Raw genomic sequence first — 101,141 nt, forward strand, 5'->3', positions numbered from 1 at the left:
ATGTTTTCAAAGTATTTTTTCATTCCTTGTTCAGATTCTCTTATTATCAAAGCATCAAACTTCCCGAGTGCCTATCCTAATCTGTCCTCTCTGAACCCTGAGAGTAGAAAAGATTAGATCAAATCTACACATGAGGAAACTGAAACTGGGGGAGGGGGCAGGGGTGAAATGATTGTCCAGGTTCACAGCCATGAAATAAGAGAACTGGGATTTTAAGCTCAGGTTTTAACACCAAAACCTAAGGCTGATTCCTTAAAACCACACTGCTTCTCTCTCTTGTGGAGAAGGGAATCTGGACTTGGGGCAAGTGACTTGTCTGAGCTCACATGGTGGTCCTGGACACTTCCACTTCAACGTCTTGTAGGTTTCTCTACCTCAGAGCATTAAACACTGCTCTTCACTTTCTTTGCGTCCCCAAACTTGTTCTTCCCATTATATCCTCATCCCTTCTCTCTATCATTTCTGCTACTTAGAGCAAGCTCTACTACGTAGAGCAAGCATTATTTTAAAAATCTTTTTCTTGTGAAGAATAGTACACATAGGGACTTCCTTGGTGGTCCAGTCGTTAAGACTCCGCGCTTCTCTCAATGCAGGGGGCCCGGGGTTCAATCCCTGGTCAGGGAACTAGATCCCTCATGCCGCAACTAAGACCTGGTACAGCCAAATAAATAAATATTTTTAAAAAATAGTACACATGCAGGAAGGCACACAAAACAGAAAGGTAGATGATTTGTCACAGAGTGAATGTGGTAAATGTCACTCAGGTCAAGATATTGCGAAGCACAGGGTAACCACTGTTACCACTACTTTTGCGATAATGACTTCCATGCTTTTATAGTTTTACCGCCTAAGCACGCATCCCTAAAGACTATCCCTTCATTTCACCTGTTCCTCAGACTTTATATAAATGGAATTATATGTGTTTCCCTTCTTTTGCTCAACATTGCACTTGTAAGACCCATCTAAGTTGTTGCATGTAGCCATAGTTAATTTTCATTGCTGTATCCTGTCTTCCAATGTATATTTCTCTACTCCACTGTTGGGGGATATTAGAAGCCCCCACCCTGTACCTCTTTTCTGAATTACTACTGGTTTGGAGATCAGTCCCCAAACTGGTCTTCTGATCCTCCAGCCCTGCTTCTCTCGTGGTCCATAATCCACCATGCAGTCACGGGGATCTCTTTAAGTCTGGTCATACTGCAAATCTGACCAAGTCACCCTGGCCTTAAAACCCTTGAATGTCTCCCCACTGACTGCACAATAAAGTCCCAAACCCTTACCTTGGCTTCCAAGACTATAGTTATGAGAGCTACTATGGCAGGGCGTTTGCTAGGGGCTGCATCAAGCACTTTGCATACATTCATGTTATTCACAATCCGGACCTTCAAACCATCTCTCATTTGGTCCCAGTGATCCTTATAATTTCCCTAAATGTGCCGCATTCTCACTTGACCCTGGGCCTTTGCACATGCTGTTTGCTCTCACTTTTCCTCCCCCTTTGCCTAATTCAGCCTTCATCTTAACTGAGATGTTGCCTCCACCAGGCAGCCTTCCCTGAACTTGCCTGAACCCAGGCTAGGCTAGGTCAGATCTCCTCTTCTGTATTCCCCTAATGGCCTGTGCTCAGTGTTTGTCCATTTTCTCCGTCCACGAGGCTGTGGACTGCTTAAGGGCGGGGACAGGGCTTGTCACCCCTGCAGTCCCCAGACCCAGCACTGTGCCCAAGCCTCCGTAAATATTTGTTGACCACAGACAGACCACACTGGGTTGAAGTCTTAGTGACTTTTTCAGGTATCCCCATCTCTATTCCAGGCTCTGGTTTCTGTGGTGGGAACACCAAGGCAGCACCCTTTGGGACACCAAGAAAAACATGAGTTGCACAATGTGGCAGAGTCCCTGTCAGCAGCCTGGGGTCGTGTACTCCCAAGATGGGTTTGAGCAGGTCAACCAAACATCCTGGGGCTTTCAAGCAGTCCATCAACTTTTCTGTAGAAGCCTCACTAGACAGCAGATCTAGGTTGGGAGAGATGGTAAGCAGAGCTCCTCCAGACATAGCCAGTCCTGGACGTGAAACCGAGCAGGACCCTGTGGGGCTCCTGAGCATAGAAGCTTTTCAAACAGTGCTAATTAGGAAAGAGAGGGGATACAGAGGCAAGGGAGGAGCAGTCAAGAAACAATAGTGATCAGGCTTCCCTGGTGGTGCCGTGGTTAAGAATCTGCCTGCCAATGCAGGGGACACAGGTTCGAGCCCTGGTCTGGGAAGATCCCACATGCCGCGGAGCAACTAAGCCCGTGCGCCACAACAACTGAAGCCCGCGCGCCTAGAGCCCGTGCTCCACAACAAGAGAAGCCACCGCAATGAGAAGCCCGTGCACCACAACGAAGTGTAGCCCCCACTCGCCGCAACTAGAGAAAGCCCGCGCACAGCAACAAAGACCCAACACAGCCAAAAATAAATTAATTAAATAAATAAATTTATAAAAACATAAAAGATTTTACATGTTTTTAAAAAAAAATTTTTTTTTATTAAAAAAAGAAAACTAAAGAAACAATAGTGCAGCCTTGGGGCAGGGTCCTTGTTCCACCTCAAGGGATACACATAATATTTTTGAGGTCTTTATAAAACTAAACCCCCAACAAATGGAAGATGTTAGCATTCTTCATTCCAGTTTAAAGGAACCAGAGAAGTTCATTAGGAGGAGACCACCTGAGGCCGGATTAAAGGAGCGCAGGCCCTGCACGCACCCTGACCCTTATCAGCAACCTCACCTTTGAACTATTGCTATAAAAAACTCTTCACCAAATCCTCCCAGGTTGGGACACACGCGGGCCTCTCACTGTTGTGGCCTCTCCCGCTGTGGAGCACAGGCTCCGGACGCACAGGCTCAGTGGCCATGGCTCATGGGCCCAGCCGCTCCGCGGCATGTGAGATCTTCCCGGACCGGGGCACGAACCCGCGTCCCCTGCATCGGCAGGCAGACTCTCAACCACTGTGCCACCAGGGAAGCCCGGGACACACAGTTTTGAGGGGCATGAGCCCACTGTTTCCCCCTTTGCCTGGCAAAGCAATAAAGCTATTCTTTTCTACTTCACCCCAAACTCTGTCTCCGAGATTCAACTGGGCACTGGTGCACAGAGGCCGAGTTTCTGGCATCAGCGGGAGCCTATTATCAGGGCCTCTGAGGACCCTGGCCTCAAATCAGGACAAAGCCATCTCCATGTTAAAGCGGAAACATAAACTTACAGGCTCAGGGTGCCACATACCTTCACCTCCCTGTTCTTTCCCACTACGGCAAGAAGCTGCTGAGAGAGAACCACACATTTTAAGCCCTGAGGTCCTGGCAGTTGGGGAAGGGAGGCTCCAACATGACCCTGTTCCAGGTTGCTTTCCTCCCCGCCAAGGCCAAGCCTGAGCTGCCCCGAGACCCTGTTCTGCAGTTGAAGTATCACTAAGGCAGTTTCCAAGGCGAGTGGGCCTGGCCCTAGGAAAGCTTTGGAAGCAGGCTGCCACCCAAGCTGTGGTTTCCACAGGGAGTGGCTCTCTGGCCGTTCTGGGACCAGATGAGAGAAGCCAGTTAAGCCAAGAATAGATGAGGGCAATGGGGCGCCTCCTCTGGTCTCCATGGCCCAGAGAGTGTCTGATGTGGCGTGAGGCCCCTTCCATGTCTTCACTGCCCGATATGTGTTGAGGCCTGCCCCAGAACCTTGAGACAGGCTCTTCATCTTCAGGGAGCCCGCGGAGGAGTGGGGAGGCAGACACATAAATACACCGTCTGCTACAGGGAGATAAAGGCTCTACTGGGACGACCAGGGGAGTAGGTGTGCAAAGGAGAAGGCTTCAGAAGAGATAACAGTGAGGTGAATTTTGCTGGAAGAATAGGATTTTCCAGGTGGGCAAGGAAGGGGGAAGGGTATGGCCAAGGCCTGGAAGTGTGAAAACGTGTGTTATGTTTGCAGAACTAATCGGTCTGAGCGCTGCCTGGGAACCCAAATCCAGTCCCTGTTCTGGGTTAGGGCCCAGCATCCCCAGGTGGTGTTTCAGTCATCTCAGGATGGAGTGGGGGGCACCAGTGGTGATCTCCTCCACCCTCCCACCCACTCCCTCCGATACCCATTTTTCTACTTCGGGCAGCCTGGCCAAGAGCCAGGATGTTTACACCCATACGAGCTGAGTCTGCAGAATTAAATCCCAGACTTCTCCAAAAAAGAAGCCAGGGTGTCAGCTGGCAACTTCCTGAAAGTCTGAGATCAGAGGAAACAGTGACCTAGAGAGGGAGGAGGACACCAACGGAAACCCCAGCTGAGGGGTTTCTAGAACACTTGGCTTCTAACCCAGAGATCTCAACCCTTTATTTGGGTATAATTTAAATACCATGAGATTTATTTGTTTCAAATAGCAATTCGGTGGTTTTTGGTAAATTTACACAGTTGTGTAACCATCACAACTCAGAACATCTCCTGCTAAAAGATCTCTTGTTCCTGTTTGCAGTCAACCCCTCTTTCCACGCCCCAGTCCCAGGTAACCACTAATCTGCTCTCTGCCTCCATAGATTGGACTTTTTCTGGACCTTTCATATCAATGGAATCATACAGGGACTTCCCTGGTGGCCCAGTGGTTGGGACTCTGCGCTTCCGCTGCAGGCGACCCGGGTTCCCTGGTCAGGGAACTAAGATCCCGCATCCCGCATAGCTGTGCGGCACGGCAAAAAAAAAAAAAAAAAAAAAAAAAAAACAAACTGTAGCTTTTATGTCTTGGTTCTTTCACGTTGCAGAATATTTTTGAGATTCATCCAGGTTTTAGCATTTATCAGTAGCTCATTCTTTTTTGTTTCTGAACAGTATTTTTGAGATTCATCCAGGTTTTAGCATTTATCAGTAGCTCATTCTTTTTTGTTTCTGAACAGTATTCCCTTGTACAGAGAGACCATATTTTGTTTATTTGTTCACCAGCTGATGGACATTTGGATTGTTTCCACTTTTTAGCTATTATGAATTGTGCTTCTGTGAACATTCATGTACAGGTGCTGTGTGAACATATGTTTTCCTTTCTGTTGAGTGAACGCCTAGAAGTGGAATTGTTGTATATATAGTACATTTATGTTTAACTTTCTAAGAAACTGCCAGATGTTTTCCAAAGCAGCTGCACCATTTTATATCCCCAGCAGCAAAGTATGAGGGCTCTGATGTCTCCACGTCCTCGCCAATACTTATTATTGTCAGTCTTTTATATTATATCATGCTGAGGAACTATTTTTTAAAATTTATTATTACTATTATTTTTTTTTTGGCCACGCCACGCGGCTTGCGGGATCTTAGTTCCCCGACCAGGGATCGAACCCGTGTCCCCTGCAGTGAAAGCAAGGAGTCCTAACCACTCTCCGCCAGGGAAGTCCCTGCTGAGGAACTTCTTGGAAACACCCACGGGGACTTCCCTGGTGGCGCTGTGGTTAAGAATCCACCTGCCAATGTAGGGGACCCGGGTTCGAGCCCTGCTCTGGGAAGATCCCACATGCCGTGGAGCAACTAAGCCCATGCGCCACAACCACTGAGCCCGTGTGCCACAACTACTGAAGCCCGGATGCCTAGAGCCCATGCTCCGCAACAAGAGAAGCCACCACAATGAGAAGCCCGCGCACTGCAACAAAGTGTAGCCCCCGCTCGCCACAACTAGAGAAAGCCCACCCAGCAACGAAGACCCAACGCAGCCATAAATAAATAATTTAAAACAAAATCCGCCTCTTTAATAAAAAACAAAAACAAAAAAACACCCATGGATGCCCTGGCTCCGTCCCAGACCAGTTAAATCAGAATCTTGTGGGTTGCGGCCCAGGCATATGTATTCAAAACATAACAAAACGAAGCAGAAACCTCCCTACTTGAAAAGCTACTAATGTGCAGATGGGTTGAGAGCCAGTGATCTAATTTTCGGCCTGAAGTTCTGTCCGACTTCACCGAGAGGGAGCTCAAGCTGGCCAGCGGCCTCTCCCACACCAAGAAATATAGGGGCTTGGGGATGAGAAACAAGAAACCTCTCAAGAAGGCACGCGCAGTCCCAGAGTAGATGGGTTGTTGGAATGTGAGGTGATGGGGCCTGGGAGCGGGTTGGGTCCAGGGGTCCTGATTTCTGCGCAGCCAGATGAGATCCTAATGGGTCACCTCCCACGACTTTAGGGATTGTTCAGGCCTCTCAAGAGATTAGGAAAGTTATGACATTTCTGGCTGCAGACCAGCTCCAGATAACCCCGGGGAAATACAAGGAGGTTGGCGGTGCCAGGAGGAAGCACAGGGAGCTTAGAGGCTCAGGGGAGAGTTAGGCCAGGGCCACACAGTCGGTGATAAAATCTCCTCCTTTTGGAGGGTCTTCAGATGATAATAACCACCCACTTTCCAGGTACCAGACCCTGGGCACTAGGGATACAGCTATGAATAAGTGTCAGGCTCCTACCCCCATGGAGCTGACAGTCTCCTGGAAGAAACAGACAATAAAGAATTAAACAGAAGGACAGGTAATGATGCGGAGGGGGCCTCTCAGTGGGGGTGGCATTTGAGTAGAGATCTGAGTCAGTGAAGGAAGCTAGTCATGCAAAGGTCTGTGTGCAAAGATGTTTCTGGCAGACGGAAGAGTCTGTGGAAAGCTTGAGACTGAGTGGATTTGGTGTGTTCCAAACAGTGGTAGAAGGTGGAGTTGGAGAGGAAGGTAGGCAAGAGCTAGATCACCTAGGGTTTTTTGGGGGGTCATGGCCAGAGTCCGAGTTTTATTTTGCATGCGATGGGGAGAGAATGGAGGAGGGGTTTGAGCAGGGTAGTAACACGCTACGGATTTCTACTTTTTTTTTTTAATTAATTAATTTATTATTTTTTGGCTGCACTGGTCTTCATTGCTGCACACGGCTTTCTCTAGTTGCAGCGAGCGGGGGCTACCCTTCGCTGTGGTGCATGAGCTTCTCATTGCGGTGGCTTCTCTTGTTGCGGAGCACCGGCTCTAGGCACGCGGGCTTCAGTAGTTGTGGCACGCGGGCTCAGTAGTTGTGGCTCACGGGCTCTAGAGCGCAGGCTCAGTAGTTGTGGTGCACGGGCTTAGTTGCTCTGCAGCATGTGGGATCTTCCTGGACCAGGGCTCGAACCCGTGTCCCCTGCATTGGCAGGCGGACTCTTAACCACTAAGCCACCAGGGAAGCCCCGACTTCTACTTTTTAAAGATCACTTTGGTTGGTGCAGGGAAACTAGACCTATAGGAGCAATAGGGAGGTGGGGAGATGAGGCGAGTTGTCCAGAGAAAAGAGGAAAACAGCTTGGACTGGTGTGGGTGCAAATGGAGAGATGTGTTTAGATGTGGGACACCTTTTGAAGTTAGAGACACCAGCATTTGCTGACATGAGGTAGGAGGGGAAAAAAAGGAGGCAAGGATGACGCCTGTTTTTTTGTTGTTTTTTCTTTTGGCTGCGCCCTGACCAGGGATAGAACCCAGGCTCCTGGCAGTGGAAGTGTGGAATCCTAACCACTGGACCATTGAATTCCCAATGCCTACATTTCTGACTTGAGCATCTTGGTGAAGGATGGTGTCATGCCCTGAGATGGAGAACGCTGGGAGAGGAGCAGAATTAGGACGAGAGGTGGGGAGGCTAAAATAGAGATCTAGCTCGGTGGAAGAGGAGGGAGGCTGGGGGGTGGGGGGACTGCAATGTCCTCATGATTCAAAGCTGGGGAGTTGGCCATCCTTGTTACATCAAAGCCTGTGTATGTTGGGCCCCTGAGACTAGTATTAGAGCATCTCGGAAAAATTCAAGATGCTGTAATGTTCAGGATGCTTCTTGCAACCTTTAGGAAGTCCCTGCAAAAACAGAGACAAGCTTAGGCCGAAGAGGTGGCCCATCCTTATTAGCAAAAGGACAAGTCACCACATCTTTTTGTCCCCTCCCTTCAGGTACTACGAAATTTTATTACTGGCTTATGAACTCCAAACATCTAGATAGCACTGCTGTGGATCCTCCAGCATGTCCTCAGATCGCCGAGAGGGTGAGAAGCCCATGCGGAGTGACTAATGCGAGCCGGAGCACGAGGCTTAGAGGACCATGGAGAGAGAGGCCCCCGTGACTCAGAGTCAGTTCACAGGCTGCAAGAAGCATAGAAACTGAAAGGAAGGTGCAGCATGAAGAAAACGAAGAAGAAATCAGAGAGAATAAGTGAGCTGCCCGAGGTCAACATCAGAGCTGAGCTGGAAAGGTACTGGGGATGGGGTGCAAAGGACCCAGGAGCTGGGGAAGCAGCACCCCACAAGAAGCGTTAGAATTCTTGAGTTTCAAACCTGGAAGGGCCTTCGAGGCCCAAATGGCCAGCTCCTTCCCCCGAAAAAGGAGGAAATGGGAAAGAAAAGGAGAAACCAAAAGACCAGGTCTCCAAGTTTTAGAAGTCACAGAAAGGCAGTCAACAGCTCCACCCTGGCTGAACCCAGGAAGCCCTGGTCCATTATTTCTCTCTGTCCATTTGGTAAACGTCTGGTTTCCATGGGGGCAGTTCTGTCCAGCTGCGTTCTGGAAACAGGTGGCTTGCAGAGACGTAATCAGGGTCTCCCAATCTGACATATGCTCCCCCCACAATGCACCCCTCCCCTCATTCCAATTGGGCCCCCATCACACGTTCCCAGGCACACCCACGCTGAGCAGCGCGCACACAGGCTGCGGGGCTCGTGGGCTCAGGCAGAGTGAGAGGGAGGGGGATGATTTCCTGAGGGGTAGCTTGGGTGGGCCTTGGGGGTGGGGAAGTGGTCAGAAGGAGAGATGGGCTGACGCAGCTTCTCCAAGCCATGCAAGTGTCCAAAGAAAACACAGCTGGAGAAAGGGAGAGGGAGCGGGGAGCTGGGCTATCCGAGTGCTGACTTCTTGGGTAGAAATCCAACTTGGTAAACTGTGGTCAGTAGAGCCTGTGTTTATTTACTGGGACCAGTTACTTCCTCCTGCTGTACCTCAGTATCTCAATGTGCAAAACAGGGACAATACTAGCTACCTCGAGGGATGGCTGTGAGGATTAAATGGGATCATTCAAAAAGAAAGACGATAGGGCTTCCCTGGCGGCGCAGTGGTTGAGAGTCCGCCTGCCGACGCAGGGGACACAGGTGGGTTCGTGCCCCGGTTCGGGAAGATCCCACATGCCGCGGAGCGGCTGGGCCCGTGAGCCATGGCCGCTGGGCCTGCGCGTCCGGAGCCTGTGCTCTGCAACGGGAGAGGCCACAACAGTGAGAGGCCCGCGTATCGCAAAAAAAAAAAAAAAGAAAGAAAGACGATAGACTGAAGTGGTGAAGAGCGTGGGCCCTGGAGCCAGACTGACTTGAGCTAATTACTTCACCTCTCTGGACTTCAGTTTCCACATCTGTAAAGTGGGGATGATGACGTACCTATTTTGCAGGATGTTTTGAGGTTCCGGTGAGTTCCTATTTGCAAAGCACTTTTTGTTTGTCAAACAACTGCTTGATACTAATAACCAGAGACATTTATTGAGCCCTTTGGTGTGCCAAGTACTAGATTCAGCACTTTATACTTTGTGACATCAAAGTCTGCCACCCAGGGAGGGAGGCAGGTATTAGATCATCCCATTACAGATGTGGAAACTGAGGCTCATAGAGAGACTTACTTTTTAATTTATTTTAATTTATTCTAGAACAGGGATAGGCAAACTATACTCTTTCTTATAGTATTGTTTATGGCTTCTTTCATGCTACAGTAGTGGAGTGGAGCTGTGACAGAGATTAAAGGGCCTGCAAAGCCTAAAATATGTACTATCTCACCCTTTACAGGAAAAGCTTGCTGACCTCTGCTTTAGAAAATGGCAGAAGCAGGATTTGAACCAGGTCTGCCTGGATCCACAGTACTTAACAGCTTTGCTATTCTGGTTTTTTGCACTATCACTGTGCTGGGTGCAAAATAAAGGCTAGAAAATCATTTCTTTCCTGTCACGTTGAGGGCTGAGAAGGCTTCTCTTATCTTCTCATATCCAGGAGTGAAAGTGGAAAGGGATTTGGGGATTCTGATCGCTCCATCTTTCAGGCCAAGCGGTGAGGACTCAGGGAAGGCTGCCAAAACTCCGCGTGGGGATGCACATCTGACAGTGTCACTCTGAAGTGTGAGGTCGGGGGCACAAATTGTGGGAGAGAGGGGAAATCCGTGTGACAGAGAGGGGCAGGCTGAGTAGGCAAGTCCCTGAAATCAAGATCAGAGACTATACCTTCTCGTCTGCCAGCCCAGGTCAAGGCTATGCTTAGAGTCAGTCTGACTGAAACTCACAGAGGCAGGAGCTGGTAAAGAATCCCGGGCTGGTGTAGGTATCGCCTGCTCCCCGGAGATACTCAAGGGCTCCAAAACCAGTTCAGTCACACAGCAAATATATACTCAGTACCTGATCTGTACCAGGCACTGTTTTAGCACCGAAATAAGTGGTGAACAAGATCCCAGCTCTCACGGAGACAGACAATAAACCAATATTAAATAGGAATGAGATCTATAAAGAAAATAAACCAGGCTGATGTGATTGAGAGTTAACTCCTAGGTAGGCAGGGAAGGCCTCTCTGAAGAAGGGCCATTTAAGCCGAGACCAAAATGACAAGGAGCCAAGCCATGAGAGGATCAGAGGGAAAAGCATTCTAGGCAGAGGGAACAGCAACTACAAAGGACCTGAGCAAAGAATTTCACTTGCATGTTCAAGGAACCAAAAAGTCAGTGTGGGGGCTTCCCTGGTGGCGCAGTGGTTGAGAGTCCGCCTGCCAATGCAGGGGACGCGGGTTCGTGCCCCGGTCCGGGAAGATCCCACATGCCGCGGAGCGGCTGGGCCCGTGAGCCATGGCCGCTGAGCCTGCGCATCCAGAGCCTGTGCTCTACAGCCGCAACAGTGAGAGGCCTGCGTACCGCAAAAAAAAAAAAAAAAGTCAGTGTGGCTGGAGCAGAAGGAAAAAGCTGAGAGTGGTGGGAAAGGAGACAGGAAAAGGTCCTTTCATGTGTCTAGAAATCAGGGCATGGAGGCAGTTTATTTCAAGTGTGGTGGAAAGCCACTGAATGATGGCTAAATGATGCTAATAATTGTAGTGACTTTTTGAGCCCTTAATAAATGCCAGGTGCTTACTAAGCCCTTTACATGCATTAACTCATTTAATCCTCACAAGCCACCCTAAGAAGGAGGTACTTTGATTGTCCTCATTTTATAGATGAGGAAACAAAGGCCCATGGAGGTTAAACCACTGGCCCAGTGTCACACTGCTACATTTAAAGTTCACTGGGGCTGCTCTGGGGACAGTAAATTACAGGGGCCAAGACCCTGTAAGAGATAACAATGATACAAAGACAGCTTGCATTCCAGTTAAGAAAATGAGAGGAAAGAAAAACTAACATTCACCAGGTTTTCTGCTTCAGCCAGACTCCGGGAAGAGTGAGGGTTACTAGAGTTCAAAGGCGTATAGGCACTTCCTCTTCTGGATCTCCTTAGCACTTTCTCTGTTCCCCTCCTACACCCTTTCTGCCTTGTTTGCTTGTGATCTGTGCCCCTAATCACAATAGCTAGCTAGCATTTATTGGTTAATGGCGTTAATGGTGTGCCGTTATCATGCCCGGCACATGCACTATGCCTGTTTAATTTATTCTTGCAATAATCCAATTGTATCCATTTTAGGATGTGGAAATTGAGGCTTACAGCTGCTAAAGTAAGGGGTCCAAGGTCATACATCTAAAAATTGACAGTCTAGGATTTGAACCCTTCGAACACAGTCAAAGCACTTAACTACTGGGCTGTAAACACTCACTTCTGACCTCCCACCCTGCCATGAACAGTCTCTGAGCTCCCCAGTAGTAGCCAAGGATTGTCTTTACCTCTAGTTTCCTGCTAAAGAGGGTTCATAATAATGCCAACCTCACAGGTTGTTAAGAAGATTAAACAGGGCTTCCCTGGTGGCGCAGTGGTTAAGAATCCGCCTGCCAGTGCAGGGGACAGGGGTTCGAGCCCTGGCCCGGGAAGATCCCACGCGCCGCAGAGCAACTAAGCCCATGCACCACAACTACTGAGCCCGCGTGCCACAACTACTGAAGCCCGCGCACCTAGAGCCCGTGCTCTGCAACAAGAGAAGCCATGACAATGAGGACTCTGCGCACCACAACGAAGAGTAGCCCCCCGCTCGCCGCAACTAGAGAAAGCCCGCGCCCAGCAACAAAGATCCAACGCAGTCAAAAGTAAACACAAACAAAAAAATAAATAAATAAAAGAAGATAAAACAAGTTAATCTAGATCTCGGGTGACCAACCATCCTGGTTTCCCTGGGACTGAGGGGGCTCCCTGGAAGGGAGACTTTCTGTTTCAAAATCTGGGAAAGTTCTGGGCAAATTAGGAGGAATTGCTCATCATGCCTGGATTCGTGCTTTGTGCTAAATACATGTTCAACAGACATTAATCATCGTTTCTCCTTTCCACTTTCATGCAGTTGATAACAAAAAGGTAGCAAGCACCCACTCTGTGCCCATCCTAGGAGCTGGGAACACCGATAGGCAGTACACGTGCAGAGAACCTAGCTCCAAAGCCTCACCAAAAATCCACAGTCCCTGGGGAAATGCCAAACCTCTCTCCAGGTGATTCCCGCAGCTTGTGTGCTGTCTTCCTGGGCTGGCAGTATTTGGATGAACCCCAGTGGGAGAGGTCCCTGGGTCCTTAAGGTCCGCAGGCAGTGACACAGAGACAGTGGGCGTGGGGTGGCCGTGGGGCTTCCCATAGTGAAACCTGGCAAAGAGAGGTACTGAGATGATTCTGGGTGGAAGGGAAGGAAAAAAACGTGCCTTGGGCATTGACTCTGTGGCTTGCCCTGGGCCTAAGAGGTAGTTCCTATTGTCACACACATTTTGCTGGATGAGGAAACTGAGGCTCAGGAACCCAAGTGAAATGACTTGTTCAGGATCATGCAGGAGGAGATGGGTAACAGGAATTTGAACCAAGGTCCCAGCAAAGCAGGGATTACTGGGGTTGGGCGGGCCGACTTCTGCACTTCCCTCCCTCCTGCCGGGCTTGGGTCCCCCACTTGTCTTGACAACGGCCAGGCTTGTCACGGGGCTCCGTACAGCCCTCTCCACCCTCCCGGCTGCCAGCGTCCCGCCCCATTCCCTCCCAACCCCTGAAGGAGGAGGGGAGAGTGGGAGAGAGGAGGGGGGTCGGGGAGGCCCGTCTTTATAAAGGCGGCTGGAACAGCGCTGCCCGCCAGACCCCGCCGCCTGGATCCCCTGCTTTGCCCGCCGCCCCACGTGACCGCGCCGACCACCAGCTCCACCTCTGAGTGAGTTGCGGCGCGTCCCCATCCACCCCCAGACCCTCGCCCGGCCGCGTGGTCTACTGAGCCCGGGGTGGGGAAGAGAGCCCCTGAAGGAGGGCGCTGAAACGGGGGGCACCAGGCAGAAGCCCGACGACAGGTATTTAGGACCTGGAGGAGCCGGGAGACCCGGGAGCCGGAGGTCGGGCCGGCAGCTTTCTCCCTTGGCTCCTCCGGCTCGGGGCCTAGGAGACCGCAAGCCACCCCCGAGGAATGCGCGTGCAGCCGTTCCCATGGTAACGTGCAAGCCGCGCCCGCCCGCCGCAGAGGAAGAGGGATGTTGTTGGGCGAGGGGGGGCTTGGTCCCCGGGAGGTCCAAACTCGTCATGCGGTCGTTGCAAAAGCGAGCCGAGGAGGTCCCCTTCCTCTCCCCCGTGCCCCAAATCCTCTGGGAGCCAGAGCGCACGTCGCATGAGCCTCAGTTTCCGCGTCTGTCAAATGGAGGCAATGTTATTGGTTCCAAGTTCCCCGAAGAGCTATCTCAAGCTTAACGATCCCGGCCAGCCCCCTCTTTTGGTTGGCCATCCGAGGAGTGGGTTTTAGAGGCCCGGATGACTCCCGCGATCCCACCCCACCCCCAGGCCCGCTCGCCATGGCCCTCTTCGGAGCCCTGTTTCTAGCGCTGCTGGCAGGCGCTCAGGCTGAGCTCCCCGGCTGCAAGATCCGCATCACCTCCAAGGCGCTTGAGCTAGGTAAGAGTGGGGGCGGGCCGGGGCGGCTGTGGGAGGAGTCGCACCGGCAGGGCGTGCAGGAGCTAAGGGCCTCATTGCTGCTTCAGTGAAGCAGGAGGGTTTGCGCTTTCTGGAGCAAGAGCTGGAGACCATCACCATTCCGGACGTGCGGGGCCGAGAAGGCCACTTCTACTACAATATCTCTGAGTAAGTGGGGGCCGAGGGGGCGGGGTCTTGGTAGGGGGCGGGGCTTAGGAAATACCTACAGAGTCTCGAAGACAGGATGCCTGAGCGTAATGTGGGCGTGGCCAAATCGAGGAGGCTGGACTCAAGACACTGAATGAGGCCCGAAAAGATAAAGGCCTAGACTGCCTACAGAGGCGGGACCAAGGAGGTGGGCGTGGCCTAAAAATGTAGTAGGGACCGAGAAAAGTGAAGCCTAACCTGTGCAACTGAGGCTGGCCAAAGAGTTCCAGAGAGGCGGAGTCAAGAAAATTGCCGGTGGATGAGAGTGGGATGTAGGGCACCCGGGTGGAGCTAATGGGAGAGGTCAGAGGAACCAGAGATAAAGGCCTGTGGTTTAGGATAGTGGGGACAGGGTCTAGCAATCCCAGGGTGGGGAAGGGAAGGAAGACTTCTAAGAGAGGGGGTGAAGCTCACCTTTAACACCTGGGTCATGAGAAGTTAGTCTCTGACCCACCCAAGTCCAAGTTTTCGCCACCCAAGCACAGGTTGGGTACGTGAGGGGCAATGGAAGAATTCATTCTACCCACGCCAGCTTCCCCAGGCCTGGACTGGAAGAGGAAGGAATGAATTTGCTGTGGTTGGGTGGGGTCCCCTTTTCTTGGTCCTGAATTTGACCCTGAGGTCTCCTCCCACAGGGTGAAGGTCATGGAGCTGCAGCTGACATCCTCTGAGCTCCATTTCCAGCCAGAGCAGGAGCTCATGCTACAGATCAACAATGGCTCCTTGGGGCTGCGCTTCCGGAGACAGCTCCTCTACTGGTTCTTGTGAGGACCCGGCACCCTCAGGGCAGTGGAGGGCGGATCAGGAGGACTGGGGGGTGCTGTGGAGCTGTGGGCAATCCTTTAGCCTTTTTTTTTCTGGCTGCGTTGGGTCTTCGTTGTTGCGCGCGGGCTTTCTCTAGTTGCGGCGAGCGGGGTTGACCCTGTTGTGGTACGCGGGCTTCTCATCGCGGTGGCTTCTCTCGTTGTGGAGCACGGGCTCTAGAGCGCAGGCTCAGTAGTTGTGGCGCAAGGGCTTAGCTGCTCCGCAGCATGTGGGACCTTCCCAGACCAGGGATCAAACCCGTGTCCCCTGCATTGACAGGCGGATTCTTGACCACTGTGCCACCAGGGAAGTCCCCCTTAGCCTTTCTGAGCCTCAGTTTCCTCATCTGTACAATAGGGACAATCTTACCCAATTCATAGAATGTCTGGTATACTGTGCAGAAGTAAATAAAGTCTTATTAAGAGCAGTCATGATGTAGAGGGGTGGGGAGGAGGGCAGTGAAGACTTGGTTAAGCTCTAAGCCAGAGTGAACATTAACCCTCCCACCCCCACCCCCACCGCAGCTACGATGGGGGATATATCAACGCCTCTGCCGAGGGTGTGTCCATCCACACCGCTCTGCAGCTCTCCCGGGATCCCACTGGCCGGATCAAAGTATCCAACGTCTCCTGCCAGGCCTCTGTCTCCAGAATGCATGCAGCCTTTGGGGGAACCTTCAAGTAAGCCCCATCCCCAAGCCCAGTGCACGCCATTTGAGACCCACAGCCCATCTGCTTAGTGCAACGCACAATGTGCAGGCTTGGGAGTCAGACTAACTGGGTCTAAATCTCAGCGCCACCACTTCCTGGCTGTGTGACCTTGGGCAAGTCGCTGACGCTCTGTAAGATAGGGATGGTAATAGGACCTACTTTATGAGATGTGAGGACTGTTTATCTTAATCTATATAAAAATATTTAGAACAGTACCTGACATATAGTATGGGCTAGCCACTTAGATAAAAACCATTGAGAGGACCAGCGTACACAGTGGTGTACTCGGGTGGGTGTGTACTTGGTTCTCAATAATAACCATTGAGAGGACCAGCGTACACAGTGGTGTACTTGGTTGGGTGTGTACTTGCTTCTCAATAAGTGGTAGCTCTTACTACTAATAACAAAAATAATAACATAGTTCCAGGTTTGGGGCTGAGAAGGGGAATTTGTGCTGGTTCTGGAAGAGGGTGGGGGAGAGAAAATGGTGGATTTATTATCTGGTGTTGGCCAATTTGGTCAATTTTTTATTTATTCAACAAAGTGTATGCCAGGCCCTGAGGATTTAAAAAGGAGCACAGAGCCTGACTGGAGGGACAAAACATTTGTCATTGGGGCCTTGAGAGAGGGACCAAGAAAGTACTCTGGAGAAGGGAGGTTCAGAGGAGGGTAATCCAGGAGGACTGCCTGGAAGAGGAAGCATCTGCACCCAGACGGGGAAATACAGGACAGGAGCATTGAGGGTGTAAGGGAGGACATGAGTAAGCATATGGAGCTGAGGATGCTCAGAGGAGATTTGAGGAACTCTGGGTAGATTCATTTGGCTGGTGGGGGAGAGGGTGGGAGAGGAGGTCTTGAGAATCAGCCTGGAGAAGGGGATTTGAGCCCAAGTCATGGAAAACCTCCACTAAAGAGGTGGTAATTTAAGTCAAAGTAGGGGTATTCCCCCCACCCCTCACCATCTCTGGATGCTGTGATTTCTCCCAGACCTGGGTTGGGGGTGGGGCAGGGTCTGGATTCACCTGGCCTCTCCTCTCCTCACAGGAAGGTGTATGAATTCCTCTCCACGTTCATCACCTCAGGGATGCGCTTCCTCCTCAACCAGCAGGTGTGGGCAGTGGCGAGTGGGGGGCAGGCGGTGTTGGGGGACAGCGGGGGTGGGCATGCCCTCTCTTTCGAAGACCCTGACTCTGGCCCCCACCTCCCAGATCTGCCCCGTGCTCTACCATGCAGGGACCGTGCTTCTCAACTCCCTGCTGGACACCGTGCCTGGTGAGTTGGTGCGGGTGGGACGGAGAGCTCTGGGCCCGGCCTTGGGTCTGGAGTGGGGCTGGGGAGGAGGCTGGGTGCGCAGCTATCAGGTAGCACCTGAGTAGGCCCCTTCCAAGCCCTGTGATGGGACAGCCCTGGGTTCAAATGTGGCCTCTGCCTTCCTGCGTGACCCAAGGTAAGTACTCACTTCTCTCACTTGGTTTCCTTGCCTGGCTGAGGACCACTCCCCCGGGTTGCTGAGGGTTGACTGAGGGCATGGCTGTCAAGATCCTTAATATGTGCTTGCTGTTGGGGCCTCATTTGTGTTCATCACCGGGCACTTAATAGGAGCTCAATTAACGTGAATTCTCTTTTCCTAAGCTATGAGATCATCACGCCACATACAAGGGGCACAGGACAGGAAGGAGAAGGCAGGGGAAACCAATGAGAGAAGGGAATCCCTTGCCATCTTGTTTAGTGACTTGATGAAACCTATGTACTGATAGTAGTAGTAGTAGTAACAACAACAACAACAACAACAATAATAATAGGGACTTCCCTGGCGGTTGAGTGGTTAGGACTCGGCGCTTTCACTGCTGTGGCCCTGGGTTTAATCCCTGGTCGGGGAACTAAGATCCCGAAAGCCGCCCAGTGTGGCACCCCACCCCCCCAAAAAAAAAACCACCACAAAATTCCCACAATAATAATAGCTAACATTGTTGAGCACTTCCTGCACACCAGGCACTAAATGCTTTCCACGTAAAACTAATTTGATCCTCATAACAACCCTATGAGGGAAGTATTAGGATCACCATTCTATGAACGAGCAACTGAGGCCCAGAGAGCTTAGGCACCCTGCCCAGCATCATACAGCTTTGAGGGACTCAAGCCCCTCCCCGCAGTGCGCAGTGCTGTGGACGAGCTCGTTGGCATTGACTACTCCCTCGTGAAGGATCCCGTGGCCTCCGCCAGCAGTCTGGACATGGAATTCCGGGTGAGCTGTCTGGCTGGTGTGTGTAACCAGACCCCCTCCTTCTCCCCTACAATGCTGGTTTTAGTTCCCTAAAGCACAGCTCTGATGTGGCCCCTCCATTGCTGGGGACGCGGTGGCTTCCCACTGGCTACAGAATCAGGTTCAACTCCTGAGCCTGGCACTCAGCCTTGTTCATCTTGTCTGGCCCCAACTTTCTCACTTCATCCTGTTCCCCTGCAGCTACTAGTTCCAAAAAATGCCCTTCGCTTCCTACCTCAGGGCCTTTGCTCATGCTGTCTTCCCCCATCTTCCCGGAAGGAATTGAACATTCAGCTCTAACGCACACAATCTCATTTCATCCTCTCACAACCCTGTAAATCAGGCAGTGACGTTATACTCATTTTAGGGATGTGGAGACTTGCTCAGGGAGGCGATGGCACCTGTCCAAGGCCACTCAACTAGTATGTGGCCATTACCATTGCCCCTCCCAGTGGAGTGCAGCAGAATTGCAGAGCACAGACTCTGGAGCTAGAATGCCTGAAGGTCAGCTCTCAGCTCTGCCACTTACTGGCTGTGTGATCTTAAGCCAGTGGCTTAAACTTTCTATGCCTGTTTCCTCATACGTAAATGGAAATAATACAGTAAGAAAAGATAATCTCGGGACTTCCCTGGTGGTCCAGTGGTTAAGACTCCATGCTTCCACTGCAGGGGGCACAGGTTCGATCCCTGCTCAGGGAATTAAGATCCCACATGCTGCGTGGCAAGGCCAAACAATTAAGAAAAAAAAAGAGAAAATAATCTCATGGGATGTTATGTGGATTAAAGGAGTTGGTCTAGGTAAGGGGCACAGAAGAATTACTGTGTATGTAATTACTGCCGTCATTACTACCATCCAGTCTGCCGTCTACCATCTAGCAGCTGCCGTCATTACTACTATCTAGTCTCAAGGCCCACTCAAGTGCTACCTCCTCCTTGAACCCTTTGCTGAGCCTCCCTTCTCCAGTCTGATGGGATTGCTCCCTTGAAGCACTCCTGCTACCCTCCTTCCCATGCTTTTTAAGAAAAGTACCTGTTGAGTCCCCCAAGGACAGCAACCGGGTCCAACCCCCCACCATCCCCACAGGGCCTGGAGACATCTGGGTGCTGGGCTAGTCTGCCTTGGCCCTGACCCTGATCCTCCAACCCCAGGGGGCCTTCTTTCCCCTGGCCGAGGGCAACTGGAGCCTGCACAATCGGGCGGTGGAGCCCCAGCTGCCCGAGGAAGAGCGGATGGTATACGTGGCCTTCTCTGAGTTCTTCTTCGACTCTGCCATGGAGAGCTACTTCCAGGCAGGGGCCCTGAAGCTGTCGCTGGTGGGGGCCAAGGTATGCCAGGGTCTGTTTGTGGGATGAGCAAGAGGGGCCTGTGATGGAACTCCTGCCTTATCCCCAATTCCCTGGTCCAGGTGCCCCATGATTTGGACATGCTGCTCAGAGCCACCTACTTTGGGAACATCATCCTGCTGGTGAGTGTCAGCGGGAGGTAGGAACCTGGCCAGGGGGGTGGGCACGCCATCCGCACACCGTGATGGGACCAGTGAGGCAAGTAGAGCCCCCAGTGGCAGCTGTGGAGTAGACAGAAGGCCTGGCCTCCTGCCTGTGGCCACATCCGCTCGCTTGGCCAAGCCTGTTTCCAGGTCTGTGAAGGGGGCTTCCTGCCCCCGCTCCGTCTCCTTCACGAAGCCATGATGAGGGTGGGCTGAGAACCCAAGCTCGGCCAGGGTAGGGGCTTTCACAGCGACAGATGTATTATCCTTTTTGCTTATCTTCGCTTGTTTAATGGGGAGTTAAATTTTTTAAAGAAATAGTTCAGTGAGCATTAAAGGACCTGTCCTTGGTTCTTCCTTGTAAATGATGGAGCTGAGATTTGAACCCAGATAGGAATCTGTGTGATTCCAAGTCACCCTGCCTCTCTCCTCTATACTATGCAACCTCCCAGAGTTGTCATGAAGATTAAATGAATTAATACATTTGGAGCAATTACAACAACAGAGGAAGTGCTCAGTCAACACCAGCTGCTCTGAATGCTGTCCTTGTCGTCATCATGATCGTGGCCAAGTGTTGTTAAGAGCATGGACTCTATTGCCAGACTGCCTGGGCCTGAGTCCCAGTTCTGCAACTAAATAACAACTTGGACAAGTTGCTTAACCTCTCTGTGCCTCGACTTCCCCATCTCACAAATGGGTGTAATTTAATACCTGCTTCACACAGTTATTGTGAGGTTTAAATGAGCTAATACACGTGAAGTGTTTGGTGAAAAGTAAGCACTTGGTCACTACACTGCCTGTAGAAGAAATAGCTCAGCAGTTTCAAGAAAAGAGATATGGCACGAAGCTTGAGATTTTTTTTTTGGCTACGCTGTGCGGCTTGCGGGATCCTAGTTCCCCGACCAGGGATTGAACCTGGGGCCACGGCACTGAAAGCGCCGAGTCCTAACCACTGGACTACCAGGGAGTTCCCTGGGATATTTAATGCAAAGAGACTGTCCCGGAGGAGTCTGGATTGGAGATGGGTCCTGAATACTGAGAACTCAGGAAAGCAGAAAGAGAAGGAAGGAGGCATTCCTAGAATGAAACATCCCCTTGTCTGAGCAAAGGCAGAGGCTGGACACAGTTCTGGAGGGCTCCAGAAGCCAGACCAGTCTTCCCATTTGTGTCTCTGGGCTCCCAGACAGTACAGCCACCCCCTCCTCCCCGGGGACTCAACAGGGAGGAGGACTTGACCCGTCTGGAACTTGACCTGTCCTCCCTGCTCTGTCCCCAGAGCCCGGCAGTGATCAACTCTCCGCTGAAGCTGGAGCTGCGGGTCACGGCGCCACCACGCTGCACCATCAAGCCCTCGGGCACCACCATCTCTGTCACTGCCAGTGTCACAATCGCCCTGGTCCCACCCGACCAGCCCGAGGTCAAGCTGTCCAGCATGACCATGGTACGGACACCAGCGTCGGGGCTGTGACGGATCGGGGAGGAGGACTGCGGACACCCTTTGGGGCCGTAACACCACCCTCCCTACCTTCCTACACAGGATGCCCGTCTCAGTGCCAAGATGGCACTCCAGGGGAAGGTGCTGCGCACACAGCTGGACCTGCGCAGGTGGGCGAGCCTGTAGCCTCTCTGAGCCTCAGTGTCTTCAGGATAATCACACCTGCCCAAAAATACTGGGGAGCTAAAATGCAGTCATACCTATAAGCCACTGGAGAGCTGGGGTCTTGTTAACGCATAAAAAGTGTTTCATTTTAGTGTAGTTTCTCTGCATTCTCACCACCCAGAGCAGGTATTATGAGAGATGACCAAGCTGGCCCAGCAAGGTTAAAATGACACCTACAGTCACACAGCAAAGTGCATGAAAATAAGAATTTTGCACATCTTCGCTCTGTGATCTTAAAACAAGTCACTGTATCTTTCTGAGCTTCGTTTCCTTCATGCATTAAATATAGAAAATAGTAGCACCTACTTTCCAAGGACGTGCCGTCTGACGTGGCAGACACTAGCCACATGTGGCTGTTTACATTTAATTACAATTAAATAGTTCCTCAGTTGTTCATTCCTATAACCACATGTAGCTAATGGTTACTGTGTGGACAGTGCAGATACAGAACATTTTACAGAAAGTTCTATTGGACAGCGTTGTTCTGGGGAGTTAAATGAGATAACGCAGGGTGAGGTTAGGAGTCTAGATTCTGGAGACAGGTTCTGCAGTTTGCCAGCTATGTGACCTTATGCAAATTACTTAATCTCTCTGGGCCTCATTTGCCTCCTCTGTAAAGTGCAAATTGTAATAGTGCCTGTTTCTTAGGGTTGTTATGAGGTGGCATTTTAAGATAGTTTAATAATATTTAACTTTTTAACATGCACAGTATCTGGCAGGGAGTAAGCACTGAAAGTTCTGCTAAATAAACGTAAACAACACATGTAAAGCCATCAGCATAAGTCTAGCTTATAGGAGGTACTCCACAAATAAAAGGTAGCAGACTTGAAATTAAACAAACAAAAAAAAACTGGAAAAAAAAGTAGCAGACTTGGAGAAAAGGCGACTCAAAGAGGGAAAAATGACTCACCCAAGGATACACACCTGGAAACTGGTAGAACCCCCTGGAAAGGTTTGTAGGTGTAACATGTAAGACTGAAACTCAGGGGCTTTGGGTGGGTAGAGGCCTGAGTGGCCTGGAGAAGGTGGAGCTTCCAAGGGCTCGTGCCCACTGGACCCTTCTTTTTTCCCCACAGGTTCCGAATCTACTCAAACCAGTCTGCATTAGAGTCGCTGGCAGTGAGCTGGGAATTGAGGCGGGGGGGGGCGGGCCAGGGCTGGGATTGAGGTGGGCAGCGAAGGCGAGCCCACCCTCTACAGGCTGCCCTAACTTCCTCCCTCCTCCCTCCCAGCTGATCCCACTGCAGACCCCTCTGAAGACCATGCTGCAGATTGGGGTGATGCCCATGCTTAATGGTAGGGCTGGGGGAAGTGAGGAGGGAGGGGGAAAGGACAGGGGAGCCAGGTGGGCCCAGATTGAGCTGGCTGTTCCCATCCACAGAGCGGACCTGGCGTGGGGTGCAGATCCCACTCCCCGAGGGTATTGACTTTGTGCGCGAGGTGGTGACGAACCACGCGGTGAGTAGGGGTGCGATGGGGAAGGAGGGCAGAGCCTTCCCCTCCCTCTACAGCTCTCGTGTGCCCTCCGTGACCTGATCCTAGCTTCTCCCTTATCAACTGCCTCTTCTTATTTTAATCTTACATCAGATTCGTCCAGCCCTTTGCACCGGCTGTGTCCTCACCTTGGAACACTCTTCCCTGATTCTACCCTCAGTGCCTACTAATCTTTCAGGTCTTAGCTAAGAGCTCATCTCCTCCAGGAAGCCCTCCTTGACCTCCACAGGCTGTGCTCCTGCAGCCTCTGTTTCAGCACCCTTCATAGGGAGTTATAAGAACCGCTCTGCTGCTCCACCTCTCCCACTAGATTGAGGCCAGGGACTCTTGTCTCCGTCTCTAAACCCTGCTCTCGGTAATGGAATGAAGAGACTCCCTTCTCTGCCTCCCTGCACAGGGTTTCCTCACCATCGGGGCTGACCTCCACTTTGCCAAAGGGCTGCGAGAGGTGATTGAGAAGAACCGGCCTTCCAACACCGGGGACCCCCTAGCACCCAGTGCCCCGCCACCCTCCATGGCAGCTGTCTGAGTCCTCAACCCCGACCCTCGCAGCTGCATTCAGGACTCCACCGTCTCTCATCCCCTCCCTCACCCCATCACAGCCTCTAGTGTCCTCTAACCCCCAGTGCCACAGAGAAGATGGGGTTTTAAGCTGTACCCAATTTAATTCCATAATCACAGTCAATCCATCAATTACAGTCCGTCCACCCTCCCCGTGGGCTGTCCTGAGCTCTGTTGTGTTCCTGGGATGCGATCAGTGCCTTGAGGGCATTCTTTAAGCAGGGAGGGGGCCAGGCCTCACCCCAGTGAGTTATAAAGTGCAAACTCCCCCCAGACTGTATATGTGAGGCGCTGGGGCCAGGTCTGGGATGCACAGGGCTGCGGAGGCGGGTGGGGTCAGTTCTGGAGGCAGGGATCTGAACCACAGGGGCATTTTGCATAAAGGAGGACCTCCCTCCCGGCAGGAGAGGCTGGGAAGGGCTGGATCAGGCAGTGGGGGGCTGCTCCCATGGTCATCAGTATGGCTGCTTATTCAGGAAGCGGGAGAACATGGTGAGGGCAGCCTGGGGCTTGTCAGTGGGGACCATGTGTCCGGCACCCTGAAGGGCAAAGCTTCGTGAGATTCCTTCCCTGTACAACCCCTGCCCTTGGGTGCTTCCTTCATCCTACTGGACCCCTCTAGCCAGTGACCTTCCTGCTCCCCCAATCCATCTGTTTTTCCCATCTTCCCCCGAAAACTTGCCCTTCCACGGGCCAGATGGTAACCCAGCATAAAAGGAGGTCAGAAGGAAAGGACAGGTGGGTCCTGCCCCATCCCCCCAGCCCCCCTAGTCCTCACCAGGCCCAGGCCCTACCTTGATGGTAAGAAAGGCGATGTGGGAGAACTCCTTCACGAAGCCAGCGATCTGCTCTCCACTGTCCCCGTAGTCCACCAACCAGGGCCGGCGCTGTACTTCCATCTGCCCCACCAGGAAAGACTTAGCAGCCCGTAGCTGCCCCGTCCTCTCTGCTCACAGCCACCAGCAAGACCTCAGGGGCCGGGAACTCCTCCAGGTTTGCCCCCTCTGTCTGCCAGAGCCACGCTGCACTACCCCTGTACCGGCCCAACCCCAGGGCGGGGACCCCGGGCTCACCTTCTGGTTGAGGGAATCCACAAACCACTCATCTCCCATGAAATTGCAGGCCATGTCCACATCTCCGTTGTACAGCAGGATCCGGTATTTCTGAAGCAGGGCAGGTGAAAAATGGGGGGTTTGGAATAAGCCCAAACCCCAGCCCTTCCCCAGTTCAAGCCCTACCCCTCAGGGAATTCAAGAGGCCCAGCTAAACAGCATAAACCAGGAAACGCTTGTGTTTTCTGACCACTTCCTACCTGCCCAGTGCTCTGCTAAATGCTTTCCCTATGAAGGTAGTAGATCCCATCAATAACCCCATTTTATGGATGGGGAAATCAAGTCTCAAGATATATGAGAAACTTGCCCAGAGTCACCTGGCTAGTAGGCTAGTAAACGGACTTGTACTCAGGCAGTCTGACCCCAGAGCCCATGCTTGAACCACTGTGCTGTACAGAACCTGGTCCTACCCCAGCTCTGCCAGTATCTCCTAGGTGACCTTGGACAAGGCCCTCTCCCACCTCAGACCCCAGTCTGCCTCTCTGTAATACGATCTGACTAGCTCTTCTCACCCTAATGGCTCCTTGGCTGACGCGGACCTCTCTGCCCCCTCCAGCAGAGCAGCATAAGGTGGGGACAGAGCCAGGTTCAAATCCTGACCCTGCTGACCACAGGACCTAGGGCAAGTGACTTCACTTCTTGGAGTTTCAGCTTCCCCTGTCCCGAGTGGCGCCCTGAAGGAGCCCCCGCCTCGCCACACTGCTCCAGGGTCCTGAGGCTGCTGGTGGACCCAGCTGTGCTGGCCCCACTCACCTGTGCGGCCAGCAGCTTCAGGTACTGGGAACACATGGTTTGGTAGAGACGGCGGTACTGGATATTCACCAGGAAGCTGCAGGAGCACGCGGGCAGGAAGACCAGGCCCAGGTTGGGGGAGAAAAAGGGACAATAGATCAGACGCCCTCCCCTATCCCCTTCTATTCCCAAGCTCCAGCCCAAGAGGCAGATAGCTGGGATTCAGTCCCTCCTTGGGCATGTAACCTCTCTAGGACTTATCTAGATGGGGGGGAGGGACTGGAATTCAGAGGTCCCCAACTCTCCTCCATTTAGAAATGTACAGGGACACTTTGTTACAATGGCTGGGCTGCACTGGCATGAGTGCATAAGGGCTCGTGCTGACCAATCAGAATGGAACTGAGTGGCCCCTGCTGTGCCAGGCGTCACCCTCTTACTTGTAGGGGTCATAGGAGATGGGGGCACCTAGGGTGGTACTGGAGTCAGGGAGGGGCTGGGGATGGGAATGTCTTTTTACTAAATACCATTTAAGTAATTGATACTTTAACAACCAATGTGGCTGCTTAAGAATGAAGTGGCTGGGACTTCCCCGGTGGTCCAGTGGTAAAGAATCCGCCTTCCAATGCAGGGGACGTGGGTTGGATCCCTGGTCGGGGAACTAAGATCCCACATGCCTTGGGGCAACTAAGCCAGTGCCACAACTACTGAGCTCGCACGCCTCAACGAGAGAGCCTGCATGCCGCAAACTATACAGCCCATGCACCACAACTAGAGAGAAGCCCGTGCGCAAAAAAAGAATGAAGTGGCTGGGGGAATTCCCTGGAGGTCCAGTGGTTAGGACTCCTGCGTTTTCACTGCCAAGGGCTCGGGTTCAATCCCTGGTTGGGAACTCAAAAAAAAAAAAAAAAAAAGAATGAGGTGGCTGAATATCAGTCAACTTCGGGGGGGTCAGAGACCTTGAACATCCTATTGTACAATTCAGTCACACCCCAAACACCCTCTGTGTCCCCACTGAGAAACCCTAGCCAAAGGATCCCTGGGGACAACAGCCCGCCACCCCCCAGGCCACAAGCAGTCACAGAAACCCACTTGCACACGTCCCAGCGGGGCAGCTGCTCGGGGATGTGGAGGGCCTTCCGCACAAGAGGGTTGTTGAGGTAGGTGGAGGCGGCTGTGGTGTTGGTGCAGGGGGGGTCCAGGCGCACCTCTCCCGCAGAACGCAGCAGTGCCTGGGGGGGGCACAGAGGGTCAGGATCTTTGCTTCCCTGCCCTGTCCCTCCCCACCCTGCTGGGAGGTAAGCGTGGGCCCTTGCACACCTGATGCCACATCTGCTTGGGTGGCAGGCGAGTGAAGATGTTGCCCAGATCCTGGACCACGACAGTGTCCTTCTCGTACCTGCAAGTGAGGTCGGGGGATGAGTGCCTGAGCCTCCAGATGGGACTGGGGTTGGCCCAAGGGGCACACGGCAGGGCCCACCTTAGATGGCTGGGCACCCCCCCAGCACATGGAGCGTAGAGGTTGTAGACGTTGAGGCCGGAGCTGCCCACGATGTGGGACACTTCCTGAAGCTGCAATGATACCCCAAAAGCCACCATGCTTTACAGAATCCTGGCCTCCCCATGACCTCCCCAACAGCGCCCTAAAATTTATTGCTCTCCTGCTTCGCTTGGTCACTACCCTTTCCCCCCTTTCTTCACAGGCAGGGAAACTGAGGCTCAGTGGAAGGAATCTGCTAGTCCCGGGTCCAAATCCTAAGGCCTCTACTTCCTAGCACTGTGACTTCAGGCAAGCGACTTCGACACGCTTGGCCTCAGTTTCCTTATCTGGAAAATGTGCCTAATACCATCTCCCTTGAAGGAGACTCTTGAAGATGGAACAATCCACGCTGCCGTAGCCGAGCACAGTCCTGGCACATCGCAGACGATGGATGAGTGAGAAGCCCCTTCCCCTCACAGGGAAGTCACAGGAAGTGGTGTGGGAACACATGCATACTCATGTGTCCCAGAGGACATCGAATTGCTGAAGGGTGCAGGATAGGAAACCACAGGGGGACGAGGGGGAGGAGTCCCCAAAGGGGATGTGGTCCCCTTCTCAGGATGGGGGCCGTCAGGGGTGACGGAGGGCAGGGGCAGAACCTCACATTGGTCACGCATTGTGGGTCTCTGTTGTCGTAGAAGTTACACTTGTTTTGAGAGCAGCAGTGGGTCTGGAGGGAAGACCAGAGCCTGTAGGAGATGAGTGAGATTTGCTGAGGCCCATGGTGGGCAGAGAAGGCAAACACCCCATCTTCTCAACCTCCCGTCACGGCCTGGACCCAAGGGACCTAATCCCAGGGAACAATGACATTTATCACAGGGCGTGGTATGTAGCTCCCAAACCTGGCTGCCCTGGGCCATGCTGCAGCCCTCCTTCGTCCCTTTACACTCTGATGTCTATGCTTTGGCCTTTCAGCACCAAAACCTTTCTAGCAAACCCAGCCCCGCCTTCTGCTCATCAACCAGGGTAGGACCCAGGATATCATGTGCCTGGCGGACAGACCTGAGGTCCCATGACCTGCTGCGCCCCAGAGATTGCCCAACGGTCCCCTCCCATACCTGTTTCCCAGAAGACCATGGTAGTAGGCGAAATAGACCAGGGAGTTGTCATTCTGCTCATAGCAGGAGAGTCCATTGCCCACAGCCAGCCCCTGTGAAACACCCAGGGCGTTAGCTCATCTGGACGGTGAGGAAGAAGAGCCTCCCTTGACCCGCACCCAGACCTTCAGCAGTCTGGAAACTGAAACCCGGGCTGGCTTGTGGGAGTGGGTGGAGGCGGGGGAGGCCACTCAACGTAAAGAATGGAGCTGGCAGCTTGAGGAGTAGGTTCCCTGTTGTGGAAGGCACGCAGGCCGGGGAGAGGCCAGCTAGTGGCAGGAATGTTATGAAGGAAGACTGGGTTGGAATGGAGGCGCTGACCTGTTTGACCTTTGCTAACCACAAGGCTATGACCCCAAGATGCCTCCCTTCCCTCCGGCAGCCTCCCTGCACCTGAAGGTTCATGCTGGGGTCCTGCATGACCAACACTGCCAGGGTGGGGATGTAGATGCCGGCATAGCTCTCTCCCGTCAGGAAAAGCTCGTTGTCCTTGTATTCCGGGAAGAGGCGGAAGAAATCTTTAAGGGCTTCAAAATTGCTCTGGGCCACCTGGGGATGGCAGGATGGAGGGAATCGGGAAGTGTTGGTGTTTGAGCTAGAAAGAATCTCAGGGATAATGACACCAACCCATCCTGTTTGTACAACAGGTTGTGACTTGTCCAAACCACACCACCTAGCACACAACAGAGCCACGGATGGACTCCAAGGGCATGCTCTTTCTCTCCCCGCATCATGCCACCCAGCAAGGCTGGGGCACGTGGGCAGGCAGTGGACTCACCTCGGTGTCATTGGTTGCATAAGACTTGTCATCGGAGTAGGAAAAGCCCACCCCAGCTGGGGACTCGAGGTATAACACATTGGCAATCTACAGGGGAAGTGGAAACGGGCTAAGGAGGGCTCCCCACCCCATCCCAGTGCCCAGACACCCCCACAGGACCCACAGAGGCGGCGATACCAGGTTCCAGGAATAGGGGTTGTACTCCAGAGTGGCACCATCTGGCTGGATCTGCGGAGGAAAGAGATGGCTAAGTCCCGAGAGCCAGCTGGGGGGTAGGGAAAGAGCCACCGTGCTGAGTAGTGTACAATCGGGCAAAATCCCCGAAAGGTACTAATAGTCAAGCCAATGGTACAGATGAAGAAACTGAGGCTCAGGAAACGGACACATCTTCAGAAGATCACAAAGTCCTTTTCTCCTTCTTCCCCGCTTCTTTCCTTTGGGAACTGTCCCCTCCCTGCCCCTTACCAGGGGTTACCGAGCTGCTTTCCACTCACCAGGAAGGGGCCGTGCTCGGTGAGGAGGCCGTCTAGGGAGCTACAGCCCGGCCCTCCATTGAGCCACAGCACCACAGGGCTGCTCTTGGGATCCTTCTGGGACTCCACAAACCTGAGAGGGAGTCAGGCTAGGATGGGTGCAGGTGGGGGGAGGGCTCCTTCCAGCCCTCCCTGCTCCCAGGCTCCTTCAGGGGTCTTAAGAACACCCCCACCCCCACCCCCACGCCCAGGCTCCCCTGGTGGCGCAGTGGTTGAGAATCCGTCTGCCAATGCAGGGGACAAGGGTTCGATCCCTGCTCCGGGAAGATCCCACATGCCGCGGAGCAACTAAGCCCGTTAGCCACAACCACAGAGCCTGCGCCCTAGAGCCCGCGAGCCACAACTACTGAAGCCCGCGCGCCTTGAGCCTGTGCTCCATAACGAGAGAAGCCACCGCAAAGAGAAACCCGCGCGCCGCAACAAGAGAAAGCCCACGCGCAGCAACGAAGACCCAACACAGCCAAAATAAGTAAATAAATAAAACAAATTTATATAAAAAAAAAGAACCCCCCCCTCCCTATCATCTCCCCCGGTGGGCATCGCAGTGTCCCTCCCAACCCCGCCCTGGAAGGCAGGGCTGCAGACCAGTAGTGGAGGTGCTTGGAGCCGGAGCCTCTGAGGTAGCCAGAGTACTGGCGGAAAGACGGCTGCTTGGTCAGCCCTGGCAGGTACTGGATCTCGTCCTGGTCGGGGGCTGCCTCGCTTCGGGGCGCCCAGGAGAGCAGCAGCAGCAGGAGGAATGGCGGCGACAGCGCGGCTCGGACCATCTGCGGCAGGAAGCGGGTGCCGGCTGTTTACTCGCTCGCTAGCTGCTCAGCCGCCCCTGGGGAAGAGCTGGCGGCTCATCAGCGAGGGAAGCCCAGGCCCAGTCCCAGCTCCCACCCGCTGAGCTTCCTCCGCCGCGCCGCGCCGCGCCCCGCCCCGCCCCGGGGGCTCCTGGATCCCTTCCAGCCTCCGGGATCTCTTCCAGCCTCCGGAGTCCCCTCACCTCTGCTGCCCCGCGTCCTTGCTCTCCCGGAGGTGGCCCGCGACGGGAAGTCATGTGTACTCCGAGTCACGTGTGCTCCAGCGTCACGTGACAGTCTTCCTCCTGCCCATCCCGCCCCCACGTCCTCGAGCACCCGGAAGACGGAGGGGGCGGTGGCGGCGGCGGTCAAACAAGGTGAAGGTCCGTAGGCCTCGCAGGTCGTATCCCGGGCGCCGGCGGTCAGATGACCCACGTGTGGATGGCCAGGATCCCCCAGCCTCCCGGGGACTCCGTTCTAAGCGGGATGGCTGAGCCAGCGGCGCTAGGACCCCTGGGCAGAGCCTCGGGGAAGGGAGTCAGGGGGGAAGTACCTTACATGGTGCCCCCGCAGTCACCATCTGAGCCCGCTGCCCAAAATAGCCCCCGGCGCCCGCTGGCCTGCCTCATGGCTGGGAGATGGCTGCTGCCTCCGACCCCGTGGAATTGGGTGCGCCCTGGGGCCCCGCGCGCCCCGAGCCCCCTCCCACCCGCTTCCACCCGGTACACGGTGCCAACATCCGCGTGGACCCCTCCGGGACGCGGGCCACACGCGTGGAGAGCTTCGCCCACGGCGTGTGCTTCAGTCGCGAGCCGCTGGCCCCCGGCCAGGTGTTCCTGGTGGAGATCGAGGAGAAAGAGCTGGGTTGGTGCGGGCACCTGCGCCTCGGCCTGACTGCGCTGGACCCCGCCAGTCTGGCCGCCGTGCCCGAGTTTTCGCTGCCCGACCTGGTCAGCCTCGGCCACACCTGGGTCTTCGCCATCACGCGCCATCACAACCGCGTGCCCCGGGAGGGCCGCCCGGAGGCGGAGGCGCTGGCCCCCAGCTGCCCCCCAGCCCTCCTGGTGGAACCGCATCTGTGCATTGAGCAGTTTCGCATTCCCCGCGACCGCCTGGTGGGCCGCAGCCGTCCCGGGCTGTACAGCCACCTCTTGGACCAGCTCTATGAGCTGAACATGCTGCCTCCGACTGCACGTCGGAGCCGCCTGGGCGTTCTCTTCTGCCCGCGCCCCGACGGCACGGCTGACATGCATATCGTCATCAACGGCGAGGACATGGGCCCCAGCGCCCGGGGGCTGCCAGCCGCCCAGCCCCTCTACGCGGTGGTGGACGTCTTCGCCTCCACCAAGAGCGTGCGCCTGGTCCAGGTCGAGTATGGCTGTAGGTATCCCACACCCTGGGCAGCGACCCCTCCTGGTCTACTGTTGGGACAGGAACCTGCTAGGGCTCCTGAAACAGGTAGCAAGGCCTTGGTTTGTCCAGCATTATTTTAGAAGCTGGGGAATCTGACTTCAGATTCTGCCTCTACTTGTGATCTTGGACAAGTCACTTTCCCTGGCTCTGGGCCTCAATTTACCCATCTTGGCTGTGATTGATTAGGATGCCCTCCAACTCCCTTTCTGGCTTTGGCAATATTTTCTGCATTAACCTAGGGCATGAATTCTACACCGATTTTAGATTTTGGTCCTCTTTGAGAATTACGTGCTCTTTTATTAGACAAATGCTCATCGATTTGGGCATACCAGTTTAAAGGCATCACTTTTAAACCCCATGTGAGAGCTTCTTAATCCTGAGGTCTGGTTCATGATAGCCCTGTTAAGCCTTTTATTTATCCATCTGATGACATTTTACGAATACAGTGAACGAGAACCCTCTCTGTGTCGGGCCTGTGCAGGAGGCTGGGGGTTGCACAGGTAAATCAGATGCCACCCCTGACCCCAGAAGCTGCTAAGCGAGGGGGAAGGGAGCAGGATGGGTGCTATAATGGAAATAGGGCTGCAGAACTGGAAAGTGTTGCGAAAGAGGTGCTTATCTCAGTCCTGTGAATAGCCCCATGCCAGGCTGGGCCTGGAGAGTGAAGGGACTTGCCCAAGTCAACGACAAAGAGGGGACCAAGACCTAGATCTAGGTCTCAGCCTCGGCCCAACCCTCCCGTTCCTTTTGCCTTTGACAACCTTCTTTCCACAGTGCCGTCCCTGCAGACCCTGTGCCGCCTAGTGATCCAGAGGAGTGTGGTGCACCGGCTGGCCATTGACGGGCTCCACCTGCCCAAAGGACTTAAGGATTTCTGCAAGTATGAGTGAAGGCCTGCAGCCACCCTGGAGCAGGGCCACGTGAATGCATCCTGGCCCCAGAGGTGTGGCTGCCCTGAAGCTGGCCATACTGATACCAGCCAGGATGGAAATAAACACAGTCGTTGCTGATGCTGATCCTTGGAGGGTCTCCTTGCCCCTGAAGCCTGTGAGGGGCACTTCTTTTAGAATCACTGGGGGTCAGCAGGGTAGACGAGAGAATGAGAGCATTTTGACATCACCTAGACCAGTGGTTCCTAGCCTGGCTACTCATTATCTGGGATACTTAGATTGCTGGTGCCCCAGATGCCATCTCTGGAGATTCTCATTTGATTTGTCAAAGGATGAGGGCTAGACATTGTTTTTGTAAAAGCTCCCCTAGAGATTCTAAGGTGCAGCCAGGATTGAGAAGCATTTCCCTAGAACAGAGGTCTCAGGTTTGGCACATGTTATAACCACTTGAGGAACTTTGAAAAAATACTGCTCACTGGGATTATGATTTAATTGACCCTGGGATAAGTCTGGGCATCAGGGTTTCTAAAAGCTTCCAAGAGCATCTAATGTGCAGCTCGGGATAAGAACCAGTGCCCTAGACCAAGTACTTCATTTCACAGATGGGAATGTATTTGTCCAAGGTCACACAGCAAATGAATGAATGCAGAGTATTCCTTCTCTCACCCTACAGGGCACAAAGCATCAGACTCCTTGAATTGTATCGCTGATCATTTGCTTCCATACAAATGATCTTATTTGACCCTCATAACTTCTGGTGAGGTAGTGGGCAGTCATTACCCGCATCTTACAGCTGAGGATGTCAAGGAACAAAACTGTCCAGGTGACTTGCCCAAGGTAAAGGCAAGAACCTAGAATGCCCAGTTCCTGGTCCAGTGCTCTTTTAATCCCATCCATTGTCATGTACACGTTCTAGAATGAACAGGTCAATGCCGTGAGCTGGGTTCCAGGTGTAAAAGGGAGGGACTATGAGGTGACATTCTAGAAGGGCGGAGAGGGTAGGACAGAAGGCAGATGACTGTTCCCTCACACACAGGGGCTTCAGAGCAGCCATGTCCTATTTCATGTCTCCACAAACTCATCCAGGTCTTCCGCCTTCCGGCCAAGGTGAGGCGGGGCTCCTGGAACTGGAGGGTGTACTACAACTTCCCCTGAGAACCTGCTTCCTGGCTCTGGGGAGGTGGAGGTTCTGCTGGGCATTTTTGGGCTGGACCTGGAGTCAATTCTCTTGGAAGAAAGCTATTCCAGAAGTCCTTGCCAATAGCTACCCACTTGCTCATTCATTCATTCAGCAAACACTTCTCCATCACCTGTCTGCATTAGAGACTGACTGGGGCTGTGGCTATGAGTAAAACCTAATTCCCAACCACTGGACAGCCCTCTTGGGCTGGTCTTAATTGCCCCTGATCCCAGAGCTCTGCTCCTATGCCCTGCCCCTCAGGGCCTCCTCCACAAAGAGACCAAGAATAACATTCCATCCCATTCCTGTCTCTGCAGGTGGGGCGGCTTCTCTGGGCTCATCCCTTGGCCTCTATAGTCCTGTAGAGCCAGTGGTGGTGGCCTCTGGTGGACAAGGCCCACTGAGCCAGAAAGCTGAGCAGGCGACACCAGTGCCTGAAGTGCCAGAAGCCAGGGGCTGCCCTGGGGGGGCTCGCTGGGAGCCACTGCAGCGGAAGGAGTACAGCCGGAACTGCCACAAATTCCCCCACGCGAGGCAGCCGGAGCGCCTGGGCTGGGAGGATGGCTGCTCCAGAAGCAGAGCTCCCTACCTGGGCAGCCCCAGCAGGCCTGGGCCCCTGCTGCTGTGTGGGCTGCCCTCTGAGACAGGAGGGAAGGAGGCTGGGCCCCAGCCCGACATCTGCATCCTTACCTTGGCCATGATGATCGCTGGCATCCCCACCGTGCCTGTCCCAGGCCTACGGGAAGAGGACCTGATCCGGGCAGCTCAAGCTTTCATGATGGCCCATCTGGAGCCAGCGGGGGCTGTGGAGGGGGCACGGTGGCCCTAGTGAGATCCCGGAGGGGCCAGCCTCCTGGCTCCTGCTTGTAGCGGGATGAAATAGCACCAGACACATAGGGTGGCTTCTCCGTATGGTTTTTGGGCAGGCAGGGTTGGTGGGTGTCTATGGCAGGGATGCGGATAGGGTGGTGGTTTGAGCCATTCTAACAAACACCAGCCCATGAGGGCCCGGACCCCAGGAAGTTTCCAGAAACCGTTAAGCCATGCCATAGGTCTTGTCAGATTGGTTACAATAAAAATTACCAAGGTAGGAGGCCCTGCTTGGAGAGTGGAGGCTTTTTTTTTTTTTTTTTTTTTTTTTTTTTGTGGTACGCGGGCCTCTCACCGCTGTGGCCTCACCCGTTGCGGAGCACAGGCTCCGGACGCACAGGCCCAGCGGCCATGGCTCACGGGCCCAGCCGCTCCGCGGCATGTGGGATCCTCCCGGACCGGGGCACGAACCCGTTTCCCCTGCATCGGCAGGCGGACTCTCAACCACTGCGCCACCAGGGAAGCCCTATGGAGACTTCTTTTTTTACTGTTTTGGTACTCGATCAAAAGTTCTTGTACAAAGCCCTAGGCAAGGTGACTTTTCCTCTTGCCTTTTGTTTCTCACCCTGCTGAGGACAGGTGATAGGACCACAGGCAAGGAAGGAAAATTAACTCTTACTTGAGCACCCACTGGGCATCAGGCCCATTACATGCCCACTTAACCTTTAATCTTACCAGTGCTCTGCGGATCTCCATTTTTACAGATGAACAAATTGAGGCTTAGAGAGGTGACGTGACTTACGTCACATAGCTAGTAAAAGGCAGCACCAGCCCTCAAAAATCAGACAGGGAAGATACCAGGATTTGCATGTAATGTCAGACTCCAAAGTCTATTCTTTCCATAGTATTTCCTAAACTGCTTTCTACAAGACAAAAAACTAGACAAATGCTAAAACAGACAACATTCAACTTTAATGACCTCAGGATGGGGCAGGGTGAGGGACAGTGAGGCTGGGAGCCTGGCTGAGCCGCTGCCTCTGGGGGCCTTTTCCTCTGTGGGTGAGGTGTCAGCTCATGACTGGGGAAGCTGTTACCAAGTCCCGACCCTTGATCTCCACTCAGTGTCTTATCCCTTATCTTACAGCAGGGGCTACCTGTTTTTATAAAGCCCTTGAGCTAAGAACGGTTTTTACCTTTTGAAAAGGTTGTTAAAAAGGGGAAAAAAAAAAAAAAACCCACACAACAAAAACAAAGAACCAGGAATATACAACAGAGGCTCTACGTGGCCAGCAAGTCTAGAATATTCACTAGCGGGCCCTTTATGGGAAAGGTTTGCCGCCTCCTGTCTTAGGGAACTAGACACATTGTAGGTAGCAGGCTGCAGTGGAAGAGAAAACCTTTGTCCTTCTTCCCTGGAAGGAGGGCCCGTGGAAGTACGACTGTGTGAATGTGTGTGTGGGTGTGTGTAGGGGGGGTGTGAGCACATACTTTGCGGATGAGCACCTCTGGGCGTCGGGCGTAATCAGAGTTGGACCTGCTCGTAAGGGCCGATCCAGCTGTCGGCCAGCTCGCGCAGGGTGCTGTACCGCCGTTCAAACTCCTCCTGACTGCAGTGCTGCAGGAGCTGACCCACCTCCTCCGTGAGGAGTGCCACGGCCAAGTGCTTATCCAGGGTCTCACTCCACTTGCTGCCCACAATGTCACCGAGGCTGGCAGCGCAGCCTGCCGTCCACTCAGCTGGCAGCATGTCTGGCTGGAGCACCTGGCGGCGGGCACTGAGCATGGTGAGGATGTGGCGGCAGGGCAGACGGAAGGCCTGGTTAAAGTAGCAGCTGCAGCTGGCCGGGGTCTGGGGCTGCACCCTATGGGTGTCCTCCAGGATCTGTATGTTCACCTTTTCGGAACCAGAGCCGATGAGGTGCATGGATTTCTGGACCACGGCAAGCTCGCCCAGGCAGAGCTGGGCGGCCGGCCCCGTGCAGATGGCATTAAGGGAGTATTGGATGCGGGCTTCTACCAACTGTTCCACTTTGGGGCTTTCGGGGCTGCCATCCGAAGGGGGATGATTGTTCAGGGGACTCAGGCCCAGGCTGAAACTCGCCTTGTCTCCTGAGTTCTGCTGCAGGTATTGCAACAGGGCAGTCATGCCTTTTTCCACAGATGGGGTGGTGCCGAAGAACTGGCTGAGGACGTGGGCGGTGACCTCCAGGCCCTGGAAGTAGTGGCTGCTCTCCGCTCGGCTTCTCCAGCGGTGGGCCAACCAGATGCGGTCATTGAGCAGCCAGTGCGAGTGGAGCTCCGGCAGCTGGGCCGGCGGGATGCAGGTGCTCAGGAGTGTATACAATTTCCTCAGGTTTCCAGCTGTGGCCGAGCACATCGTGCTCTGCAGGGAGGTCAGGAGGACCCTCTCCACGGGCTGTTCGAGGGACAGTTGATAGAACTTGCCCTGGAAGAACTTACAGATGTGGAAGGCTGAGAGCAGGACCTCAGCTGTGGGGAACTCCATAGCGAGGGTGGGCAGCAGGAGGAAGTGGGGATCCACCAGGATGGTACAGACTCTCTCCCATGCTGGGTTAAACTTCTTGAATACCTGGAGCATCTGGGCCAAGCCTTCAGCATCCTCCTTGGCAGGAATGGCGAAGTAGACTGCCCGGGCAAGATGACCCTCCAGCTGCACCCGAGGTCCATCCACCAGGAAGGTATATAACACCTTGCCCCTTGGGTTATAGGTCCGGTGGATAAATAAGATTTCAGGAAAATGGGCAAAGACTCCCTGCATAAAGCAGCTTTGATAGTTGAGGGCATCTAACTGGGCAGTCTTGCTAAGCTGACAGAGCAGCAGAGGTGGGCTTGGGTCCTCAATCAGGAGCTCATTCAGCATTGTCAGGGCCATGGGGGAGATGGGAGACGTCTAGATGCCAAGGTCAAAATATCTGCTCTGTGAGGCTGCTGTATGGAAGGCTCTCACTCTCTCTCAAGCTCCAACTAAGTTGAGGCTTGAGGCCGGACTGCAGTTCCCAGATCTCGCTCCAAAGCTGGGCCTATGGAGAGGAACAGAGGTTTAAGGAGACAGTAGGGGCTTGACTCTTCAATTACGCATCCAGACATTTTATTGCTGATACTGTGTATCAGCACTGTTCTGGGGGATATGCAATAAACATGTAAACAAACAAGGATATATCAGATAATGAAGTTTACGAAGACCACAAAACAGGGTAATAGTAAGCTGGAGGAGGGAAGGATACTTTAGCCAAAGTAACCAGTGAAGTCCTCTCTGGGGGGTGGTGGGAGGATGACTTGGAGCTGAGAGCTAATTGATAAGAAGCCAGCACGGAAAGATTTGGTTCCATGAGATTTAAATGAGTGTGAAGGCCGGAGCTGCCTTTTTTTTTTCCCCCTTAAAGAGCATTTTAAATATTTGTATTGCACTTTATATTTACAAATTACTTCTTGGCCTCCATTCTTTCATTGGTCCTGGTATATACAAGAGAACTGCAATTGCCCCAAACTTGCTGGGTGATCTTGGGCAAGTCAGTGACCTCTCTGAGCTTCAGTCCCTTCAACCATAAAACAGGATTAACAAATGTTCATAGTCTCTTCTCCCTCCACGTAAATCCCTCTATTAACTGCAATACTATGTTCACGTTTCCTCTATTTAGCCCCCAAACCGGGTTACCGTCTCCATTTTACAGATGAGAAACTGAGGCTCAAAGAGGTTAAGTGACGTGCCCACCATTACTCTATAAGTAGCTGGAAGTTGAGTCTTTGGCTCGGGATTCTGGCTGCTTTCCACGGTACCTGAGGTTCACAAACCAGAGACAGAGAGAGGATGTGGCCTCTGACCTCTCACCTCTAACCCGGGTGGGAGGATGTGGATGTCTGACATTCCCATTCGGAGTCTGGCCGGAGCCAGAAGAGAAGTCAACCTCCCACCCCTTTGGGAGCTGTGTCATGGTGACTGCGGTCACCAGCTGCCTCACACCTCCACCCCTTCAGAAATTACTCACCCACAGCTTGGCTCCGTCGCCATTTCTCCCTATTTGACCCCGACTCTGACTCTGACTGACCTCTGGGCTCACCAACCGCGGCGCCAGCTTCGCCGTGACTCTGGCCAATGGCCTGAGGAATTTGCTTCCGGTCTTTGGCGCTCCGACCAACCGTAGCCCGACGACTCGTGGGCGGGTGCCGTTACCAGAGATACGAGGGGCCCGGCTGGCGGCAACCAATGAAAGCCTGAAGACACTAGCATCCTGGCGAGTCTGAGCACTGAGGCTGAAACTTTGGAGCCTCACGTGTGGGAAGAGCACAGGAAGTGTGCGTTACTATGGAAACTCCCTCCGAAGCCAAAAAAAGAAAAAATAAATGGCAGTGTTTCACGGATTTTTTTCTTTTCTGGTCAAATTACAAAACCCCAGGAGGGTAGGAAGGGGTGCCTATGTAATGAATGGTACAGTGTCTTCTGCCTTATGGGGAAACTGAGGGCCAGGTCTCAAATTCCGCCTCTCCAACAGGGGTCAAGGGGCCCAACTCTTGGAATTAAAGAGACCCACACTTGAGAGAGCTGAACTCCGGTGTTGCCCAGCCCAACCCACTCCAGTATTTTGCTGGCGAGCTCCAGCACAGCGCTGTGACTGTTAAGGTCATCTTTTGACCTCGGTTCCCCTGAAGATGGCTCTTGGAAAGCTGGGTGGCTACCAGGCTTTAGGTGATTAAGACTGCAAACTACCAACAACAAAAGCCTGTGTTGGTGCTTAAAACTGCATTGAATCTAGAGGGTAAATTGGAATTAGAACAGGCCAACACACTAATTTTTACAGATGAGGAAACTGGGGTCAAAGAAATTAGGGACTTGCCCACAGTCTCCCAGCAAGTTGAGGGCAGTCAAGTCTCAGACCCAGGTTTCTTCCCTCCCAATCTATTTGGCTTCTTCCTGCTAGAATATGAGGCAGGCTGAAATCAATGTTGAAGGCTCTGTTGCAGGAAGAGGGTGAAGTAAGTGGCCGATTGCTACTCATTGAATCTGAGGTGTCAGGCTCCATTTGGTTCCACAACCCCCATCCGATTCCTTCCATGTTCAGGCAGAACGCATTTCTCCTGCTTCTTTGATTTTATTTAAAAAGCAAAAACAAAACAAAAACTTTAATATGAATAAAAATAGGTACAAATAACAAATTCTTTGTAAAGAGCAGCAACAGCCAAGGATCACCCTCCTTCCTTTCGTCCCTGAAACCAGGCTCTTCTGTCAGGTCCGTTTTATCTCACCCTAACCTGGGGCAGGGTTTCATCTCTATGTAGTGAATAAGATCTAAATTCAGGGGTTGAGGGAGAACGAGGGACGACCCTTCAGCATGGAGATAACTTTGGCCTTGAACAATGAATGAGGCTCCCGAGGAAAATCAAAGGTAGGGCAGAAAAGGGGTAGATTCAAAGGACTGTCACACAGTGGGGCTCTTCTTCTTCCTGTTGGAACAATTTTCCTCACCCTACCTAGGAAGACATTGGTTAAAACGCTGACACCTAGCATGTCCTGCCTGCTTTGAGCTCTCAGACTTCCAGGGAGAGTGGTCTGTGGCCCACTGCGCCAGTGCAGGTGCTTCAATCGTGAATTGTGGCTCCAGGAGGAGCGAGTCCCTCCCCTTCCTCCTGCTTTCCCCAGAGGAAAGGGAGGCGGCCCACATCCTTGAAGTCCCCCAGCTGCTGACTGGGCTCAGGAGGCTGGCAGGAGGCCGCCCAGATGTCCACAATCTTGCGCAAGGTGGAACAGCGCTCCTCCAGCTCTGGTCCCTCGCTCTGCATCAGCAGGTTCGCGAGCTCCCTGCTTAGGTCCTGAATCATGTCGTTCCGTCCTTTCTCCCCTGGCTGGCCTGCATTCGGTATCAGGACAGGGTCCCGGAGCTCCCCGCTGGGCCCGAGGAGGTGCTGGTACCTCTTCTGCCACCGGCGGCACACCATGGCTTCGCCCACGGGCCTCTGGCTGGTGTGCAGCAGCGCCAAAATGTGCCGGCATGGCAGGTGGTACCGCTGTTGAAAGGAGCAGCTGCAGCTGCAGCCGTCCTTGCTCGCCTGGTGGGAGTCCTCTAGCAGCTGCACGTCCACGGAGCAGCCAGCCACGTCCACCAGGTGCGTGGAGTTCTGTACCACCGCCCACTCATTGTGGCATAGCTTGTAGGCCAGATCGGAGCCACTCTGGAGTAAGGAGTCTAGCATGCCGCCCTGGGAGGGCTGTCCCTGGGGCTGCTGCTGCGGCGCCCGCACCTGCTGCAGCTCTGGCTGTGCCTCTTGCATGGGCAGCCTGATGAAGCTCCCTCCACAGATTCCAGAAGCCTTCTTGGACTTTGGTGCCTTGCTTGCTGACCGGGCTCTCTTTAACCTGGGGGGAGCAGTGGGAAAGTTCTTCAAGCCTTTGGTGTTAAAGAAGTCTATGTAATCCACAAAGCGGAGGATGCAGTCCAGCAGGGACTGCTGTTCCCGGAAGAGGCTCGACACCTTGCTGGTGACGACGTCCAGGCTGTCCATGTAGGTGTTACAGGCGTGCAGGCCCTTCCTGACGTGCATGTACCACAGCAGTTCACACGAGAACCAGTGGGCCTGAAGGAAGCTGAAGAGCTGCTCGTTGAGCAAGACTTGGGACATCTGGCAGAGATTTTGCAGGCTGGCCTCAGAAGTGACAAACACGGCCTCCCGCAGGGCTTCTTTCATGAGCCTTTTAAAGGATGGATCTGCTGAACTACGATGCAACTTCTTCTCCAAGAGTCGGGTCGTGTGATAGATGGAGAGGAGGATGCGGGCAGCAGGGAAGATCTCCTGCAGGATGGCTCGATGAGGGAAGGACGGGTCCACGAAGACCACCTTGACCTTGGGCCAATCTGAGTTGAACTCTGTAAAGATACTCAGCATCTTGGCCACGGAGGTGGCTGTCTCGGACTTGAGCACCGCAAAGTGTACCACTCGCCCCTCTCGTTCCTTGCTCTCCACCAAGAAAGCGTAGAGGATGTGGCCCTGGGCATTCTCCACCCGGTGCAACAAGAGATTCTCAGGGAAGCGGATGAAGAGGTCGCTCATCTTGCTGCTCTGGAAGCTGAGCCTGTCCAGGTCTTGGCTGCTGCCCACACTAAAGGAGGCCATGGAACCCACATCCACCTTAAGAAAGTTCTTCATCACTTTGGCTATCTTGGCCAGGTCAGAAGGAGTGATGCCCTCCTGCTCTGGCTTTGAGGGTGTTTGGACCTTATCTAAGCAAAATGATGGCTCAAACAGGGACTTCTCAGCTGTGCCAAGGTCTTTGTTGATCGTGGGCTGTGCAGGCTGGAGTTTCTTCTGAGATTTGCCAGTGGCGTCTCCTCTAGGACCCGCGGTTTTGGAGTCAACGTGTATATGCTGTGTGTTGAGTTCACTGATAAACAGCCTATCCAGTTTCTCATTGTACCGCAGGAGCAAGTATGCTGGGCACATAGCTGCCGCTGCTGTTCTCTTCCTGTTTGACTGGGTCCGAATACAGACAAATTTCACCTGCACATATCTAGGGAAGGCAGAGGTGAAAATGAAAAAGGTGCTGACCACCCCCTTTCTCTTACAAGTCAACGCCCTGCAGGGACTTACAGCGGCTGATACATTTCCGGGAGACCACAGTGCAATACAGGAAGTAGGAAAGGTTTACATTTTCTCTCCAGTCCCAAAGTATTCAGGTCTTTCTTCAAGACCCCATCCAACTAAAACACCCTTCATGTTCATCTACAGAAGTTCTAAGCCCCAGCTCCTTTTATTTACTCTCATTTTCCCATCTGTAGTTGTCAACAATTCGATCTGAGGCAAAGGTACAAGGGAAAATAGATAAGAGGCAGCAGCAGAGCTGGTTACTCACTGTTTAAAGTGGCCCCTTCATTCCTGCCTTTAGGGAGCCATTGCCTCCTCTGCCTTCTCCTCTCGGCAGCAAAAATAAAAGAGGCCTCGGGGGTTAGGGTGTATCTGGGATCTGGGGTCACCGCTGACTTAAAGAAAAATGTCCACATCCTAAGAGAGTGAGAACCCCTGGGCTAGATGACCTTTAGGATCCTGCTAGCTTTCCATTCTAGGCTGAAAGTGCTGATTCAAAGGAGAACAGTAATTAAATTGAATATCTGCTCTTTTCCCCTTCCTATCCTCATTCAACCCATGCTTCAAGGCCCAAATCAGGCCCCACCTTCTCCAGGAAACCTTTATGGAGGCCCTCAAGCCATAGTAATTGCTCCTTACTTCAGATTCATAGCATTTATTTAAAGGAAAAGGCTTAGCAGATTTTCTGGGTAGCGGTAGTGGTTAAGCGGTGGATATGCTGGAAGCTGACGCTCTGTATTTGAATCCAGGCTCTACCACTCAGAAGCTGTTTGACCTTGGGCAAGTCACTTCACCTCTCTGTGTGCAGAGTAACTGCACAACTCCTCATCATAAAATGAAACTAATTAGGGTTGTTATGAAAATTAAATAAGCCACAGACATAAGATTTAGCCCAGAGCCTGGTTCAGCCTTTCATTTATTCTAAATAAAAGTCATCTACTGTTACTACAGCTCCTAAGCCTTGGGACCTTTTCTTGGGCATTTATGCAGTGTCTTTCCAATTGGATGGGGTTGTTTTCAAGTGGCAAGAGCAAGTCAGTCCTCAGTGTATTCCAAGCACCTAACACCACTGCTGTTCCTTCAGCAGATGCTTGTGAAAGATGTGATGGATGAATGACTCAGGGACCACAGGTGGGCGGGACGGGTCACACCCCTGCCTCCTCAGAGAGTGTCCTAACCCAAAGATAGGGGAAGGGGGGAAAAATCTCAGCCCCTGGCATGACATGACACAGCCTGGGCATCTCACCAACTCCCTTCCAAACACTCTGGTCCAGCTGGTCCTGTTTGCTCATCCTGTGGGGAAGCTTAGAAAAATAGGAAGTCACGCCTGAAATAACAGGGCGGAGGGGCCTGAGGCTGAAAATGCCTGCATGTGTGGTGTGCGCAGTGCCAGGGCAGCAACACCGTCCCCAGCTCAGGGAGCAGCCCAGTAGCACGGCAAGGCCAGAGAGGGGTGACCGCGGTGTACCCTCTGCCTAACTCTTCCGCCTGTTTTCCACTGTCCCAACTGTCTTGTTTTATTGTACCCTAGAAAGACAAACTGTCTACTACTTCCCATGTTCACTACACTGTGTCTCACCTCGATGCCTTTGCTCGGGTTGTCTTTCTGTCTGGAATGCCCCACCCATCTGTCTTCATCTCAGAGCTAACTCATCCTTCAGGACTACATGCAACTACCATCTTTCCTAGGATGCCTCCCCCAAGCCCTCAGATTGGGCCCTACCCTTCTGCTGGCTCAACATCTTAGCATAGATCTTAGCTCATAACTTTATATTGACTTTACGTGTTCACAGTATATGCTTGTTAACCTATCTTTTTTTCCCCAAAAAAAGATACTGGTGAGTGCCAACCATAAGGCTCTTTCCACCTTTCCTGGTTCTATTAATGATTGCGCCTCCCAGGGTGGAGACATTGGCATTCTTTTTAATTCCTCCTTCTCCATGTCTATATCCAGTGTGGTAAGTCTTTTAAATTCTTTCTTCCCACTATTACACATATTAAGAATTATTATATGCCAGGCTACATGTAAGCCCCTTACATGCATCCTTTTACACTAAGAAAAGGGTTCTATCATCCACATTTTACAGATGAGGCAACAGGCTTAAAGAGCTTCTCAAGGATGAGAATCTGGGATTTAATCCTCCAGCTAAAACTGGACGACCTGGGATGTGAACTAAGCCTGCTTGGCTACAGTCTATGTAGTTAACCATTATGTTGCCTGTCTTCTTTCAAAATACTTCTCCCTCTCTGAATTCTCATTTTTACCCTCCTCAACTTGACCCTCAATGCTTTGATTGTTCAGGTTCAATAACTTCCTTAAAGATCTCTAAACATACTGTCCTTGTTTGGTGCGTGACATGCACCATGCACGTCAAACTTAAAGGGTACTAGGTTAAAGCCTCTGTTATTTTTTCCTGCTTCCCTTAATCTTTTTTAATTTTAACTTCTAAATTTTTTGGCTGCACCATGCGGCTTGCAGGATCTTAGTTCCCTGACCAGGGATTGAACCCGGGCCCTCAGCACTGAAAGTGCCAAGTCCTAACCACCGGACCGCCAGGGAATTCCCCTGCTTCCCTTAATCTCTGGTATTGAGTATAATTTACACACAGTGAAATACACAAATCTTTTGTAAGAATTCTTTGAGCACTGTAGTAATTTTAATCTGTATTTATTTCTATCTCCCAGGTGAAAGCATAGACTCTCTTCAAGACAGGGATGGGGTTTTATACTTTTCTGAATCTCCCTTAGTGCTTACATCCAAGTGTGCTCAGCCAGGATCTGGAAGAAGGGAGTCAGCCAGTCTTGCTTCCTTTCAATGTTCTCTGTACATGTTTATTTCCTCTACCTGGACTGTGCCCCCAGTGTACTCCCAGTGCCTGGCACTGCACCTGGCACAGACTAGGTGCTCTGAACACACACCCTGAATGAACGTTAAATGAGTGATTGCATGACACAGAAAATTCTCCTTTTAACATGAGTAGCACATTAGGAAGACCACTGGGAGAGTTCTGTCAGGTGACTTGGCTTCTATCCCAGCACTATTACTAACTATAACTTTGGACAAGTCCTTTGTTTAATTTCAAACATTTACTAAGTCCTACTATGTACCAAACACTATACTAGTTGCTCAGAAGGCTACAGAGACAAATTAGGTAGTCTCTACTCTCAAAGTCTAGTGAGCAGAGAGATTATTACACAGATGGCCAGTAAAGCCAAAACTAAGTGAATGGTTAAATAGAGGTACAAGCAATATACCTATAATTGAATAAAGAGTGATTTACCCTGACTATAGGGATTGGAACAGATCTAAAGCTTTTGATTAATTTCACGTAAGATTTGTGTCCTTGTTGCATGTAAATTGCACCTTGAGCAACGAACAGAATTTTTACAGGTGGAGTCAAGCCATTTTAGACAACATAACCTGAGTTACGAACAAGACTCTGGAACCAGAAGATCTGAGTTTATATTCCAGCTTTACCACTTAGCTATGTGAACTTGGACAAGTCACTTCACTTCCTCTCAGCCTCCAATTCTTATCTATAAATATAGAAATAACAAGAGTACTGATCTACGAATAATCAGTACCTGATCCAAGAATAATCAGTACCACTAAAAGTGGATTCATTTAAAAGGCTGTGGCAGACAGAGAAAGATAACTACTGTATGATATCACTTATATGTGGAATCTAAAAAATACAACAAACTAGTGAATATAACAAAAAAGAAGTAGATTCACAGACAAAGGGAACAGACTAGTGGTTAACAGTGGGGAGAGGGAAGCGGGGAGGGAAAATATAGGGGGTAGGGGATTAAGTGGTACAAGGATATATTGTACAACATAGGGAATATAGCCAATATTTTATAATAAGTATAAAAGGAGTAAAACCTTTGAAAATTGTAAATCACTATACTGTACACCTGTAACTTATATAATATTGTACATCAACTATTCTTCAATTAAAAACAAAAAAAGGCTGTAGCAGGATTGGTTGGTGGCCAACCCAACATTCCTTAGCCCCCTCCTTCCTTCCTTCCTAACTGAAGGCCAATTATATTCAGGTTGCCATTCCTCTCCCACATAGCTAAGTGCTTCGGGGCTACTCTAAGCGAATTAAGGTAATCTCGTTAGGAATGGCCATGGATACTGGCCCAATTCTGCACAAAGAAACATGATAGGAAATGTGCAGGAAACCCAGGCAGGCTTTTGCCTCTGGATGTGACTCTTACATTTGTGCCATGTGGCGAGCCATCCTGAGGGCAACGCTGAGACCTGAGGATGGCAGAGTGGAAAGACGGGAAAAGCCTGGGCCGCTGAAACAATCACCTTCTCTGGGCTAAGAAATAATGCATTTTGAGTCAGGGTTTTTGGTTAATTACAGCCAAAAAAAACCTCGCCAGAAACCACATTTCACAGGAAATTAGTGGGAAAAAAAGATTTGAGCAATCTTTAAAAAAATGAGATGAAAATTATGAAAATATTATATTTAATGAAATTTAAGTTATAATGGCAGCTATCTGCCAATTCTTAGAATAATCAAAGAACCACTTAAAGCATCAACTTTTTTTTTTCTTGGTATATCTCCCCCAAACACTCCGATACTTTATTTCCTGTCTTACTTTTGCAATATGTAAAGGTCAATTTTACCAAAATATTCCTGGGCTTTATCACGTTTGCCAAGGGCCTAATTTAATTTTTTACTATGCAAATCCTTTGCTTTTCACGTCTGTACATATCATTGTCCTGCTGATTTCCCTTTCCATTTGTCAACTGGCATAAGGCTGCAGGTGATGTAAGGATTTCTCTATCATTACTTTCAGGGACTTCACCAAGTCCTACAGCTCTTGGAAGACATGCAATTTCAGTTTGCAATCAGTTTTATTTGCATTTTATAATCCTTATGTTTACCACATCTATTCATTTGCCAAAAACTCACTACCATAGATGTTGATGGAACCGGTAGGATAAGCAGGAAGGAATGACTAAGTAGTGACTAATTTTTAAAGTGGCTAGTTTGTTAGCAAGATTTGTGCTTTCCTACAGAGCCTTGTGATTAGTGATACATGGAAAAATGAAAACTCAGATAACAATGGCTTAGTTCAAAGAGTGTGATGAGGATTAAACAAAACAATGTCTGTAAAGCTCTCAGCAGAGTGTCTAGAACATGTTCCAAAAAAGTATTCAAAAAAGGTAGTTATTAAACTGAACAGCAATGGAGAGAGACATTGGAATACTTCACGGTTTGAAGACTAGCAATCCCCCAAAGACATAACAAAAAGAAAAACACAACAGCCTTATGTAAAAATATGGGAAGGGAAACTGGGCATAAAATCACAGAATCTCCCAGTCGATTGGGACTTTGGGTCATTTAGTAGTACCTCCCACAACACATTTTTCTGACTCTTAAAAGTACCGGGGCTTGAACTTCCCTGGTGGTCCAGCTTAAAAATACCGGGGCTTGAACTTCCCTGGTGGTGCAGCGGTTAAGAATCCGCCTGCCAGGGACTTCCCTGGTAGCGCAGTGGTTAAGAATCCGCCTGCCAATGCAGGGGATACGGGTTCAATCGCTGGTCCGGGAAGATCCCACATGCCACGGAGCAACTAAGCCCGTGCGCCACAACTACTGAGGCTGCACTCTACAGCCCGCGAGCCACAACTACTGAAGCCCATGCGCCTAGAGTCCGTGCTCCGCAACAAGAGAAGCCACCGCAATGAGAAGCCCATGCACCGCAAGGAAGAGTAGCCCCCGCTCACCGCAACTGGAGAAAGCCCGCAGGCAGCAACGAAGACCCAACGCAGCCAAAAATGATAAATAAAATAAAATAAAATAAAATTTATTTTTTAAAAAAGAATCTGCCTGCCAATGCAGGGGACACGGGTTCGAACCCTGCCCCGGGAAGATCTCACATGCTGCAGAGCAACTAAGCCCGTGCGCCACAACTACTGAGCCCGTGAGCCACAACTACTGAAGCCCGCGTGCCTAGAGCCCATGCTCCGCAACAAGAGAAGCCAACGCAATGAGAAGTCCGTACACTGCAACAAAGAATAGCCCCCGCTCGCCACAACTAGAGAAAGCCCACGCGCAGCAACGAAGACCCAACGCAGCCAAATTAATTAATTAATTAAATTTAAAAAAAAATACTGGGGCTTCCCTGGTGATCCAGTGGGTAAGACTGCACACCCCATGCAGGGGGCCCGGGTTCCATCCCTGGTCGGGGAACTAGATCCCGCATGCCGCACATAAGCCCGCATGCTACAACGAAGATCCTGCATGCTGCAACTAAGACGCGGGACAGCCTAAATAAATAAATAAATATTTATTTATTTAAGAAACAAAAAACCTACTACTTTCCATCATGTACTCCAGTTATGACTTTGGCAAATATTTACTGAGCGCTATGCTTCAGCAACTGCATGTATTTAATCTTCACCACATCCTTCTCATTCTACAGAGGATGAAACTGTGTCATGGAGATTAAAAGTCTTGCCCAAGGTCAGAGTTAAAGCCTGTCTTTTTTTTTTTTTTGGTTCTTATATATATATATATATATATATACTTTTTTTTTTTTTTTTTAATTTCTGGCTGTGTTGGGTCTTTGTTGCTGTGCATGGGCTTTCTCTAGCTGCCGTGAGCAGGGGCTACTCCTCATTGAGGTCTAACCACTGGACCGCCAGGAATTCCCTTTTACTACTATTTTAAAGAAATCATTATTTCTGTGATTAGAGTTTAATATTTGTCTCCCTGGCTGGAGGGGAAGCTCCATGAGGGCAGGGACTCAATTTATCTTTTCAACACTGTGTCTCAGACACTAGCATGGAGAAAGTTGTCAGTTAACGATTGGTAAAATCAATGAATTAAAGGGCTCATACAATGTAATAAGTGATGTAGAGTAATCTCCAAAATATGCTGACAAGTGAGAAAAGCAAAGGTGCAGAATGATGTGTATAAATAGTATGCAGCCACCCGTGTTAAAAAAAAAAAGGATGGAGCTCCCCTGGTGGCGCAGTGGTTGAGAGTCCGCCTGCCGATGCAGGGGACACGGGTTCGTGCCCCGGTCCGGGAAGATCTCACATGCCACGGAGAGGCTGGGCCCGTGAGCCATGGCTGCTGAGCCTGAGCATCTGGAGCCTGTGCTCCGCAACAGGAGAGGCCACAACAGTGAGAGGCCTGCGTACCGCAAAAAAAAAAAGGATACATATGTACACACAAGATATGTTTGTTCAGCTCATGCAGCTCAATATTAAAAAAGCAAACAACCCAATCAAAAAATGGGCAGAAGACCTAAATAGACATTTCTCCAAAGAAGACATACAGATGGCCAGGAAGCACATGAAAAGCTGCTCAGCACCACTAATTATTAGAGAAATGCAAATCAAAACTACAATGAGGTATCACCTCACACCAGTTAGAATGGGCATCATCAGAAAATCTACAAACAACAAATGCTGGAGAGGGTGTGGAGAAAAGGGAACCCTCTTGCACTGTTGGTGGGAATATAAATTGACACAGCCACTATGGAGAACAGTATGGAGGTTCCTTAAAAAACTAAAAATAGAATTACCATATGACCCAGCAATCCCACTACTGGGCATACTACCCTGAGAAAACCATAATTCAAAAAGACACAGGCACCACAATGTTCACTGCAGCACTATTTACAATAGCCAGGTCATGGAAGCAACCTAAATGCCCATCGAAAGACGAATGGATAAAGAAGATGTGCTACATATATACAATGGAATATTACTCAGCCATAAAAAGGAACGAAATTGGGTCATTTGTAGAGACGTGGAGGGATCTAGAGACTGTCATACAGAGTGAAGTAAGTCAGAAAAAGAAAAACAAATATCGTATATCAACGCATATATGTGGAACCTAGAAAAATGGTACAGATGAACCAGTTTGCAGGGCAGAAATTGAGACACAGATGTAGAGAACAAATGTATGGACACCAAGGGGGAAAAGTGGCAGGGGGTGGTGGTGGTGGTGGGATGAATTGGGAGATTGGGATTGACATATATACACTAATATGTATAAAATGGATAACAAATAAGAACCTACTGTATAAAATAATAAATAAAATTAAATTTAAAAAAAAGAGATATGTTTGTTCAGGCTCACGGGTATCTCAGGAAGATAATAGCCGTTGTCTCTAGATAACACAGTGGAAGGGACACTGACTTTTAGACCCTTTGATGTAATGTGAAATTTTTAAAAAATTAAATGACTATATTGACCACTCAAAAACAAATTCATTTATTAAATTGTTCAGCCTGCAAAAACAAAACCAATCCGAACCTCTAATCTGTTAGCTGAGTCCCTTCCATTCTCTTTCGCACTGCTGCAGCATAAATCTTCCTTCCAGCCAAGCAGGTCTCCTCACTGCCTTCTAAGTACAGCAATATTAATATCTGCACTAGCTCACACACCATTTCTCCATCCAGGATGTTAACCTTCCTGTGATAGGCAGAATGGTCCCCCAAAAGACGTCCACTTCCTAATCTCTAAAACCTGTGAATATGTTAGGTTACATGGCAAAGGGGAATTAAGATTGCAGATGGAATCAAGGTTGCTAATTAGCTGATTTTTTAAAGGTAAATTATCCTAGATTATCTGCACAGGGTCCTAAAAAAATGGAAGAGGGAGGCAGAAGGGGAGCCAGAGAGGGAGATGGGACGAAGCAGGGTCAGAGTGATGTGATGTGAGGACTCCACCAACCACTGTTGGCTTTGAAGATGGAGGCAGGGGACCCTGAGTGTGGGCAGCTTCTAGAAGCTGGAAACGACTCGGAAACAGATTCTCCTCTAGGGACTACAGAAAGAAATGCAGCTCTGCTGACACCTTGGTTTTAGCCCAGTCAGATCTGTGCCTGACTTCTAACCTACAGAACAGTAAGATACTAAATTTGTGTTGTTAAAACCACTATGTTTGTGATAATTTCTTAGAGCAGCAAATACACCGCCTGACACCTCCCCATCTATGGAGCCCAGCTCAAGTCTCCCTTTCTCACTTGCTTCCCTAGCCCACTGTGATTTTTCTCTGAGTCCCTGCAGCACCAGTTCCGCTGAATTACACATTTAACACTTGATGACTCATTCATTCAACAGTTACTTAAGGCCTGCTATAGGACAAGGCCTGTGCTAGACCCTGGAGACCATCCACCTGAAGGGTGTTTACGCGTGATTATGAGGTGTCTGGACTAGATTCTATGCAAGCAGCATGGTGTTAATCAGTGAGAATGCAAAAAATAGTAAACCAGAGTCCATCCCTGGAAGAGCTCAGCAAACCAGGGAAACCTCTGTAAACTGTGCTCCTTAACGATGTGCAAATAACTGTAACAGGCGCTGTCAGAACATAGAGTAGGAGCATCTAACCTAATCTTCAGGGAGTTAAGAAAGGCTTCCTGGAAATTATGCTAATAACTGAAGGAAAAGTAACAATTAGCTAAGACAGAGTTTTCCACAAGTAGCCCAAAATGACCTCAGATTATACAAGAATATTTAATAGTTATTTAGAAATATATACTATCCTTTTGCCACTATACTGTTACTTCTTATATATTATTGCTTAGATTGGTTCTAAAGCTTCTTTGAATATTAGAAGAATTTCAAGAAAAATGTTAAGTAAATTGTAGTTCAGGATATATAGTACAGAGAGGATAGTATAAAAACAACTAATGTTTGAGGAAAAGGGAGCTAAGATAAGTGGATGGGCAAGGTTATTCTAACCAGCAGATGTCGTAAGTGCAAGGACCAGGAAGCTGTGAGCTTGGGACAGGAGCTGAATGTGGAGTACGACCCGGTGTAGATGGAGCACATGGTGCAAGATGGGGAGGTCAGAAGGGTCAGATGGTCTGGCCAGCCAGCTTAGTAACAGTCCTGGACTTAATCATGAGGGCAACGGGAGGCTACTGCACTTTATCCGGACTGTAAGCAGTTTGAAAGCAGGGCATTTTTTGGTATTCTTTGGCTGCTTAGAAGGATGCTACCGGCAGAGATCAAAGTCCAAACACCTCACAATGGTACTTACAGACCTTTTACATAAACTGCAACTGACACAGCCTCCTGTCAAGCATGGCATCCCACACTGTTTCTCCAACATGCCACCTTCTTTGACGGATCTGTGCCCTCGCTCCACAGCTCCTTCTGGTCAAACCCCTCTGTGATACTTGATATTAACCATTGAACTTCTACACTAGCCCTGTGCCTTCATTCACAACCCAGCAGAAACCATTACTTCCAGTGCGAAGCCTTTCCCTTTCTTCCCAGGCATCTGTCACTTCTTCTGCACATCTCTTTTAAAGCATTTATCACATACTAGTTGGTTTACCTAAGTCCAACTCTATGCCACCTCAAGCTCTTTGAGGGCAGGTTTAGTTACTTATTCATCTTTATGTTAGCTGTACCCAGCACAACACTGGACTTCAGAGTAGGGGAAAAAAACACAGCCTGCCTGCTTAGAGAGTGAGCTTTGGCCAAATGCCTCAACCCAGAGGTCTCAAACTCAGATACACTTTGACGCACTGAGCTGGCCTATAGAGTGTGTGATTACACTTGAATTGATTTTTTAAAAAAGTGGACACATTCGCATAAAGCCTGGATTGCTGACTCCACTTGTCCCAAATCTGGGAACACTGGATCTTCATTTTCACATGGCAGCCACCAGCTGGAGTTAATTGGCCTGCTCGCCATTTTGCCCAGTTCACACTTCTGTTCTCCCTAGCACAAACACCTGGTGTTGGTTATTTCATCATTCCTTTTTGTATAGTTAAAGTTAAATTTTCTTACACTGGGATGTTTCACCTGAGTCCTTAAGGCAATTGAGTTTTCAACCCTTAGCTTAGCCTCCAAGCTTCTTTTCTCATCTTCCAAATGGAAAAAATAACATTTGCCTATAATTTTCAATACAGTCCCGTGGGGTAAAGCATACAGAATAGAGAACGCTGCCTGGGACATGGGAAGTGTTTGAAAAAAGGTTGTAAATCTCAGGAGCTCAAGAACCATTTACAGAACGAACAAATGAATGAATGAATGAACAAACTACCCAATAAATGACCAGTGTTACTGCTTTGTAAAGAGAAGACTGATGAAGAAAATTCTCGCCAAGGCGCTTTTATCTATTTGTGAAGGTCATACTTTGTGTCTGGGATACGGTAGGTGCTCAAAAAATGGGACAAACTGCAGCTATTATGGATTCCATAAAAGCTGTGAATGAAGGCGTGAGTGAGGGAAGGTGAAGCGGGTGGTCAAAGAGCGATGCCTATGGAGCTTTTGCGCTTTTCACCAGGCACACAGCAGGTGCTCAATAAGTGCCTGTGGCATCCTCAAAGAGACAGGGGCCCAGCTGCACTCCCTCCTCCTCCAGGCCGCCCTCCTGGGGACCATCCGGCCTCCTCCCCACCCTCCTGCCCCGCCCCCGCCCCCCCCTTACAGGATGTCCTCGCGGATGGAGGTGCCGTGGTTGAGGTTGTGGAAGCGGACGGAGACGCAGTCCCTGAGAATGAAGGAGCACCTGTTCTCCTTTTTGTAGGCGCTGAAGCACTCCTTGAAGTCCTCGTAGGTCTTGAAGCAGCTGCCTAGCTCCATGGCCGCCCCCTCTGCCCACACCAGGGGCTGCACCAAGATAAACACCAGGGGTCAGAGGTCACCTCTGAGGGTCTACCGGCTGGCGTGGGCCCAGGACGCCTTAACGGTGGGCCCCTATTGGGTGGCCTGTTAACGGAGCTCAGGAGAAGCCCTCGGCCTGAGAGGGTTACCGCAGGTTCGGGGGCGTCTTTGCTCTCTTGACAGAGGGGAAATGACACTCAGCCCTTATTATCCAGTCCCGGGGCTCCGCCCCCTCACTGTCACATCCAATCACACACGGGTTCCCCGGACTGGCACTCATTTTCTCCAATCGCTAGAGAGCAGGTGGGCCCACTCACCCGAAGACTGACAGGATCACCGACCAATCATAACCTGCATGCCACTTTCTCAGGGCTTGAGGGAGACTTCCGGTTACTTAGCGTCTGCTGGAGGCTGCGCGTTCTGTCCAGGTGTCCGCGTGTTCCCCCGAGCGCAGGGTCCCGGGCCGGCAGCAAGTGGGCTACATGTCGTCCCCGCAGGCCCTAGAGGACGAACAGGGCGGCGGCGATCCACCCAGGGACCTCCGCAGCGTCCTGGTCACCAGCGTGCTCAACCTCGAGCTGCTGGACGAGGATCTCTTCAGGTAGCCGGCCGCATCGGGCCCGCACCCACGCATTGGGTCAGAGGCTCCTGATCTTGCCTGCTGCCACCCCATTGCCCCTGCTTGTACCCCCTGGACGAGGATGGGCTCTGCGCGAGATGCCTGTGCTGCGATTGGGAGGGAACTTGTGCCTGACAAAGCTGCCCCGGCTTCCTCCTCGACGCGGGGGTCTGTGCATTCCCACCCCTGGGAGGTCCTGGCAATCTAGGCAAAAAGTGGTGACCCAAAGTATCCTTCTCTGCAGCCTCCCCTGAGGAATCATGTCCCAGGGAGAGCCAGTCCAGAAAGGGCCGTGATTTGTCCAAGGGCACAAACTTATCTGCAGCTCCTGCATATTCACTATAATTTCCTCTTACATTCCGCATCCCCACCACCACTAGGTGGGGTCTAGTAGCTCTTTATTCATTCTGAGGCCTGAGCCAGTTTCCTTCCTCATGCCGCTTAAATTCTTGACTGTAACTGGGGATTTAATAGTTTGGGCTTCCAAGGCTCCTCCTGGCTTATTGGAAGCTATCTTAGGTATTAACTTAGCCCCACTTAAACCAATTACAAATAACTCCCTGGAGGGCTATTTGCAATGCATTATATGAAAAATGCTGGGCTGGGCAGTGGGAAGCTGGGGACCTAAACTCTTAATCCTCCACTGGGCTCATGCAATGGGCAAGACTTTTCACCTCTGGGGCCTGTTTCCTCATCTGTGCACTGAAGCGGTTAGACTTGAAGTCCGAGGGCCCTTCAAGCTCTAAATCTAGTTCTTTTAAGAACTGGGCTGTTAAGTTGAAGGGTGTAAGTGGCAGACCTTAATGCAGTCCCCCCCACAATTTGTGGGGTTCATCTTGGTCTACTCAAGGGCTTGAGAGGCTTATGCCTTACCCTGGTATGGGCAGTGGAAGAAACACTGGACTTGGGCTCAGAAGACCCGGATACTGCTCAGGATGGCAATGGTTGAGCTGTGTGTGTGTGTGACCTTGCTCAAGTCAGTTTCCCTCTCTGATCCCTGTTCTCATAGTATAAAATATGGGGATTGGTTCATTATCCTTGACTGAAATCCACAGAAGTTTGGGGCATCCTTAAGGCCTTGAAGTTGTAGGTAGAGTGGTGTTAGGATATTTGCCTGGGGAAAGGCTTTCACCAGATTCTCAAAGCATCCCAAACCCCAATCAGGTTAAGAGATCCTGCACTAGAGGCTCATTGAAGATTGTGGGATATGGCCCAGCACCCAAGTCTTTCCTGTTTTTCCCCTCTCCCCACAGAGGAAGGCATTACTGGGTACCCTCAAACCAGCGGCTGTTTGGGGGTCAGATCGTGGGCCAGGCTTTGGTGGCTGCGGCCAAGTCTGTGACTGAAGATGTCCATGTGCATTCCCTGCACTGTTACTTTGTTCGGAAAGGTAAACCAACCCCTCCCTTAACCCACCCCAGCACTGGTGGCCCAGCAGCCACTTCTTTCTGGCCTTGGGGAGCAGACTGAGGAGAAAGAGGGAGAGAGGTAGAGGGGGGAGGGGAGGGAAGGGAGGGGTGAGGGAGAGGGTTAATTGATCGCCCTTAGGGAAGCCTAAAGAGGAAGAAGGCCTGGGGCCAGGAAGAGCCTTAGACCCCATACCTGCTGAGATACTGGTACTTGTTTTCTGGCCCACAGTGGCACAAGACTTTGGTGCTTAACTGTTCCCAGTGGGTCTTTTGTTCTTTATTCTTCATACACCTTCTGGTGCCAGTCCTGTGCTGGATCCTCAGAGGGGTGCTGAAACCTCTGCTGGGAGTTTGAGGCAGTCAGCTTAACTTGGAGAAGAGACCAGCCTGGGAAACAAGAGACCTTGGGTCTAGTCGGAGCTTTGCCATTGATTCACCAGGCGACCTTGAGTGAGATATAACCACCCTCCCCGACCCCTCCTTCATCCCACCTGAAAAATGCAGAAGGGGTGGGGCCAAGCAAGATCCCTGTAGCTGCTTACAGCTCTGGGATCAAATGAAGGAGAGAGTAATCTTTTAAAACCCATGCTCCCTTTTGAGAAACATAAAAATCTCACTCCTAGGCAGATGCTCCCAATTTTAAGAGTCTCTGTCTTCTGCATGGTCCCATCAGCTGAGAATAATTTATGAAACTTTATATGTGATCTGTATTAAAAAAGACAATGGGTTTCCGCCTTCATTTTACAAGTATAAAATAGTTAATAGTAAATACACCTTTTCGTACTACGTTCCCATGCCCCTCACTCCCCATCCTTTTACTTCCTTTACTTCCGTGACAGTCATTGCTATAAAGCATTTGAATACTGACCTTGGGGTGAGCCCCGTTCTCAACTTTGATGCTAGCTGGGTGCAGATGCGCCCTTTGTTCCCTCAATTTGGTTGTAAACTCCAAAAGTGCTGGCCTTTTGATATTGTAATCCTTCTAGCCCAGTGAGACAGTTTTGTTTCGTTTTTGGGGGGGTGGGGGCATTACCTGATCTCTCTGAATCAGTTTCATCATCTGGTTTCTGAAAAGAATTCTTAGTCTTTGCAGGTAAAGTATCTAGTGCAGGGCCTGGCATGATGTGGGTTTTCCATAAATGGTAATTATCATTACTTTTTGATGATGAACTTATGGGAATAATTAAAATTTGCATGTTACAGTGCGCAGCTATGTACATTATCTTGTTTAATCCTTCTAAGTAAACAGCATTCCTGCCACTATTCTATGTATAAGGAACCTTGGACCCAAAGAGGTTATGTAAGAAGCTCCCATAGGGCTTCCCTGGTGGCGCAGTGGTTGAGAGTCCGCCTACCTGATGCTGGGGACGCGGGTTCGTGTCCTGGTCCGGGAGGACTCCACATGCCGCGGAACGGCTGGGCCTGTGAGCCATGGCCGCTGAGCCTGTGCGTCCGGAGCCTGTGCTCCGGGAGTGCCAACACTAATAATCACCAATTATTTGTGTCCCTATCTGCTTCTTGAAAGGCTGCAAGGCAGCTTAAAATAATTGGCAGCTATTATAGAACTATTAAAATAAAAGTCACATTTTCCTGGCGGTCCAATGGTTAGGACTCCATGCTTTCACTGCTGAGGGCCTGGGTTCGATCCCTGGTCGGGGAACTAAGGTCCCGCAAGCCGTGTGGTGCGGTCAAAAATAAATCAGGTAATTAATTTTTTTTTTTTTTTTGCGGTACGCGGGCCTCTCACTGCTGTGGCCTCTCCCGTTGTGGAGCACAGGCTCCGGACGCGCAGGCTCAGCGGCCATGGCTCACGGGCCCAGCCGCTCCGCGGCATGTGGGATCTTCCCGGACCGGGGCAAGAACCCGTGTTCCCTGCATCGGCAGGCGGACTCTCAACCACTGTGCCACCAGGGAACCCCAGTTAACTAATTTTTAAAATAAAATAAAAGTCAAGGCAGATTAGGAGTATGGGATTAACAGATACAAACTACTATACATAAAATAGATAAGCAACAAGGATTTACTGTGTACCACAGAGAATTATATTCAGTATATTGTAATAACCTATAATAGAATATAGTCTGCAAAAAAATTAAGTATGGGAAAAAATAAAACATTTGGGGCAAAAAAATTATTTTAAGAAGGATATTAAGTTTTTAATTTTTTTATTTTTTGGTCGGGCCGCACAGCTTGTGGGATCTTAGTTCCCAGACCAGGGATTGAACTCGTGCCCTCAGCAGTGAAAGCGTGGAGTCCTAACCACCGGACCGCCAGGGAATTCCCTGGGACAAAATTTTCAAAAGTAATAACAAATAAAAGTCAAGGGCCAGGAGGCTAGTAGTAACGGGATTTGGGGGAAATAATTGTGTCAAAATACTAGGCTAAGGCATGTCATTGCAGTTTAATACAAAAGTTAGTTCTGAGCTTCCTGGCAGCAAGGCAAAAAGGGAAGCTCTCTTATTAGTTTGTGATGTGACGCTCTACCAGGTACATCAAGATTTATAAACAATGATGGTGCTCCAATGATATATAGATATATTTTTTAAATTTTTTATTGGAGTATAGTTGCTTTACAATGTTGCTAATGATATTTTTAATTAAAAGATACTGGGAGGTAGAGGTGTTGGTCCTTGGCCATTTATCATATCAATTCTCTTTCTAAAAGCCCAGTATAGAATGTTAGTCAGTTTGGGTTTTTTGTTTGTTTTTTGATTAAAAAAAAGTATTTCTCAGGGCTTCCCTGGTGGCGCAGTGGTTGAGAATCCGCCTGCCAATGCAGGGGACATGGGTTCGAGCCCTGGTCCGGGAAGATCCCACATGCCGCGGAGCAACTAAGTCCGTGTGCCACAACTACTGAGCCAGAACTCTAGAGCCCGCGAGCCACAACTACTGAAGCCTGTGCGCCTAGAGCCTGTGCTCAACAACAAGAGAAGCCACCGCAATGAGAAGCCTGTGCACCACAATGAAGAGTGGCCCCTGCTCGCCGCAACTAGAGAAAGCCCACACGCAGCAACGAAGACCCAACTCAGCCAAAAATAAAATTAAGAAAAAAAGTATTTCTCTAGATAGGTAGAAGAATGTAATACAGGTGTTTTCTGACTTGGTATAGGTTTAAAGCATGGAGAATCTTGAGCAGGAGTCAAAAAACATTATTCTGTAAAGGCAGAGTAAATATTTTAGGTTTTGTGGGCAAAAGCAATAGCAGATAGTATGTAAACAAATGGGCTTGGTCATATTCCAAAAAATGTTATTTACTACGGTATCAGTTTCCCTATCTATACAATGGTGATAAGACCCACTTTGCATAGTTCATGTGAGACCAACGTGAGAAAAGATACCTTAGCAACAATAAAAAAATTCATAAACAGAAACCTCCATTAAGTAGAGTTGGGAGACCAGAGCGGGGAGCGCTCATGCCCTGTAACAATAGCAGAGCCTGACAGGAAAAAGACTCCTTTCTGGCAAGGACTCAACCAATGAAAAGCCATGGGCTCTTTGTTTACTAGGGCCCTCCCAATTGCACTATACTATAGCCCTCCCTTTTCCCCTCTATAAAAGCATTCTCCTCTTGCTGGACGGGGACTTGCATGTGGCTCACTGTGGTTCAGACCCTGAATTGCATTTCTCTGCTGATCCTGAAGAAACCCATCTTTGCTGGAGAAGTATCTGGCTGTCTGTTTCAGGTCCACATAACAAATGCACTCATTCCATAACTGTTATCTCCCTTCCTTCAATATACTGCAGAGCCTACCAGCTCTGTTCCAATACAAATTTTAAAAAACAGGTCTGGAACTCATTCACACTGAAAGGTAAATCACTAGTAACTGAAAATACTGAATTTTAGCTGCAGTCCAAGGATTGGATGGCAGCTTTTTTTTTTTTTTTTTTTTTTTTTAATAGTTCGTTGATAGGGAAGGGAGGCCTCCTTCCCAGCCCCTGAAATCAGACTGCTTATGTAGCTGTCTCGTTTCTGGACTCTTGGGAAGCCCTTCTCAAAGGCCTTTGGCCTTGAGGAGCCCCCATTCTGATTAAAAATGCCCCTTTGGCATTGCTGGCTAACAGACCTGAGCAAACCCGCTGGGCTTCAGGGCTTCATAGGCGTGTTTATTGCTGTTGAATGAGCCCCCAGTGCCTGGCAGGCTCCCCATTTGGATGGGGTGGAGGAAGCAATGCTTCTCTAGACCTGCTTCTTTCATCTCAAAGTTGAAAATCATCCCCAAGACATCTTACCACCTACATGTCAGGTTCTCTAAGGTCGGTCTGACTCAGACTAAAGGACTTCGGGGACACCAGGAAAACTCTCTCTAAAAACCCTCCCTGACCTGTTCATTGAGGGTTAATAGTCCTCACGCTGGGGCCAGTGTCTCCCATCCTGTCTTGTGAGCACAGATAGCGAAGGAGAAGGGTCAGGTTGACTTCCATTTGCATTAGGGATGAAGGGACTGACAGCAGGCTTTTCCTGGGAGAATGAATATAAGACAGTGGCCAAACCATATATAAAAAGAGAACTCTGAGCCACAGCTGGTAGCAACTAGCACAGGAAGCCAACCTACTATCTACAAGTCAGGCTTGGAGGAAGTCAGACCACCATTTCTAGCAGCCAGTCCAGGAAGCCAAACCATAGTCCCTGTAATGATCAGCCCCTAATGGCCAGGACTTGATGAATAACTGAGAGCTTCCCTAATTTTTGCCCCTGCTTCCAACTTAGGACTAACTGGGGAAAGCCAAACATCACCAATTACATAGGCTGCCCTGCTTCTAGTTAGCCTGCCTATCACCATGCCAGCAGCCTCCAAGCAGGGCATACCTGAAACCTTTTTTTTCACTATAAAGCTTTCCCGCTCCTCCATGTGCCTTTGAGTCTCTGCAAGCGGAAGTGATTATGGCTGACTCCCTTGATGCACTAAACTCTGAATAAATAACCTTTGCTTGTTCTCAAAAAAAAAAAAAAAAAAAAGAAAGAAAGAAAAGAAAAACAAAACAGGCAGCAGGCCAGATTTGCTGACCCCTGATCTAGAAGAATGGTACCGGGTTCATGACAAGATCCCAGTCACAGAAGGAACAAGACAAAAGCTGAGAGTATTTTATTGAACAAACACAGAGCACTTACTACGCGCCAGATATTATTCTGAATACTTTACGACTCTGAACTAATTTAATCCTCATTAAAATCCTGAGAGGTGTGAACACTATGATGATCCCCATTTCACAGATGCGTTAACTGCTCAGAGGTTAAGTGACTTTCCCAAGGTCACACAGCTGGTGAGTGTCAGAGCTGGACTTTGAATGCAGGGAATCTGGCAGTGTCCCTTCTGTCCTGTGCTATTGATGGAGTGGATCTCCACCTGCACAGGGAGCATCCCAATGACAGGGTCTAGGGTTCTCTCCCCAGTACCTGGGCTTCATCAGGCCTCAGTCCGTAGTTACCAAGCAGAAAAGGAATGGAGAACAAGCAACAGAGGGGCCTGTCCAGCCATGGTGATGGTGAGAGGGCCTACAGGGCTCAGTTGGGCTCACCGTGTGCTGTGTGCCCTTTGCCTGCTGCAGGGGACCCGAAGGTGCCGGTGCTGTACCAGGTGGAACGGACGCGAACAGGGGTGAGCTTCTCCGTGCGCTCCGTGAAGGCTGTGCAACACGGCAGGCCCATCTTCATCTGCCAGGCCTCCTTCCAGAAGGCCCAGCCCAGCCCTGTGCAGCACCAGTTCTCCATGCCTACAGTGCCCCCGCCGGAAGAGCTGCTTGGCCACGAGGCCCTCATTAACCAGTATTTAAGGTGAGAGACCTCAAGGTCCCAGGACAGTGTTCAAACTGCAGTCGCCACCTGTTAGCAGGCCATGGAGTCCTTTAGTTGATCTCGGCCAGCATTTTAAAAAGCTGGACATTTTAGCAGCATTTTAAAAAGCTGCCAGGGAATTCCCTGGCAGTCCAGTGGTTAGGGCTCTGTGCTTCTACTGCAGCGGGCACGGGTTCGATCCCTGGTTGGGGAACTAAGATCCCACGAGCCATGAGGCACGGCCGGAGTGGGGGCGGGGCACGGGGAAGCTGGACTAGAAAAGAAGATACTAGACCGTATTGCCTGTAGTAAGGGTAGGCATCCTTTTGTGAAACATTAGTTTCAGTTGTGTGTGAGAGCATGTGTGCCCATGGGTGGGTGTTGGATCATGGTGTGAAATGCAGGGCTTCCTATTCAGCCAGTTCAGGTACTGTTACAGCTTTCCTACTGTTTAAATACTGAAATACTTTTATAACTGTTGGTAAGTACCTCCCCAGTCCCTGAGTGGTCCCCCTTCTCTTCCAGGGTCACCCATGACCCAGCAGCCTAGGAGTTAATGCCTGCCAGGGGTGAGGGTCCTGCTGCAGAGCTGTGGCCCTGCTGCCTTTGCCTTAGTGCATGTTAAGTATTTTGAATGTCACCTGGTAAAATAGGTTTCTTACTTGAATCACAGCTAATAAAGTTGGAAAAATGCTGGGGCAGTGGAAAGAGCTCTGGGTCCTGACACAGGACAAGTCACGTGGATTTGTTATGGCAAGTCCATGTGCCCAACTTGCACAGTGAGGCCAAACCAACCGAAACATCGGAGTTTGGAGCAGAGAAAGGTTTATTCCAAGGCCATGCAAGGAGATGGGTGGCTTATGCTCTAAAAAACCCCGAGCTCCCTGAAGGGCTCTAGAGCGCAGGCTCAGTAGTTGTGGCACACGGGCCTAGTTGCTCCGCAGCATGTGGGATCTTCCCAGACCAGGGATCAAACCCATGTCCCCTGCACTGGCAGATGGATTCTTAACCACTGCACCACCAGGGAAGTCCCTCCTGAAGGGTTTTGGCAAAGCATTTTTAAAAGCCAGGTAAAGGAGGAGGGTCGCAGGGTAGGTGATCAGCTCATGCACAATTCTCTGATTGGCTGATGGTGAGGTAAGAGGGCAGTTAACATTGTTAGTCCTTAAGCTCCAGGAGGCCTGGGGCTATGTGCTCATGGTCATCAAGTAGTTAACATATTTATTTGGCTGGGGGGGTGTGGTTAGCATCTGTAAAACAACTCAGGAGATGTGCAGCATATGCTGTTATCTAGGTACTTCAGAGAGTAAAGCAGAGGATATGGGGGAAGGGCCTGTCCCAGGAAGGCCCCATAGGGTCCTGCTCCGTTACAGTTCCCCTCCTCAATCTTGAGGAGAACAGGTTTTGAACAATAAAAGGAATAAAGGTTCAGATAAGGAAGTTAATCATAAACGTGACAGAGGTATCCACAGGGTCCTGCTCGGTTATAGACTGGGGCCAGTGCTCCACTTCCCACCTGCTGTGTTGCTTTGCTCGACTCCCCAGCCTCTCAGAGCCCTGCTTCATCTAAAAAATGGGAATGGCTGCATTTGCCCTGCAGACTTCACAGCTGTATCATAAGGAGAGCCCCGCCGCCTTGTGCAGCAGTCAGGGCTGTCAGCCCGGTGTGATGGAACAGACGTGCATCTGCACCTGGGAAAAGCCTGGGTTCAAATCTAGACTCTGCCCCTGCCAGCTGTGTGAGTTTGGCAAGTTGCTTTTCCACTGTGTGCCTGTGTCCTCAGTTGTAAAATGGTGCCAATCAGAATTTCTACCTTATAAGGCTGCTGTGAGGATTACACAAGATAACAAGGCCCTCAGCGAGTGCTCAGTAAATTGTAGTTACATCACTCTTGACAGAGAGGAATAAGCACGGAGCCTGGTATGCGGTCAGAGCTCCAAAATGTTTGAGAAATGAAAGGAGGACATTGTTCTTAAAGGTCCCTGAATCTAGAGCTGTGTGTCCCATAAGGAAGCCGCTAACCACAGGTGGCTGTATTAAGTTAATTAACATTAAATAGAAATAATTCAGCTCTGGTCCTCGGTCACACTGGCCACATTTCAAGCCCTCAACAGCTACATGTGGCTCGTGGCTAGCTACCACAGCGGACAGTGCAGCCACAGACCATACTATCATCACAGAAGGTTCTGTCAGGGCTCGAAAGGATAGGGATGGAAACGGAAATACCGGGGAAGAGCCTAGGGGCACAAGGGGTGTCCTTACTGTGGCAAAGGGGCTTCCCTGGAAATGGGCTCCTCTCCCTGGAACACAGCGTCCCCAGTTGCTCAGGGTTAGGTAAGTCAGTCCAAGTAGGGCAGCCTGTTTCCTGAGTGTTAGAATAGAGAAGTGGTTAAGAGTGTGAACCGAGGAGCCAGACTGGGTCCGAATCCCGCGCCCCTCCACCTCCTGAGCAGGCTACCTGCACCCTCTGTGCTTGCTTCACTTATCAGATGACAGTGAGAACAGCATGGATCTCACAGAGGTGTTGACGGGTGAGTTCATGTGTGTGAAGTGCCTGGAACAGGGCCTGTCACAGGGTACACCGCATGACTAGATGATGTGTTGGCTTCATATGTCTTATCTTGTCTCCTCCACAGTACTTATTATGAGGTAGGTGACTGTCATTATCCACATTTTGCAGATGGGAAAAAGGCTGAGCGATGACTAACTTGCACCAGGCCAGAGGACTTATAAGTGGCAAAGAAAGGATGCAAATCTATCCTATCTTGCCTGCCAGAGGGGAGGGGAGCTTTGGGGATAAGTCAGGAGTCCCTGTGGAGGAATGAGAGGGGTCAGAAGAGGCGGCTCAGAGGACAGGCTCCCCATCTTCCTGGGTCTCCCCATCCCTCTCCCCTTTACTTTCAGGGACCCTAACCTCCAAGAGAAGTACCGAGTGGGGCTGAACCGAATTGCTGCCCGGGAGGTGCCCATTGAGATCAAGCTGGTAAACCTACCCACTCTGAGCCAGCTGCAGAGCATGGAGCCCAAACAGATGTTCTGGGTGCGAGCCCGGGGCTACATTGGTAAGAGGACCCCATGGCCTGAAAGGAAACGCTCTCCGGGGGCCTAGACCTGTACCTCATTTGCCCTTTGTGGCCTTGGGCATGTTACTTCCCCACTCTGGGCCTGTTTACTTATCTGCATGATGGGGAGGTTGGCTCAGCCCTTTGTATGGGGAGAACGGGCAGGTGACTGTAATCCTAATGTTGGTCCTTTCTGGGGAAGGCAAGGCACCTTGCCAAGATTCTTCCCCAGGTCCCCTGCTAAGCATCAGATGTCTTTGTGCAAACTGGAAGAAGACACCTCGGGGGTCCACGGTGGGAGACTTGGGGACTGAAGATTGGATTTCAGTCCTCACCTGCACCTGCCCCCCTCCCATCCCTGTCTCCCTTATCGCCCATCACACACACACACACCTTGGGCCAGGTGCCCTTGGGCAGTGAACAGTCTGCACACCTATGCACGGCAGCCCCTTTCTCCCTACCTCCCTGCAGGTCCTGAGCTGTAAAGCCCAGGAGCCCAGGGCTGATGGGGCCGGAATCTGTTGCAGGGGAGGGCGACATGAAGATGCACTGCTGCGTGGCAGCCTACATCTCGGACTATGCCTTCCTGGGCACAGCACTGCTGCCCCACCAGTTGCAGCACAAGGTGCACTTCATGGTCTCCTTGGATCACTCCATGTGGTTCCACGCCCCTTTCCGAGCTGACCACTGGATGCTCTATGAGTGTGAGAGCCCCTGGGCCGGTGAGTGTGGGACCATGGGGGATGAGGGTGCTGACCCTGGGAGGGCAGGGAGCCTGCTTTCTTGGGTGATGCTGTCCCCCCCCCCCCACTTTCTATGGAGCACCACACAGATCACTCACTTCCTCTTCTGCTTCCCTAGGCTGTGGTATCCTTGTCTTCAAAATGACAGGGTGAGGCCTGAGGATGGGACACCTGCTCAGCTCTTAATTTCTGTAACATGCTGGGAATATGATTCAGTTTATCTCAGAGACTCAGTTCTAGTCCCAGAACCACTTCAGATTACCTGTGTGATCTTGGGCAAGTCCCATCTCCTCTCTGAGCCTGTTTCCCCATCTCAACAAATAGGGTTGCATTAAAACAGAGGTATCCAAAGCTGGTGGCCCATCAGACCACCACTTGGGGGAGCTTTTTCAGAACATTCTCAGATTCCATCCCTAAGATTCTGACTCTGCAGATCTTGGATGAGATCCAGGAAACTATTTTTAAGAAGCTCCCAGGACTTCCCTGGCGGTCCAGTGGTTAAGACTCCATGCTTTCACTGCAAGGGGCACAGGTTTGATCCCTGGTCGGGGAACTAAGATCCCACATGCTGCACGGCGCAGCCAAAAAATTAAAAAAAGAAAAAAGCTCCCTAAGTGATTCTGACAATTAACCTGGTTGAGGGTCAGGGCACTCAGCATTCTCTAAGGGCCCCACTGCTTGGATACTCCTTATAGTGTTGAGAGAAACCCAGACTCGTTCATCAGTGCCTAGTCTCAGAGCCCTGGGTTCCTTTCCAAGGAAGTGCATTTCAAACAAAGAAAAGCCTTGCTTTGTGAACCAGGGACAAAACTGGAGGGACTTCTTATACTCAGGGAAGGGGGGCTCTCAAGCACCGACAGGATCACAGTAAAGGAGCCGCCACTTGAAGTTAGGACTCTTGGGTTCATGTTTGGCCTGAGCCTTAAGGCCAAGTTCCTGAGCCTCTCTGGATTTGACTGGCATCATCTGGAACATGGGACAAGGCCTAAGTGAGCTGTTCTGCATATAAGAGAAACCAGCAGTTCCCTTCCTAAATAATCAGACTAAGGCCCTGGGCTAGCAAGGGAGAATCTCCACGTGGGGAGGGGGTGGCCAGGCCTCACGGCTCCATGTCCTGTCCTCCGAGCCCCTTTGTCCCTGTGGGGATGGAGGTGGGGTTTTTTTTTTTGTTGGTTTGTTTGTTTGAATGAATTACCAGCCTGGAGGGCCTGGTTTGATTTATTATAAAGGGAACTGATGGGGACTTTTCTGGTGGCGCAGTGGTGGGAGTCCGCCTGCCGATGCAGGGGACACGGGTTCGCGCCCCGGTCCGCGAAGATCCCACATGCCGCAGAGCGGCTGGGCCCGTGAGCCATGGCCGCTGAGCCTGCGCGTCCAGAGCCTGTGCTCCGCAACGGGAGAGGCCACAGTAGTGAGAGGCCCGCGTACCGCAAAAAAAAAAAAAAAGGGGGAACTGATGGGTTTCCTCACACAGGTGGCCAGAAGTGGGGCAGATCTGGTTAGCTGAGCTACTGAACCAGACTGTTCTCAGAATGTATCCCCTTGGGATTTTTTTGAGGAAGCCAGCAGATATGTGAAAGTGCTTTTAAACCATCAAGTGGGATTCCCATGGGAGGAGTTACCCCTGATGACCAATCATAATAGGCTCTTAAAAGGGTGCCTGGAGATTGGGAGTGACAACACTGAGCGTACCCTGGCATGGGGTGGCCCAACCTGAGTTGTACGTTTTTCAAGGAGGGCATTTGGCTGGGTGGAAGGAAACAGTTCTCTCCCTTATCTTCGCAGGTGGCTCCCGGGGCCTAGTTCATGGGCGGCTGTGGCGTCGGGACGGGGTCCTGGCTATGTCCTGTGCCCAGGAGGGCGTGATCCGAGTGAAGCCCCGGGACTCAAAGCTGTAGCCAGAGGTACCAGCTTGGTCTGGGGCTTCAAGGATCTCCCTTCTCCCCCGACTCCTGAGGCAGGAGTTACCATCCAGGGCTGGGCCTTTGGTCCTGAACATGGAATAAAGAGACTTCTACCAGTGGAGCTGCTGGCTTTTAATCCCCCTTGGCCGGAACTGCAGGCCTCCCTCCAGCCATCAACCCCAGGACTCCTGGGCCAGAGTTCCTGGCCCTTAGCCAGGCTGGCTCGGAGGCCCAAGGAAAAGGGACTGTTGACCCTGACCTGGGGCACAGCCCCCAGAATTCATAAGCTTGAGAGGCCGCACCAGACTTTCTCCCTGCACCGTCCTAGCCAAAGCCTGTCCTGAGCCCAGCTCAACAGAAGCAGCACATTTCTTCAGTCTGCTACAAATCCTTTGTGGAACTTCTAGGGGTTCCCAGCACCCCTGGTCACCTCCCAACTGCTGTCCGTGTCCTCATCCGCCCCTACCCCACTTCCCATCCTGGGGCAGTGCCTCTCCCCACAGTGGCCTTAAGTCTAGGTGTGGTTAGTCCAGCACCTCCTTGATGAGTAGTTCTTTGAGACTGGGGGGTGGCGTGGGCGTCAGGCCTGCCTCTTGCAGGGCCTGGAGCCGGGCCTCTGATTGGTGTTTGTCCAGGCCCAGGTGCCAGGAGAGCCGCACGTGGGCCTCCAGAAAGGGTGCCAGAAAAGGGTGAGGGCTCTTGTCCCCCAGCAGCTGTAGGGCCTTCTCACAGCATGCCCGGGCCTCCCCAGGGTCCTCCAGCTCCTGGTGGCACACAGCCAGCCCCGCCAGGGTCAGCAGAGGGCGGTCTGGGCCTGAGGGGACACCCAGCTGGGCCTGCAGCTGCCAGGCGTTGGCCCAGAGCGCCAGGGCCTCGCGGTAGAGGCCAGTGCAGGTGAGGCTCTGCGCCCGCCGCAGCTCCGGCAGCACAAAGAAGTCTTGCAGGTCCGGGGCCTGGCGCAGCTCAGGGACTGCCTGGAGGTGGCCCAAAAACTGCTCGAAGGCCCGGCTGCGGCGGGCGATGGTCTCTGCGGTAAAGTTCCGGCGCAGGCGCTTGCGGGGGAAGGAGATGGCAGCCATGGGGCCCCGGAACTGCCGCTGCAGGTTTCGGTGCAACCGCTCAAAGTCCGAGTATCGGCGGGAGATCTGGGCTGGCTGGCGACCCGGTGGCCCCGGGCCCATCACGGCGAGGGTGTAGAGCTGCGGGGGAGGGTGGGGGTCAGGGCAGGTGCAAGATGTCCCCGGGACCCTTCCCTCTCACTTCCAGCTCTCTTCCCCCACCTCTTCCCTTCACCCCCGAGGCTGTTGGGGAGCCCAGTCTCATCTTACCTGAGGCTCATCTGAAATGACCCAGGCCCAAGGCAGCATGGGGAGAAAAAGACAGAGATGAGCTTCAGCGCCTGGTCCAGCCGCCCCCTCTGCCCCTCCTAGGGAGTACTCCCTTCACATAGGGCAGGGAGCTCTTCCAACAGCCCCTCTGGAAAAGCAGCCGAGGGCCGAAACCCAGGCCCATCTCGGGCCTCTAGAGCCAACCTTTAGGGTCAGCTTGGAGTTTCATTCCACTCTGGATACACAGCCCCACATCCCTGGCCAGGTTATTCCAATCCGGACCCAGAACACAGGTCTTCAGACAGCCCCAGTAGCGACCAGTGTGAAAAGTGCACTGGGACCCAAGTTCTAACCTCAGGTCAGGTGCTCCCTCACCATGTGATGTCAGGCAGGGCAGTCCCCTTCTTGGGTCCGCTTCCGACTCTAGTGACTGGAGCGCTGGCCCAGCTCACTGTTTACTTAGGTGTGGGACGTGTGCAAACGTTGGCACCTGGGTGGTTTAGGGGGTATGTACTGGAGTAAATAACACTGAGTCAGAGGCAGGAGGCGAAGCCCCCACTAAGGCTCTGTGAGCCTTTCTGACTGCACATTGAGAAGCTCTCAGTCTGGTTTAAAAAAGCCCTTTTCATCTCCATTTTTAGAAAAGAGCCAGAAAGAGACTCTCAGGTCAGGGCCTTCTTCAGGCAGCAGCATCCAGGCAGGGCTTAATGACACTCTCACTGCTTTTATTTTGACGGTTATCTTCTCTTTATGGCAAGTGAGCCTTTCCATATACAGTTGTGCTATAAAGTTGTCTTTTAAACTTATTTTTTTAAAATAGGTTTATTTGAAGAGAAACATGAAGCACAGAATGGTACAAGTAGCATTTAGATAGGACAAGAATTGTGAGGGTGCTGGAGGTTTGGGAGACACTGAACAAGATGACCACTAAGCTTCCCCCCAGGTCCGAGAACCCAAATATAGATTAATCTGTAATCATGCTGAGCTAACAGGTCTAAAGGGGGGATTAGCAAGCGTTCGATGTTGAAAGCATACTAACACCAAACCGAGACTCTTCTCTCGAATTTGTTCTGTGACACTGCCAATATCCTAGCCACCCCGGTCAGTTCGGTTTGCCTGCTCTATCCTTCCCTTGAAGATTCACAGTGTACAATAATATTCAGGATTGAAAAGTTTAACAATAAAGAAACTTATTTTACTCTCGTTCAATTCTGCATTCCCCAAACATTGCATATTGACTGTAAAAACTTTTTTTTTTTTTTAAAGAACAGTTATTGATATTCCAGGGAGGGAACCAATTTTCTGCTAAACACATTTCAGGAAGCACTGGTCTATAGTGACCCCTTATGCTCATCTAGCTTTTATTTTCATTTGTAATTTCTGGACAAAACCCCATTTTACATCCATTATCTTATCCTTATACTGTCCCGCTGAGATAGGTAATGAGAGTCACTCCATTAACTGAGCGCCTACCCTGCACCACGTGCTGTGCCTAGCTCTTCACATCTACTATTTTATCATCACAACAGCACTGCCCGGAAGCCATCCTTACCTCCATTTGACAGCTCAGGAAGCAGGCCCCAAGAGGGGGCAAAGGGCTCAACGACCTCCCTTAAGCCGGTAAATGGCCCAGCTGGGACTCAAACCCAGGCCGACCTAATTCCAAAGCCTGTGCTCTTAACCCCCAGGAGACGTTAAAGCAGGATTTAGGGTCCCCATCAAACAAAGAGAAGATTCGTCTCCCCAGACCTGGGCCAGGCCAAACTTGGCTCTATCTTGTCATTCTCTTCCCAGAGTTGCCCGCATACTTCCTTGTCTCCCAGCTGCTACTGATCCTTGGCGCCCCCTTCCTGTGCATGACCCCCAGCCAGGACTTTCGCCACTTAAGATCTGATCATCGGAGTCAATCCCTGCTCAAATGGGAGCAGTCGCCCCATGGGCGTGGCCCTTTTTTCACTAAGAGCTGCAGAGAGGGGTGGAGAAGCCCAGACGTGGGACAGGGCTCCAGGCCCCCTTCCTGATGAGTCAGAAATGGAGGAGGGTGGTGAAGAGGAGGGAAGTGAGAGGCAGGGAGTTGCTGCTGCCATGACCAGCCAGGTCAAGCTGGGTTTCAGGACCGGGACCACCGAATTCGCCATGTGTTTCTCCTTTCCACAGCCAGGAAATCAGGGCCTCCCCACCGCACTGATCTTCACCCCAACCCTACCCATCCCATAAATCCAGTCCTCAGGACAAACATTCTGTACAGGTGTGGGTGCTGGAGAAGTGACTTTCCTGGGTTGTAAAGAGGGTACAACAGGCCCTAGAGGCCAGACATTTTCAACCCAAAGGTAAGTAATAATAATAGAACTACCATTTTATCGAGCACTTCACGATGCCAGGTGCAACGCTAAGGGCTTTCTATGCACTGTCTCATTTGATTTCTGCGACAATTCTGGGCATTATCCCCTTGTTCAGATGAGGAAACAGGGTCGTCAAAGTTTCACAATTCACCCAAAGTCAAACGACTGGTAGTAACTGGGATCCAAAACCCATTTTTCTAACCACTAACCAATGCAACTTGGATCTCAAGTCTGACTCAGATAATATTCTTCCTTGCAAAAATCAGGGAGCAGGGGACACGCACACTAGTTCTTAGTCTCAGAACCAGGACTGGATAGGTCCACAGTCCCTCAAAAAAGTTTTAAGTCATTTGCCTGAGGATTTGCTCAAGTTACATCCCCTTTCTGGCTTCAGTTTCCCCATCTGTAAAATGGGGCAGCCACTTATAACTACACAGCCAGATCCCCCAGGAAGCTGGCGTTTTCCCTACTTTCTCTTAGCCAGACTTCTAGACTCACAGCCCAGGGATTCCTGGACCCTCACTCACCACGTACTTGGAGGGCGGGTCCTTGACCACGTTGGCGCTGGTCACCTCAAAGAGCAGCCGCTGGGGTACCAGGGTGTTCCGGGACTTCTTCCAGAAATCTTGCAACTGCCGTGTCAGAAGCTGACTACCCCGCTGCCCATCAGGTGGGGGACTCCGTTCTGCATGAGCACAGGATGTGCCTGGGGCCAGGTTCCACATAAATTACATGCCCTGACCTCATTCATCCTCCCAACAAATGACAAAGGATTTATCCCCATTTGACATAAATGGAAACGGAGGGCCAGAGAGGGGGCCTGGTGTCAAACACCTGCCCGGCAGACAGTAGATGTTAAATAAATATCTCCACCCCCAAAACACTGCTAGCACATTACTACCATTTGTATCCCAGACCCTGTACATATCATGCCCTAAACAACCCGGGATGGGAGTGATTTCCCCTATTTGACACAAGGGAACTTAGCTGAGAGAGGTGTTGTGACTCTCTCAAGGTCACACAGCCAAGAGGTGGCTGGGGCACTTAAAGAGAAGTGTCTGCGTTTCGGCTGGATCAGCTCGGGAACGCGGCTGGAGTGGAGGCCTAATCGAGCCCCAGGGTTCCCGCCTCCATCCTCCCGCACTCGCCTGCGTCTTCTCCCGCCGCCCGGTCACCATCGGGCAGCGGGTCGGGGTCAGCCTCCTCGTCGTCCTCGTCGTCCTGGTCCTCGTCGTCCTCGGCACTGGTGAAGCTCAGGGTGCCGCTGAGGCGGGACGACAGGCCCTCGGCGTCGTCGTCCTCCAGTTCCGAGCTCTCCGGGAACTGCTCGGCCTCGGGGCCGGTCGCTGCCTCCCCGGGGCCGTCGCCGGTCAGGGCGTGCCGCAGCCGGTGCAGGAGCCGCGAGGCCATGGCACCCCGGGGGGAGCTCGCGACGCTGGGTCCCGGGCTGGGGAGGGAGGCGAACCCCAGCCCCGCGCGGGGAGGGGGCGGGGCGGGGCCGGGATTGAGGGAGGGAGGGGCGCCGCGGAGGCCCCGCCCTTGCCTGTGGAGGGTCCCGCGACTCTGCCGGCGCCTCTTTCACCCACTGGCGCGGGTCTGCCTCCTGCGCCCCGAAGTGCACTCTGGGGCGCCCCGCTCCCCGGGGTTCTCGTGCGGCCCGCGGTGCCTGGACGAGGGCAACCGGGCTCCGCCGGGTTCCGCCGGGCCCAGGCCGCTCCGGCCCCTTCCTGCCGCCGCCCCGCCTCCGGCCCCGCCTGCTCCCTGAGCCGCCCGGGAGTCCCGGGCCCTTCGCTCCATGAGGGATTTGGGAATCCTGGGTAGGCCTGGGCAAGCCCGCGGCCCCCTAAGGGATCGTCCCCAATCCGGAGGGGCCTACACCCTCCTTGAATCCTCCCAACCCTCCGGAGACCCAGGCTGGCCCCAATCTATCCCCTAATTTATACCCAGCACTCTAACTTTCCAAAGTCATTACGCGGCAGTAGGAAGCCCATCTCTCCTTTGAGGAAACCGAGGCCAAGAGAAGCCGAGTGATCTGGGATGAAATCTGACCTCTGACCTCGAGTAGCCTAGGTTTTCTCATATGTAAAACAGGAGCAATTAATACGAATTTAAGTACAAATTTTGCACAGAGGAGGGACTAAGAGGATAATAAGTTACACAATGATTATTGTTTCTACAGTGTTCACAAGCTTTTACAATCTCATTTGAGCCTGCCTCACACACAGGACATAGGCAAACGGGGAAAACTGAGACCCAGAGAGGCTGAGTTACTTTCCCCAAGTCATACAGCTTGCCAGAGTTTTCTGAGTGTAGGGCCCTGCAGCCCAGGTCTCCTGAGTTCCACATCCTGTTCTTTTCTCACGCTACAGGCCTGGTAATCTCAGCAACTCCCCCAGTGAGCTGTGTTTTTATTTTTTATCCAGAGGGCAGCAGTAGGTCAAAAATTTATTGTCCCTTCCCGTCAAAAGACCTAGCTATCAGTCCCTAGCAGGGCAGATATCGCTAGTTATAAAATCAAACAAGTAAAATCTCTCTGATGGTAGCTCCTCCCCTTTTTAAATGGCACAGGAGAGAGGGGTATGGGAATAGCTTTGAATGGAACACATACTGCCTGCCCTCCCTCTGTACAGAAGGGGCAGGGCTCTCATTTCTTGAAGTTCCACTGTATCCTCCATCCTGTTCTAGGCACTTTACAAGGGGTCACATCTCACCCTCACAACATCCTGGGCAGGAGGCTCTTAGTGGACAAGAATGGTCCATTTTCAAGATGAAGAAACTGAGGCAAATAGACTTTCCCAAAATCCACAGCTAGGAAATAGGGGAGCTGGGATTTAAGGCCAAGTCTGTGTAATCTCAAAGCTTTAATGACTCTTCATTCAGCTTCCCAGCAGGGTGTTGGGGCAACAAAGACACACCTCATTTGTTCATTCATTCAGCACTCACCCATTCACCAAACATTGGCTGAATCTTAACCTGTACTTTGGCAAATGCCTCACAAGTCTGGGTACAAAGCAGGTGGTCACAAAACCACGGGTTGTCAGAGCCATGAGGGTCTGGAGGAGGGTTGCTCCGAAATCTGGTCTAGCATCTCCATTTTACAGATGGGTAGTCTGAAGCTCAGTGAAGGAAAGTTACCCTGGGCCATACCCACAGGGCCAGAACTAGGAGATCTTTTGAGGTCTTGTATTCTCCACTACTCTTAGGCTCCGTATGGATCTCTCCCCACAGCCTCCCTGAGAGGTGGTCATCAAACTCCTGTTTGCATACATTCAGTAACAGGAGGCTCATTACCTTATGAGGCTGCCCAGTCCCATTATTATTCAACCACCACTGTTAGAAAGGTCCTCCTTATATCGAACCAGATGTCATTCTGTTCACTTATTCTTCCAAAGATCATATTATTTTTTGAACACTTGCTAAGTGCCAAGTGCTGGGTGCTGGGGAGTGCACTGGCAGGCAGGTAACAGTTTCTGGTCCGTGGAACTTAGAACAGGTCGTGAGCCCATGGCATGTTCAGTGCTATGACTGAGGAAAATACTGGAGACCACCTTGGACTCCTTTGGCCTGGGTACAGGGGAGGAAGGATCCTGGAGGAAGTATCGTTAAAGCCGAGAAAGAGGATAAGGAAGTAGGCAGGTGAACAAGGGGAAGATGGGAGTTTCTGGCAGAAAAAACTCAGAATGTGCAAGGGCCCGGGAACTTTAAAGCGTGGTGTCTGGAGCTTTATTTTAGTCTGAACAGAAAAGAGCGGCATGCAAGGTGGGAGAGGAAAGGGGATGAGAATGGAAGGGTGAGTGGGACCTTGCTTGGCCACACTGAGTTTGGACCTTATCTATTTCCCTGAATAAATGAAAGAACAAATTAATGAACAAAGGATTGCTGCAAGTTCCACACTCTCTGTTCCAAAGGGATTAAGTGGTTCCAATGTTTGTGTCCAAATTGGCATCCCCTGGGGAGCACGGCCCCTTGGCCCTGTGCCTGGCTGGGGGAGGCCTTATTTAGCCTGGCCTGGCTCCACTGAGATTTCCTTGGGAATATCTGTGTATAGGGCAAGAGGGCAGCCCAGCTGCCACTGTCCATCTGACTTCCTTGGTGTCCAGCCCCCTTTCACTAGCCCCAGACCCTGTGTTTAGTCATCTCCATGCTCTTTTTGTTGACTTAGCTACCGTCCATAAATGTTGTCTATCCCTGTGTGGGATTGTGGGTTGTCAACGCCCCGTGTGGACCCTGTACGTTCTCAGGGTGGGCTCGCCTCGGACTTGACTTGATCTGCCCACTCCTTCCCTCTCCAGATGGCCAGCTGAGCTCCTCCAGACTTCCTCCTCAAGCTCTAGCAAGGGGCCAGCTGCCCCTTCACCTACTTAGAGAAACTTCCCCCGGTCCCCCCTTCCCCCCAAAAAAGTGAATCCCCCAAACCCTTTCCCTGGAGAAGGTAAGCTTGAGAGAAGAATCTTCTTTCAATGTTTCTTTCTCCTCCAAGTGCACACCCTGTTTCCTGGACCCCTCTATACATTCCTCCTTCTAGACGGGTCCCCTGAGGACAGTCTGCCCCAACTTCCCCTCAGTCAGTATGAATAAGAATCTCCAACATGACTATAGACCTTTATGATTTACAAAGCTCCCGGTGAAAAGGGAATAATCATAGTTGCTACCTCACAGGATGAGTACTGGATGAGATCATGTCGTTAAAATGCTTAGCACAGTGTGTGGCAAGTCACAGAGGTTCAATAACTGTGGCTGTCACTTTCCCCTCCTCCTATCCCCCGCCCCTTACCCTGATTCAAAGACAAAACATTCCACTTGCCAAGCACTGACCCTGTGTAGTTGGCACAATCTTGGTGACATATACCTGGGCTCCCGTTTACCATGGTTTCTCTGTGAGGGAGGTTATGACTCTCCCCATCTCACAGTCAAGGAAACTGAAGCTCAGAGTGGCATCGCCACCTGCCCAAGCGTGCACAGCTTGTAGAGACAGGAATTGGATCCTGGGCTTTGGACGTCAAGGCTTGTGCTCTTGCATTCCACCATGCTGCCTCACTTTTCTCTATCCTAATCATCCTCACCCATCTTGGAGCAAGTATGCTTCTTGAGGGGGCGCTCGCTAAGGCGGTGGAGCGGGGCAGGTTCTCCTCACAAGAATCTAGGACGTCAAGGCCTGCCACCTGCTCGGAGGCTTAAATTTCTCTGCAAGAGCCCTTGGCTAAATTAGGTAATGGGCTAGGACTCTGGGAGGGGGGTGCTCGCTGACCCCAGGATCTGATTGGCCAGGGCATCTGGTCCTGGGGAGCAGGGAAGTGGGAGGAGAGGATGCCCCTACAAATCCTAGGGGCTACAGAGGGCCAGGGCATCTTTGGGTGGTGGAGTGCAGAGGAGGTGACCTGCAGCAGAGGAGTCCTGGTGACACGCAACCATGGTAAGGATGAGAAGGGACTTCATCCTTTTACTTGCAGGAGCACTTCTGGGCATCTTTCAGGCCACATCTGGGTGCTCTGTGGGGCAGTAACTTGGATGTTTGAAGCTGGAATATGAAAGCTCCTGGAACCCTGGTGTCTGGGAGGAAGGTTGGGAAGAAGGCCTCGGACTTGTCTTGAAAGGGGAGAGTTGGGACGTTCCGGGGTTGAGCCTCCAGGCTTGCCGGTTCCCTGAGACCTTCTGAGACTTCTAGCCATGTCGGTCAGAGAACTGTGAGTGGGTCTTAGCTTGTCACCCTGATGGTGGAGATGGGGACCCTCGTGGTGGAGAGGGAGTCACCCAGCAAGCCAGTGAGCAGTGGGGGTGGGCTGGAAGCCTTGCCACACCCTCTTCCTGCCAGTGAGAGAAGGAAACCTCCTCTGGAAGATGGGAAGCCTGCAGGGTCTCAGACCAGTTCAGGGGCAGGACCCCAAGAACTCCAAGGGGATGAGAAAGGGCCGAAGATGACAGAGCAGAGTTAGAGAGACGTCAGCCTCCCAGAGAGGGGTTATGATTTGAAGCTGTCCTTTTCCTCTGAGATCGCCCTCCCCACTTCACTTCAAGGAGTAACTAGACCCTGGAGGACAGCTGCTGTGGCCCGTTCCTGACTAAAAATAACCTGCCCTTTTGGCACAGGCAAGGAGGAGGGGAGGGGGGAGGGGAGGAGGAGGGAGACAAGGAGGCCAGCCAGCAGCCAGCCAGCTGAAGGGCTCCTTGGACGCCTCGGCCCTTCTTTGTTGCCGGCCTCAGTCTCAAGTCCCCTCGCTAGGTGGCTGGGCTTGGACGTGATGGAAACTCCTTAGAGCCATCTTACCATCACCTGCACAAGGCCCACATCATGCTCCGCCCAGCAGGAGTGGCATTTCCTCCAGTGACTGAATCGTCGCAAGGAAGCTTACAATCTCTGCCTCTGCAAGTTCTTGGAGGGAGGGATGATGTGCCTGACTTCTTGGGGGTCCCAGTGCCCGGTCTATGGCCTGCCACTTGGTCGGTGCTCAGTAACTTTGCCTTGCATTATCATTTATTTGACAACAAACATTTATCGAGCACCTGTTAAAGTACCAGGCATTGCGAGGAGGCAGGGAAAACTGGAAAACGATGTTGGAATCATTCCGGTACTTTACAAAGCCTTCTCACACCCCTGATTTCAGCTCATCCCTGAAAAACTGCTGAGAAGAGATGAGGGGATGAGGGTACATTTAGTGACTTGCCCAAGATTACTGGGGGGCTCCTGAATTGACCTCTGATTGACAAGCAAGAAGGGCATAATCCCTAGTTCTTTCTTTCTTTTGGGCTGAGCTGCGCAGCTTGTGGGATCTTAGTTCCCCAACCAGGGACTGAACCCAGGCCTTCGGCAGTGAAAGCACAGAGTCCTAACCACTGGACCGCCAGGGAATTCCCCTCCCTAGTTCTTCAAAAGCGGGGTTGGGTGCTGTGGGAGCACGCGGTGGGGGGGGGGGCAAGTTTGGAGCTGTTTCTCAGGAGGACTAAGGGGCACTTACAGAAACGGGGGTGCAGAAGAATGGGGTTAAGTCAGGAATGCGCTCCAGGGCTTCCCCTTCTGCTCTTTGATGGTCTGTGTTTCCTGCAGACGGACCAGCAGGCTGAGGCCCGGTCCTACCTCAGCGAGGAGATGATCGCTGGTGAGTGGGGGTGGGCGGGCTGTCCGTTGGGTGGCTGTGTGCTGGGCAATGTTTGGTGTCTAGGCAGGCAGGGAGGGTGGACGTGAGGCTGACGGTCCAGCCAGGCTCACCTTAGCCCTCGGCTCTCCTTGCCCTGGCAGAGTTCAAGGCCGCCTTCGACATGTTTGACGCTGATGGTGGCGGGGACATCAGCGTCAAGGAGTTGGGCACGGTGATGAGGATGCTGGGCCAGACACCCACCAAAGAGGAGCTGGACGCCATCATCGAGGAGGTGGATGAGGACGGTGAGCGGGTGGCCCTCCGAGGGATGGGATGGTGGTGGTGGAGAGGAGCTGGCAGCCAGGGCTCGGGCTCCCTCACCATCTGCTTCCCTCAGGCAGCGGCACCATCGACTTCGAGGAGTTCTTGGTCATGATGGTGCGCCAGATGAAAGAGGACGCCAAGGGGAAGAGTGAGGAGGAGCTGGCTGAGTGTTTCCGCATCTTTGACAGGTGCATTGGGGGCCTGGGAGCCGAGCGAGGCGCAGAGCCGTCTGAGTCTGGCCAGCAGGGCACGAAGGTTCTCGGGGTGGGGATGTAGGAGGGGGCGTCCGGCGTGGCCCGGGCAGGTCGCCCCGGCCCGTCCTGAGCTCCGCCCTGGCCCTCCGCCTGAAGGAACGCAGACGGCTACATCGATGCTGAGGAACTGGCTGAGATTTTCCGGGCCTCCGGGGAGCACGTGACAGACGAGGAGCTCGAATCCCTGATGAAGGACGGGGACAAGAACAACGACGGCCGCATTGACTTCGACGGTGAGGGTCTGGGGAGCGCGAGGAGCGGAAGACCGAACCAGGCTGGAGAGTCCGAGCGTGGCGCCCACGCGGGAGTCCCTAGCCTTGAAGGCGGGGCGGGGCGGGGCCAAGCTCCTCCCCACCCCCTGCGGGCGGGTAGCGGGGACCTCCGGGAGGTTTTGTGCAATTTATCTACAAATGACAAGGCACCCCCTCTGCGAGGCCGGAGCCTGGCCAGACCTGCCTCGCCCCTAGGGGACCCCTGACCGCCTCTCCGTCTCCTTCCCCGCAGAGTTCCTGAAGATGATGGAGGGCGTGCAGTAAGAAGTCGGCCCTCCCCTCCGCGGAGACTGCGCGTCCTTAGGGCGTGGGGACGTCATCGCCGCCCGGTCCCACTCCCGGCCCCGGGAGGGAGGCGCGGCCCCTTCTGGGAATGTGTCTAGAAGGAATAAAAGGAAACATTGCAAAGCGCGTGGCCTGAGTGAGGGGAGGACCGGGATGGATCGGGTGTCGGGAGCCGCCTGGTTGGGCCGCTGTCCAGGGCGCCACCCCAGTTGGAGCCACCCGAGCGTCCTCGGGTCCGAACGCAGCGGGACGCGGAAGGCCGCCGGGTCGCGGGAGCCCGAGGTGGCGCTCGATGCCCTCGGAAGTTTAGCGACGGTCTATCTGCAGCTGGCGCTAGGCGTGGCAACTTGGCCGAGGGGCTGAGTGGCTCCTGGCGCTTCCAGGGTCCCCATTGCTTCTAGAATCAAATCCTAATTCCTTCCCCTCCTTCCCACTGTTACCCCTTCCCTCCTCGAGAGGTTCCAGTCTCACTGGGCAATCGATCGTTCTTGCTGTGGAAGTGGGGTGCACTTTTAAGCCCTCCAACCTTTGCACATGCTGTTCTCTCTCCTTGGAATGCCCTTCTTCCTCTTAAAGTCTTGGCAAATCCTTCAACACAGCTCAAATGCCATCTCCAAGATACCAAGACGCAGCTCAGATACCATCTTGTCCTCCCTTGATCCCTGCCCTGACTGGCTGCACTCTGGCGCCCACACCTCTTTTGTAAACAACTCAATTACAGCCGGCGTTGGGTCAAAGCTAATTAAGGGCAGTGGTAGCTTGGCTTTCCTCACGCTCAGTTTGAATCCTCACTGCTGGTGACAAACCACTCTCTGCTTCCTTCCCTAATCTGTAAAACGGGGACAGTGATAGTACTTACCTCACAGGCTTGTGAGAATAAATTAATGTGTGCAAAGTGCTTAGAACAGAGCCTGGCACGGAGTCAGCATATAATAAATGCTATTAGTAATATCATTATCATCTTGAAACATTGAACTCTTATTCATTGTTGCAGCCCTCCCTCTCCAACTCCCTGTTCTCTTCTCCCCTTTCTGGCTCGTTCATGTTTCCTGGATTATTTCCAGCTAGGAGCAGTGGATGCCTACTGTGTGCTGTGCAGGTGTTGTCTCATTTATCCACACAGCCCCAGGGGCAGATGCCCTTATTTCCATTTTACGGTTGAGGAAACTCAGGCAGAGTGGGGTGAATTACCCAGACAAGTAGGTAACAACCTAGATGATACGGCTGTGTGGTGGAAACAGGAGCAAGACCACCTACCTGTTGACAATTCTACCAGGGCGTCCTGAGTGTTTCAAACTGGCCCTGCCTTAAACTAGTAAATCTCCCTCCTCCATCTCGTTCTCCTGTGTTGCCCACCTCAGGGTTGAGACCCAAGTCACAAATTCTGAAGCTCATTTTCCACCTCTAATTTACTTACTATGCCCTGCTACTTTGTCTCCTTACCTCTACATCCCTCCTCTCCAAGCCCACTCAGCATCATAACTCAGGCCATTATCATTGCCCTTCACTCTCTAGACAGATGGCAGCCAGCAGGATCTTTTCAAAACCAAATCTGACCACGTCACTGCCCTGCTCAAGACTTCATTAACTGCTGGTTACCTCCCTCGCAGCCCAATCTCCTTCTCCAGAGAGAGCCCTCCTTGACCCTCCTCATCTTCATTAGGTGCCCCACCTCTGAGCTTTCATAGCAACCTGGGAGCCTAGCACCCAGCTCCCGCCCCACCCAACCCCGTGCCGCGCAGCTTGCGGGATCTCAGTTCCCCGACCAGGAATTGAACCCGGGCCATGGGCAGTGAAAGCCGAGAACCCTAACCACTAGATTGCCAGGGAACTCCCACACCCAGCTTTTATTGAGTGCTTACTATGTGCCAGGCACTGTTCTACAGTTCTTCATCTATCCTATGAGGTAGCTACTAATATTTCCATTTTACAGAGAGGTTAAATATAAGTGCCCAAGTGTATACGAGTAACATAGGGGTGGATCAGGAATTCTAACACAGTTCTTCTACCTTAACCACCACTTATTCTACACCATTGACATGCCTACTTACTCCCTAAACTTCACCCTCCCTGAGGACAGGACTGTGTCCTCTTCCTGCCTCATCCCCAGCCCCCAACATAGGGCCTTCACCTTGTGGGCACTCAACCACTGTACTGAATGAATGGGAATAATGATCATCACACCTTCTAATACTGACTGCACTAGTGTTAGAAATCTAAGTCAAACTGACTTACACCAAAAAGGGATTTGTTGGTTCATGACACCGGGATGCCAACGCACAAACTGGAGCCCAGAGTTTCAGTGTCATCTCTCAGCTATTTGTCTCTGCTTGGCTTTCTTTCATCTGCAGCCGTCTCCACCAGCAGCCCAGACTGACTCCCTCCTCTTTTAGCAATCCTAGTAGTAAAATAATTTTACTTTCTTGCAGAGATTAATTCCAGGAAACACCGATTGGTTCCGAACGACAGTGTAGAGAGCTGGGTCTCTGTGACTGACACAGGTAGGTCATGTGACCATCTGGGGGAGTCAGACACCATGGTCCAGGAAACCGCATAGAGAGGCTTCCTAAGGAAGGCAAAGATACATCCACTTTGGCCAGCATTTATTAAGAAGCAAGTGTCAGGTTCTGAGGTCTGCTCATCTCAGACATCCTCCAGCCTGGTGTTTGTCTTCTTTTTTTTTTTTTGGCCTTGTGGCACAGCATGGGGGATCTTAGTTCCCCGACCAGGAATCGAACACTCACCCCTTGCAGTGGAAGTGAGGAGTCATAACCACTGGACTGCCAGGGAAGTCCCAGCCTCGTGATTTTCAATTTGAGAGAGCATCAGAATCACCTGAAGAGCTTATTGGGGCCAGGAATTTACAATTCTAACCAGTTCCAGGTGAAAAGTGGAAGGACCACACCTCAAGAACACCGCTCTGTACCTTTAACTGGAGCCCAGCAATGACACCACCTGGGAGCTGATTAGAAATGCAGAGCCTCAGGCCCCACCCAGACCAACTGAATCAAAATTTGTATTTGAATAAGATCCCAGGCAGATTTCTTTTAATTTATGTTTGGCTGCCTTGGGTCTTCCTTGCTGCGCGCGGGCTTTCTCTAGTTGCAGCGAGCGGGGGCTGCTCTCTGTTGCGGTGTGCGGGCTTCTCATTGCAGTGGCTTCTCCTGATGCGGAGCACGGGCTCTAGGCGCACAGACTTCAGTAGTTGTGGCTCACGGGCTCAGTAGTTGTGGCTCTCAGGCTCTAGAGCGCAGGCTCAGTAGTTGTGGCACACGGGCTTAGTTGCTCCGCGACATGTGGGATCTTCCTGGACCAGGGATCCAACCCGTGACCCCTGCATTGGTAGGCGGATTCTTAACCACTGCGCCACCAGGGAAAGTCCCCCCACGGGCAGATTTACATGCACAGTAGATTGAGCAACACTGGTCCAAGCCCCAAGGAGGGAGCCAACAGCACAGTCAGAGATGAAGGAACTGATTAGAGGACATCCAAGTTCTAGTCCCAGACCTGACAACTCCAATCCAATCCCACATGTGGCTGCTGGCTGGGGGCACAGGGGTCCGGGCTAGCTGGAGTAGGAGGAAAGTGTGGGTGAGAACCTTCCTGATGACCTCCTTGCTGTCTTCTCCCCCTCCCCCCAGGCCTGCACAACCAGCTGCAGGCAGAGCTGACCAGGTTGGGCGAGTAGCCAACACTCAGGCCTTGTTGGAGCACACCTGGGTGTGTCACCTAGATCTTCCTGCAGGACCTGGGCTGGGCCCAACACCTCAGCCTACCTGGATCCAGCTGGTCGGCACAGGGGTTTCCTCCCAGGGGCCCAAAGGCCTGTGGCAGGCCAGTGGAAAGATGGCCCAAGGGGCCGGGGCTGGCTGGGTCAGTGGTGCAGCAGACAGAGGAACTGCTGGTGGAGATGAAGCAGGAGGTGAACGTGTCCCTGTGGAGCATGGAGCCATCTATGGGGGACCTGGGGCAAGGGGTGAGTTGTGACCTCAGTCCAGAAGGCTTCCCCTGGCTGTCTCCGCAGTCCCTGGGCCTGCTGTAGGGTCACCTGAATGTCCTCTTGCTCCTTTTTCAGGGTTAAAACATCTACAGTCAGAAAGTAGGTGGCTGATCCCCACCTCCTACCCCCTTCAACGCACGCACACACACGCGCGCGCACACACACACTCTCTCTCTCTCTCTCTCTCTCTCTCTCTCTCTCTACAGCTCTATTTCAGCCTAATGTCTGGTTCAGCCTCATCTGCAACATACCTGGGGCAACTCCTATATTTGCTAACATTCTTGGTGCATGTCACCACACCATAGAAATTGGCATTTTGTTATTTTTTTAATTAATTTTCATCTATCTATATTTTTGGCTGCACTGCATGGCTTATGGGATCTCAGTTCCCCGACCAGGGATTGAACGTGGGCCATGGAAGTGAAAGCGCTGAATCCCACCCACTAGATCACCAGGGAACGCCCAGAAATCGGCATTTTGTGACACCCATTCTATAGATGAGGAAACAGATGCAGAGCCATAAAATAACTAAGGTTGCAACGGAGCAAATCCTGTCACCCCACTGCACAGCTCTACAGCCCATCCGCTTCTCCTACTCCCTGGGTGGAGGGGCAGGGCAGGAACCCAGATCCTACACCTGACCTCTGCTGATCCTGCGCACTTCCAACCCTAGGGGAACTACAAGACAGCTACTTGTTAAAAAAACCCCAAAATGTATTTATTTAATATACTCATCACAAGGGCTTAACCAGACACTTAATTTAAAAAACAGAAACAAAACAAAAATGACACCACAGATAAGATACAGGGTCCTGTACAGAAATCGAGGAAAGGACAGACCATCTAAGGGAAAAAAAATAAAAAGACAACAGAAGGAGAGCTGCACATCCTGGGTCAGGGCTCTTGGCTGGAGACGTGCTTTGAGTACGTTTCTTGCAGGTACTTCTTAAAGGCTGGAAGAGAACAGGCAGGTCTCAGTGAGTGATGAGGACAGGGGTTAAGGTGGCTAAGAGGGCAGCAAGGATATAAATGTGGGAGGAGTTTGGGGAGGGGCTTCCCAGCACAACAGATTGACCCTCTGCTGCCCACCCAGCCAGGACTCCTGGACGGGCTCTGTTTCCAGGGAGGCTGGGGAGGGGACTAGGGGCCCTTAGCAAGCAAGTCATCTGCACAAAGCTTTGCCTTCTACTTAAAAACCCTCCCCAACCTACATTAATGTGGAAAGGGTTGGTTCTTCCTGATTTTATAGCAAACAGGCAAACCAGAAACACCAAGGCAGAGGTGGAACTGGGTTACCTGCCCCCCAATGACATATTCCCAAGTCACTGGAATCCTTTTGTTGTTTGAGGGAGGCTTTGAAGGTTGGGGAGGGATGGCCTGGTGCCCTGAGAAGGACAAAGGACTCACCTGTGGGGTTTTTCCAGAGCTCGGCGGCATGTGTGTTCAAAGGGCTATCGATGTTGGGTTCTGCAGGTGGAGAGAAAGAGGACGGTCAGGTGCGGGTAGAAGAGGCCGCCTGGGGGAGTTCTGACAGGTTCCCAGGTTGCAGGGGAGGGGCCGGTCTCGGCAATCACCTCCGAGCAGGCTCTGGATGGAGAGCAGGATGGTCCTGACGTCGTACAGGGCGGACCACTTGTCTTTCAGGATGTCCAGGCAGATGTTACCCTGGGTGTCCACGTTGGGGTGGTAGCAGGGCGTGAGGAACTTCACCGTGGGTGCATTGTAAGGGTAGCCGCTGGGGAACTCCAGGGACAGTTTATACCTCAGGTCTTCATATACCTGGAGAAAGAGATTCGGGGAGTAACCCATCCACCTTGAGCCTCAGTTCCCACCCCAAACCCCGCATAAGGGACTTGCCAGGACCCCTGAGTTTGTCTGGGACTTGACAGAAGAGAAAGCATTAAACTGGTCTGGTACTTTCTCCCATATCTGGTCACTGGGGTCATCAGTGATCCTTTGGTCTAAGGCCCACTGGCCTAAGTCCTCAATTGTCCATTCTTGTCCTTGCTGTCTGGCCCCCTGTCAGCATCTAAGATGGAGAGCCCTGCCTTAAACACAGCCTCTTACTAGAGAGAGGGAGATCAGGGCCACAGGCTCAGGGCACAGAGAGCAGGCACAGGGGAGTGTCCCGTCAGCCGAAAGACTCGAAGCAGACCCGGCACTTGGATTTCACGTCCCACCTCTCCCCAGACTCAGCTAAGTCACACTCACCTACCCCAACCCTATACTTACTGTGCCAGCTGCTCCATGGATGGTCCCCACCCATTTGAAAAGGTTGTCTGATTCAGGGAAGGCAGAAATTCCCTTATCACCGGACATCTGGGGAGGAAACACAACACGTGCTGGGCTGAAGCGTACGCTCCTGGGGGGCCAGTGGGTGAACCCTTTCTCCTTAACCTCATCACATTTTGATGCAAAATAAAGCAACCAGGCCAAATAGATAGGCTTTCCTGAGGAAATGGCTGTATCCTCGGGGCTCAGCATGCCTCTCCGGGGAGTACTGGGATGATGGAGGTTCATCGCCAGGCTAAGAAGGGAGGGGTTGTGCAGGGAAACAGAAGGCAGCTCTGTAACCACAGTGCTGGCTGCTGGGAATTCAACTCAACATGCTACTGAGTGCTGGTTACATACGAAGCCCAGAGACTACTCACGGACTGGGAACATAAACAATATGGTCATTGAAGGATTTGACTTGAATATCCAGGGTTAACGTAGAAGAGATCGTCCAGGAAAGAAGCATTCTGAGGTACGACAGGATTGGAAATATTAAGAAGGATGGAGAGTTGGGTGTGGATAAACCTTAGGGCAGGGAAGTAGGGCAGGGGGAGGGTCTCGTATGAGAGCCGTATTTCAGGGATAACTTTATTGTGGGAGGACGGGACTGGGAGTAGAGACTCTCTGGAGAAAAGGTGTGTAGGTGAGGTGGATTACCTTCTTCCCAGAAGAGAACAAGCTGGACTCATCTTTTTACCCCCATGTCTATCACAGAGCCTGATGTAGGAGAGGAGGCTACTGATAAGTGACTGGGAGGTGGGAGGGAGGACCAAATGGTTGGGGCTCTGGGCATCAGTCACTCACCATGAGCGTCATCAGCTCCTGCTGTAGCCTGCAAAAAGAGCACTCGGGGTCACCTGGGAGTCTGGATGGGTCAGGGCTCCAGGTGGTGCATCTCCTCCCACCCCAATCTCTGAAGCAGCTGTCACGGAGGCTCCCTCTACCCTGAAGTCGGACTCAGCTGGGGGCACAGTCACCCCCAGTTCCACAAGAGGGTCGTAGTGAGTCCTCCTCACTCTCCCTAATTCCAGGCTCCCACAGGATGGCTCTGGCTTATTCTTAACCTCGTCTGCTTCTCTGGCGTCTCTCTCGTGCCGGATCTCAATTTCTCCCCTCTTTCCTTCCCCCTCCCCCGCCGTCCTCCAGCCAAGACACCGAAGGTCCCCGGAGCATCCTCATCTTGGTTCACCGACGGAGGATCCTGGCAGCGGCCATACCCCTTCCGTCCTCCTTCGGGAGGGTCTCTAAGAGCAGTCGAGCTCCTGGCGTGTCCCTCTACCTCCCATATCTCACCCGTTCCAGGAGGAGGTGGGGGTCCCGGAAGTCTTCGCTCTCGGCCCCAAAGGCCCAGGCTGTGCCAGGCCTGGCGATTGTTACCTCCACACCACTCACCTCTTGCCCACGGGGCCCCGGGCGGCGCCCCCGCTGTGCTCGGCTCCTTTACGGGCGGCAGCAACGCTGGCGGCAGCTGGGTCGCGATTCTGGGAAGCCATCCGGGTGGCACTGAGAAGGGAGACAGGAACTCAGACTACACTGAGACCGCGGCTGCAACTGCGGGTTCCCGGGCCCTTCCGCCCGCGTTTGAATTGTAACCCTCCGGCAGCGCTGGCCTATCAGCGGCTCGCTTGGGTTTGATCCAGCCAATGGGGCGCGCCAGAGCACTCTGTCACCGGGCAACTGCTAGAACCACCCACCAGAGTACCACCATTGGGCGGCGGGATGCTGCTTCTGATGGGCGATTGGCAGGAGAGTGGCTGTCATTAATTAACGAAGCTGTAGCGGATTGGCCGCCTTTGGAAAACGCCGACCATTAAAGGGCTTAGAAAAAGTCCACGTGGGGTGAATCCTTTTAGGTCAAACGCCCGGCTACTGTCGGGGACACCCGGCACGACCGGCCAGGATCCCTTACTCCCAGGGGAAGGGAGGGTCTCCAGTCTTGGGGCCTTGGTACTCTTCCCTCAAACCGGAAGCCCCAGCTCCGCCACCTGTTATCATGTCCTGGGCACTTTGTTGGGGCTTTAAGAGCCTGCACATTCAGGCGAGGGGAAAAGCTAGAGGCTGATAGCCAGGGCCAGGGACTCCTCACTGGAAAACAGGTTCATCGGCTGCCTCTCCAATGGTTTGCTGTGTTCCCTTGGGCACATAATTTAGTGTTTTAACCTGTAGAATGGGGGTAATAAAAGCCACCTTGCATTTTTCTTCTGGTTTGTCATCAACCTCCCATGGTGCCAGCCATCACCACATTCTGCTACTTCCATACCTTAGTTGGGTGACGAAATAGAAATAAAGGGACACGGAAGACTGGCAAGGTACGTGGAGCCCCCAGCTTCGTCTCACAAAGCAGATACGCATGGGGCACTGGGCTTCCTGGGAATAATGTGGGGTGGGGAAAGGGAGCCTGGTCCTTTTTTCCTTCACCCACTTCCTCAAGAGCCCTTGATGTTTTGTCAGCGTGCACAGGCAGACCTCACAGCAGGCTCACCATCTGTGTTTATTACAAACCATTTAATTGCTGCTTATCCCAATAACTTTACAAATATAGAACCACATGCCAGTCTGGGGGTGTTGTGCAGTGAGTCACTACAAACTAGCCCAGGCATAGCTTTAATGCCTCTGAGATCCATCTAGGAGCAGTCCCAGCAGTGGCCTCCGCCATGTGGGTAAGAGGGCCTTGGAGGAGGGCTGCCAACTGTAGCCAGGGGACCTGGCTTCAGGTCTGCAGAGGCGCTTCGACAGCACGATGCTCATTCTCTGTCCGGAGTGTCTCCATGTACTTCCGCATCTTCTCAACCATCCAGGAGGGCAGGACAAAGGATTTCAGCTCCTCTAACTTCAGGTCCAGGCATCCTCTGGAAGAGACATTGAGGAGGAGAGTTGGAGCCAGGGAGGATGTAGGTCCAGGCTCATCCCAGGGGAGGGAGGGCAGGTTTTACCTGTAGTCATCGCTGGCAGCGAGGTCCCGGATGTCCTCCTCAATGAGGAGGTAGGCCTGGGGCAGGAGCAAAGGAGAGTCGTCATTGCCTCTGATTCATTTCAGTCCAACTCGATTAATACTTTATTAAACACCTCCTTAATGTAAGGGCTGGAAGGTGGGGGTGTGTAGTCATAGTTTATAATTTAGCAAAGGAGAGTAAGTAGGGAGAGGCTGTCTGGGGAATAGTTTCTTGAGACAATCTTTCACTCAAGTAGAAAATTTATGGGTGGGAGAGTGGGGAATGATGATTAATTTACTTATAGCCGTCGTCCCTTTTACAAAGGGACCCTGAGGTGGCTTAAAATGAAAGGGCCAGAGGTAGAAAAATACACATGGAAATAGGAAATTAGGAGGAAGCCATATGTGAACTCTGGAACTAAGATAATTTGGTTTTGAACTTCGTGGCAAAAGGGGAAACATGATAAACCGCACTGCTGTCCATTAACTGGGCTGTGTTGTCTGGGGGCCTGCAGAACTGCTGTAGCACAATGCCATGGTCTGCAGCAAGAGAGCCCTCTTGTGAGCCTACCATGTGGCGCATGCTGTCCATCACATGAGACAGTCTTCTGTGGGAGACATTTCTTTCCAGTCTTAGGGTCAGGAATAACTGTGTGTCCCCTGAGACATTTGACTGTCTTCATCTTAGGGGCACTGTGAACTATGTGACAGATCAGTTGTCCTTGAGTGGGGCCTGCAGCCGAAAACCTATGGACTTGCACTGGTCTCCTGGGCTGGCAATTTAAAAAATCCCTTTTTAAAAACTAGTCTTTCTTGTGGCTTAATTTTAGATCCTGCGTTGCCTTTTTATCCTCTCTATTTCTTATTTATGTATGTGTCAATGGTAAGTTTCCTGAAATATTTTTTGAAAGAGTGTAGCATATAGTAGAAAATAAAAAAGATAGCTTTCATTGCCAGAAAGGAGATGGCATACTTGTGAGGCCGTTGAATTCTTTCTTAAAAAATAAATTTAATTATTTATTTATTTTTGGCTGCCTTGGATCTTCATTGCTGCTCACTGGCTCTCTCTAGTTGTGGAAAGCAGGGGCTACTCTTCATTGTGGTACGTGGGCTTCTCGTTGCAGTGGCTTCTCTTGTTGTGGAGCACAGGCTCTAGGTGCGTGGGCTCAGTAGTTGTGGCTTGCGGGCTTAGCTGCTCTGCGGCATGTGGGATCTTCCCAGACCAGAGCTGGAAGTTGTGTCCCCTGCATTGGCAGGTGGATTCTTAACCACTAGCCACCAGGGAAGTCCCGAGGCCGTTGAATTCTAATAGGAGCAGTCCCAGCGGTGGGACTAAGTGAGTCTTCAGGTGGGGGACAGGGCATGTGATGGACAAATCCCTCCATGATAGTTTTAGAACACATGCAACGATGATTTTCCTAAGGTTGTTGCTTGATTTGAGCTAAGAACTCTTTAAGTAGAAGTGATTCTGGAAAGGGCTGCCACGTGTGGCAAACAAGTTTCGCTGCATGTGCTAATTCCTTCTGACAAGGGGTGCGGCCTGGAGCACCGTGTTGAGAAGAGGTTCCATAGCTGATTCTGGGGGAAGAGTTGTGATGGAGGAGTGAAATCTGTCAATGGGCAGCACATGATGGGAAAGCAGTGTTCAGGACATCTTGTACCTGCCATTCTTACATACAGCTAGTATGATCTACATATGAGGGTGCTGTGGAAGGGAAGGGGGAGGTGTGTGGGAGACCTGGGGTCAGGCGAGGGAAGCCAGGGATTACAGTCTAGTCTTCAGCATGAAGGAATGGGCCCTCTCTACACTTACAAGTCTCCTTTCTCACACTTGTTGGGCATGGAGTCTCTCAGATTTGTGGGTAAGCTGCCACCAACAGCCCTGGTCCCTGGGCAGGGTGGGTCTCCAGCAGTGGCACGTGTGGCAATACTTACCATCTTCCCCCCTGTTGCCCGCATGTGATGCTGCTCGGCCAGCCAGTGCTTGTCCTGGGGGTCAGCTGCATACTGTGAGGGATGAAGGCATGGGGAGGGGGGGAGGTTAGCCTGGTGTGATGGGCTTTTCTCTTTGGTCCAGAGCATACTCTTGGCCCTTGAGCAGTTCTTAGCAACAAGACCTTGTCCTAGCCTGGTGGATGTAGAGGGTTTACCAACCTCTTCAGAGCAAGCAGGGCTGAGCCCAGGAGGAGGCCAGGGTAGGGAACCCAATTCCCCGAGGTTTAGTACACCTCTCATTCCTGCCCCTTTCCTTTTTTTCAAAATTTAAACTTTTTTTTTTTTGACTGTGCCACGCGGCATGGAGGATCTTAGTTCCCTGACTGGGGATTGAACCCGCACCCTCTGATTGGAAGTGCGGAGTCTTAACCACTAGACCGCCACGGAAATCCGAAAAAAATTTAAAATTTTAAAATTTTGGCCATGCCACGCGCCTTGCAGGATCTCAGTTCCCCAACCAGGGATTGAACCCAGGCCATTGCAGTGAAAGTGCTGAGTCCTAACCACCAGACCAGCAAGGAACTCCCCCCTTTCCTTTCTCAAAACACAGCACTTCCAGCAACTGGTCAGATCGTGACTATTATTTTAGAGCTGTACTCCTCTTTGAAGAAATGATCTGAGGTGGCTTACAACACATGTGACTATTATGGTGACCAAATTTTCTAAAACAAAAATCAGGACACTTCATGACCTGGAGGAGGCAGAATAGCATCGTGGTTAAGAACTTAGCTGTGGGGTTCAGAGCTCAGCCCACAGGGAATGCGCGTGGTAGGGAAGGTTGCAGGTGAGCATGTGAAGGTGGCCAATCTGGCCTGGTGGGCTTTTAGGGGGCGGCAGTTTAAAAAAAAAACACACAAGAAAGAAAAAGAAAGAAAAGAATTTGATTCAGAAATTCTGGTTTCTGCTAATTATCAGGTGGTGTAAATGTAAGTGATGATTTCCTTGAGACTCAGTTACTTTTTTTTTTTAAGTTTTCAAAAAAATTATTTATTTTTGTCTGTGTTGTGTCTTTGTTGCTGCACACGGGCTTTCTCTAGTTGTGGCAAGCGGGGGCTACTCTTCGTTGTGGTGCGTAGGCTTCTCACTGTGGAGCACGGGCTCTAGGCGTGTGGGCTTCAATAGTTGTGGCATGTGGGCTCAGTAGTTGTGGCGCATGGGCTTACGGGATGCTCCGCAGCATGCGGGATCTTCCCAGGCCGCATTGGCAGGTGGATTCTTAATCACTGCGCCACCAGGGAAGTCCCAAGACTCAGTTTCTTCATTTGTAAAACAAAAAGTAACACTTATCTTATAGGGTTGTTGTTAAGAATAAAGGAGATAGTGCATAAAAGGTGGTAAATATAGTATATGACACATAAGTGCCCAATAAAAGTAGGTTTTATAAAATAGGCAGATCATTTGAAATGGAGACCAAGCTGGGAAATCTGTATGGTTACTACAGATTTAATTATTTAAATCTGTAGTTTAATTAGTTCACTTCCCAAGTAATATAAATATTAATCAAAACTTTGAAAGTGTGTACTTCCTGACCCAGCAACCCCATTTCCAGGGATTTATCCTTCACAGTCATCCACCCGTGCATGCAGGGATGTCTGGTGCAGCACCGTTTACAACAGCAAAACTGTCGGAAAACACTTCAACATCTATAAGTAAGGGAGCAATGAAATGAATGACAGAAAATCTATTCTGTGAATTCTGCACAGCTGTTAGAAGTAAAATGAGGGAGACTTAATAACATGGACAAATTGCTAAGATATTATTCCCTAGATCTGTAGTGGCCAGCACACTTTTCCCGTAAATATTGGGTTGGCCAGGGACTTTCCTGGTGGTCCAGCGGTTAAGAATCTGCCTTCCAATGCAGGGGTCGCGGGTTCGATCCCTGGTCAGGGAACTAAGATCCCATTTGCTGTGGAGCAACTAAGCCCGCGTGCCACGACTACAGAGCCCATGCACTCTGGACCCCGCATGCCACAACTAGAGAGAAGCTCGCATGCCGCAACTAAGACCCGACTCAGCCAAAAATAAATAAATAAATATTAAAAAAAAAAAAATTGGGTTGGCCAAAAAGTTCATTTGGGTTTTTCTGTAAGATGTTACAGAAAAACCCAAACGAACTTTTTGGCCAACCCAATATTTTAGGCTTTGGTGGCCACATACATCTTTGTCACATAATCTTCATTTTCTTTTAAAAAAATCACCCTTTAAAAATGTCACCACTCTGCGTTGGACAAAAACAGGCTACAGGTTGGATTTGGCCCACAGACCATAGCTTGCCCTGCGTTAGAATGTAAGCTCTATGAGGGCAAGGCGTTGTCTGTGTCTGTTTTGTCCACTATTGTATCTCTGGCAGTTTGAGAATGCTCAGCACTCGATATTTTTTCAGTGAATGAATGAACTTTGGGGTGAAAAGAAAAATCAGAATGTATATAGTATGAGCCCAATAACACAAACAAAATATCACTAAAGGACAAGGACACACACACACTCACACACATATAGACAGGAGACTGAAGGATGCTACCATGTTGCTGGGGGTGACCCCTGGGGGAGAAGAGTCAGATTCAAGGGTTAAGAGGAGCTTTGTGTTTTGCTCCCTGTTAGCTTCAGTGTATTGTTTGAATCTTTTTACAACAAGAATGGGTTTACATATTATTTCTATTAACAAAAGTTAAAAAGGAAAAGAAAATTTGAATAACGCCTTTAGGACAGAAAAATGGGCAAAAGATAGAATAGGCAGTTTACAAAAGAAGCACAAATAGACTCTAAATGGATGAAAAGATGATTATCACTAATAAAGAATTAAAAGTAAAAACAACAAAAGTATTTTCCCTCCACTTATTAGCCTGGAAAGATTACAATGAGAGATAGCATCCATTGGTAATGACAGTGTGGGCTGGGAGTTTATTAAAAATGATGGGTCTAAGAATTGGGAATGTATGCTGGTAATGATGACCATTTATTGAGCCCTTGCTAGGCCAGGCACTGTCTGGGAGCTTTACTGTGCTTTCTCTCTCTTTTTTTTTTTTCTACAGAGGAAGTCAGTTGTGTTTTTCTTAAAGTACAGTTGATTTCCAGTATTATATTAGTTTCGAGTGTACAATATGATTCAATATTTTTATAGCTTATACTCCATCATTTAAAGTTATTACCAAAAATGGCTACATTTTACTGCATTTTCTCTTAATTCCACCAACCCTAAACGGCTGGTTTGCATCATTCTGATTTTATAGATGACAAAACGGTCTCAGAAATGTGGAGCCACTTGCCCAGGGTCACACAGCTAGTAAGTAATGGAACCAGGACTGAAATGATACTCTCAACACTGTGCAACAGGAATCTGAAGTAGGTCCAAGAGCATGTCCATTTGGCAGATGATGCAAGCAAGGGTCCTGGGAGACGCAGATCTTACAGAACAGTCAGGCAGAGAAAAGGGTAGGGGAGGAAGGCCATCAAAGGGAGCAGCAGGAGTGGAGACACTAAGAGAGGAAAATGAAGCAGCAGCAAGCACACCCAATTGCCCAGGTGTTGGGAATCCCACAACATAAGACTGAAAAAAGAGAGGAAGTAGGTATGTCCTTTGAAGAACTTGAACTTGCACAGAATGTAGTAGACAGAGCCCATGATTCTGGGACCCCAAGGAGCTGTGTAGTTCTGACAAGGGGCACTAAGCCTTGCACACAGGTGCAAAAAAATATATAACTTGAACACATGTGCATTACTTTTTTTCTAATATATTTGGATGCTTTTGTGACTGATAAAATACAAATTCATTTAAGAGGGTGAATTCATACCCCTCCCACCCCCAAGATTTTCTCAAACAGTGGACACCAAAGCATAGCTCAGGAGAGGAGTCCTGTCTTTGAAAAAGGTTAGAACTGCTGCCTTGCTCCAATTTCTTTATCTTATAGACAACTGAATACAGCAGTGGTTAAGATCTCAAGCTTTGCAGAAGACAGAATCCTAACTCACCACTTACTAGCTGAGTAATTTTGGGCAAGTCACTTAGCCTTCCTCAATCTTTCTTTTTGTTTTATTTTAATTTGTAAAATAAGGATAACAATACCTATCTTAAAGGACAGTTCCAAGAGATAATGTAAGTGTAGCACTTAAAACCGTGTCTGGTACACAATAAACATACGAGGAAGGTCACTGTTACCACTGAGGCACAGAGGTGCTGAGTAAATTACCAAAGGTAAAGGTTAAGGGCAGAGGGGCACAAGAACCCAGATGTTCTGACTCCCTGATGAGTGTTTACTCCCAGTGCCACCTGCTCCACTGCACTGGTCTGCCTGACTCCCAGCACTCACCTACCTTAAAGAGATGTGGATGCTTGATGTAGATTCTCCCTCTGGTGCCCCCCATCCCTAGGGCCCTGCAAAGTAACAGGGAGTGGTAAGGATCCCAGCAGTTGCGGTCCTAGTGGTGGGCCCCCGAGCTCCCCTCTCCCTCAGCACCAAAACTCTTTAGACTTACTTGTTGGCTCGAGATCCCAACACAAAGGTGGTAGACTCGTTCAGCCGAGCTGGGTCCCACTGTGCAAAAAATAGAGAGGCTGGTGAGGCTGAGCTTTATCTGGTGGGCGGGACACAAACACTCCTCCCTGACCCTCTCCTACCACCACCCTTGTCCACTGTTCATCAAACAGCTGATTCAAGAAACCGAGTACTTTTAATATGCTAGGTCCTCTGCTCCATACAGGGGGTGGGGGGTGGAGGGGTGGAGGGTAAAGGAATGAATTGGAGATAGTATCTGTTCTCCAGGGGGCCACAGACGTAGGTACAGATAATGATGCCATCATGAGATGGGCAGTGACATAGATGAGTGCACAGCCTAATGGGAGCCAAAGGGAGGGTAACAGGACGGCTTCCTTGAAGGGGTTAATTCCCAAGTTGGTTCTGACAGGGAGAGCACAAGCTGGACAGAGTAGAGGGGAGGAAGGAGGGGCAGCATGAACAAAGGCATGTGAGAGCTGGTTTGGCTTGTTGGAGAAACCACAGCGATTGTGTTGCTAAAAGAGAGCAAATTAGGGAGTGGCAATTGACGAGGCTGGAGAGGAAAGCAGAGAGGGGCTGGGGACCCTTGTACACTATGTGGACGGCTTTTCATTTTGCTCATTCTGTCGGTGATGGGGAGTCACTGAAGGCCTCTAGACAGGGAGAGCCGGATTTGTGCTCAAGACAGCTCGCTCTTCTGCAATGTGGTTAACGGGCATGAAGTGTCGAGGCTACAGGCTGGGTGGGCAGTTTAGAGGCAGTTGTAATTAGAGCAGTTTTGAAAGATGAAGGCTGGAGCTAGGATGGCAGTAGGACGAAAAAGAGGGAATAGGAACTGTGAGAAACGTATTTAGGAGGTAGAATCATCCGGGACTTGACTGGATGTCTGGAGGAAAAGGAAACGAAGAGGCAAAGATGACTCGAGTAGAAAAGGTCGAAGCAGGTCTGGGGAAAGGCTGATTTCAACTTTGGATATGCTGAGTTTGAAATTCTATGGAGATTCCAGGCCGAGAGCGCTAGCAGACACTAGGATATACAAGCTTCAAACTAGAGAGAGAGGTGTGGGTCAAAGAGGTAAGGCAACTTCAGCACATACTGGTCCCCGAAACCATACGAGTGGATGCTTTAGATCATCCAGAGAGAAACTTTAGGTGGACAAGTGGGCAATGGAGAGAATTCTGGGGAATGCCTACTTGTACGGGTCACTGCTGAGGAAGGACTCACCAGAGAGAGAGAAGGGGTGTCTGGAGTGGAAGAGAAAGGTCTAGGAGACTCTAAGGGAGCAGAGTTGAAGAAGAAAGGTGTGGTCACTGGTGGAAGCAGAGGGCCAGTACAATAAGGGGCGGACCGTTTCTACTGGACACAGCTGCAACCCGGACAGTGGAGCTTTCACCTACCTTACTGGGCTTCCATGTATGATTTTAGTTGAAGAAAGGATTCTACTCTTAAAAAAGCTTGCAAACAACTGTTCTGGAGGCAAGAGTTAAGAGCACAGATTGGTGTCCACGGACCTTGGCTGGGTTTGACACGGCTCTGCCACTTACGCAGTACGTGACTTTGGGCAACTGTGTGGTCCTTAGTGTCTTCAGGTGTATCAAGTGTATAAGATAACCAGATAAAATAATATAATTTCTGCCCAGGAGGTAGGAAAGAAAGCTCCTGAACCACAGAAGGGTAACAGAATCTACCTCATAAGGTTGTTATAAAGATTAAATGAGGGAATCCATACAAAAGATTTAGGGCCGTGCCTACGACATGTTAAGTACTGGATAAATATTAGTGACAACTAGCTTTTACAGGGAGAAGCCTTCAGCAAAGACCAAGCCCTCTCTCTGTTTTGCCCCTAATTTCAGTCCTTACTTGGGATGCTTCTGGAAGGCCAGAGTTGGGAGGTGGGGTGGGAGGTGAAAATGGCTCTGGAATGGCATGCACATGTCCTTCACCACCCCCAGCCCCTTTCCCTCAAGGTGGAGCCCAGAGCCTGGATTGGGTCTCCTTGGGACAGCAGTCACTGCCATGCTCACATAATCATACCTTAGGACCTTCCCGACGAATTGGTTCACAGGATTTTGGTTTCCATCTGATTGGAGGGAAACGAAGAAAGGTGAATCCCCCAAGATCAGGCCTAGGACTGGAAGACGGTTTGCTGCTGCTGGTGGGAGCTCCGCATATACTCTCGCTCCAGCCCTGGGTGGACTGCTTCCTGGTGCTCATTAGAGGAGGTGCAAAGGGAAAAAAGCACAGGGACTAGGAGCCATTCGAGGACTCGCTCTGCTATCACCTAGCCATGTGGGCAAGTCCAAGAACCTCTCTGGGCTGTAGTTTTCTCATCTGTCAGGAGGCGATAACAGCAGCAACTCCCTGTCTTGTGTTAGTGAGGAATGAACGTGCTTCGGGCCGGGGACAGAATCTAAGGCATGAGGATTAGGCTCCCACATAAAGCTCTGTTTGACAAAAGATTCTGTTGCTTTAAAAATCTTTGAAAATGACCATCCTGGAGGCAATGTAGTACAGTTTTGCCCTTTATCAGCTGTCTGACTTTGGGTAAGTAATTCTGTTTCCTTATCTGCAAAATTAATTATACCATCCTTAGGGTGTGGTTGTAAGGATTAAAAGATCAAGTATATATAAGGTATTTAGACCAGTTACGGCACATCACAAGCATTCAATACACACTACCAATGCAAGACCTCTGGTGTTGAATGAAGCTGTGCTGAACTGTTCTGGGGTAAAAACAGGATACGACAACCTCCTCACTGCCTTCTTTCCCCACCCCTCAGACTAGAGAGCGCTCCCCTCCACGGGGACCTGGCACAAATGGATCTGATTTTGCCAGGCAGAGAACTCTGGTCTCTTTTCCTCCCGGCCCACTCCCTCCCAGCTCCTCCCTTTGGTTCTGTTGGCCCCTACTCACACCATGCCTGCGGCTGCACGGTCATTTGACAGGATGTGTCCCGGAGGTCGTCCCTTCCTCTGCCATAAAGAACAGGTGTCAGTGGCCTGACCCTGTGGAAGTCCCCACCCCACTGGCAGGTCCAGGGTCACCTGAAGGAGATGGTTTCCCAACGAGACCAAATGACGCCCTTTCCCCAGCCAGAAAACCAGGAGATGGTTTACCTTTTTGGGAACGGGGCTTCCTCGGTGGGCACACTCCTCTTCTGCCTGCCGGCCACGCTGCAGGAGAAGGGAAAGGAGTCAGTGGGAGGCCAGTGGCCGGGAACTGTGGGTCCCCTGGGGCTGCAGAAGACAGAGCCCCTGGACCACACCCTCCAGCCCCTCCCTGAGCCGGGACTCAGCAGCCCTCCCAGCATGATGCTATTTAGACCTGGTCCCACAAATGGGTGGTCCGTGGAGCCTCCCCTAGGCCACAGAGTTCACCTGCCTCCCATTCTGATCGGTCTCCCCCTCCAAGACCTGAGGACACAGTGACTCTAACCTTTATCCCTGGAAGCTCATGGGTCAATCTGGGTATTACTCTTTCTCCATCTGAAAACAGCAGTTTAGCCTGAAGGGACAAGACCAAGTGTTAACAGTCACTATTTTGGTGGTAAGCCTCTGCCCCCATTTTTATAGACACAACTTCAAACTGGGTTAAAACTCTTTCATGGTCAGTACAAAGGGACCGTGAGATATGCATACAAATAGATATCTTTTTTAAAAAACTTGAATAATTCATGACCATTGTTGAAAAATTAGAAAAATGTAAATAAGCAAAATGTAAAAAAATCAAATCTGAAACCTCAGTACCCACAGAATACTATTAACATTTCAATGTAAATTCTTCCTCACTCTTTTCCATGTAAACACATGCTATGTATTTTTTCTAACTAAATGCACTGATATTAAACATATTCCTCAGTAAGCTGCCGTTTTTCGCTTAATAAATATTGAGTGCCTAGTGGTAAGTGCTGGAGACACAGCAGTAAATAGCACAAGCAAGGGCCTTGCTCTGTGGAGCTCATATTCTGTGGGTGATCCGGATGATAAGCAAATAAACAAACATATAAACAAGGTGACTTCGAATCATGAATTTTTCTCTGAGAAGGAAAAACCCTAGCTAGGCAGATGTGATGGAGAATCACCAGAGGGGAGGGCTACTTTGGGTAGGTGGTCAGGGAAGGCCTTGCTGAGAAGGGAGCCTCTGAGCTGAGATGTGAAGAAGGAGCCACGTATAGAAAAGGCTGAGCAGAAGCGTGTTTCTGCCGCAGGAAGGAGTGCAAAAGCCCTAAACTGGGAACAGACGTGGCTCATTTGAAGAAGAGGATGGCCTCTAAGTAATGGGAGAAGGAGAGAGTGGTGAGCGAGGAGCGTGGGGAGGCTGGCAGGGCCTTGCAGGCCTGTGCAGAGTCAGGATCACGTGACCTCTCGGAGCAGCATTTGACAGCCCTGAGAGCGCTCTCCTTCCGGAAACAGTCTTCTACTGGCTCCTGTGGCCACATGCCCTGGTTTTCCTCCTACTTCTCTGGCCACCCTTTTTTTTTTTTTTTTTTTTTTTTATTTTTTTTTCCTTTTTTTTTTTTTTTTAAATTATAAATTTTAAAAAAATTTTAAAAATTATAAATTAATTTATTTTATTTATTTTCATTTTTGGCTGTGTTGGGTCTCCGTTGCTCCATGTGGGCTTTCTCTAGTTGCGGCGAGAGGGGCTAATCTTCCTTGCGGTGCGCGGGCTTCTCATTGTGGTGGCTTCTCTTGTCGCCGAGCACAGGCTCTAGGCGCATGGGCTTCAACAGTTGTGGCACGCAGGCTCAGTAGCTGTGGCTCACGGGCTCTAGAGCGCAGGCTCAGTAGTTGTGGCACATGGGCTTAGTTGCTCTACGGCATGTGGGATCTTCCCAGACCAGGGATCGAACCCATGTCCCTTGCATTGGCAGGTGGATTCTTAACCACTGCACCACCAGGGAAGCCCTCTGGCCACTCCTTCTTAGCCTTCTTTGCTGGCTCATCCTCCTCAATCTGGTTCTTTTCATTAGATATTCTGTCTGCTCTCATTTATGCTTATGGCTTCAGTTAACACCTATCTCCCTAATTTTCTATCTTCAGTGGTAGCCTCTCCTTTGAGTTCCAGATTTATGTAACAGTCTGCCCCATGTCTACGTGTAGATGTCTCAAATTTGCGAAGTCGAAAACTGAACTCATGATCTTCTCCTCCAAGCTTTGTCCCTTTTCAGTGAAGAGTGCACAAATCTCAGTGTGTAACTTTGCACACATCTGTGTGGTAATTTAATTCAGACCTGTACTGCCTAACTAGGCTGTAGGTTCTATGAGAGCAGGAACCCTGCCTGCTCATTTGCCATGTTAATCCATTCAATCATTCGATAAACAATGTACACATATTAAGAGTCATATTCTAGGTCTGGGAATACAGTGGTGAATGAGATCAGGCCTCAACTGCTGTAAAGCTCAAGATTTTAGCAGAGGTTGGGGATGGGAGGGAGGTAGAAAATAAACATGTGTACTATTAATAATTTCAGATTGAAATAAATGGCGGAATAAACAAGTAAGGTGATAGAGATTAAATGGAGGTGGAAAGGGAGTAAGATGGCAGTGGGGTGGGGGGCACTACTTTAGATGGTGTGGCCAAGGAAGGCCTCTCTGATGAGGTGATATTTAAGGTAAATCTAAAGAAAAGAAGGAACCAGCTTTGTAAAGAGTTAAGCGTATGCCAGGCAGTGAGAACAGTGTGCCTCTCAGTGAGAAAAGCAAGTGCAAAGGCCCCAAGCCCAGTGTGCTGGAGAAGCAGAAAGGATTCCTATACAGCTAGAATGTAGTCAGTGAGGGGGAGGTGGGATGAGATAAGTTAAAGAAGTATGCAGGAGAGGTCTAGGTAGGGCTCTGTGGGTCATGGTAAGGCATTAGGGTTTATTCTGCCAGCAATGGGAAGTCACTGGAGGGTTTTAAAGAGGAGAGTGACACAATCTGATTCATCTTTAAAAAGATGGGTCTGGCTGCTGTAAGGATGGAGTGGAGGAAGGCAAGAGGGGCAGTAGCTCAGGGCTGAGATATACATTTGGAAATCATCACCAGTTAAACTGGCTTCAAAGCCACAGGACTAGATGAAATCACCTAGAACGAGAGGCAGCCACAGAAGAGATGGGATTTGTGAACAAAGCAAAACAAAGAGCGCTGTTCACCACTCAGCACTACAAGAGTTAAGTCGTAACCCACTGCAAGTAGACAGTGCACCCCGAGAGAAATTCAGGATGAAAAACAGGATGAGGCACTCTGTGCTTTGGATAAACAGGCCCTTAGACAGTTAGATGCATATCTCAGGGAGAATCTCAATGACCCCAGATTCTTGCATCTTCCCATACATAGAAAAGCAGCAAAATCATTAACTTAAGATGTCTGTTCTTTGTCATCAGCAGTAATCTTTCACCAAGACGTATGCTTGACTGCAGCGCCTGCCCCCCCCCCCAATCATATATAAACCACCTCTTCGGAGCAGTTCCCTCAGAGCCACTGAGAGGCTGTCTCTAGGTACAGTCCTCAGTAAGTCCCTGAATAAAACTTAACTTGCAACTCTTACATTGTGTGTTTGTTGTGTGTTTTTCTGTAAGTCGACAGGTCTGAGGACTGAACTTGGGAATGCGTCAAGTTAGTAGCAGAGAAGAAGAGCTGAGGAAAGTGAGGAGGAGTGACCGATGAGGCTGGAGCAAAGTCAAGGCACTGGAGCCAGGAGAGGAGTGTTCCAAGAGACATGAAGTGATCCACTGCGACGAATGCCACCAAGAAGCTGAGTAAGCTGAGCGACATGGAGGTTACTGGTG

At 51.1% G+C, this 101,141-nt stretch overlaps 11 protein-coding genes across 15 annotated transcripts in view; 5 read left to right on the forward strand and 6 right to left on the reverse strand.

The window, feature by feature from the left end:
* The first annotated feature begins 13,890 nt into the window (after positions 1–13,890).
* Positions 13,891–23,200, forward strand: PLTP (phospholipid transfer protein). The gene is made up of 15 exons (XM_079944739.1): positions 13,891–14,019; positions 14,106–14,205; positions 14,880–15,008; positions 15,573–15,728; positions 16,803–16,866; positions 16,967–17,030; positions 17,912–18,003; positions 19,171–19,347; positions 19,428–19,487; positions 20,785–20,949; positions 21,046–21,113; positions 22,245–22,287; positions 22,401–22,464; positions 22,550–22,626; positions 23,060–23,200. The coding sequence occupies exons 1-15, from the start codon at positions 13,920–13,922 to the stop codon at positions 23,189–23,191; spliced, it is 1,491 nt and encodes a 496-aa protein (XP_079800865.1). The 5' UTR covers positions 13,891–13,919; the 3' UTR covers positions 23,192–23,200.
* Positions 23,201–23,291: 91 nt separating this feature from the next.
* Positions 23,292–30,076, reverse strand: CTSA (cathepsin A). The gene is made up of 15 exons (XM_079944740.1): positions 30,001–30,076; positions 29,598–29,779; positions 28,974–29,085; positions 28,657–28,707; positions 28,480–28,566; positions 28,095–28,250; positions 27,663–27,754; positions 27,209–27,293; positions 26,545–26,636; positions 26,385–26,463; positions 26,157–26,296; positions 25,089–25,164; positions 24,297–24,386; positions 24,018–24,122; positions 23,292–23,762 (listed from the first exon to the last, which is right to left on the reverse strand). Exons 1-15 carry the CDS (start codon positions 30,052–30,054, stop codon positions 23,679–23,681), a joined length of 1,485 nt encoding a protein of 494 aa, XP_079800866.1. The 5' UTR covers positions 30,055–30,076; the 3' UTR covers positions 23,292–23,678.
* Positions 30,065–32,781, forward strand: NEURL2 (neuralized E3 ubiquitin protein ligase 2). Its single transcript, XM_079944741.1, has 2 exons — positions 30,065–31,177; positions 31,985–32,781. Exons 1-2 carry the CDS (start codon positions 30,436–30,438, stop codon positions 32,098–32,100), a joined length of 858 nt encoding a protein of 285 aa, XP_079800867.1. The 5' UTR covers positions 30,065–30,435; the 3' UTR covers positions 32,101–32,781.
* Positions 32,782–33,137: 356 nt separating this feature from the next.
* Positions 33,138–34,639, forward strand: SPATA25 (spermatogenesis associated 25). Its single transcript, XM_079943725.1, has 2 exons — positions 33,138–33,207; positions 33,598–34,639. The coding sequence occupies exons 1-2, from the start codon at positions 33,153–33,155 to the stop codon at positions 34,107–34,109; spliced, it is 567 nt and encodes a 188-aa protein (XP_079799851.1). The 5' UTR covers positions 33,138–33,152; the 3' UTR covers positions 34,110–34,639.
* A 224-nt stretch (positions 34,640–34,863) lies between these two features.
* On the reverse strand, positions 34,864–53,244 carry ZSWIM1 (zinc finger SWIM-type containing 1). Of its 2 annotated transcripts, none has more exons than XM_079945653.1 (2): positions 53,113–53,244; positions 34,864–37,131 (listed from the first exon to the last, which is right to left on the reverse strand). In XM_079945653.1, exon 2 carries the CDS (start codon positions 36,981–36,983, stop codon positions 35,613–35,615), a length of 1,371 nt encoding a protein of 456 aa, XP_079801779.1. In that variant the 5' UTR covers positions 36,984–37,131; positions 53,113–53,244; the 3' UTR covers positions 34,864–35,612. The 2 variants fall into 2 exon arrangements, with proteins under 2 accessions (XP_079801779.1, XP_079801778.1); XM_079945652.1 differs by lacking the exon at positions 53,113–53,244 and adding an exon at positions 38,098–38,626.
* On the reverse strand, positions 38,633–53,451 carry ZSWIM3 (zinc finger SWIM-type containing 3). 2 transcript variants are annotated; one of them, XM_079945651.1, is made up of 2 exons: positions 53,194–53,451; positions 38,633–41,609 (listed from the first exon to the last, which is right to left on the reverse strand). In XM_079945651.1, exons 1-2 carry the CDS (start codon positions 53,265–53,267, stop codon positions 39,686–39,688), a joined length of 1,998 nt encoding a protein of 665 aa, XP_079801777.1. In that variant the 5' UTR covers positions 53,268–53,451; the 3' UTR covers positions 38,633–39,685. The 2 variants fall into 2 exon arrangements, with proteins under 2 accessions (XP_079801777.1, XP_079801776.1); XM_079945650.1 differs by having other exon boundaries at positions 53,113–53,451.
* An 85-nt stretch (positions 53,452–53,536) lies between these two features.
* Positions 53,537–66,816, forward strand: ACOT8 (acyl-CoA thioesterase 8). The gene is made up of 6 exons (XM_079944476.1): positions 53,537–53,889; positions 55,161–55,297; positions 60,864–61,089; positions 63,995–64,152; positions 64,680–64,874; positions 66,681–66,816. The coding sequence occupies exons 1-6, from the start codon at positions 53,771–53,773 to the stop codon at positions 66,791–66,793; spliced, it is 948 nt and encodes a 315-aa protein (XP_079800602.1). The 5' UTR covers positions 53,537–53,770; the 3' UTR covers positions 66,794–66,816.
* A 496-nt stretch (positions 66,817–67,312) lies between these two features.
* SNX21 (sorting nexin family member 21) lies at positions 67,313–72,311 on the reverse strand. 3 transcript variants are annotated; one of them, XM_079944473.1, is made up of 3 exons: positions 71,618–72,311; positions 70,997–71,175; positions 67,313–67,998 (listed from the first exon to the last, which is right to left on the reverse strand). In XM_079944473.1, exons 1-3 carry the CDS (start codon positions 71,877–71,879, stop codon positions 67,324–67,326), a joined length of 1,116 nt encoding a protein of 371 aa, XP_079800599.1. In that variant the 5' UTR covers positions 71,880–72,311; the 3' UTR covers positions 67,313–67,323. The 3 variants fall into 3 exon arrangements, with proteins under 3 accessions (XP_079800599.1, XP_079800601.1, XP_079800600.1); XM_079944475.1 differs by lacking the exon at positions 71,618–72,311 and having other exon boundaries at positions 71,004–71,142; XM_079944474.1 differs by lacking the exons at positions 70,997–71,175; positions 71,618–72,311 and adding an exon at positions 68,503–70,949.
* Positions 72,312–77,515: 5,204 nt separating this feature from the next.
* Positions 77,516–79,142, forward strand: TNNC2 (troponin C2, fast skeletal type). The gene is made up of 5 exons (XM_079943726.1): positions 77,516–77,563; positions 77,704–77,847; positions 77,940–78,054; positions 78,217–78,353; positions 78,625–79,142. Exons 1-5 carry the CDS (start codon positions 77,554–77,556, stop codon positions 78,654–78,656), a joined length of 438 nt encoding a protein of 145 aa, XP_079799852.1. The 5' UTR covers positions 77,516–77,553; the 3' UTR covers positions 78,657–79,142.
* Positions 79,143–83,317: 4,175 nt separating this feature from the next.
* UBE2C (ubiquitin conjugating enzyme E2 C) lies at positions 83,318–86,478 on the reverse strand. The gene is made up of 6 exons (XM_079945212.1): positions 86,344–86,478; positions 85,756–85,783; positions 84,910–84,996; positions 84,252–84,456; positions 84,085–84,144; positions 83,318–83,630 (listed from the first exon to the last, which is right to left on the reverse strand). Exons 1-6 carry the CDS (start codon positions 86,442–86,444, stop codon positions 83,572–83,574), a joined length of 540 nt encoding a protein of 179 aa, XP_079801338.1. The 5' UTR covers positions 86,445–86,478; the 3' UTR covers positions 83,318–83,571.
* Positions 86,479–87,429: 951 nt separating this feature from the next.
* The window catches only part of DNTTIP1 (deoxynucleotidyltransferase terminal interacting protein 1), a 25,083-nt gene continuing 11,371 nt past the window's right edge, over positions 87,430–101,141 (reverse strand). Inside the window, exons 5-13 of the mRNA XM_079944635.1 lie at positions 97,808–97,876; positions 97,489–97,545; positions 97,286–97,344; positions 96,406–96,451; positions 94,352–94,410; positions 94,190–94,250; positions 89,819–89,890; positions 87,885–87,940; positions 87,430–87,800 (exon numbers count right to left, since the gene is read on the reverse strand). Coding sequence (XP_079800761.1) covers positions 87,662–87,800; positions 87,885–87,940; positions 89,819–89,890; positions 94,190–94,250; positions 94,352–94,410; positions 96,406–96,451; positions 97,286–97,344; positions 97,489–97,545; positions 97,808–97,876 — 618 coding nt within the window. The 3' untranslated portion in view covers positions 87,430–87,661. The remainder of the gene's footprint in view (positions 87,801–87,884; positions 87,941–89,818; positions 89,891–94,189; positions 94,251–94,351; positions 94,411–96,405; positions 96,452–97,285; positions 97,345–97,488; positions 97,546–97,807; positions 97,877–101,141) is intronic.

This window comes from Stenella coeruleoalba (genome assembly GCF_951394435.1).
Source record: "Stenella coeruleoalba genome assembly, chromosome: 15".
NCBI classification, from domain to species: domain Eukaryota; kingdom Metazoa; phylum Chordata; class Mammalia; order Artiodactyla; family Delphinidae; genus Stenella; species Stenella coeruleoalba.

What these genes read in the sequence shown, in the direction of transcription:
- SPATA25 (XM_079943725.1), top strand. Translation starts at nt 33,153, where the DNA reads ATGTCCTATTTCATGTCTCCACAAACTCATCCAGGTCTTCCGCCTTCC. An exon ending in TCTTCCGCCTTCCGGCCAAG is followed by an intron (nt 33,208 to 33,597) that starts GTGAGGCGGGGC and finishes CTGTCTCTGCAG; the next exon opens with GTGGGGCGGCTTCTCTGGGC.
- TNNC2 (XM_079943726.1), top strand. An exon ending in TGTTTCCGCATCTTTGACAG is followed by an intron (nt 78,055 to 78,216) that starts GTGCATTGGGGG and finishes CTCCGCCTGAAG; the next exon opens with GAACGCAGACGGCTACATCG. An exon ending in CGGCCGCATTGACTTCGACG is followed by an intron (nt 78,354 to 78,624) that starts GTGAGGGTCTGG and finishes CCTTCCCCGCAG; the next exon opens with AGTTCCTGAAGATGATGGAG.
- ZSWIM3 (XM_079945650.1), bottom strand. Translation starts at nt 53,267, where the DNA reads ATGGAGCTAGGCAGCTGCTTCAAGACCTACGAGGACTTCAAGGAGTGC. An exon ending in TCCATCCGCGAGGACATCCT is followed by an intron (nt 41,610 to 53,112) that starts GTAAGGGGGGGG and finishes TGCCTTCCCTAG; the next exon opens with ATATGTGCAGGTGAAATTTG.
- PLTP (XM_079944739.1), top strand. Translation starts at nt 13,920, where the DNA reads ATGGCCCTCTTCGGAGCCCTGTTTCTAGCGCTGCTGGCAGGCGCTCAG. An exon ending in CTCCAAGGCGCTTGAGCTAG is followed by an intron (nt 14,020 to 14,105) that starts GTAAGAGTGGGG and finishes TTGCTGCTTCAG; the next exon opens with TGAAGCAGGAGGGTTTGCGC. An exon ending in CTGCATTAGAGTCGCTGGCA is followed by an intron (nt 22,288 to 22,400) that starts GTGAGCTGGGAA and finishes CCTCCCTCCCAG; the next exon opens with CTGATCCCACTGCAGACCCC.
- SNX21 (XM_079944473.1), bottom strand. Translation starts at nt 71,879, where the DNA reads ATGGCCTCGCGGCTCCTGCACCGGCTGCGGCACGCCCTGACCGGCGAC. An exon ending in GGCGGCGGGAGAAGACGCAG is followed by an intron (nt 71,176 to 71,617) that starts GCGAGTGCGGGA and finishes ACCTGGCCCCAG; the next exon opens with GCACATCCTGTGCTCATGCA. An exon ending in ACCCGCCCTCCAAGTACGTG is followed by an intron (nt 67,999 to 70,996) that starts GTGAGTGAGGGT and finishes CCTCCCCCGCAG; the next exon opens with CTCTACACCCTCGCCGTGAT.
- ACOT8 (XM_079944476.1), top strand. Translation starts at nt 53,771, where the DNA reads ATGTCGTCCCCGCAGGCCCTAGAGGACGAACAGGGCGGCGGCGATCCA. An exon ending in CTCATTAACCAGTATTTAAG is followed by an intron (nt 61,090 to 63,994) that starts GTGAGAGACCTC and finishes CTTTACTTTCAG; the next exon opens with GGACCCTAACCTCCAAGAGA. An exon ending in GTGTGAGAGCCCCTGGGCCG is followed by an intron (nt 64,875 to 66,680) that starts GTGAGTGTGGGA and finishes TTATCTTCGCAG; the next exon opens with GTGGCTCCCGGGGCCTAGTT.
- UBE2C (XM_079945212.1), bottom strand. Translation starts at nt 86,444, where the DNA reads ATGGCTTCCCAGAATCGCGACCCAGCTGCCGCCAGCGTTGCTGCCGCC. An exon ending in CGGGGCCCCGTGGGCAAGAG is followed by an intron (nt 85,784 to 86,343) that starts GTGAGTGGTGTG and finishes CTCTTTTTGCAG; the next exon opens with GCTACAGCAGGAGCTGATGA. An exon ending in CATCCAGAGCCTGCTCGGAG is followed by an intron (nt 84,145 to 84,251) that starts GTGATTGCCGAG and finishes CTCCACCTGCAG; the next exon opens with AACCCAACATCGATAGCCCT.
- ZSWIM1 (XM_079945653.1), bottom strand. Translation starts at nt 36,983, where the DNA reads ATGGCCCTGACAATGCTGAATGAGCTCCTGATTGAGGACCCAAGCCCA.
- NEURL2 (XM_079944741.1), top strand. Translation starts at nt 30,436, where the DNA reads ATGGCTGCTGCCTCCGACCCCGTGGAATTGGGTGCGCCCTGGGGCCCC. An exon ending in GGTCCAGGTCGAGTATGGCT is followed by an intron (nt 31,178 to 31,984) that starts GTAGGTATCCCA and finishes TTCTTTCCACAG; the next exon opens with TGCCGTCCCTGCAGACCCTG.
- CTSA (XM_079944740.1), bottom strand. Translation starts at nt 30,054, where the DNA reads ATGACTTCCCGTCGCGGGCCACCTCCGGGAGAGCAAGGACGCGGGGCA. An exon ending in CCGAGCACGGCCCCTTCCTG is followed by an intron (nt 28,708 to 28,973) that starts GTGAGTGGAAAG and finishes TTTCCTCCGCAG; the next exon opens with ATCCAGCCAGATGGTGCCAC. An exon ending in ACCCCTATTCCTGGAACCTG is followed by an intron (nt 28,567 to 28,656) that starts GTATCGCCGCCT and finishes CTTCCCCTGTAG; the next exon opens with ATTGCCAATGTGTTATACCT.